Here is a 142,759-nt window from a genome sequence, read left to right on the forward strand (position 1 = left end):
TACCATATACTGAATTTGGAGGAATTTGATGTTAGGGAAAGCCAGTGCAGCACCAAACTATGAGTGAAGCTCTTCCAATTTAATCACACTCTTTCTTGTGTGGTTCGAATTAAAATTAGAAACAATAGAAATTAGGTACTGGAGCGGTTTTCGAGACGTGGTGGTGCTGCGATGGTTGGCGATAGAGGAAGGGCGCTTGGTGTTGGGGATTTGGGTAGTCGGTAATCACGATTCTGCAAATTTTCTGGGGAGAAGGCTGATGTTGGTGATATTTGGAGTTCTTGGGTATTTTCATTTAGTGATTTTTTTTTTTTTAAATTTGTAATAATTTTTTTTTAAAGCAAGAAAAAATTGAAAAAGAAATATGTAGGGTTATTTTGGAAATAATGGTGGGTGGGAAAAGAGTTGATGTATTTTTTTTCACTTTTTATGGTGGGTATAAATATAAGGTGGGTGGGGAAATAAGACATTGGGGTGGGCATATCACCACTTTTTATTTTTGGCTCGTGGGGCCCACACATCACAAACTCTCCACTCTTTCTTTGCCGTGTGTCCCTCTTCCCTCACTTTCCTGGTCTTCTTTCGCTCTCCCATCTCTCCCGTATTTCTTCTGCAACCACTAAGACCTTCACCGATGAGTTGACCCCGACGAGCACACCACCCACTAAACTTCCCTATAACAAACTCAGACCAAGTTGAGGCTTTTCCTTTTCCTTCTCTCCCTAGCAATGACACCATCATTATTCATATATTTTTCTCCGATGAGATCTCAAGTTTCCAGCTATGGTAAGTTCCAAAAACCATCCAAAACTTCTTGGATCATGTTTTGGTTTATGTTTCTAGCTTTTCTAAGGTCTTTGTGGGGGGCGGGGGGGGGGGGGTTTGGTATAGAAACGGTGTGGGGAAAGTTTCCCAGTTTTTCGACGTGTATCAGGCAGCTTCAAGCCATTTTCCAGCCAACTCCAACCACGATTTAGTCCCATTTAGGTATATTTCGAATCCTTGCCTTTCTAGCTTCAGTTTGGCTTTTAAATCATTGATTTTGGTTGAGTTTTGAAATCGTTATGGCAATTTGAACTTTCCGGCCAATATTTTCCAGATCTAGCCTTCTTCTTCATTTGGGTCCGGCAGGTGCGACTTACGAGCCCAATCGGATATGACCTGGCCCAATGAAAAAAAAAGCCTAAACCTTTGGGCCGTTGACCCAATCCGGTCTATTTCGGAAAAGGAATTTGGAATATTCTCTAAAATATTCTTTGAATATTATTGGATATTCCTTGTGTTGACTTTTACGAAATTTTCTTGGAAACCCTCATAGGCTAATTTTGACATCCCGAGTCTGTTTTTAGTGAAATTCCGAAGTTTCAACATAGTGAACCATCGGGGCGGCTCGATTGACTTTTTGGGGTTGACCATTGACTTTTTACGAAAATTGTTTGAGACCCTTCTTACTGTATTTCGACGCCCTAATTGTGAATATGCACTCCGTTTTCTCAAATTTTAGTTGAGTCCTACTAATGGGTCCCAATATTATGATTAGGTGCGATTACTATCAGAGACTCCGGCTTTCCTAGCTCGAACGATTATGATCTCGCAAGTATCTGTGAGTGGGTCTTTTCTTTTATATAGTATATATATTTGTTAGTTTCCACATATATTTATTAATGAATTTTCTACGTGATTACCATAATTAAATTAACGTTTATAAGGAATGTCGTATTATTGGGAAATTATGAAATAATCTTACTGGATGCATAGGTAAGCTTACTAAGGGGATGCCTCAATTAGATTTACGGCTATGAATATTATTATGTTAATTAGAATTATTGAATTATCGATTTACCGTTACATGATTATAATTACGTTATCTGCTCATCGTGTGCTACACTGTACTCACCCAGGCTTCACGTGTATGTTCACATCACATCGTATGCTCACTTTGGATCCATTGTAGGTGCCAATCCTATCCTAGATTGCTATAGGCAATTATGACTCGTATGTGATGCACATAACGCTAGTCTTCATATGATTGTAGTATTAAAGAGTAAATCATAATTACACCCAGTCCTGTCATGTCAAAATACCTCTGCAAGAACTCATGTGTCAGCATATGTCGATGAGCACTTGATATAATATGTTTGTTTATGCAGGATTATGTGATTACCAGACGTTAGATGTTTATTTCTAAAATATTATGACATACTAAATTCTTGTGATATTGCAGGCTAAGGTAAGTATTTTCATACTATACGTAGTATGTATATTTTAGAAATTATACGTGTTTTACGGCGAGGGATTATTATGTTTTCGAAAAGGTTTTTTTACATAGCTTTATTTTTAGGCTCACTTACCTTTGTTTTTCACCCCTCCAGGTTTTAGTGGTGGAACTTCCGTGTCGACAAGGATTCTTAGCAAATCTTGGTATTGGTGATTATCTTAGATGGTATAATTCTTGTCCTACCTTTATTGTACTTTACTTATGCTCTGACATCAAGTGTGAAATGAGTTTATTCCCGCTCACATGCGCACTCTTGCATTTAGGCTTAAATTTATTCTCATTTTCCACATCACTACACTTTATGGCTTCGTCACCTTCCTGGTGTCAGCCATAATAACTCGATCCGGAGTCTAGATGGATATTCTGAGTCGGAGTGTATCACTACGCAGCATCGTAAAATTTTGCCCAATGCTAATTTTTTTCAATTACGAATTTTCCTTTTTATGTTTGCGTAGTATATATATATATTTTTATGTTTGATCGAAGAAGTTGCATTATGTAAGGTTTGGATGCATGTTACTCATGACCCGCTAATAGGAAACCAAAGATCGGATAAAGATATGTGACACTATGTGAATGATCGATAATCTTACACAAAAAAATATGAACGAATATTACCAATAAACAATGACATGACACAACGACAATGGTTGAAAATCTCATCAGAAATCTAAAGTAATAATGACACGTGAATGATAAAACGAACAATGCATAAAAAACAAAAGCAGAAATCAATATACAGGAAATGAGTTGTACACGGATTTAGTAAAGCATTCACCTTTTGGCTTTTAAATATTAATTACTCTTGTCCTTAGTCAATAGGTAAAGTTGTATAAATAGAATTACTTTTCAGAATAAATAACAAAGAAATGCTAAAGGTACTCCCTCAAAAATAATACTGATCGTGAACTCTTTGCACACAGGTCGCAGTTTAACCGTACTTTTCGTAACAACATTATAAAAATTCTCAACGAGCGGAAATATGCTGTCATGCACGAGTCCCATTTGGATCAAAAGTTGTGAGGTACCAAAGGCATTGCTCCGAGAAATTTTTAATTGTGATAAGAATATAAATGATATTTTAATAGGAATAGATGTACCACCATGTACTGATGCCACTGAAAAATCTCTCCACTGCTCCAACAACTCGCAAATGCTGCAAACACAGTTCAGTTATTCTGCAACTCATCTTTTTCTCTTTGCCCATCAAACAAAAGTTATTCCGGCAAAAAAAGAAAACAAAATTCAGGTACTCTCTCTCTTCTCTCTCCTCTTTCTCCCTCTCCCTGTTCTTGCTCTGCTACTGCTAGGGTTTAATTCGAGACTCATATCACGTTTTCATAGATTAATTTTTTGAAATTTTAGAACAAATGTCTCATGAACTGCTGCTCTTCTCTCCCTTTATGGAACCCAATTTTCGTTTTTATTTTTTTTATGGGTTTGGATGAAAATTGAAAACTTTTTTTAAATTTAATTTATAATTTCTAGCCTCTACATTTTTAGTTTATAATTTTTTGTTAAACCCAGACCTATCTCTCCTCTTCGCGATCCCGAACCCAGCCACTACCACCGCTTCGTCCCGTTTGTTTATCTCCTTCAAAGTAAGTCTAACTACGAATTTGAAATTGTGAATTTAAGGATTTTGATTTCGAATTGGTGAAGAATTTTAGAATTTAGGGTTTTAATTTGGGATGAATTTCAGGGTTTAAGAATCTGTGAATGTGAATTTGGGTTTAAATTTAGAAATGGAGGTTGAATTTCAGAATTTAGGGTTTTAATTTCTGTCAGGATCAAAGTGTTGGGTTTTGATTCTGCTGTCAACAAGCCGCTGTGAGAGCTATGTCCACAAACGAAGGCTTTCAAGGTATCCAAAACTTTACCCCATTTTTTGCTATTAAGTCTAATATAATTCCTTGGGAAATATTATATTGTTCTTTTCTCTTTTTTGCTTTGATAAGAAACTATTTAGTAGTTACATACAATGACTTGATTTTTATTTTATTTGTTATTTGTTTTTTCTATGCCTTTTGAACATTGGATGACCTTGTTAAAAAGGGTTGTGCCCAGATAATTTCATCCTTAAATTCGCGGGGTTTATCGCATCTACAACATGTGGAAATTGTGCGAGAGAGGTTAAGATCATAATTTGAAATGAAGAGTAATTGAATTCATGAGTTTAAATCTTATTTGATTTAAAGCTGTTATTATCTTTTTTTGGAGACTTTACTGGTGAATGTGGTGGAACTGAACTCTGAAGTGCTTGCCATTTTAACCGCGAGTGCCAAACTGGTTTTGTAATGTGTCAATGGTTAACATTGGTTACTCCAAAGGGAACTAATAGGTGTCTTCTGTTCTGGCCTTTTAGTTTTATGTGTACTCAGGTTTACTTAGTTAACAAAAGGAACATTGAGAGTTCTTGATCAATTAATCAATGGGTGTACATTGTGTGGTAAAACTTATCCTTGCAAGTAGTAATACAGGAACAGTCGACGAAATATCATTCTTCTAAACAGATTATGTCCCACAAAACAGGTTCTCCTAGCAAATTCTACTTATATTTGTGGGGCCTGGTCGGAAAAGTAATTGTACATCAACTGGCCAGGAAATTAAGTGTCTTTCCCCTTCGAAAGAAGACTCATGTAGTTTCATGTTGCATATATGTATATTTCTCATTTATTTATGATAAAGGACATAATCAGTGTTTACAGATAACTTTTTGTTTTCTTATATTTAATAAGCATTGATTTTTGTATCTTCTTTCGTATACTTCCTATCCGCTACAAGGTGTTTCAAATTGCTATGTATTCAAGAGCCAGTTACAAGAATATGCACAAAAAGTGGGAATGCCTACACCAGTATATGAGACGACAAAAGAGGGTCCTTCCCATGCGCCTTCTTTCAAGTCTACAGTAATAGTAAATGAAGTCAGATACGATTCTTTGCCTGGATTTTCCAATCGTAAGATAGCAGAGCAGTCAGCTGCTGAAGTGGCTCTTGTGGAGTTAGCTAAATCTGCTGATGTTGATCGATCAATCTCTCAGCCTATTGTAAGTTGTTTATCCTTAACTGAATTATAAGTACAAGCTAATATTGTTATTAGTCTGAGTCGTCTGATCTTTTTATTGCCCTTCAAATCCCACCGTTTTGTTCTCTTTTCTCTCTCCCCTCCTCCACATGGTAACACAGATGTCAGTATGTACATATCTAGTTAATTAAATTGTAAACCTCATGGAGTGGTTACTTTCATTATGAAACTGCTTTGAGCATGTTCATATAACAGGAAGGAATAAATGGCTCCTGGCCGCAGATTTATGTGAGGCAAATGTTATTTCGTTTCCCTCCCCTTGCTTGTGTGTAAAACAACCATTTACAAAAAGATGACCTAGAAGAGTCAGATTGTATATGTTTTTACTGCATTAGTGGTCTAGTTGCTGACCTGTAGTTGTGTATGAAAGAAGCTTACAATTGAATGTTATGGGGCCTTGGTTGTATTCTGCTTTATGTCTACCTTTCAACTAATGGCATAGATAATATTTGCCATTCTTGATCTTATTAGATATGCGGTTGTGGTTTATGCTTGACTAACTTTTTTTTTTTTTTAACAAAGAATTTGATTAAGAACAACAAAAGTGGAACCGCAAGAAAAACAAATAATTAAGAATGAAAGTCTAAACGGGCACTAAAGTTATTGATAGAGGATACGACATAACAGTTTGCTACCTAAAGCAATGTGTAGTATCCTTCTTTTTGTTCTCAAGAGCTCAAAAGTTTTCTGCCCAAACAACAAATTGTCAGCTGAACCTGACTTCTTGTGCCCTGAACACGTGTAAATGTAATTACAGACGTCCATATGTATGTTTCTATTTTGATCCGTATGAATTTATAATGTCCAATGCCTTTTTAATATTTGAATTGTTTTATTTTTATCTTCAGAAAAATGCATTGGCAGTGCAAATATGTGTACCATTTTAATCACGGCTGACCTTGATTTTGCTGTTTGTTCTAGCATGAAACTGGCTTGTGCAAAAATCTGCTTCAAGAGTATGCACAAAAGATGAATTACGCTATTCCTCTATATGAGTGCCAAAAGGAAGAAACCGCTGATAAAACACCACTATTTTCATGTACAGTAGAGATTGGGGGAATTCGTTATGTTGGAGCTGTGGCAAAAACGAAAAAAGAAGCTGAGATAAAGGTAGCTAGAACTGCTCTTTTAGCTATCCGGTCAAGCAATTCTGAGTCGTCTAAGGAATCAGTTGGGAACACTCAGTTAACTGTGGTTCCATGTAAAAAAAGGCAGGCAGCACCAATTACTAATTCCGAAGAGACTGCTGATGTTCCTAAACCAAAGAAACCTCGACCTCAGAAGAGGAAGTTTAAGAAGAAACCCACAGGAGACAAGGCTGGCCAGGCTCAAGTACAAAATGAAGGCAACTCTGAAGTAAACATGGGTGGTAGCGAAATATCAGGAAGTGGAGCCAACGCACAAGTTCAACCAATGGCTGCAGAAGCAGCACCAAACACTCATGAATGGGTGTCTCATTCTCACTCTGAATGGGAACCTGGTTTGATTCCCTGCGATAATGATGTTAGTGCTACACATGGGCGGTCAACAGCTTCGTATTTCAATCACAGTGACAGTCAAACTCATGATCTGGTAGCAGTTCCACCGTCATATCATGATGCGGGAGCAGTTCTTTTACCATATCATGATTCTGGAGAAGTTCCATTGTCATATGGAAATACGACGCCCTGGGCCACGGAAGCGAATATGGCGCCTGGAGCAGGAGCAGGGCAGGCGGTTTCACATGCAAGCAACTCCGGGGTGCCTTATTTCGAGGCTTCAACTGTCACGGTTGGTATGAATCAATCAGAAGATGAATCCAAGCAAGGTGACAGCCAAACTCATGATGCGGTAGCAGCTCCGCCGTCATATCATGATGTGGCAGCTGTTCTATTGCCATATCATGATGCTGGAGCAGTTCTATTGCCATATCATGATGCTGGAGCAGTTCCATTTGGAAATACGACCCCCTGGGCTTCAGAAGCGAATATGGTGCCTGAAGCAGGAGCAGGAGCAGGGTGCGCGGTTTCACATGTAAGCAACTCCGGGGTGCCCTATTTCGAGACTTCAACTGTCACGGCTGGTGTGAACCAATCAGAAAATGAAGCCAAGCAGGTGCAACATATGTGCTAAGAGCATTCCCTTCTAATCAAAGAAAAGAAATATATATGCTAGGAGAGGACTTGTTACTATCTGAGAGAAATGCAGTGCAGTTGTTTGCAGCAAGGTTTTTTTTTTTTTAAGTTAGTAAGAATTTGAGGCTTTAGTAGGCTTCGTTTAGATTATGAACTATTTAATTTACCGCCCCTGTGTCAGACACAATTGATTGGAATAGTGATTTATGGACATGATTAATTATTAATCTCTTCTTTCTATTGGGGTCATGGACATGACACAATCTGATAATTGTAAAAGGCGGCTTCTCAAATACGAGAGAAAATCGGTTAGGGTTGTTTGAACACATGAACTGAAGATTTACGAATGCTTCGGTTAGAAGATACAACTATAAGGCGGAGACTCAAGGTAAAAGGGGTAAAGGAAGGTCTAGGAAGGCTCATAAAAGAGATTGTACGAAAAGATATCGAGTACTTGGGGCAAGCGGAAGATTTGGTGTAAGACCGAGGGCAGTGGCGCTATGACTTGGTGTAAGACCGAATGTAGTGACATTTTAGAATTCATACAGTCGACCTTAATTAGTGAAATAACACCTAGTTGTTGTTTGTTGGTCCCTCAAATGTCTGTAAAAGACATGTCGGAGGCTTATCAACAATTATTGTTATGTGGGGGCAAGTTTCTAGGATGAGATTTAAAAAATGGGTGAAGTGCCGATTTAGTTTCTAAACTATCAACTCAATAAAAATTAAGTCCTTAAATTATTTTTTCTGTAAAATAAGTCCCTAAATTCATTCAAATTTTCTAATTCCATCCCTATTATTATATTCAAAGCTATTTTATCCAATTTTTCGTCAACTTAAGTCACTTGACACACTTTAGAGTTTAATATCGTCATTTTCTTGCATATAAGCCTCTAACATTTTGTATTGATTACGAATCTAACGTCTAATTTGCCCTCAAAAATTAACTTACACTATTTCTTATGAAAAACTATCAATTTACCCTCCAAAGTTAACTCGATACACTATTTCTATTTGAAAAACTACCAATTTACTCTTTAATGTGTATCACATGCAAGTAACGTGATTTATATTGACTGAAAGTTGAATATAGAAGCTTTGATTATAATATTAGGGATGTAATTGGTAAATTTTTATATTCAAGTATTGATTTTTCTGAAAAAAATAAATAATTAAGGGATATAATTTTCAATAATTTGATAATTCAGAGACTAAATTGGCAGTTCACTCTTAAAAATTATAACTTAGTATAATGTGAAGGTTATTATAATTTATAATTGGACTAATTTTGGAATGAATTTTTTTTATAATTATTATTTTTTTGATAATATAATGATATATTTATACTAAGAGGTTGGAGAATATATTTACACTAAATATGTTTTTGTTGAAATTGTGTGACTGTGTAAATCTAAAACTACATGAATGAAACTCTCTTTGTTAACCAAAAGAGGGTGAAAAGACTATTTAGTCTTTTATCACAAAAAAAAAATGATGGGCAATAATGTAATTTTACAGGTTCAAATTTTATTTATTTATTATTCAAACCCTACCTACAAGTAGACCTATAAACGGGTCAGGTTTATTGGTTTTGTGTCGGATTCAACCCGATCCGTTAAGTTAACGGGTCATCCGAACCCAACTCGTTAAGCTAACGGGTCATCCGAACCCGACCCGTTAAGCTAACGGGTCACTTGTTTCATCCGTTAACACCTGTTAACAATTATTATTATTATTTTTTTGCATAAAGTTTATTTTTTGTCATTAAGACTTTACTAAAATTACTAAAATATCCTTAACTAACGGATGTTAACGGGTATTAACGGATCCTAAGGGGTTGAACCAAAGTGACCCGTTATTTAACAGGTTGTTAACGGGTTCACTCGTTAACGACCCGACCCGTTAAACATCCATCCAAATACAAATATTAATGAGTTGGGTCGAGTCGGGTTAACAGGTTGGGTAAAAAATGCCAGGCCTACCTACAAGTGATGTTAAAATATATCCAATATTAAAAAAAAGTCAAAAACAAAAACCTCCCACCCCAATTGTTCTCTCTAATTTCTCTTAATAAGTGTATTTTTTTAATATTACACGCACTTTGAAGGAATGAGTTAAGTTTCAGAATATACTAACAATAATATGATTCAAACCCACAAATATTGAGAATCAAACTCAAAACCATTCACTTACAAAGAAAAATACCATTAAACGACAATGCTATGTGGTGGCAATAACTTCAAATTCATCACAACAGTTTTGCAGCAAAACATTTTAGTCGTCGTCTATGTAAACGGTAGCATACGAAAAGTCTCGATTCCCAGAGGATCTGATCTTACAGCCCCGCAAATTTAGATCCCAAAAGCCAACCGATCCTTCGAGTCGAAGCAAAATGCACGGACAACCTCGCAAACCCGCGAAGCCGGAAGACGAAGCCGCTTCCGCCGCCAGAGCCGAAGCGCTCCGGGCTCTCCAGTCGCACTTCTTCTCCAATCACCACAACAAGGTTTACACCGACGAAGCCTTACAGTTGAGCGGCAAACTCCTCGAGCAAAACCCCGAGTTCTACACCGCTTGGAACTACCGAAAACTCGTCGTCCAGCAAAACCTCGATCGGTGCTCCGAGTCCGATCCCGACTCGCTCAAGTCCATCATCGACCGAGAACTCAAACTCGTACGCACGCATTTACTTATTCAATTTTCGAAAAATGTCGAAGTGGCGCTTTATTTTTGTTGAGATGAAGTTCCAATTCATTGAAATATTGAATTGATTGGGGTTTTGTGTGTGTGTGTTTTAGGTAGAAAGTGCTCTGAGACAAAATTTTAAGTCGTACGGAGCTTGGCATCATCGAAAATGGGTGCTAAGCAAGGGGCGTTCGGTTTTAGACCGTGAAATGAAGCTTCTCAAGCAGTTTCAGCAGCTGGATCCCCGGAATTTTCATGCTTGGAACTACCGGAGGTACGAGTTAGTTACAACTCTCCCGCTCGAGGAATGAAGAGTCTGCGATTTCATATTTGCGTTGGATGATATCGGTTTCCTTTATTTTGTTTATTTTGATGCCTTTACAGGTTTGTTGCTGCATTGTTGAACCGATCGGACGAGGAAGAGTTGGAGTATACTAGGGAAATGATAGAAAACAATTTCAGCAATTACTCAGCCTGGCATAATCGTAGGTACGTTATAATGGGGTTTACTTTTAGTTTTGAGCTTTCTGATACTCTTTTGTTAACTAAAAGTTTTGTATGGATTGAAAACATTGCAAAACATGTGCTTTATATGCATATGCATTTTTGGATATTGTGAATGCTACTTGTTTTAATTGGTTAGTATATTTTAAACATGTCACTGCATGTTGCATTGCCACAAACAGTCATACAGATGTTAGATGAGCAAGTCTTAAGCCCCGTTGCAGAAACTAGAAAGAATAAACGCCGTAATTGGTTACCAATTATTGCAAGACAAAATATAGCAGGAAAAGGAAATGCGGACGGAAGCTATTTTATTGGTTATCCATGTTTCAGTTTTTAAAAACCGTGGACTGAAGATTGAAACAAATAATCAAATTTTGGGAAGTATCTCTTTATTACAGCTAACTTCTTTTCAGATTCACTTAGGGCATTTTAGTTAACAGAAATAGGAGCAGGAAGGATTGGGAGAAGTTAAAAATAGGGGAAATAAGGAAACCGAATCGGATCAACTAGTCCCCCCTAGTTGATCTAATATTTTAGGTATTTGATTGTGGATTTCAAGGGAAAGCTCACACTTTTCCGATTCCACATGTGTTAGTAAACACGTGAAATTTAAGAAGTGAAAGGATTCCCATACCTGTATGTTAGTAACTGCAGTCTGCAGGGAACTAAAGAATAAAAATGACTTCAATTCCTATTCCTGCCCTTCGTCAAGAGAATTATAGTCATTTAGTTATATTTCTCAACAATGTTTAGAAAAATGTTTTGTTCCTCTCCTTTGTTATTTCCAAGAATGTGGAGAGAATGTATAGAGAAAAAAAAGGTTTTCATACCATTGTCACTTATTGCTTTCTGCATATATTACATATGTAAATGAAAACGACTTTCTTTCCTCTGCTTATTTACAAGCCAAATGAAGGCAGTCTTTTCAAATGTTGAACTGAGTATGCTGCCTGTTATATTATTGTAATTTACCCTGTTATATTATTGTAATTTACCTTGTTCCTAGTGTACCGATCACACGACTTTTACTAGTAATCTTCAGGCTAAGTCAAATTGAAAGATAATTACGTAATTGCATCAAATAACTTTATCTTCCTAAGGATTCCTTTGGTTGCACTATATCTACTCGTTGGTTGTCTTGCAAATAATTTGCAACAGTGAGAAAAGCTAAATTTTTTATTATAAGTTTTATCTCATGAAACATGTGTATTAACTAATCGAATATCTTGGGGAAATTGCGGAAATTGCAGTGTGCTCCTGTCTAATTTGATGAAGAAAAAGGCTCAAGGGTTTTTCCCAAAAGAGAAGGTTCTGAACGATGAGTATGAGCATGTACACGATGCTATTTTTACGGATCCGGATGATCAAAGTGGTTGGTTTTATTATATTTGGCTTCTTGATCAAACGATGAAAACAGATGCTCCTCTTCTTGTTTCTTCCTGGCCGGCCCATGGTTCTAATGTAATTTTGTCGAGAAATAGGCAAGCAAGTGACTATTCTTCGTCTCCATTTGGTAGTTTCCACTCTGATTCAGGAACAGTACCACTGATTATTTATTTCAATCAAGCTGTTGAAGGTGTAAACTCATCCAGTATAACCATTGAATCTTCATTTTCCACAAAAGATCTTGTTTGGAAACCAGTCTTACAAAATAACTCCCATCTCTCCCAAGTTTGGGTTACACATATTAAATTTCCGGATGCAAAGGCCCAGTCTTCAGAAGCTTATCAGCTGAAAGTTAGTGTTGGGCAGACTCAGGGTCTCATTTCTGCAAGTGGCTTTCATTATAGCCATCCTACCCAGTTTGCATTCAAAGTGTGTGTATGCCCTATTGAAACTGAACCAGCAGAAAAGCAGGGCGAGGACATAGTTTTGTGGACAGATGAAAATTTTCACGCGTACCAAACACAATCTCAGGAGCTACATGAGGTAGTTCCTATTGGTCAACTAAGTATTAATGATGTCCATGAGCCTACGGCTTCAAATTGGTGTGCAGAGAGTATTGCTAATGAAATAGCACTCTTCCGAGAATTGGTGTCAGAGATAAATTGGTAGACCTCCTACATTTTATGAGAAGCTTGAATGTTTGAAATTTCAAGAGTGTTAATAATCCACTTTTGATATAATTTTTGCAGTAAAATTGGAAAGCTTACACTAGCAAGGCTATTAACAGCTCATGATGTTATCCTGTCTCCGTGTACAAACAAAATGGTCCACTCTGACGAAGTTCTTCAACTATATACTGACTTAATAAAGTTGGACCCATCACATTCTCAGTATTACAAAGACGAGCACAGCCTAGTTTTCCTGCGGAAGGTAATTACCTCTTCTCCACCTCTTGTAGTAGGTTATGATCCTCTATTCTTTCAGGGTGATGCTGTTGCATGTGCTTCTGGATTTATATTCTTCTGTGACTGTATCAGTGGGTGAAGATCCTGACCTATTTGTGGATTACACCGACTCATAGATTGTAATTAAATAATCTAATTTCTTCAGTGGTAAAGTGTATACCCTGGCTGATAGAATGGATGCTATACTTATGCTTGATTATTTAATTTTTGAAGTGAAAAATATCTATTTTTGTTAGATTAGACCATGTTTATGACTGTTATAAGTGGTCTTTTTCTGAGACTGGTCCAATATAATGTTGGTATTTGTTTATAGAAGCCACATTTGAATTTTGATAGACAACTATTTTTGTGTTCTGTGACAATTAAGATTTATTTGGATGTCATTAAATAAGAACTTACTAAAACTTCCATTTACTTTAGGTTTCCCATTTTTTGAAGTTCCGCAGTTTGTTACATGTTTATAACTAATGCAGATAACTTCCAATAGGGAGTCTCTGCTGAGACATTGCTTTAGCCATAAAAACTTGGCTTCTTCGAGCATTGGTAATGATGTATGCCTACGATTACATGTTTATAACTAATGCAGATAACTTCCAATAGGGAGTCTCTGCTGAGACATTGCTTTAGCCATAAAAACTTGGCTTCTTCGAGCATTGGTAATGATGTATGCCTACGACTAAGCAACTTATCATTATCGCGGATGGGGTCTGTTGAGAAATTACTGTGGGTCCAAATGCTGGACCTCAGCCATAATGAACTTCATTCACTTGAAGGTATACTTCTTTTGCTCATGTTGTGCATCTTAAACGCCTATGTGGTCTCCACATTTTTATCCAAGTATTTTCCTCAGATTTATGGAAAAGTTATGATTTTATAAAATATATTGTTCTTTAGTAGTTTTCTTTGGGCATTCAGTTCATGTGGGGCTGATATAGTCGGGAACAAATTCAATATTTAAAGGGTTGCCTTACCAGTAGTATCTAGGAAGCGTGTTGGAGAAAATCACCATGATTAGAATTTTGATTTTTTAAGCGTTCTTTTTCTTGCTAGCTGCTGGACTGTAGAAAATTCTTAAAACAGAGAAAACTGGGTGGTTGCACCAGTGGGACAATATAGAGGGGTTGTCTTTGGTTTTCACCTGATCCGAAGGCACTAAAGCCCTAAGTTGCACGGTTATCTCTAATTTAATGAGGCTTTGACTGTACATTATGCATCCTAGTACTCAATAAGCTTTGTGGTTGATTGTTTTTCATGTAAGAGGAAAAATGTCTTATACTTGGGCCTTTGGACAGGGTTGGAGGCCATGCAGCTTCTATCTTGCTTAAATCTGAGTAACAACAAGCTCGGCAGTTTCACTGCTCTGGGGCCTTTGAAACTGTTGAATTCACTGCAAGTTTTGGATATCTCGTACAATGAGATAGGTTCACACACTATCGACACGACAAGGTATCAATGTTCTACTCCTCTTTCTCATACAGAAGAAGCTAGTTGGAACAATGAAGAAATTGTAACTGGGGGAGCCGATGTGAAAAGTTATTGGGAAGCTTTTCTGATATTTAAAGGCATGAGCTTGAAGCAGTTAGTCACTGTGGGAAACGCAATTTCTGTTGAAAACTTCAAGTCATTTGTGGTCAAGTGTGTTCCTACACTCGAGTGGCTGGATGGCGATAAGTTGCATTGACCTTTAATTCCGGCTATTTTTACAGTGAAGAGTACCATGTACTGATAGTTAACCAAAGAGAACACATGATACGTTGCTAGTTTTGACCCAGATTATTAACTCGTCGGTAGGAGCATAGACTACAGGTTTTCAATTGTCTTATGTTCTGGTGAAAATGTGTTTTTGTGTGTTTCAAAATATGCGTCATATAGAATGCGTTTATTTTGCAGTCACGGTGCATTGGTTTTGCCTAGTTTTGATTGAAGTTGTTAGGTAATTACAGGGTAGCGACCAAATTTTCTGGAACTATTATATTATTACAAAGGGAGGTCGTCGGACATGGAAGAAACCGATCGAGTAAATGCTACCCAGAATAGCATTGAATTAGAAAAGTGCGGTGGCTGCAGCGCGGACAAATGACGGAACTGTAGAGACCTTGAAAGGAAGAAATGGAGGAATTTAACTGGCAGGGTGATCAAGCCATCTTGCATTCTTCTTGCTGCGGTGGCTTGTATTTGAACTGCACAGCAGATTGCAGAAAAATATCAGAAGGCTAAATAGTGAAACCAACAATAAATGTTTTTGCTAAAGCGCAACGGGGGGAGGATATAGCATTACTATTTCGGAACTCTTTCAACGTTGAGAAGAGATGTATTACTAGACTAAGAATTAGTTGGTAACTAACACGTGTTTCAGCTACAAATCAAATTGCGCAATGTATGAGATAGACGACAATTGAGAAGATATTTTGAACTCACCAAAACCTTGGGCAAGACTCTCGCTGTTAAGTTGTTCCTCCAAATTCATTGGAATCCCATGAAAGCAGGAGCTGAGAATAACACCTGCAAACAGCCCTAATAGGGCAAGAAGATAAATAGCCTTGTTCATTTTGTTTGACTTTGATACCATATTCTCTCTCTCTCTCTCTCTCTCTAGATTTGTGTGGGTGGTTTTAAATTAGCTCAGAGGTACTCCCTTTATATAACAACGAGATACTTGAAGCTCTTGCTTCCAACATGCTCTTTGATTATTTCAGTTGGTCAAGTTTTTGGTTTAAAAATGATGGGAAGCTTCATTTGGTCAAAACCATTTGGCCCCTCCTTGATTAAGGTATTGAGCGCGCGCGCACACACACGTGTGTGTATATAAATATGTGAGTACTTGCGTAGACTTGAGCGTAACCAAGTTAATTAGAACTGTATAATATTTCATATACTAAATTACTATTAAATTAGTCCATCAACAATACTAAATTGCCCTTGATAATCAATCATAGGCGGTCATTAAAAAGTGTTAGAGAGATTATGTTTTAAGAACATATTTTGTATACAACATGATGTGGTGAAACATGATGTGGTGATAAACTGTTGAATTTTTTTTATAATAATTTAAAGAAAGAGTTACAACCATCATCACATCATGTGTGGTTTGCAAAATATGTTTCAAGTAGATGATCTCTCTAACATCACTCTTAAAAAATATGAGTAATAAGGAGTTGTTGTGGACTCTTGAGGAGCACGGTGTGAAGGTGTCAACTCAGATTTGTTTGTTAGAGACATAAAACAATGAAAACCTTTTTCTTGGAGAGGACGTATGACAAAGTCAACTCCCCAATATTGTGTATTTTTTATGATCCAATATTTAATTTGTTGGGCCTAAGTTCAATTTGGTCCTTACATTTGTTTTTCCTTAACCCGCATCTTGGAACTTGGATAAGAAAATAGAGTAAACTATCGATTTGCCCCCTGAACTATCACCCAACTTTCGATTTGCCCCCTGAACTTTTTAATTGGAAAATTAAGGACTTAAACTAATTTTTTTGGCCGATTTGCCCCCTGCTGTTAATTTTTCATTCATTCCATCCAAATTTCTGTTAAATGGAAGCATATGCACAACATGTGTGGGTAGTTCGGTCACTTCATTCTTTAAAATAATTGAAAACCTTAGATTTCTAAAATATAAACCTATGCAAATATGTGTGATTCTATAGCTTTTCTGTCTGAATGTCTAGTGAAATGACGCTTTTGTCCACAAATGAGAGTTACATGGTTTGCACATGATAAGAGTTAACGTTAATTTGGATGAAATTTATGAAAAACTAACGGTAGTGGGGAAATCGGCCAAAAAAATTAGTTTAAGTCCTTAATTTTCCAATTAAAAAGTTCAGGGGGCAAATCGAAAGTTGGGTGATAGTTCAGGGGGCAAATCGACAGTTTACTCAAGAAAATATGCCTTATGAGGGTGCAAGATTGGCAATAGGAGGGCTAATTACATTTTACATACTAGATTTTAATTTTTTCACATCGCATTTTGGAGTTTTGAAATTATTTCAATTTACACATTTTATTCCTCATACATTAAATTAAATAGGCTTTTTATCAATGTAATGTAAAATATGGCTTACACGTTAGTTTATATAAGGATCTCAAGCTAATTATGTCATCAGCTTAATGAATTATCATACATTCAATCCCATCAAATGCAGAAATTGATGGAATTTCAATACTTTATAGTGGAATAGAAGAAAAGTAGAACTTAGTGACCTACTTTGAAAATCATCTTAAATTTGGAGAGTGTATAATGTAATCAACCTCTGGCAATATAAGACATAGTAGGCCGACCACTTTGGTGCTATAACAAATAATTATTCATGATTACACACATAATAGGATTTGATAGAAAGTAGGATATCGACATGTATAGAGTAAAATCTTTGTATATGTTGTAGGTCTATTTGACTGATTTGTATTTAGGATTAGAGAGGGAGAGAGGCCGGCAACAAGAGAGAGAGAGAAGAGAGATTGAATTGTGAGGTGTGTGTTGTATCACCCCATTGTGCCTTTATTTATAGTAGTATGAAAGGTTAAATCCTTACCCTTTTAGGATTACAACTCTAATAGGATATTAACTACTAAAGGGAACATTCCAAGATATCACTAGATACAATATGATGTACAAAATCACATTCCTATTCTAAATATGATTGTAACACTCCCCCTTGAGTGTGTAAATACTCAAACAAAACATCACATCAGATCTTCAGCAGATAAGTTAAAACAGTTGATGAAGTCGGCGACACAACGAATGAATGCGAGTCTCGAATTTAAAGAAAGTATGCATTGGTAGTAAACTCACAAAACCTCGCTATGGTAAAACCTAAGGCAGGTGAAAACCCATATACTAAGGAGAAAGGTGAGAAGTATGCATAATGTCTAAAACAAACGTCAAACAGAACGAAAGTAGTTAACTTAACGGAGTATGATCATCCCAGGATGGGTCATCAAAACCTCATTAGGTAGCAAAAACCCAGTGAGAAAAATGCTCCTAATCATAGGAAAATGAGTACATAAATATCAAGTGAGTATGTTTTAGGATACTCCCACTGAGTTAGACACAACTTCCAAATAAGAGAACTACAAGCAATTCAACTTAGATAATTTATGCATACCGATTCCTTGGACGAGCTTCTGAAAAGTAGACTTGGTAAAGAGATCAGCTAGGTTGTCCTAGGAACGGATTTGCTTGATTTCAATGTTCTAATGTTGTTGTTACTGGTGAGAATAAAAGAACTTTGGTGCTATGTGCTTGGTGTTGTCTCCCTTGATGTATCACTTCTTTAACTGCTCGATACATGTTTCATTGTCTTCAAAGATCATTGTAGGAAGGTCAACAACAGTAGTAAGACCACTAGTGCTTCGAATATGTTCCATGACTGCTCTCAACCAAAAGAACTCACGCGATGCTTCATGCAGGGCGAGGATTTCAGCATGGTTTGAAAAAGTCACAACTAGCATTTCCTTGGTAGACCTCTAAGATATAACGGTGTCTCAAACGGTAAAGACATAGTCCATTTGAGAACATGCCCTATGTGGGTCAGACAGATAACCAGTATCTGCGTAACCAACAAGGCATGAATCAAGGCGGCTGCCCCTCTCGAGGATTTGTGGGTATAGAACAAGCCCAAATCCATCATACCTTTGAGGTAGCAGAAAATCTCTTTATCACCATTGCAGTGTCTGCGTGTAGGCTCATTGATGTATCTAGTCAAAAGATTAACAGTAAATGAGATGTCAGGTCTAGTGCATTGAGCCAAGTACAATAAAGCACCAATTACACTTAGGTATGGAAATCCAGGCTCCAAAATCTCTTCCTTATCCTTCTTGGGATGGAAAGGATCTTGTTTAGCATCTAGAATCCGAACGACCATAGGAGTACTCGAAGGCTTTGCTTTATCTTCATTAAAACGTCGTAACACCTTTTATGTGTAGTTCGATTGATGTAACAGGATTCCATCCGAACAATGCTCAATCTCCAAGCCTAGACAATATTTAGTTTTCCCAAGATCTTTTATCTCAAATTCCGATTTCAAGTGAACGAAATTTTCCTCAAGCTCTGTGGTAGTTTCGATGAGGTTCATATCATTTACATAAACTACAATGACCGCAAATCTGGAATGTGACTTCTTTATGAACACACATGGACATAATTCATTGTTAACCTTGACTTGTCAAATATTCACTCAGATGGTTATACCACATCCACCCAGATTGTTTCAATCCGTAGAGTGATCTCATCAATCTAATAAAGAAAGTGTTTCGTGGTCTATAACTATATGAACCAGTCAATGGAAGTCCTTCTCGAACTTTCATGTAGATTTTCGTATCTAGATCCCCATAGAAATACGCGGTTACCACGTCTATAATTTGCATATTCAGTTTTTCAGAAACTACCAAACTAATAAGGTAGTGGAATATTATGACATCCATTATGGGAGAATACGTCTTCTCGTATTCAATCCTAGGGCGTTGAGAGAAGCCTTGCGCTATTAGGCGTGCTTTGTATCGCACTATTTCATTCTTCTCATTATGCTTCCTCGAAGACCCACTTGTAGCCCACGGGTTTCATATGTGATGGAGTAGGAGCTATAGCTCCAAACACCTTACGTTTCACGAGCGAATCAAGTTCAACCTTGATTGTTTGTTTCCAGTTTGACCAATCCGTTCTACGTCGACATTCATCAATGGAACGTAGTTCAATGTCATCACTAAGTATAATGTCAGTAACTAATGTGTATGCAAATTCATCGTCGATTATCATCTTATTTCGATTCCAAACCTCATCCAATACTGCATAATGGACCGAAATCTCACAATTCTTAGGAGGTCGGGTTGTCTCGTCTAAGACATCACCGTAATCTATAATAACCGTATGTGTTAGAATAGATGAGTAAGTGATGGTCGGATCAGACTAGGATCACTAGTTTATGCCGTTTTCCTCTTCCGGGGTTGTGAATCCTTTGAACCAGGGGGTCTGCCACGCTTCAAGGTAGAAGTAAATGATTGGCTAGCCACCAATGTACCGGGCCGCATAGAAGGTGCGGCCGCCCCACCCTCGAGGACGGTTCGACCTTACCAGGCGGTATTACGGCGTACTCTAGGTACGTCTATCCTTACAGGTGCGTTTGTAGCAAGTATATGTGATCTTATAACCTTTGCTAAATCAGTAATAGCATCCGGCATGCTTTGAGCAATACTCTAAAGATCTATAATTCGTCGCACTTTGGTTTCAGACTGGGCAGTGTGAGGATCTAAATGAGATATAATGAGTGCATACCATGACAATTCGTGACATTCTACAGGAACGTTAGCATGCTTATTTCCCCTAATGACGGAAAGACTGTCTCATCAAAGTGACAATCCACTAAACGTATAGTAGAGAAATCTCTTGACAAAGGCTCTAAGTAGCAAATAATTGATGGCGAATCATAACCGACATAAATTCTCATTCTTCTCTAAGGACCCATTTTGGTACGTTGTGGCAGCGCTATTGGCACATAGACTACGCACATAAACACATGTCAATACGAGACGTCGGGCTCATATCTAGTAACCAACTGTAACGGTGCATGAGGTTGGGTAATAGTAGGCCTCAGGCAGACCAACATAGCTTCATGCAATACTGCATAGCCCCAGGCAGATATCGGCAGTTTGGTTCCCATAACCAAAGTCCGAGCTATTAATTGAAGACACTTTATGAAAGATTCTACCAAGTTGTTTTGGGTGTGAACATGGGGTATATGATGTTCGACTTCAATCTCAACCAAGGAAGAAAATATCGGTGATATCGGAAATATCGGTAGTCCGAAAACACGGAAATATCGATGGAAATATCGGTAAAATATCGATATCGATAAAAATTACATGGAAACCACGGAAATTGTAAGAAAAACTTGGAAATTTGTATTGAAACTTTGTAGGATGTTTATTTAGTCAATTATCTATTAGTTTATCACAAAAAATTGGAAGGAAATGCATTGCATGATGGATTTAACATTATCAAGTTGATTATATAGCGATCTGACAAATATTATGAGTGTAGAAAATATGTAGTAATTAATGAAAGAAGTCTAAACACACCATAATCATTTATATATAATGAATTAGTACAATATTTTACACTTTAGTACCACATAGAGTTCCTATGAGGTTCAAATTTGTCACTATCTTCATCATCTCTATGTGTAGAATGAGTGTATTGTGAAGAGTAGTTATCAAATGATAAATCCCCAAAATAGTTTTGCATGTAATTGTTAATATGCCACCCATATGGATCCGAGATTGGTTGAGGTTGTCCATAAGAAAAATCATTTGAAGATTGAGGCTGGGATTGATTCCATGAGTCGCTCGATTCCATCCCAACAGGAATGGGATATGAAGGGTAGGGAAATGGTTGGTTATGAGTATAACCATAGTTACTACTTCCCAATCCAAAAGAGTCTGAAGTTCTAGATAACGAGTCATCTTCTTGACTTGACAAAATCCCTTTGCCTCTTTCTCTGCGAGTATAATCCTTCCCTATGGCACCAATTCCTGGTCCTGCCCGCCTACTGCCATGGTCATCATCTTGTGTTGCATGCGTGAAGTTTGCCTCACCAGTGAAGGGGCTCATATATCCGGGAGGTGGTGGTCCATAATAGTTTCCATATCCACCACCACTACCTCCAGCTCCACTACCTCCAGCTCCACTATTTCCTTCATCATTCCCACCTCATGTGGTAGGTGAGTCTCCTGATCTTGTACTAGAGCTATCATTAGTATCAGCACGATGTTGTGGTTGTGTAGGATTGGAAAAAGGTGGAATTCCAGTGTTGCTTGGCATTGGGTGCAAAAGTTCTTCGAAAGAGTCAGCGCTGCTAGATCCCACCTCCTCCTCTAATACTCTTTCTACATTTATCCCTTCATTACGTGCTTCTTCAGCAACTCTGGGAGCTGGGTTGCCTTCATCATCATCTAAATGAAGAGGTCTAATCCATTGAAAAAGTTGGTTACCCTCCGTATCATCATCTTCACCAACAATATCAAACACATCTAGTGGGTCACCACGGTCGACATGATCGATTTCTGCTTCCTTATCTCGAATTTGAAGCTTCATGTTGTAGTAGCAATAAACTAATTTTTCCAAGCTACTATGAGCCAACTTATTTCTTTGCTTTGTATGGATGAGTGCAAATGTGCTCCAATTTCTTTCACAAGCTGATGAGGAAGCTGTTTGTGATAATACTTTTATTGCTAACTTTCTCACAGTTGGTGCATCGGTCCCATACATGATCCACCATTCAGCTACAATGAAAAATAATGTTGATAAGCCTAATAACTCCAACAAATTCTATTATAAACTTATAGTGAAATATGTTTATACTCACTAGGAGACATATTTGTTCGAGCAGCAACTGATGTTGGTTCTCCAAATGTTCTTCTTGCATCTTTAAACCATGTTAGCTGAATACAATAAATTGTGTTAGTTTAATCCAACAAAGTAATTATTATAATTTAAGTAATTGTGTACCTCATTTCCAAATTGGCCAACTGCTGGTGATGCAGGGTCTAATTTAGAGTATACATTATGTACAGCACGTATAAGGGTACCATCATCTCCAACACCGGGTCTGTATTGGTATCGGGGATTCAAATAATATGCTGTTCAAAGAAACACATACTCTAATAAGATAAATAATACTTATGCAACTAAAGAAATGAATTGCAAATTATGACATAATTTATACCTGCTGCATGCAAATCGTGGTATAATGTTTTATACCATCGGTCTTCAATTATTTTTACGACCCACCTTGCACCATGTTTTCTTTCCAATTCATCCTTCACTACACGCATCAACTCATATACAGCCCCCATAGTAGGATACACTTCTGTGTCAACGATCCGTAAAACTTTGTAAAGAGGTTCAAACACTTGACACACATGTTCTGTTTGACTCCAAAAAGCATGATCAAGCACTATACTTTCCACCAAACGACCTGTATTTGAGCGGCTAAAATTGTGGTTGGCCCAATCATCACTGGTGAATAGTTGCTTCAACCCTGCTTTCTTCTTGAGTAGGCTGTTTAATGCAATATAGTTGGTGGCGAATCGAGTGGTAGCTGGACGAATAATTTCTCCTCTGCAAAATTCACGCATCTTTGCCAACAACCAACCGTGATTGTAAATATAATTAGTGATCGTTCTAGCTCTTTTGACCACAGTAGCAACATTCTCTCTCTTCCCCATTGCCTCAAACATAAGATAAATACAATGTGCTGCACATGATGTCCAAAACACATTATGATGCTTCATTAACTTTTTTCCAGCTTTGACAAATGCAGAACCGTTGTCGGTCACGACTTGGACAACATTATGCTCTCCCACCTCCATGATTACATCCCTCAATAATTTGTAAATATACTTGTAATTCTTTATATGGTCTGAAGCATCAACAGACTTCAAAAAAATTGTCTTGCCCTTGGAGTATACCATGAAGTTGATGATAGATAATCTGGTCAGGCCGGTCCATCCGTCACACATGATTGTGCAACCATTAGTTTCCCACTTTGACCTCAACTTGTTAACATACTCGCCAATGTCTTTATACTCCATATCCAAATATTTGTTTCTTATCTCATAGGGAGTGGGAGGTTGTACTCCAACACCGGCCTGTTGACATCCCACTACCATATTTTTGAAATGATGTGATGAAGCCTTCGCAGCAGGGACATTTTCATAGATAAAGAACTTGCTAATTAGACGCCCCATTCCCTCCTTCACATTACCTCCCTTGAAATAACTCCAAACACTCTTTTGACGTGCGTTGGATGACTTATATAAACTTGGGGCTATTGGTGGTGTTGGTTGTGATTCTCTAAGACTGCCTCCCCGTCTCATTTGTGCACCACCACTTGTCCCGGAACCTTGTCCCCTATTAGGAATTTTATGAAGGTGTTCTCTTTCCCATGCTGACTGTTTGGAGGCACGTAATGCTTGTTTCAAACTGCGTCGTTCTTCAGGTCCCATGTCATCATCACATTCGTCCTCATCGTCATCGTCATCACTGTCAACCGCTTGGCCATAGACTTCTCCCCGTAGCCCAGCTCGAATATTTTCCATTCCTTGTGTCATCTTTTCCTTCTGCTGTTTTTTATTTTTTAATAATGTGCTGATGAATGCCTTCACTTCTGGGGGGACATTATCGCATCGTTGGACATTTTTTGATGGATCTAATCCACTAAGATGGTACTTAAGTCGTGTCACTCCACCACTCTTCATTACCCGACCACAATATTTGCAAATTGTGCCATGTTTGTTTCCGTCTATTGGGTCACCATGTTCCCAAGCTGGATCACGTTTACTAGCTCCACTAGACATCTTAAACGTACCTACATTTAATTTGATAAAACCTAATATTAATGAATAATAATCCAATTTGATAAAAAAATAATCATTGATGAATAATAATCCAATTTGATAATAATCCAATTTAATGAATAATCCAATTTGATAATAATAATAAAAAACCTAATATTAATGAATAATAATCCAAATTGATAAAAAAATAATCCTAATATAAAACATAGTGATGAATAATATTCCAATTTGAGAATAAAAAAAAACCTAATATTAATGAATAATAATCCAATTTGATAAAAAAAAATTAATCCTAATATAAAACATAGTGATGAATAATAATCTAATATAATGAATAATCCAATTTGATAATAATCCAATTTAATGAATAATCCAATTTGAGAATAATAAAAAACCTAATATTAATGAATAATAATCCAATTTGATAAAAAAAATAATCCTAATATAAAACATAGTGATGAATAATAATCTAATTTAATGAATAATCTAATTTGAGAATAACAATAATATAAATATAAGTTAGGAAGGGCTTAATAAAAAGTTGTACACATGCTTTCTAATCTAACCTCCGACCAGGCTAACTAATATATTTCATATTAAATTCACAAACATGCAACTGAGATCCCCATGTTCTATTTTACTTTTTATTTTATTTTTTTGGTCTTAACTTAATATGAATGAATAATAAAAAACCTAATATTAATGAATAATAATCCAAATTGAAAAAAAATTAATCCTAATATAAAACATAGTGATGAATAATAATCCAATTTGATAATAATCCAATTTAATAATAATCCAATTTAATGAATAGTCCAATTTGATAATAAGCCAATTTAATGAATAATCCAATTTAATGATTAATACTCCAATTTAACAATAATCCAATTTATTTGTTATTGTATAAATTACAATAATATAAATATAAGTTTGTAAACTTACCTTAAATATGGAACCCTTTGTGTTCAAGCTTTGGAATAGATCTGGAATGGCTTTGAAAATGGTAAGGGAAATAAAATAATAAATAACATTAAACACATTAAAATAATCCTAGGGAATAATTATACAACATTACTTAATTACTTAAAAAAAATTAACATGTAATTGTTAACATTACTTAATTACCTACAAAAATTAACATGCAAGTATTAATTAGTTAAAAAAATTAACATACGAGTCCATACAAATTTATTTGTTGTTGTATACATTACAATAATATAAATATAAATTTGTAAACTTACCTTAAATATGGAACCCTTTGTGTTCAAGCTTTGGAATGGATCTGGAATGACTTTGAAAATGGTAAGGGAAGAAGAATAAACGAAATTGCTCTAAGGGAATGCCTCTGATACTCTAACTCTCATAAGGTTTTGCACATCCTCTGAGGGAATATAAGTATATAACAGAGAGTGGAACATGGTTTTGCCTGTGAAAGCATATCACAGACTCACAGTGATACACGGTTTCATTATTAAAGTTCTAATATTCGTTGTCCATTGTCTGCAATTGTAAAAAGTGATTGAAAAATTAGTGAGGTGAGTCAGATGGGGTCAATCAACCACAGAGGCACACACACAGACATGCTATTATTCGTTGTCCATTGTCTACAAATGTAAAAAGTGATTGAATAATTCATGAGGTGAGTCAGATGGGTCACTCAATCACATAGGCACACACGCACACAGACGTGCCATCACACACGCACACAACACACGCACACATATCACACACGCATACCCCTCTCTCTCTCTCTCTCATTCTCGATCCTTCTCTCATCTTCTCTGAGTCGCGCCGGACCTCTCTTCTCCCCCTTCTCCATTCGACCCACACCCACACACATATCTCCCCCTTCTCCATTCGACCCACACCCACTCTCTTCTTCTCTGCCCTCGATCATTCTCTCTTCTTCCTGCCCTCGATCCTGCCCTCGATCCTTCTCTCTTCTCCCCCTTCTCCATTCGACCCACACCCACTCTCTTCTTCTCTGCCCTCGATCCTTCTCTCTTCTTCCTGCCCTCGATCCTTCTCTCTTCTCCCCCTTCTCCATTCGACCCACACCCACTCTCTTCTTCTCTGCCCTCGATCATTCTCTCTTCTCCCCCTTCTCCATTCGACCCACACACACACAGATCTCCCCCTTCTCCCACTCTCTCGATCCTTCGCTGCCGTTGATCGTGGGTCTGCCGAAGTCGAACATGGCTCAGTCGTCTCAGGTAAGATTCCATTGAAACCCTAACTTAGATGTGTTGAATCGTTGATGCATGCGTTGAAACCCTAACTTAGATGTGTTGAATCGTTGATGCATGCGTGAAATTTGAGGCTTATATGTGAAATTTAAGTTAAATTTCGTGTTTTTGCAAGGTTTTTGGGACGAAATGGGCTCGGGAACAGGCACACCATCTCCGGCGTTCTTCTCCGGCGTTCTTCTCCGGTGTTTTTGGGACGAAATCGGAGTCCGATTGCATTGTATTGCCGACATTTCTCGATATTTCCAAAATATCGCGATAATATCGATAATATCGCGATATTTGGCCGAAAATCCCACGGAAACCGGTTTAAATATCGCCGACCCAAAAAATCGATATTATCGGCGAAATATCGCCGATAATATCGATATTTAAATCTGTGATCTCAACTGACATGCAATAGTTGTCAAAATTTTATGACGTAAACTCTCTAGCGTTATCCAGTCGAATCGACTTGATCGGATAATCAGGATGGTGAGCCCTAAGCTTAATAATTTGTGCTAGGAGTTTCGCAAATGCAGTGTTGTGTGTGGACAATATGCAGACCAACATGTCAATGCATCAACCAACACCATAAAGTATTTAAATGGTCGGCGTATTGGTTGGATAGGTCCACAAATATCCCCTTGAATCCTCTGAAGAAACTTAGGAGGGTTGTGAATAATCTTTGTAATTGAAGGTTAAGTATTCAACTTCCCCAAAAAACAAGCTTTGCTGGCGAGAATCCAATGTAGGGAGGTAAATGTGATGATTTGAGGATACGATGCATTATATCACGTTTGGGATGTCCCATACGGTTATGCCAAAGCAACAAAGTGCTCTGGAACTCAGGCTCAGGGTCGGCCACATGGTGGGTCTCTATACCACGAATGGTGGTGATGTACAACTCGTTCGGGAGATGTTCCAGCTTCTCGTGAATACGTTTTTGGTCATACTCGTAAGAAGTGATACAAAGATATTGAGATCCATTCTCTTCAGTGGTTTCAATATGATATTGATTATCTCGAATATCTCTAAAGCTCAACAACGTTCTTCCGGAACATGGATAATAGATGGCCTCTTTAATGGTTAATTCAATACCATTAGACAACATTATACGGGCCTTTTTGTATCCTTCAATCAGGTTGGATGAGCCTGAGAGGGTTGTTAGAGGTGCTTTCTTAAGTATAAAGTTAGTAAAATAATGTTGCCACGCAATATGGTGTGCGTAATAGCACTATCAGCCAAACAACTAACTTCCCCACTAGACATATCTATAAATAAATTGATTGAATTAGTCACATGCATAAATATAATTCCATTCATTCAATTAATCAATTCGAGAGATAATATCCATAAAATAATTATCCATAATTCAAAACAAACCAAAACCAAACAAATTATTCCAAATACTTAGAAAAATTGTCTAAAAATTAAACCATAAACCTAAAAAAAATAGGGGGTTAGGCCCCTCCTAGTGGGTTTGGCCACTAGGGGTAAAAAAACACCCTAAAAACATGTCTAGGAGAATAAAACTTATTCGTCCATAAAATTTGATGCCTCCTAAAAATTTGATATCTTCATGGATGTAGTAGCATCTTCAGGATGTTCCATTGGCAAAGTTAGACTCATGACGGGAATGATACTGGGCAATAGTCTCAGGAGTAGCTCTGCATACGCGTGATCAAGGTATTAAATATCAATAATATCGGAAATATCGGTAGTCCGAAAACACGGAAATATCGATGGAAATATCGGGATAATATCGATATCGATAAAAATAATATGGAAACCACGGAAATTGTAAGAAAAACTTGGAAATTTTTATTGAAACTTTGCAGGATGTTTATTTAGTCAATTATCTATTAGTTTATCACAAAAAATTGGAAGGAAATGCATTGCATGATGGATTTAACATTATTAAGTTGATTATATAGCGAGCTGGCAAACATTGTGAATGTAGAAAATATGTAGTAATTAATGAAAGAAGTTTAAACACACCATAATTATTTATATATAATGAATCAGTACAATATTTTACACATTATACATTGCATGGTAAGATACATGAGTGACTTAGTACCACATAGAGTTCCTATGAGGTTTAAATTTTTCACTATCTTCATCATCTCTATGTGTAGAGTGAGTGTATTGTGAAGAGTAGTTATCAAATGATAAATCCCCAAAATAGTTTTGCATGTAATTGTTAACATGTCACCCATATGGATCCGAGATTGGTTGACCTTGTCCATAAGCAAAATCATTTGAAGATTGAGTCTCGGATTGTTTCCATGAGTCACTCGATTCCATCCCAACAAGAATCGGATATGAAGGGTAGGGAAATGGTTGGTTATGAGTATAACCATAGTTACTACTTCCCAATCCAACAGAGTCCAAAGTTATAGATAACGAGTCATCTTCTTGACTTGACAAAATCCCCTTGCCTCTTTCTCTACGAGTATAGTCCTTCCCTATGGCACCAATTCTTGGTCCTGCCGGCCTACTGCCATGGTTCTCATCCTGTGTTGCATGCGTGAAGTTTGCCTCACCAGTGAAGGGGCTCATAAATCCGGGAGGTGGTTCAACATAGTTTCCATATCCACCACCACTACCTCCAGCTCCACTATATCCTTTATCATTCCTACCTCCGGTGGTAGGTGAGTCTCCTCCTGATCTTGTACTAGAGCTATCATTAGTATCAGCACGATGTTGTGGTTGTGTAGGATTGGAAGAAGGTGGAATTCCAGTGTTTCTTGGTCTTGGGCGTAAAAGTTCTTCCAAATAGTCAGCGCTGCTAGATCCCACCTCATCCGCTAATACTTTTTCTACATTTATCCCTTCATTACGCGCTTCTTCAGCAACTCTGGGAGTTGGGTTGCCTTCATCATCATCTAAATGAAGACGTCTAATCCATTGATAAAGTTGGTTACCCTCTGTACCATCATCTTCAGCAACAATATCAAACACATCTAGTAGGTCACCACGATCGACATGACTTATTTCTGCTTCCTTATCTCGAATTTGAAGCTTCATGTTGTAGTAGCAATAAACTAATTTTTCCAACCTACTATGAGCCAACCTATTTCTTTGCTTTGTGTGTATGAGTGCAAATGTGCTCCAATTTCTTTCACAAGCAGATGAGGAAGCTGTTTGTGATAATACTTTGATTGCTAACTTTCTCATAGTTGGTGCATCAGTCCCATACATGATCCACCATTCAGCTACAATGAAAAACAATGTTGATGAGCCTAATAACTCCAACAAATTCTATTATAAACTTATCGTGAAATATGTTTACACTCACTAGGAGACATTTTTGTTCAAGCAGCAACTGATGTTGGTTCTCCAAAAGTTCTTCTTGCATCTTTAAACCATGTTAGCTGAATTCAATAAATCGTGTTAGTTTAATCCACAAAGTAATTATTATAATTCAAGTAATTGTGTACCTCATTTCCAAATTGGCCAACTGCTGGTGATGCAGGGTCTAATTTAGAGTATACATTATGTACAGCACATATAAGGGTACCATCATCTCCAACACCGGGTCTGTATTGGTATAGAGGATTCAAATAATATGTTATTCAAAGAAACACATACTCTAATAAGAGAATTAATACTTATGCAACTAAAGAAATGAATTGCAAATTATGACATAATTTATACCTGCTGCATGCAAATCGTGGTATAATGTTTTATACCATCGGTCTTCAATTATCTTTATGACCCACTTTGCACCATGTTTTCTTTCCAATTCATCCTTCACTACACGCATCAACTCATATATTGCCCCCATAATAGGATACACTTCTGTGTCAACGATCCGTAAAACTTTGTAAAGAGGTTCAAACACTTGGCACACATGTTCTGATTGAGTCCAAAAAGCATGATCAAGCACTATACTTTCCACCATACGACCTGCATTTGAGCGGCTGAAATTGTGGTTAGCCCAATCGTCACTAGTGAATAGTTGCTTCAACCCTGCTTTCTTCTTAAGTAGGCTGTCTAATGCAATATAGTTGGTGGCGAATCGAGTGGTAGCTGGATGAATAGTTTCTCCTTTGCAAAATTCACGCATCTTTACCAACAACCAACCGTGATTGTAAATATAATTTGTGATCGTTCTAGCTCTTTTTACCACAGTAGTACATTCTCTCTCTTCCCCATTGCCTCAAACATGAGATCAATACAATGTGCTGCACATGATGTCCAAAACACATTATGATGCTTCATTAACTTTTTTTCCAGCTTTGACAAATGTAGAACCGTTGTCGGTCACGACTTGGACAACATTATGCTCTCTCACCTCCATGATTACATCCCTCAATAATTTGTAAATATACTTGTAGTTCTTTATATGGTCTAAAGCATCAACAGACTTCAAAAAAATTGTCTTTCCCTTGGAGTATACCATGAAGTTTATGATAGACAATCTGGTCGGGCCGGTCCATCCGTCACACATGATTGTGCAACCATTAGTTTCCCACTTTGACCTCAACTTGTTAACATACTCGCCAATGTCTTTATACTCCATATCCAAATATTTGTTTCTTATCTCATAGGGAGTGGGAGGTTGTACTCCAACACCGGCCTGTTGACATCCCACTAACATATTTTTGAAATGATGTGATGATGCTTTCTCAGCACGGACATTTTCATACATAAAGAACTTGCTAATTAGATGCCCCATTCCCTCCTTCACATTACCTCCAATGAAATAACTCCAAACACTCTTTTGACATGCTTTGGATGACTTATATAAACTTAGGGCTATTGGTGGTGTTGGTTGTGATTCTCTAAGACTACCTCCTCGTCTCATTTGTGCACCACCACTTGTCCCGGAACCTTGTGCTCTATTAGGAATTTTATAAAGGTGTTCTCTTTCCCATGCTGACTGTTTTGAGGCACGTAATGCTTGTTTCAAACTGCGTCGTTCTTCAGGTCCCATGTCATCATCACATTCGTCCTCATCGTCATCATCATCACTGTCAACCGCTTGGCCATAGACTTCTCCTCGTAGCCCTGCTCGAATATTTTCCATTCCATGTGTTATCTTTTCCTTCTGCTGTTTTTTATTTTTTAATAATGTGCTGATGAATGCCTTCACTTCTGGGGGGACATTATCGCATCGTTGGACATTTTTTGCTGGATCTAATCCACTAAGATGGTACTTAAGTCGTGTCACTCAACCACTCTTCATTACCCGACCACAATATTTGCAAATTGTGCCATGTTTGTTTCCGTCTATTGGGTCTCCATGTTCCCAAGCTGGATCACGTTTAGTAACTCCACTGGACATCTTAAACGTACCTATATTTATTTTTCATGGAAATTAGACAATTATTTTTTGGCCAAAAAAAATAGTAGTGATGACGGTTATATAAGAGAACCTAAATAATAAAGTTATTCTACAAAAGAATTAAGTAAAGAAAATGATTGTAAAAATTTAAGTAATTATAAAAATAATATGGAATAATAAAATCTAATATTAATGAATAATAATCCAATTTGATAAAAAAAAAATAATCCTAATATAAAACATAGTGATGAATAATAATCCAATTTGATAATAATCCAATTTAATAATAATCCAATTTAATGAATAATCCAATTTGATAATAATCCAATTTAATGAATAATAATCCAATTTGATAATAAAAAAAAACCTAATATTAATGCATAATAATCCAATTTGATAATAAAACCTAATATTAATAAAATAATAAATAACATTAAACATATTAAAATTATCCTAGGGAATAATTATACAACATTACTTAATTACTTAAAAAAATTAACATGTAATTGTTAACATTACTTAATTACTTACAAAAACTAACATGCAAGTATTAATTACTTAAAAAAATTAACATGTAATTGTTAACATTACTTAATTACTTACAAAAACTAACATGCAAGTATTAATTAATTAAAAAAATTAACATGTAATTGTTAACATTACTTAATTACTTACAAAAACTAACATGCAAGTATTAATTAATTAAAAAAATTAACATACGAGTCCACACAAATTTTTTTGTTGTATAAATTACAATAATATAAATATAAGTTTGTAAACTTACTTTAAATATGGAACCCTTTGTGTTCAAGCTCTGGAATGGATCTGGAATGGCTGTGAAAGGGGTAAGGGAAGAAGAAGAAACAAAAATGCTCTGAATGACTCTGATACTCCACCTCTTGAAAGAATATCACAGTGGCAGCTTTGAAAGGGGTAAGGGAAGAATAAGAAACGAAAATTCTCTGAATGGCTCTGATACTCCACCTCTTGAAAGAATATCACAGTGGCACACGATTTTGAATGAAACAACCATTCATGGTTTGAAATTGTACAAGTTATAATTGTAAAAGTGGTCTGAAATTGTCAAAATAATTGTAAAAGTTGTTAGGAATCCTGAGTGAGTCATGTGTCCTCCTGACAGGAGGAACCCCACACACACACACAATGCACGCAACCACACACGCACACAATGCACGCACACAAACATCACACACACAGACCTCTGTCTTTCTTTCTCGATCCTTCTCTATTCTTTCCATTCTCCACTCCCACACACACACACACATAGAGATCTCTCGATCTCTCTCGATCTCTCTTCTCCCTTCTCCCACACACACACCACGACCTTCTGCTCATCCCTCTCATTTCTCTCTGCACCGAGACCCACATACACCTCTCATTTCTCTCTGCACCGAGACCCACACGCACACCATCGCACCTGCTCCGGCGAGTTCCTTCAATTTCTCTGGTTAGGTAAGCTTCGGGTTTTTCTTTTTCTGTTCTAGATCGAAGCTTAGATGTGAAATTGAAGTTGTATCTCGTGTTTTTGCAAGGTTTTTGGGATGAAATCGGCTCTGGAATAGGCACACCCATCTCCGGCGAGGCCGTGGGTGTCGACGAACTTTTCGAACACCTCCGACCTTTTCACGGAAAACGGACGTTATAAAAACGTTCCTCTCGTCTTCTATTTCATTTTCATACCTAGATCGGAGTCTAGGGGGTTGTTTTACAGTCGGCCGGAGCTGTAGAAGCTCCGGCGTTCGTCTCCGACTTGCACAGTTCTGAAATATCAGTCGGCCGAAAAACCGATAATATCGGCGATATATCACCGATATTATAGGCATCTTGTTCCTTGCGCGTGATCAATGATCCTTTGATCCACAATGGTAGCACATGTCCATTTCAGTGGAAGGCGATTGAATGGTAGTTTTTCTCTTATTCTTGAAGTTTGGGGCCTTGGGTGCAAGAGGCTGGCTATTCTGGGTCAAATTTCCACCCTTAGGTAAGCCTTGGCTCTGTTAACCTTGGGCCCATGGGTGGGCTTGCCACCCATTACCATGTTTGCACCGTTTATGGCTGCTAGAATTGGTCGCATGCATTTCAGGAGCAACGTTCATGCTAGTGGGTCAAGCTTGATGATTTTTCATCAAAAGCTGGTTCTGCTTTTCAGCAAGAAGTAAAACAGAGATCAAATCGGAAAAATTGATGAACTTATGTGCCCTATATTGTTGATGCAAGACAATATTAGTGGCATGGAAGGTCGAATAAATATTCTCCAAGAGATCTACATCTAATAAGTCCACTTTACAGAACTTTATCAGTGGTCGAATTCTACAAACTTCAGAGTTGTATTCATTCACGGACTTAAGGTCTTGGAATCGTAGATGCTGCCAGTCGTGTCTTGCTTCGGGCAAGTAAATGACTTTCTGGTGATTGAAATGATCAGCAGAGCAAGCTAAAGGGTGTGTGGGTCCTCTTTAGCGAGGTACTCGATCTTGAGTGCATCATTGATGTGTCTTCGAATGAAGATCATTGTAGTAGTTTTCTGAGCTTCATTAACAGGGTTAGCGTCGATAGGTGCCTCGATGATGGCTCTAATACCCTTTGTAGTAAGACAGAGCTTCACATCTTGAACCCACTTCAAGTAGTTTCTTCCAGATACTTCTAAAGCTGTGAAATCGAGCTTGTTCAAGTTTGACATGTCCCTAAAACAGAAGGTACAACATGGTTAGTCATATGGTAATCTATAGACATACATCATAGAACATTCAGGTTCTATAGACATGTATTGATTTAATTTAAACATGAAAGCTACAAGTTTCATGTGGTAAGTTTTGAATGAAAACTTACAGGTTCAATTTAGTTTTATGAACGATTAGTTCATAAATGAGAAGTTCCTGCAAGAACACAAAATGCAATATGTTGATTTAAGTGTAGTGTATTTTAGTTGCTTCGAGAACTCAAGTGTAAGTGCTTCAAGACTACGAAAAGTTGTCAATGGTTCAAAATAAAAAAATAAATTATTGAATTGTTAATATCCAAAAGTGATCTTCATGTCAATAATTTTGGATTAATTATCAGATTAATGGACTGCAGGTCACTTTTAATTAATTCAATAGATCGGGACCAAACGGGGCTAATCATGGAAGCAAAATAATGACAGACAAATCATATTAGCTTCGGTTGGTGATAAATCAAGTGATAATTAAATTAGAATTAATTAGCGTAAACCAAAGCACCCAAAAAAAAATTATTTGGGCATGATTTATAACGCGAGGATGTAAAAAATTGGCATGAGGTCGAAAAAATAATGCGAAGACAGGCCTTGCAGCTCGGCTGCAGGTATTTGGGCCATGGAAGGGCTGCAGGCCTCTGGGCCATGTAGCCTAGGCATGGGTCAAGAAAGGCTTAGCAACTTTGGGCTGCTGGAGTTAGGCCAGGGACGCGCAGGACAATGCCAAGAAAGCTCCAGGCTTTCTTGATTTGGGCTAAGGCTCGTGATTACCCTATCAGGCCTAAGGCCTGGGTTGTCTGGCGTGAGTAGCATAGCCCAAAGGGTTACTGCCGTGTGGTCCAAGGCTTCAAACAACATCGTTCCCATGTTTGCTCCACGCAGCTAGGCTACAAGCCAACTGCAGTGGTCGGTGATGGTTCTTACAGCGGTGCGGTGGCGAGCCACAGTCATGCCACATTAAATTTTTTCTTTTTCGACATCTCTAGGGTTTGAAAATCCTAAATTGCTTCTAATTTATTTATATGCTTTGACTCACAAATTCCACGTAGCAAAATAATTACATAATGCATGAAACGTATATATATATACATATTGACAAATATATGAAACATATACAATACATATATAGAAAGAAAAATATAAATATAGGGGGTTCATACATCATGGGGAATGTTTTCATGCTTCGTTGATGTTTCAAATATCTTACTTTATTTTAAGCGTACCTAATTGGAAGAAAACAAAGAAAAGCCTTTGAATTTTGTAGGTTTGTTTGAATGAACTGTATTTAGGACTAGAGAGGGAGAGAGGCCAGCGGTAAGAGAGAGAGAAGAGAGAGATTTAATTATGAGGTGTGTGTTGTATCACCCCATTGTACCTTTATTTATAGTAGTAGGAAAGGTTAAATCCTTACCCTTTTACAATTACAACTCTAATAGGATATTAACTACTAAAGAGAATATTCCAAGATATCTCTAGATACACTAGAATTTACACGATCACATTCCTATTCTAAATATGACTGCAACAATATGGTCATAATGCTAAGATTCAATCAATTTTATAACTATAGGGAGGTTATTACTTAATAGAGGTTTTTTAATTAAAATTATTATTATTACCATTATTAAGGGGAGGGGAATTAGAGGAGTGACTGGGAGTTTCGAACCCGAGGTCCATGGGTAAAACTCAACACTATATCCACTAGAGCATTGGATCACGTACAAATAGAGGTGTTTTTTACTTAGTTATCCTTAATGAATGTGTTACCGATACAAACAACTACATTAGTAGTTGAGCATTCTAATTCCAAGCTGTGACATTTGAAAAAGAGACAACCCAATTTGTAAATATTTTATTTCTCATTCCAGAAAAAATGTTTATTTCATCTTAAATTTTTATTTGTAACAATATCGCATATGGTTTTAGTTATTGACAACTATTATTATGTGGGCAAGTTTCTTAAGACGGCACCTAGAAAATTATAACTTATAATGTAGAGTTTATTCTTATATATAACTGGCCAAATTGGGACCACAATTGTTTAAGACTACTTGAAGGTTATTTTTCTTCATGCATATGTTTGGCTACTTAAGGATGAGTAGGAACTCCTATTCGAAATTATCATTTTTTATTTACAGAACTTTGTGCTTATAATTTGAACCTTTCATATTATAAATCACTATGTCAAGATCATCTCTACAAAAAATGAATTAGAACTAAGGTCGTTAAGTTAATCAACTGTGGCAAATAGATAGACGATTCGTAATACTTTTACAATTTCAGTTTATTTGTTATTATATAATTTGATGACTAAAGAACCTTAGTTTTAATGGATTTTTTCCCAGATATGATTTGTATAGAGTGATTTTATAATATAAATAGTATGAATCATAAACACGAACGTCATTGATCTAGAAACCAACAATTTTGAATAAGAACTCCTACTCATTTTTTGAGTAGCCAAGTATTATTCTTTATTTATAGAATATCATGGTTCTATTATAATAAAGATTGTCTTTTCATATGTACATATATCTCTTAATGAATAAAGAATCTTCACTGTATAAATATTGTAATTAAAAACTGTTTAATTTCTTAATATTCATTTAAGGATAATTATTATAAACAATCATTTGAATAAGAGATCATTTATGTATTCAAATGTATGAAATAAGTTGATGGTATCTAATAATATTGAAGAATACAAATATAATATACTAATATTAGAATTAATAGTTGAAACGATCATTTGATGTGATCTACTTTTATTACATAGAAAAAAACAGAGAGAGACCAACACACTGCTTCCATGCCTCGAGATTAAAACCCTGCTGTGGTTCGAGGCTGAATTATAAAAATAATAATACAGAAGCAACTTAAGGGTAAAAGGAATTATTAGACCAAATTGCATTAACTTGGCTGTGATCCGCTGGAAATGGCAGCATATGCACCTCATCTCCACCACCAAGCCCTGCCATATGCTGCTGCTGATAATCTTGTGGGACGTTCATCATGTCCATGAACCATGGCTGATGCTGCCTCTGCACTGCGGTGTCCACATTATTGTTCAGCGCAAAACCCTGCTGCCTCTCCACTTCACCCTCCGCCGCAGTTGCAGCAGCTGCAGGCAGCACCGTTGGTTGTAGTTGCACTTGGCTCTTAGATTCCTGATCATTCAGACTCTTCATCCGGTTGTGGATCTCCTTCAAATTTTGGTCAACCAGCCACCCCAAATCATGCAAATCAACCATGCTCAAACCCTGGAGGGATTTCCCAGTCAGACTCTGGAACATCACTCTCGTCATCTCCTTCTCGCGGTTCTCCTTCCTTTGCTTCTTCAATTGCTCGTTGGCCTTGGCGATCCGCTGCCGCAGAAAACTCTCTTGGTTCACCATCTTCTTGCTCTGCTCCATCTCCGGCATGGTCTTGAACTGGGCAAGAACCCGCTGGACTCCCAACGGCGATGGCCAGACCTCCGGTTGAGAGTCATACGGGCTGTAAATAATCGCGCATGCTTGAACATCACAAAGGGTGCTGAGTTCACTCACCTTCTTCATCAAGCCCTTCTTTCTCTTCTTGTACGTTGCCTTTCGCGCCGAGTTGTTGCTGATGTAGGTTAGTTTTACTTTCTTTCTAGTCATGGCTCGTCAGAGATGAGAAGAGAGCACAATCTAGAGAAGAAGGAAGCTTTTGAGGGTTTGCTATGATATACCAGAAACAGCCGATGCTCTATATATAGCAAGAAAAGGGCTACCTTACTCACCTGGGAGATATGGTTTTGAATGAGAATTAATTCAGGAGATTTTGTGTCGTATGGTACATATTGGATGGACAATCATCAAGCTACCATATTAGAGAAGATTTTTTTTGTTTTTTATCATGCAATATTCGCTGAATTCATTCATACACTGAATTTCTTATATTCCATATTTGTTAAGGAAATGGAATTTTCACATAAATGGAAATTTATTGGTGAGTTATTACATTTGTAGGATAATATCAAATCTCGGGCAGATTCTATTAGCAAAAGAAATTTTGTAATTTGCAATTTTTGTTGATATTCATGGGACTTGTTTATCCAACCTTGTTCTTTATCTGGATTAATCTTGTCTGTTAACTTTCATACATGCGTGCATGCACACCAAAGATGGTCATTTCTCTATATCTGGTAGTCTTATAAGGTAGTCAAAGCTCATTCGGGTCACGAGTTTTTCTATTTTTTATTTTTTGGTTTCTTTTTGTGCAAATTCGTGTTTAGAGGATAAGATACTTGTCCTAATTATTCATATACTATTTCTTCACAAATTTCATACTATACACACATTCAATAATAATTTTCAGGCGAAGTAGTACTATGTCTTCACAAACTTTCAGGCGGCATTATTGACGGTTGTGGATGTGATGATAGTGGTTGTGGCTGTTGTTATGGTGGTGATGGTGGCAGTGGTGGTGGTAATGGCGGTAGTGGCGATTGTGATGGCGGTGGTGGCGGTGGTGGTGGCAACAACAATGGTGGTGTAAAGTTAGTGTTTGTAGTGTTAAGTGATGGCAGTGATTTTTTTCTCCAAGAGAAAAAATGAGTGTAGAAGGTTAAACAATGTCATTTTTAAAAATTAACGAGGGTTTTACTGGAATTGAGATACTCATTAAGGGCTCAACTTTGCTTTTTATTTAAAACTATGACTTTTAAAAGCAACTTACATGTTGCTTTTAAAAGTTGTTGTCTGGCGGCCTTTATTTTTAAAATAAGCATGATATTTATTTTTTCCACATACTTTATTATTGCTTAATTTTAAAGTAAAACAGTTTTTCTGTAAAAGAAAAAAAAATACGAAAGGGGCCTTAAAAGAAGAAAAAAAAGTCCGAATTTTAAATTTATATGCGCCAATTCCCTTGGATTCATTATCACATAAGTTAGAAATTCCTTGCCAAAAAAAAAAAAAAAAAAACCTTTGAATTTGAAGGTAACAATTCTTGACTTTAAATTCGATATAAATAGTTGTCATTTCTAAGGCATCGTTTTGTATTGTATATTTCACTAAAATCTACTTCACTTTAAATTTAAGAGAAATTAGAATCCCCACCTCCTATCTTGCAATTTTTTTAACTAAACTTCTACAGGATTTTGACTTTTTGTTAAACTTTTGAACTATCTGATTAAGAGCATCTTTAAAGGAGATGTCAAAATGTCCACAACAGCAATAACGGTAAAAAAAGACAAGCACTAGTGTTTTCCAACCGAAATGCCAATTCCTATGTGGCATGACATGGAATGGCAGTAGAGGAGTTGCTGTTAAATTTGATAAAAGCCTCAAATCTATTTCTAGTGGATAATAATAATTTTTTTTATAATTTTTGTTTTGTCATTTGTTTTAAAATACTAATTGCAATTATGAAAAGTAAATAATGTAATTAATAATAGTTTAAATTTGACATATTAGTTGGAGAACAAAATTTACGAAAAGATTAAACATCAATGTGTCACATAAGCCTTCAAATTTAAATTTTGTGTTTAAAATTTGAAATCTCTTTTGGAGATGATCTTAAGATGCTTTAGCTTGACTCCATTCCAATATAATTAGAGTATCTTCAGTGGAGTCCCCAAATATGGACAACCACTGTATAAAATGGGTATAAAACAAATATAGGGACAAGATGAATCTTCTATAGAAATTTATTGGGGGCAAGTCACCCTAGAAAAAGCACAAGCACCAATTCCAAAACAGAACAACGATCCTACTTCCAAGCCAATGAGCAAAGCGGGTTTGGTTCTATGCGGACCAATACCTCATTGCAAGTTCGACTCATAGATTACTCGTCTAAAGTCTACAATAAGCTTTTCATGCAACTCAATCGGTGTTCACTAACACTTGCACTTCGACTGGAGCTAGTGTTCGCAAAGCTCTGGGGACAATGTAGTCGTGCCTTAAACCCATTATGTGCACCTGGATGACTGTTAACGAAAGTCGACTTTTCAGATGAACTTCATTCAAACACAAGGACAAATGGAGACGAAGGCTAAGACCATGAAGATCGTTGTGTCCAAATTTCAAAATTTTCTACATGGCCAATCCTTCAATTTTTCGAACGAAGACAACTGAAGCTATGTTCCTGTCATAACTGCATGGCTGTGGGAAAACGAAGATCTCGAAGCCTTCTTTATTTTTTCAAGTGGAGTTTCATATACACCTAGATAGCTGAGACGTAGAGCTACAATGTTACTATTTTTCCGAAATTTTTCAGAAAACAGAACGGTTTCAAATCTGGAACATAAAGTAGCTTAATAACAAGCACTTACAAATCCGAGCTACGTGGATTTCGTGTCGTACTCCATCACGAAGATACGGATGTCAGATTTCTGTAGAATTTTGCGCAATTCAATTCCAAGCTACGTGGACAAAGTTATCGCTGTTTTAGCACTCATAGTGCAGGTTATAATTCTCTGTTGAATTCCTCAAGTCCTTCCTCTTAGCCTCTATCAATCGACGCAAAATGGCACCAATTTCACTCTTACATGCCCACCTTACCAGTTACCACCACTACCACCATCACCCCCACCTACCATCGTTGTGGCCAGGCCACCACCTCACCACCAGCACCGCCTCCACCACCCATCATCATTACTCCCCGCCACCAACTACCAAATGTCATATATTGATTGAAACATTCAATTTGGTTTTATACTCCATTTTACTTTTAGGTTAGTGAAACAAAAGAATTTCACATTGTTCAAAACAAATACAAAACAAAAAAAACAAAAGAATTTCACAAACTCTAATGAATTGAAAATTTGATAAGAAAAATGATTTTTACACTCTTATTTTCGAAATTGAGTTTCAGAACCGTAGTTCAAAAATTAACACGGTCGTGTTGAAATAATTTCCTAAAAAAATACATGTAAATCAAGGTCATTTACACTCATAATTTATAATCCTTCATATGCACCACCGTGTTTAGTAAAAGTAGCTACAAAATCCCCAGATAATCATAAACGAAATACCACAAATTTGAAACTACAAAACAGAAATATAAAAAACCGGAATCCGAACTCAACCCGAGCCCAGCTTCGCCTTAAGCCGAACCGAGTCGCTCCAGAGCGTCCATGGCGGCTTTCAATCTGGGCTGGACCTTCAGCGCCGCCTCGTAAGCCTTCCTGGCCTCCTCCGCCATCTTCTTCCCCTCATAGCACTCTCCCAACGTACAAAACGCCTTCACATTTTCCGGACTCAGCTCCACGGCCCGAGTCAAATCCTCGATCACCGAGTCAACCCGGGCTTTCCGGTTCATCGACAGCTTGATCTCCGCCCTCTTGACGAGCGCATCCCCGCGATCCTCTTCGGTCAGGCTCTTCCGGCAGAGAGGGGACAGCGCGACGTCGATGGCGTCGAGGGCTGAGGTCTTGTATCCCTGGGCGTCGAGGGCGAGGGCTTTAAGGATGTGGGCGGCGGCGTCCTTGGGGTCGAGGGCGATGGCCTTCTCGGCCTCGTCGAGGGCCTGCTGGGAGAGAGAGGCGGTGGCGGAGCGGGAGTTGGCGGATCGGGACTGACCAAGGAGCTGGGCGCCAAGGACGAAGTGGCGCTTGGCTTGGGCTGCGGGTTTGTTGCGGAAGCGGTAGCGGAGGTTGGCGATGAGCTTTTGGGGGATGTTGTGGATGGAGAGGAAGGCGACGACGACGACGAGGATTAGGCCGGCTTGGAGGAGAATGTCCTTGGCGATTCGGGACCGGTCGATCGGTGCGGATTCATCTGTTTGGGAATTGATGTATCGGAGTTGGGATTGAAGGAAATCCATGAGTGGATGTTTGGGAATCGGGTTGAGGGAGGATTGGGAGGGAGATGGGAAAATTGGGAAGGGGAAGACTAAGGAGGGAGGATCGACTATTTTGACCGACTGGACTCTGCGACTGGCTTTTGGGATATTTTAATGAAGCCTCCTCTTCTCATTGGTGTTTGCCTCGCTTGCTTGCCTCAACTTTCCCACGTACGAATCACTTTTCTTCAACTTTCCCACGTACGGATGACTATTCATCAAATGAATTTGATTAGCATGTGATTAAAGAATAATATGTAGCTCCGTTTGCATGGCAGATCCGAGATTTGAACTTTAAGAGGGTCTCAATGTTAAACACAAGTTTACATAGGAACAGAGCGCAAAGTGCATAGAAAAAAAAATCAGTTTATTCATTTGGTGGGCTTGTTATGCACGTGTCAACCAATATTAGCATACGTCCAAAACGGTATAGAGAATTTGTCGAATATTATCGACGCAGTACGTCAAATATGCCTAGCATGCACTACATCAAACATTTAGCAAGCCCAAAAGAAATTCGTACCAAATATTCAGAAGGACATCCAAAAATCTTCGCATGTATATTTCCAGACTCGGGTGGTTCTTATTTCCATCCGTCCCTGACTTTGCGAACCATCAATTTTTTTGATTTAATCATTAGTTATATATTTAAAAAGTTTATATTTAATTGTGAATAAAAACTTCCGATTTTAAAATCTATACAGTCCATGTTAAAAGAGAAAATCAAACGTTCATCGATCTGAAAAGACCAAAAATATTTGATACCACGGTTTGATCCTCTTCGATATTTGGTACATTGCTAAACCATACGTATTACGCGACGGTCATTGGGTTAGGCAAGAAACGCGTCTGTAGACTTGCCAAGAACCAAAGAAGCTTCGACAGTTGCAGAAATTCGACTACCAAAGTATAACCGTCGACTCTTTAACTCAGGTCCGGGCAGAAGGCGATGTTCCAGCCACCGGAACCAATTGCAGAGGAGACTTCAGCAGCCTCTTTAGTGACTCAACTATGCTACCAAAAGATGGGCGCTGGGCCGGATCACTGCAAACAAAATAAACAAACGTCACGAACTAAACATATAGACATATAAACAAACAGGACTCCACAGGTGCTGCTAATTGGGCATCCCAAAGATCGCTTTTGCATGTTTACATAAGTACACAAGGAGATCTAAGTTGCCCGTAAGTCGCAGTTTATCTTCCACGCTACATGTGGAAGATAGATTGGTCTCTTGGCACTCGGTATACACATTTGAAGGGGGGAAAGTAGACAAGAGAACCAACACAAGTTATAGTAAAGTTGTGTTGATCTACTTCGATCAGGTTAAACGTAATGTATATTATGACAACTGGGAAGATCTCGGGTAGACTTACTCAGCCCAGCAGGATTCCATGAGCGAAGCCAACATTGGGGGAGTATTAACAGGGATAGCAAGCCTTCTGTTCTGGAAAGCGACTGCTCCGACTACCTGAGAGATTGAACGACATCATTTACCATAGTTAATAAAAGGGAAAGCAAAGAAAATAGAGAATGAAGTCATAACGTGTAACGTGCAGGACAAGGCTGAAAGAAAGTAGATGCTGATCACGACATGTACCTGGGCGGGGCTAAGACCATTCCAAGGTTGTTCCATGGTTACAAGTTCCCATAGGATCACTCCGAAACTGTAAACATCGGACTTCTCATTTGAGGGCTCTCCGCGAAGGAATTCTGGAGCCATCCACTCAGGCTGAAAATTAAATTTAGTGAGTTACATGATGATTGATGCACTGCAAAGTAATACTTCAACCTGCAAAAGTATTGATGGAAATGCTCGACTTTACATAGCGGATTAAAGAGTTCATGGTAACTCAGCTTGCACACAGCATTCATAGCATATGTATACCCTAATGTAGCAGAAACAACTAAAACTAATTTGTGAGACAAAAACACCAAACAAACATTGACCTAGGCTTTCATCTCAATCCTATTTCTCAGAAACAATGAATTCGACAGCCGCAGTAATACAGATTAAGTCCACAAACAATGAATTTGTGCATGCTGACAGACTCATGTATATGCGCACAGAGAGAGAGAGAGAGAGAGAGACTTACTGTTCCAGCAACGGACTTGGATGATATGAAAGTGTTCGCCTTAAATCTGGACAACCCAAAATCGCAAACCTAGGAATAAATGAAACAAATCAAGTCCACAAACACCCAACCGGAGAACTCAAAGCACCATGCAAATCTCTTTCTTTATCTAAATATACCTTTGCTGTCCAATTTTTATCAACCAACAAATTTGGAGACTTAAGATCCCAATGGACAATAGGAGGGTTAAGACAATGGAGGTAATTGATCCCCTTGGCCTGCAGGGAAGATAACTTATAGAGTTAACTAACAGAAAACATAGTTAGCATGTAAGAAGGGAAATGATGATGCTAAATTGCACAAACCACATCCAATGCCAATCGCAACCGCCTCCTCTGATCCAGAAGCTCCCCGGAAGCTGGCCTGTGAATGAGGCGATAAAGACTACCCCTGCGTCACCAATACCATGATAGCAACGGGTTTAGACATAATAATAACTCCGGTATTTATACACATGAGAATTAACTGTCAATAAAAAAAGTTGGTATTTATACATATAAGAATTAACTGTCAATAAAAAAAGTTGGCAAGAAATTACCTTGGCAGATATTCAGTCACTATGGACAGATGAGGACGCTTTGTAACCGCACCCATGAAAAGAACTACGTTTGGATGACGAACACGTTTCATAATTGCAACCTGAATACAATGTGAAAATCAACTTCAGCTAAAGGGCTTCAATCTAATGATATACAAGTTTCTGATGCAAATACAAAGGAAACCTACCTCACGTAAAAACTCTTTCAATTGATCATCATGGAAATCCTGAACAGTTAGAACCTTGACGGCAACATCCTGGATTGCACCAAAATTAAATTTTAGTGGAAAACGAAAACAAAGGAAGAAAGAATTAGATGCAACAGCAAACTACGTTGATATATTACAAGATAGATGTTCAATGTCCAACCGAAGACATGAGAAGAAGGAACAAATAAAGCAAAAAGTTAAATTGCCCTTGATCATCTAATTAAATTGGCCAATGGAGTAAGTTCTTTTTCGGAAACACAAGTAGTTACTAGACCTATCCCGAAGATGGGATTGAGTAAAAGAACTGGCACAGAGGCCAAACTCTGCAGCTATATGATATTAAGCAATATGCACCACTCATTAAGTTTGTTCTCGTGATCAGACCAAACAGATACAGCATATCAAAAGTATTCACGTCATAACCGAACCACTCTTCCTCCCGAAAACAAATAATCGTGGCCCAATCACAATAAACAAAGTACTTACCGATCCATTCCATTCTGCACGATGCACCGTCCCAAATGAGCCTGGAAAGGAGCAGAATATGAATTCATGTAGAAGCGAAGAGTAGTGATTGAGAAAATAAAAAGAAATAAACATGCATCTAGTTCAATAAAGGGAAGGATAAATACCAGCACCAACACGCTCTTTGATATTCAACTCGTCCCACGCGATCTCAAGCCAGTCCATTGCGAGAGATGGTTCAAGATTCACGTACCTTGGGATAGTCACAGCAGAAATTCTACCTTGTTTCACAAGTTCACTATGAACCCCCTCTAGATCTGATTGGTTGTACAAAGTTACTTTACGTTGGTCGACACTGTTACTTATAAACTGACTTCTTGATACAACAATATCTTTTCTGTAAGCTTGTTGTATAACAGCATTTTCTTCGCGAAGTCTAGCACATTCCTCTAATGATGCGACAGCACCGGTTGCAGTAATATCAAGAGCTTCCGAAGAATCGCCCTCAAGGCAATGTGGAGTGTTTCCCTTCAACCCCAAAGGCATCAGAGAAGATTCCCACCCAAGTCTAGTTTGATCACCCGGAAGCAAATTGGTTTCCTTGATGACGTGACCTCCCTTCCCACCGACTGTAAGAGATTGATCTTTAAGGATTGAAGAACCTATCAAGAAAGGATAAAAATGGTACCACATGCGTTATGTAAATCATCAAATGTACAATCAGGCAGCATAACAAACGTTTTCTTCTCTGTATCAATGCACAAAACAAAAGAAAAACAAAAATCTAACAGTTGTTAGTTTTAAAATTAGACAAAATAATCATTGTAACTACAACGATGCCTCCATCCTGTAGTTCATTCAGACTGCCTTCAATTTCAAGTACTCCAAAATAATGGAACATGCATCTTCAAGGTTTACCTGCATAAAAGGGATCTTCGGGAGGAGCATATGAGTGCTTTGAGTTTGTGAATTGGCAAAATAATCCACTATCCTTGTAAGGTTGTTGGGATTCTTTTAGGTGAGAATTTTGAAATGGTGAAGGTATAGAAGAAAGAGTTCCTCCATTTATCGAAGAGTCTGGACCGTGAAGGTTTCCTGGTTCCCCAACTAGATCAACCACATATTCCCTGTTAAGAAATATATATAACCATCAAATAAAGATGAAATATATACGTAAAATTCTGAATTAAACGAACAGTTGAAACGAAAAACGTTCTTTTTGACCATGCATGACATGGTACTCAGAATCAAATGCATATTTCCACCATAAGAACAACCGGGGTATGACAGGGGAGAAAGGGAACTTATCTGACAACAGTCAAATTAGTTATGAGCCATGGCTAAAGTCTTCAACACCAAAAGTTAAGAAAACAGTGAGACTGAGAAACAACAGAGAATTGACCAATAATTCAGCAAAGATTTAATGCTGCAGAGCGTATAGATGAAAGAAAAAGATTGACGCGCATGGATCAAATGAACAAAAACTCTAGAAATAACGTTATGGTTAAATATCATTCGGGAAACAAATGCTACCAAAACATAAAAAATGAACTAATAGTCAATATCTACACTTCAGAATGAATTTATATGCTGAACCATGTTATAAAAAAATGTTAAAAAAAAAAAAAATCTGCCAGCAACAATTCTTCACACACACTTAAAAGTTTCTAACCTCAAAAGCTTCCTGTCATCTTCAATTTTGACAAGACAAGAGGACCGATGATCTGCTACACAATACTTACAACCACGAGCTATGCGACAAGGCAAACCTATGTGGTCTGCCAATTTCTGCACGTTGGAAATATAGAATTGAGTTAATAAGAATGAGTGACCAGCCCACAACACACAAGCACAAATGAAAACACATAGGTGAGTTTTCTTTCTGTATCCATTCATTCTGCTTGAAACGACATAAGCAACCCTGCAGGTTCCAAGATAACATTACCAAAAGATCGAATATTATGATTTGTAATTTGTACACTATATGCTCAAAGAGTAGGTAACCTCACTGAATGATCACATGTCGAAAACTCATAGCTCTATATAATTGTGTGTCCCTTGATGCTTCTAATTCAGTTGCATTCTCATGTGAAACCCTGTTCACAGATTCATGTATGTTGAAACATTTGTTGTACATTCAAAGCTTACGAGTCCTAAATTTTACTACTAAGAGCGTGTCTTCAGCATGACCAACAAAAAAAGTGTGCCTTCAGAAACCTTAATACATAAGATATAAACTAATCGGCACAAAATATATAGATGCAACCAATCGGCACTAGCTTTCAGATAACACTCGTAATTCCTTTTATGGCCATCAGAACGAATAAGGTGCGGACTATAAACAGAAATAGGCAAAACTATGAGGTACAAGTTGTCACCTTGAAAAGAATGGCACGATGCCGGCAAAGCCCCATTGATAGGATGCCAATTGGGAGCACAATACACTTATGAAAATCCCTCAATCTCTTGCTAACCACTTTCCAACGCGTGTGTAGATCTCCTTGCTCCGCGGGATAATTACCCCTTCAAGTTTAAGCGACTCAGAAACATTATAATTAATGAGCCAAACATGTTTCAAGTTAAAAAGGGGGAAAATTGAAACCCACCCCATATAGACTGCAACAAGCTTGCCAAGTTTCTCCACCAATATTAAAGTATTCTCTGAAGAGCACGATAGTTGATGTGCTTTATCTTGAAGCTCCTTCAGGCGAGAGTCACCATTTTTATCGACAAGAAGTACCTCCATTGATGTCTCACCAGGTTTAACTTCTTTAAGTGACATCAAGGACGGTATACGTTTACCCTCCTCCACATCATTGCACAGCACCCAAAGATATGGATTCATCCCCAAAATGTTGTAGAAACCATCTGATATCTTGTCATTGTAAGACAAGCAGCCACTGACCTGGAAAATTTGCACGGAATTCATTACTCATTAACGACGAGCTACAAGGTTAGAAATGTATAAAATACCTTACAGACGATTGAAATTTAGAAAATATTTTCAGTCAAACTTCTGACCTTTAGCTTTAAGTTCAAACAACTACATGCGTACCAATCCACCAAGATCTTAGTGGCATATATGACACAAAGATAAAGAAAAATATGAAATGAGTAGTAAACCATATTGTCTCATTGTGACACCTCCCCCTACACAACTAATGCTTTATTGTCTAACTGTGAATCTAGATCATTGATCATTGATCATTGATCATGCTATATAGTTCTCGAACAGTGAGTCTAGCAACATAAGTAAATAAGTTTTTGCGCTTTGACAACAAAAATCTGGCAAGTGATGCATTAATTTCTCTACATATATATACACGAGTATACGTACGAATTTTATAAGTGCAACAAATTGGTACATATACCTAACTAAATTTTGTGGCGATAGTGATACAAACATGTAGTCTCTATCAGTGGAGCAAACAAAGGCTGATGTTGGAATGGACCACAAAAATCTTGGACCTATTAGTAACAGAACCATTTTATCCAAGAACTAAAATATACAAATAGGATATCAATACTGACATTTCATACAAAATTAACACACATTATTCGTCAGGAAAAAAGGACAAATAGAGAGAGAGAGAGAGAGAGAGAGAGAGAGAGAGAGAGAGAGAGTAAACTTACCCAGAGCCGGTACGACACCGTCTCAGCATCCGTAACCTCAAGTTCAGTACGAGTCTCGTGCAAGAGCAATGTTTCAGCACCCAGAGTAGCCTGAGAACTAAGCCTCTTGGCCAAAAGAAGCTGCAAATAATAACTCTCCTTAGACCTCTGCGACAAGCTCACTTTAGCACTCTCCTCCCCCACCTCCTCCTCTTCCTCCACTTCCAAATGCCTCGTTGTCACAGACGAGTCCTTAACATCCCCAGAGAAGTTCCCATCCAACGTCGTCGTTCCTGAAAACAAGCTCCCCGCATAGCTACTCCCGCTCGAAACCCTCGGCAGCGACACCTGCCGGTCAAAGCTCCGATCAACACTCCGGTCCTTGAGCATAGCCATCGTGGTGGACTCCGGCGCCATCTGCGGTGGGCCAGCCTCGGACACATGATGATCGTGATAGTGATCAACATGATAATGACGAGGCAGACACGGGAGCAACAGCTCGCGATCCTCATCAACAAGGTGGCATGAGGATGATGAGGAGGATGACAACCTCCTTGGGCCCCTCACGTGACCAGTAGTACTCGATGGCTTGGGTCGAGTACTAGTCCCCTTCTTGTCATGACGGAACCAGTCGCAAAAGGTGGCCAACTGCGGTGGCTTCCTTTCGAGGACGTGGCCCGTGAAGTACTGAAAATCGGAAGACAGAGAAGAAGTGGTAGTGGCTGAGGATTTGTACAAGTTGCTGGTGGCGGTTTTGGGCACCTTTTGTTGGTGATCATCTCTATCTCTAGTCGCGGTTGTGGTGGTGGTGGTGGAGGTGGTGGCAGTGTCGCTGTCTTTGCTTCCTTTCTCGTGATCGTGATGATCTTCTTGCAACAGCTGTTTGGACGACGAATCGAACCTTCGATCCGGGAATTGCCTCGGGAAGAAGTAAGTCGTTTTGTGAGGCATTCTTCACCAACCTCCCGACACCCCAACCAAACCAAATAATAATTAAAACTAACACCCAAAAGTCCAACTGGTCACGTGCGCAACGCTGACTTCCTCCTCCGTACACTGTGTCAGGCCGGCGTCGCTTCTCATTCTCTCAGAATACACCGAGAATAAGAAGAAGAACGATCACAATATATATATATATATAAACAAAAACAACAACCCTACTGGCCGTACAATTTCTGCAAATCGCTTTGGTTTTCTTCAAACCAAGGCGCATTCAGCTGATGAAGAATTAGCTTATGCTTCTGAATTGATCTGAGTTTTTCCAAAGCTATGTTTTTTGAATTTTGATGAGAAAGATTTGGAAGAGGAATAGCGACGGTGATTTTAGAGAGAGAGAGAGAGAGAGAGAGAGAGGGTGTTGAAGAGTTGGGTGAGTATTTTAAGCAAATGAGACAGCTAAGTAGTTGGGAAATTGCACAAATAATAACCATGACTTATTCACTGAGGAGCGAGGCATATGCTAAAAAGCGCACAGGTGTTGCATGCGCACCCTGTCTAATATTTCTCCACGTCAAATTACAAGTATAGGCCATCGCGACACGCCGGCCTATACACCAGCGCGCTCGCCGCCTACCAGGCGTAAGTCAGCGTGGGTCCGAATGGTGGGTGTAATATGTTTTGCGTGACTAGGAAAATTAATGAAAACGACATAAAAACTTTGAATTTTAACGATAAGGATAAAATAAAGAGTAAAGTGAATAGTACTAAGATTGATTTTTTAGGGTAAAAATATTATTTTTTATTAAAATGAACGGTACTGAAAAGTTTTTCGTTAAAATTTCCTGATTAAATATGTTTGTAGCGTCCACTGTCCAGAAAGAGTAGGGGATATCACCTTACAAACCTGCATGGTTAAGTAAATGGACGAAATAGCCCTTGTTTTATTATATTTTGAGTTAACTTCATAATTTACAGGAGCTAAATCTCTTAAATGATGTTAATGATTTTGATTAAATTATTTAAACAAACAAGGTTTCATTCTAACAATTAAGTTGACAAGAACTCGAAACCAAAATGATCCATTAATTTACGTCTTCTATCAATTTAACTGTTTAATTCTTCATTAAATTAATGATATGGCAGATGTGAGACCATTTATGGGTTGTATAGAAGTCACATTAATACCATTAGAATCAAAATGTGATGGATTGTTGGTTTGGAATACGAAGCATTAGTAGAGGAGATATCAAAGCTCCACCCTGATGACTAGTTTATGTCTAATGTGGTGCAAGAAATCATCAACTGCAACTTACAATGTTTTTAATTTAATAAGAACTACACGGTTAAAATTAACGATGAAAGACATAAATTGATAAGATCTCAAAACATGGAAGCAATTTGAAAAAGTTAAATCTTATCGCCCTTATATTTTTGTTTGGGGATTTTGGGATACGAAGGCATGTGAGGGGTAGTTGGGGGCTTGACAAGTTGATACCGTTTGGGGTGGTTGTTTTTGGAAGTTAATGCGTTTAGGGTGGGTAATCTTTTGATCCTCTTCCTCACTTGGCATGCGTGATGCCCTTTCACTTTATCATCAACTTTCTTTTGTATTTTTCCCTAAACTAACGTTTGCTTCGATTAGGGTTTTGAAATTATGGTTTCCTAGAGTGTACATTAGTTTGCTTTTCTTCTTTCCTTACAGCTTACGGCAGCCATATGACTGGTCGGAGTTATGGATAAGATTGGTCCTAAACCAACCACTTTGTATTTTATTTTGTATAATGCATGAAGATCTGATGAGTCCTGTTAATTGAATGAGTTTCTTATTTATTTGTTGTATTAATTAATGAAGTTTAAAGTGCTTCATTTGAGCAGGCAATGTGTTCGATATACGGGTCACGAGACAATGCATGATATGTGATTCTATGCATTACTATATAAACATCATATAAGTGGGGTGATAAGCAAAAAAATAAGAAGATATAACTAGCTTACAATGTCTTTTTTTTCGTTAGTTTATTTTTATCTTTTAATAAAGTGGGAGAGGATATTCGAATTTAAGATTTTTTTATATAGGAAGAGAAATCTCACTATATCAATACTTCAAGCATATCTCATTCTTGATATAAACTTGTTCGTTTACTTAACAGTTTTATAATTAAAGACATACTTACTGGTTAACTGGTCCATATACTATATGCTAGAACTTTTATGTGAGAAGTGAATCAAATCATTTGATAAAGATATGGAATAGCATACTGTTGACCCTAGAAACTACAAAGCCTACGTGGCGCGCAGGCCGAGTATATTCTAAGCTAACTACGTCCTTCGGTGATTGCGGGGCGTGCCAACTCGTCGGCCGAGGCTCGGCCGAGGAGTAAATTTGATGATGCTGTGTTGAGTCGCGCTACTGACTTCTGCGTCTTGCGATTGCGGCCGAGAAAGGAACACGTCTCGGCCTCTTGGGTTCTCGAGCCTGAAGACAAGGCTGCTATTTCTTACAAAGTTCACGAACCGAATTCGGCTTGCAATGTGCCGAATAATAACTGTGACACCTCACCTCGCCGAGAAGGCTAATGAGATGACCTCGACCAATAAGGATCCGAAAACCCCTCTCGACCGAGACTTGGATAGGTAACCGACCGTCCTCGCCGCAGTGCTGTTGATGCCAACGGAAGATACTGCGAGACTGACCGACTCTACGGTGACAGAGCTATCTATGCCGACTTAAGATACCACCGGTTGCTTCCACAGTGCTGTTGATGCCAACGGAAGATGTGTCAGAGAAAAAGGAAAAGAAAAAAATCTCAAGTTGTGAGAGTTTGCGCAGGGCAATTTTGTGTTGATTTTTGTGGGGGCTATTTCCATTGCTGAATGTCTTGTATTTATAGTAGCAGAACACCGAGCCCGAGTTCTAATCCTATTCGAACTAGGTTTCCCTCTCCGGATTAACTTACCTCAATCAGTCCTATCTCTGCTAGGACTACGAATCTAGTCCTTAACTGAGCTGGATTCGCCTTCTAGTTTTACTAATCTCGTCGAGGGTCCCTATTGTATTAGGACTCGACTTGCACTCTGATTTAACCGATCTAGGCCTAGAAGCCCATGAGCTGAACGCCCCCATGACTCTCTCGCCGTACGTCTTCCCGGGCCGAAAGTGATCCCTCCCTCGGCCCAAACTGTTATTTTGGGCCCAAACATTGCCCCCTCGCTTTTGAGGTCCTCGGCCTGAAACCTTCGGCCGAGTTTCGGCCTTGAAGAAGCGAATCTACCACTCAGGATCCCAATACCCGAGTTCCAAGGCGCATTTATTGAACATGATCGCACGATCTTGATCCTGCTAAACCACTCGCCACGTGGCATCCCCTAACATGGCCAATCCCCGATAATGACGTCTGAAGCGTGCGCCTGCCCGAACCGTCTCGCCATTATGACCACTATCTCAATCCGCGAGCCATTACATCAGTCCGTGAGCCCACCTGTCATCGTGCAGGCGTCGAACCGTCTTTCGTCATTAACTTCGCCGTCACACGCGATCGTGCGCCCCCAAAACCTAAAACCGTCGGTCTTCTCAACCGCATTTCCCAAATGCTCATCATGATCAACGATTCCTCCGGTCGATTTTGCCCTTTGTTTTGAATTTCGAACGATTGCTCTTCCTCCCATTACTCTATAAATACCGAAATTTCCTCATTTGTACTTTACGTTCTCAAACTTCCTGAAATCCCCTGCCCTTGCTCTCAAGTGCATTCCTCCATTCCAAGTTTTCGTCCTCAAATCCCCAACCCAGAAAACCTCCTTACGCTGTGCTTTACAATGGCCTCCTTCATCTCCAAGCTTTCCCGGGAATGCGACCAGCATCAAAAGATCCTTGATCGGAGCTCGATCAAGACTATACGGTTCGAGAACGACATGAGCACCGTCCACCAAATCCTGGGTCCTCTCTTCAAGGCAACAATCCCGCCGACCATCACTGGTCTTCTCCAGGAACACTGCCTTACACCCTTGTTCCAAGGGTTTGAATGGTCGAGATGGGAGGCGGCAAAGCCCCAAGGCTCCTGGCCCTCGACGACCACCACCTGGGCGACCTGGGTTGTCCGAATGGAACGGCTCTTCGGCGAAAAATGGAAAATCCTGGGTATCTACGACACCATCCTCCTTTCGTCGATGGACATTGTCCCTGACAAGGAGCTGCTCCTAGCCGCTCTATGCTTCTGGTGCTCAGCCACCAACACAATGGTCCTTCCCCTTGGTCCCATTGGTCCCACCATCCTGGACATCACCGCCATTTTGGGGACCTCGGCCACCGGGATCCCTATCGACGCGACCCTCTCCGGGCACCCGTCGAATATCGATCTGAAGACGCTCTTCGACCGTCGAGCCTTCGAGACCCTGAACAGTGACGGTCACATCCCGTCGAGGGATGAAATACAGAAGCTCCACAAGAACTTTCTCAACTACAACACCCTCTACCTTCACTTCGCCGGTCGAGGGGAAGAGGACCTGCGAGAGGGAGAGCATGAAGCCTTCATCTTCTACTGGTACAACAAATACATTTGTTGTACCAAGTCAAACAAATGTTTGGTCGAGAATATGCCAGTGGCCGAAGCCCTGGCCAGTGGTCACGTCCTGGCGCTGAGTTCCAATATTCTTGCCCACCTCTTCCGTTGCCTGGCCGAGGCGACTCTCCACACGGTGGACCCCCACCAGAATGGCCCTCTCTGGGTCTTCCAGCTCTGGTTGCAGGTGTACTTCGCCTCCCTTCGGCCGGCTATAGCTGATTTCTCAGCAACAGAGGCTCTTGGTCCTCAGCTAGCCTCCCGACCAACGCCTCCTCATCAGGCCGAAGAGGTATTTAGGTACCTTTTTGCCCTTGACGATCTCTCAAGCGACGAATTCCTGATTTGTCGTCGTCGCGATTACCCCCCCTCCATCAGACTGCCTACCTCTACGTGGGCCGCAGAGGAGGATGCCGCTCTTCGCCAAACCTGGGGGTCGTTCGTGCTTGCTCGCGACCTTCCTCTCGGCTGCGACGGGAAACGGTCGGGGTGGGAAGTGTACCATCCGAACTTCCTTGCCCGTCAGCTCGGCTATCTTCAGGGCTGTCCCGTCCCCCTTCTCTCTTCCCGCACAGTATTGAGCCGCGGACGCGAGCCTCGCTCTTCAGAGAACGAGTGCAGGACTGCCGCGAAGGAGTTTCAAGAGTACTGCCAAAGATTTCGCCTACGACCGGCCACCCCAGAAACCCATTGCACTGACACCTTCGGTGAGTGGTGGGAAAATTACACTCAGGAGTTCTTCGGTGCGCCGGTCGAATATGTACTAAGCAGGCTCTTCGGTGACCGACCTAAGAAAGCCCCGGCCCCCCATTCTCAAGGTAGTTGTTCAATTCCCCCTTTTTCTTCAACCTTGCATATTGTACGCCCTACTGAATTGTCTTTATCCTTTTAGGTAGTCGGCCTTTGAGAAAGACGGAGGCAGTTGCCGCTGCTACGGCCGGGAAAAAATCGGTCGTGGCCAAAAAGGACAAACCTGCTGGTAGGGCCGGGCTGATCAAACGGCCTCGCCAAGAGGCCGGGCCGGCTATCGAGCCTTCCCTTTAAGCTCTTCGGCCTTAGGAATGTTGTGACCAGGCCGAAGCTTGATAATCCTTGCGGATAACAGTTGGTCGAAGATTGCGTCAGCCTTGGTAATATCAAAAGTGTAGACCTTTGATGGTTTCAACACTCCTTCAGCGGCCGAGCGACTTTTGACTTCTCTAGAATCAACCTGAGTTAATGCCTTACAAACGTATGGCTTATCTATCACTATCTCGGCCGCATCCACACTGACGCATTCATCCTCGGTTGACGCATAGCTGACAGTAGGATTTTTGTACAACGTCCCCCGAGATGGCGTTTTCGAAACCTTCTCCTCACGGAGCAAGTAGTCGTACTGTTCAACATGCTGGGCTAATTCATACATGTCCCGAAAGTTTGCCCCCAGGAATTTCTTTTTGTATTCGACGTCGAGGCCGTTCAATGCAAGCCTGACAAATTCGACTTCGGGTAAGGGCACTCGGCACCAATTCCGGGCCGATTTGAACCTAGTAAGATAGTCCATTGGTGATTCATCAGATGCCTGAGCCATCCTTGCTAAGGAAGAAACTGACATCTCCATCCCTGGTCGATAAAACTGCTCATGGAACTTCTCGACCAACTCTTCCCAGTTCTGGACGGAATTGGGGGGTAGATTAATGTACCAAGCAAATGCTGAGCCGGTCAATGAGAAGTTGAATAGCCGTAACTTATGAAAGTCACTATTGACATCTCCGCATTGCGCAGTGAAACGAGCCACGTGCTCCAACGAAGATAAAGACGATTCACCGGCAAAAAGACTAAAATCTGGGATCTTGAAACCCTTCGGGTACCCAAACGATTCCACGTAAGCTGGGTACGGATGAATAAACTTAGGAAACTTCGGCCCTTTCTTCATGGCCGAGTCAATCATCCGCTGAACTTCGGTCATATCAACAGGTGTTACTTCGACCCTCTGGTCGGTCCCGTCTGACCTACTATTCGACCCTCCTCCTTTCTCCAAGTTAATTGGTTTGGGCAGGGCAGGAATAGGCCCAGCCGGTACAATCGGTGCCGGGTTGTTTCCTGGTAAACAAGGTTGGCGAAGATCGAAAGGCCTGTTGCCACCAACTTGACTAACCAGCATTTCGAGCAGCTTGGTTTGCCGATCATTGGCACTGAGTATCGCGTCATGCAGCTTGTCAATGCCTCGACTGAACGTCTGCTCGACTGACCGAGACTGCTCGTCCAGTCGCTTTCGGAGAAACGACCTCGTTGGTGGGTCTGATCCTTCACCACCATCCTCGTCACATTCCTCTATTATCCCTTCATTGAGAACTCATGTGTTTCTGTTAGGGATCTCTAAACCACGGAGTTGACCGCCGAGATTAAGTTCTCTCTCGGCGAGTCGCGCTCGTGGACTCAGGTGTACCAATGCTAAGGGGATTCTGCGCCTGTGGCACACTCTGTCCTATGCTCTGACTCGGTAAATCGGCTGTCGACTTTCCCATAGCTGTTTTCTTTTTTACCGATCGTGTTTCAATTGGCATGAACTTCGTAGTTTAGCACTGGGTCCCACTGGGCGTGCCAAAATGTTGACCCTAGAAACTACAAAGCCTACGTGGCGCGCAGGCCGAGTATATTCTAAGCTAACTACGTCCTTCGGTGATTGCGGGGCGTGCCAACTCGTCGGCCGAGGCTCGGCCGAGGAGTAAATTTGATGATGCTGTGTTGAGTCGCGCTACTGACTTCTGCGTCTTGCGATTGCGGCCGAGAAAGGAACACGTCTCGGCCTCTTGGGTTCTCGAGCCTGAAGACAAGGCTGCTATTTCTTACAAAGTTCACGAACCGAATTCGGCTTGCAATGTGCCGAATAATAACTGTGACACCTCACCTCGCCGAGAAGGCTAATGAGATGACCTCGACCAATAAGGATCCGAAAACCCCTCTCGACCGAGACTTGGATAGGTAACCGACCGTCCTCGCCGCAGTGCTGTTGATGCCAACGAAAGATACTGCGAGACTGACCGACTCTACGGTGACAGAGCTATCTATGCCGACTTAAGATACCACCGGTTGCTTCCACAGTGCTGTTGATGCCAACGGAAGATGTGTCAGCGAAAAAGGAAAAGAAAAAAATCTCAAGTTGTGAGAGTTTGCGCAGGGCAATTTTGTGTTGATTTTTGTGGGGGCTATTTCCATTGCTGAATGTCTTGTATTTATAGTAGCAGAACACCGAGCCCGAGTTCTAATCCTATTCGAACTAGGTTTCCCTCTCCGGATTAACTTACCTCAATCAGTCATATCTCTGCTAGGACTACGAATCTAGTCCTTAACTGAGCTGGATTCGCCTTCTAGTTTTACTGATCTCGTCGAGGGTCCCTATTGTATTAGGACTCGACTTGCACTCTGATTTAACCGATCTAGGCCTAGAAGCCCATGAGCTGAACGCCCCCATGACTCTCTCGCCGTACGTCTTCCCGGGCCGAAAGTGATCCCTCCCTCGGCCCAAACTGTTATTTTGGGCCCAAACACATACATAAGGGGCGATATGAATATAATGTGCCTTATATATATAAATTACATGTATAATACAAATTGAAAAACTATAAGTACTTGTACAATTAGTATAGGAGACGGTTACAAATGATTAAAAACTGATGGCATCTGCCACCATGATAGGTGGAGCAGCTGCATTCCTATAATTAGGGTTTTGATCCACTCTCTCGGGTAAGTTACAAGGATCTCGTCCTGTCGAGAGCAAGAGTTCCAATTCGTTTCCTAGAAGGAAGGTCCTAATCCCATCTCAATCATCATGGCTTCATCTTCAAGTAAGTGTATCCTTACTGCAAAAACGATATGGTTTAGTAGTAACTAGGGTTCGTATGCATGCATTTATTACAGTTTGTAGTTCATGTTCCAGTGATGATTTCGATCTCGTATTTAATCAAGTGTATCATGTGGTATCAGAGCCCACAACTTCTGCAATGAACTCTATTATGATAACTGCATTGTTTGCGTATGATATTATTGTATTTGTTATACTTCTACCCATTGCTTCCTCTGTTACAAATATCAGTTTATGTATTTCATGTAAAAATGCAACGGTTTTGCGGTGCTTAACATTTCATAAACTGTATTGTACTTAGTCCATAATTGTAACTTTTGGTTGCTTGTAAAATTCATGTATGTGTTAATACATATACCACTGTACTTGCTGTACTACAGTACTATATATATGTATGTATGTATGTATTTACTGATGTTTACTGCAAATTTTGCATCTTACTTAATATGATTGTACAAAATTAGGCGAATATATCACCAAAGTGATTTTACATTTTTTAATGCTGGTATTGTCACACAAATATTAAGATTAAGGGTTTCTGCACATAAAACGATAAGACCAGGTTCCCTATAGAACCGTAGTAATGTCCTGTGTAGTAAACATAAGTGTAGTCCGTTACGAAAAATGATAATTCATGTGAAATTCTTTCCCAAAGGCATTCAATTTACATTGATTATTGTAGTTTGTAAATACTTATGCAAATTTGTGATTCATAGCTTTCGAGTATAGACAGTTTCTTGCCTAAAAGTGTTACTGATTCTGTTAGTATGACTTCTTGTCATTTAATATGAATTCACAAATCATTATGCTTATATTATGCAGATTTCAATATGTTGAGTTTAATCAATATTGAAAACTGAATGGAACTAACTTAAAAGCTTGGAAACAAAAGATTGAAATGCACTTGGCAATGCAGGAGGTTGTTATTGCCTTTAAGTTGCCTCAGTCATCAACATTGACAAATGAAAGTACACCACTGTAAAGAGACAATTTTGCAAAATGGGAAATGGCTAATCAAATGTCTGTTCTCATCATGCAAAATGCCATGGAGGATCACATAAGGGGAGGCATTCTATCTGTGATCTTGCAAAGAATAAATTACAAAGATTGAAGAGAAGTACAAGAGGTTTGACAAAGCTAAAACTGGAGCCTACCTTTCTAATTTAATTAATCCAAACATGATGGAGTTGGAAGTGTAAGGGAGCATTTGCTTAATGTTGTTAATCTTTCAAACAAGCTTAATGCCATGAACATTGGTATCATTAATCAGTTCTTAGTTCATATGACATTAGTTCCACTATTAAGTGACTATGTACAAATCAAAGTGAACTATAACACACAGAAGGAAACTTGAACCATCAATGAATTGAGTGCCATATGCTGCCAAAAAGAAGAAAGATTAAAGCAGGTCAAGACAGAAGCTATCAATCCTCTATAGCATGTGAATGGCAAAGGAAAGATGACTGCAAGCCACAAGAATCCCAACTACAGGGGAAATAAACCATCGAGGTTCCACTTATCATTTCAAGAAAGCTTTCAAACCTTTCAATGCTTATGTAAAAAATGAAGGATCCTCCAATATTGGTCTCAAAATTAATAAGTTCAACTTCAAGAAATGTCATCGCTGTCAATCCACTAAGCACTTAAGAAAGGATTGTCTCGAATTAAAAATTTGGCTCATAAAGAAAGGTAACAAAATCATCAATGTTTTTGTCACTGTAGAGCCCAATATGGTATTTGTTGCTCACAACTCTTGGTGGTTATTGCAAACTCTTTGGAGAGATTTCAAAGCCTGAAGGAGACAAATAAGAACATTACAGTGTTATGTTGGCAATGACAGTAAAGTGGTTGTTGAATCTATTGGCACTGTCATGTTAAAATTGTCTACTAGTTATATTTTAGTTTTAAATATTGTACTCTATGTACCTTTAATGAGAAAGAACTTAATTTCAGTAACTCAATTTGCGAATGATGGTTTTTCTTATATTGGTAAATAAAGACCAAATTTATTTTTTCTTTCAAAACCAGTTTGACAACTTGCTTGGTTATGCTTTTCTCAATGGTGAATTATGGAAAATTCGGTGCACCTACTTTCAACAATGTCTAAATGTTGATCATACTGCTTCAAAGAGATTGCTTACTAATGAAAACTCTTCAATGCTTTGGCATAGATGGCTCATGCATATCTCAAAAGACAGGATGTTGAGATTAATGAAAGATGGTGTGTTGCCACAAATGGAACTTAATGAAATTGAAAACTACATTGACTGTTATAAGGGTAACTAGGTAACGAATCTAAATGATTTATTACGAAAATTCACAGTTTGTAACTAGGTAACAAATCTAAAATTAAAGAAAATAAAATGAATTCAAGTAAATACGAAATACATAAAATCTGGAGACGAGATTTCACACCTTTAATATTAATATTTATCTTTTAATAAAATAAATATTAAGGAAAGTTATAGCATTCAAGACTATTTCACAAGCAACCTTTTTACAGAAGAAATCTCAGAAGTTCAGTTTACAACAGTAAATGAGTCACGAGTTTTGGACAAATATATACATAAGCAAAAGAGGATACACATGCCATTTTTCACTGAAAGCAGAAAATCAATATTTACATTTCAAAAGTTAATTTTCTAACTTGAAAGTTTGAGGTTGACAAGCTAACAACCGCACACCTTAGTTCAACTCTTCAATTAAATCTTGCACATCACTTGAAAAATGTAGGGGTGAGCATCACATCAATCATCCACACCCCCTCAAGAGGCACCCCAGCTAGGTTTGAAATTAGATATACCTTTGTACCACGTATAAGGAAAACAATTTGCACAACAAAATGGGAAATGGCTAATCAAATGTTTGTTCTCATCATGCAAAATGCCATGGAAGATCACATAAGGGGAGGTATTCTATCTGTGATCTTGCAAAGAATACATTACAAAGATTGAAGAGAAGTACAAGAGGTTTGACAAAGCTAAAACTGGAGCCTACCTCTTTGATTTAATTAATCCAAACATGATGGAGTTGGAAGTGCAAGGGAGCATTTGCTTAATGTTGTTAATCTTTCAAACAAGCTTAATGCCATGAACATTGGTATCATTAATCAGTTCTTAGTTCATATGACATTAGTTTTGTTGATGCACAAAACCAGAGGTCTTGGAACAACGTAAATCCGACCGTGAATCTGCAAGAAATGTAGATAACACAAGATGTATCGTGGTCACCCCTAAGGTTTGGGCTACGTCCACACTAATTGTATTTCTCTGAGAGTATTTGTGAGGGAGAGAGTGTGAGAGCTTTGCTCTAGATAGGAGAGGCTTTCGGTTTGTGAGAGTGAGAGGCCCTTTTATAGAATAATGGTTCATTCTCTTTTTACATATTTGCCCCTTCCTTTATTACATAATTACATTTGAGTCCCCCGAGTATTTATACGAGGTCTAAATACGAAGGCCCTAAGTATGGTATAAACAGTAGTCCCCCAAGTCTTCAGTCAAGAGAGTCTTTTGGCTGGAGACTTGAAATTCAGTCCATGTGTGGGCCGAAGTAACTAGATGTTGTCTTGAACCGATGCTCGATATGAGGCAGTGCTCAATCTGAAATGATGCTCAACTAGAAGTAGCACACGGTGCGAGGCTGCTTGGCTCGTGGCTTATGTTGCCTTGGTTGGCTCGGCTTGTGGCGTTTAAAGGTGAATGAGTCCCTTTTATAGAATAAGGGCTCATTCCTCAATACATGAATGATGGGCTAGAGTTGATGCTCTCTAATGATGGTGATGGAGTTCATTTTATAGAATAAGGGCTCGCTCTTCAATACATAAGTGATGGGTTAAGAGTGATGTTTGCGACGATGCGGTTTGCTCAACTGGCGACGTTGCTCTCTAATGAAGGTGAGGGAGTCCCTTTTATAAGACAAGGGCTCGCTCCTCAATACATAAGTGATGGGTGCTTTCTAATGAAAGTGAGGGAGTCCTTTTTATAAAATAAGGGTTCGCTCCTCAATACATAAATAATGGGCTAGAGTCCCCCAAGTATTTTTTATGAGGCCTAGTTAAGGCCCAATACATGGTGTATAGTGTAGTCCCCCAAGTCTTCGGTCAATAGAGTCTGTTGGTTGGAGACTTCAAATTGAATCCATGTATGGGCCGAAGTGGTGGATGTTCGGATGTGGTATTTGTATACCCTGCACTGAAGCTTTGTAGGTGAAGCTTTTCAAGTGAAGCTTTGAAGCTAGAGCTCTGTAAATGAAGCTTTTGAAGCTGATTGACATGAGTGATGCTCATAAATGTTTGATTGACATGAGTGATGCTCATGGATGTTGACATGAGTGATGCTCGTGAATGTTGACATGAGTGATGCTCATGAATGTTTATGTATGATTGATATGAGTCATGCTCATGTATGTTTATGTATGATTGACATGAGTAATGCTTATGTATAATTTAAAGTACTGGGCGTACTTTTGATTACCTGGTTGGTGGTAATAGCGGCAGGTGGCTGAATAATTTTTTGTAGTACTGGGCGTACTTTTGGTCGCCTGGTTGGTGCTATTTTGGGCTTATGGGCCTTCGCTCTCCACACAAAATTCCAGCCTATTTATTTTGGGCTTTGCCGTTTTTTTTTTATTATTATTACCCTCTAATGGGGTTTATACAAATATCTCCGAAAGATACGAAAAATAAATTACATCATTCAAAAATAAGGAAAGTAAACCACATCATTTTGGTAGGGTGTTTATTCTTTACTTTTGCTTTTCTGCTTTGCTTTTGCTTTTTCCACTCCATTTCTTTCTCTTTTTCTCTTTCCTTTTTGCAGATGGCAGACAAGGAATGATAATAGGATTATTAATAAGAAGAGAATCTTATCTCTGCTTTTGCTTTTCCCGTGATGTTCGTAGGAGATGGGATCTGGGTCAGCGACTGAACACAAAAGCTTTTTGAGTAATTGGAGATCTTTCTGCAACTCTAGGGTCATGGTTGGTGCAGGCATGTCAAATCAGCTTTGCTTTTGCTTTGCTTGTACTATAGAAAGTAGCCAGCAAAGTAGTTGCTAGAGACATAAGTGTGGGGGATGCCCTCAGCCTCAATAGCACGCCGGATTTGGACCTTGGCGTGAGCGAGCAACGACTCTGCTTTTATTTCAGAAACCTCCAACCATACAGAAGTCGTTTCACTTCCCGTGAACAGGTTCTGACCAAAAAATGGTATCTCCCGTCTTCACCGCATTCGCCAATTCATTGAAGTTGATGGGCAATAGCTCTGAGGATGGTTCTTGTCCGCGATCTGGCGTCAGAATAACGAACATCAGGGGCAATTTGGCCTCGGCTCTGATTTTGCAGGTACGAACATCGACGGAGCCGCCGTGGTCCCATTTGTAGTGCTCCTGTAGTCCGATGAAGAAGTCTGAGAGAAGCGTTGTTGGAGCTGTAGAGTTATTTGCCGCCATTTTCGCCTTCGCTACCAGCAATCGAGGTAAATAGCAGAATTAGTCTGGATTGGATTTCAGTACTCAAGATCTCGTGCGCGTAGGAGCAGACGGAGACTCTGCCTAGCTCTAAACTCGCCATCTTACGCTGGAACCGCCACGCATCACCATCGACGTTGAAGATTCCGCGGCCCAAAAGATCATCTTAGAGAAGCGCTGCTGGAGCTATGAAGCTATTTGCTGAACCTTCTTCAATCTCAACATTCCAGCATCTGGGATTTCCCCTCACTCCCTCTCTCAGACTGTTGCAGTTGATGCATCTATGATTCTCAGGGAGTTTAAGAAGGCCACGAATAATTCGTTCATTTTTCTCATCTTCCTTTCGACTTGCCATTCTCACACTCCCTCAACTCGCTGCGGATGAAGGAGAAGAAACTGTTCTACTTTTGCAAAACTCTATCCAAACGACGTCGTCACCGAAATCCACCCACTACCGCGCTTAGTGTGTATCAATGGAAGGTAACATATCTTTGGAGGGCGCGTGGCTATGGCCATTGTACAGCTCAGAGCTTAATCAGACTCTGCTTTTGATTCCTACAAAATGTTAGAGAGAGAGAGAGAGAAATCGCAATCTTTCGGTTTTCAGCTTTTTCTGTTGTTGTTATTGGGTGGGGGAGTTGAAAGAGTGTTGCAGATTGATTTGGAGGACAGGGTTGCTGGGTTTTGCAAATTCACGGTGGTGAGATGAAAAAATGAAAGATAACCGACATGATTTTTCGTATCGGTTCCCACAGGCGACGCCAAATGTTAATGCACAAAACCGGAGGTCTTGGAACAACGTAAATCCGACCGTGAATCTGCAAGAAATGTAGATAACACAAGATGTATCGTGGTTCACCCCAAGGTTTGGGCTACGTCCATACTGATTGTATTTCTCTGAGAGTATTTATGAGGGAGAGAGTGTGAGAGCTTTGCTCTAGATAGGAGAGGCTTCCGGTTTGTGAGGGTGATGAGGCCCTTTTATAGAATAAGGGCTCCTCCCCTTTTTACATATTTGCCTCTTCTTTTATTACATAATTACATTTGAGTCCCCCAAGTATTTATACGAGGTCTAAATACGAATGCCCTAAGTATGGTATAAACAAGTTCCACTATTAAGTGACTATGTACAAATTAAAGTGAACTATAACACATAGAAGGAAACTTGAACCATCAATGAATTGAGTGCCATATGCTACCAAAAAGAAGAAAGATTAAAGTAGGTCAAGATAGAAGCTATCAACCTTGTATAGCATGTGAATGGCAAATGAAAGATGACTGCAAGCCACAAGAATCCCAACTACAGGGGAAATAAACCATCGAGGTTCCACTTATCATTTCAAGAAAGCTTTCAAACCTTTCAATGCTTACGTAAAAAATGAAGGATCCTCCAATATTGGTCTCAAAATTAATAAGTTCAACTTCAAGAAATGTCATTGCTGTCAATCCACTAAGCACTTACGAAAGGATTGTCTCGGATTTAAATTTTGGCTCATAAAGAAAGGTAACAAAATCATCAATATTTTTGTCACTATAGAGCCCAATATGGTATTTGTTTCTCACAACTCTTGGTGGTTTGATACTTGATGTTCTGTCCATATTACAAACTCTTTGGAGAGATTTCAAAGCCTGAATCAGACAAATAAGAACATTACAACGTTTATGTTGGCAATGGCAGTAGGGGTGGGTTCAAAAAACCGAAAACCGAAAACCAAACCGAACCGAAACCGAAAAAACCGAACCGAATGAAAAAACCGAACCGAATTGAAAAAATCGAACCGAACCGAATTCTTTTGGTTCGGTTCGGTTTTAGTGATCTAGAAACCGAACTAAACCAAACCGAACCAAATTAATTAAATTAATTTTTTTATTTAATTATTTGTTTTGGGTATTATTTTTTAAACCCAATTTGTAAGTTAAAATGTGCTAAACCCAATGTGTTGCCAAACTTTAAGCTCAAAATATTTAAAAAAGGCCTATAAAAACTCTAAACCCTAACCTATTATTTATCCCCCATATAAGGTTCCGGAACCAAACCTCTTCCAGAAGTACCTACATCCATCTCCATAGCACTGCCTACTTCTGCCCTAGCTTTCTTTTCCAAATCTACTCTCATATAACATGTAACAGAATCCATAAACATTTATTTCGGGTAGATTACTTGGGTAATTTGTGATGGAAAAGAATCTAACACACACTAAATAAATCCACCCACGCATTATTTTTACTAATCAAGTTGTCAACATGCAATTACAAGCAAACAACCTTGATCTTTGAACAACATCATACAATTTAACTTTTCTAAGTCATTTGTACGATTTTTGTGTTGTGAGGTTGTTAATTTGGACTTTGGAAGACTTGATTGATGATTTTAGTTCAATTTTAAATGTTTATTTTCATTGTCTTTGATTCTAGTTAGAATGCTTATGTTATGATTGTGTTGGATATGTTAAAATTTAAAATTTCAATGTTTTTCATTTTTTGAAAAAAAAAAAAAAAAAAAACCGAAACCGAACCGAAAAAAACCGAAAAAAATGAACCGAACCGAACCGAACCAAAATTTCGGTTTGGTTTCGGTTTTGGCAAAAAACCGAACCGATTTAAACCGAACCCACCCCTAAATGGCAGTAAAGTGGTTGTTGAATATGTTGGCACTGTCATGTTAAAGTTGTCTGCTGGTTATATTTTAGTTTTAAATATTGTACTCTATATACCTTCAATGAGAAAGAATTTAATTTCAGTAACTCAATTTGCAAATGAAGGTTTTTCTTATATTGGTAAATAAAGACCAAATTTATTTTTTCTTTTAAAACCAGCTTGACAACTTGCTTGGTTATGCTTTTCTCAATGGTGAATTATGACAAATTCGGTGCACCTACTTTCAAGAATGTCTAAATGTTGATCATATTGCTTCAAAGAGATTGCTTACTAATGAAAACTCTTCAATGCTTTGGCATAGAAGGCTCAGGCACATCTCAAAAGACAGGATGTTGAGATTAATGAAAGATGGTGTGTTGCCACAAATGGAACTTAATGAAATTGAAAACTGCATTGACTGTTATAAGGGTAACTAGGTAACGAATCTAAATAATTTATTACGAAAATTCAAACTTTGTAACTAGGTAACGAATCTAAAATTAAAGAAAATAAAATGAATTCATGTAAATACGAAATACGTAAAATTTGGAGACGGGATTTCACATCTTTAATATTAATATTTATCTTTCAATAAAATAAATATTAAGGAAAGTCATAACATTCAAGACTATTTCACAAGCAACCTTTTTACAGAAGAAATCCCAGAAGTTCAGTTTACAATAGTAAATGAGTCACGAGTTTTGGACAAATATATACATAAGCAAAAGAGGCTTCACATGCCATTTTTCACTGAAAGATGAAAATCAATATTTACATTTCAAAAGCTGATTTTCTAACTTGAAAGTTTGAGGTTGACAAGCTAACAACCGCACACATTAGTTCAACTCTTTAATTAAATCTCGCACAACACTTGAAAAATGTTGGGGTGAGCATCACATCAATCATCTACACCCCCTCAAGAGGCATCCCAGCTAGGTTTGAAATTAGATATACCTTTGTACCACGTAAAAGGAAAACAATTTGCACAACAAAATCATTTGGCTTGAGTTAAATTTTTTTTTCATGCTCATTCAACTTAACTATATCGGGATCCCTAAATTCTTCTTGTCCTAGCAACCGAACACACGATCAACTATCCATACCTAAAAAAAAAATCTTGAATAATACTAACAGAAGGTAGGGTAGCGAGAGTGTCCACTTACAACCTATATCACATAGACTCAAATACCCCCCTTACGGTAAATGGTACGAGTCTGTTTAATGGTACAAGTCTGTTTGTATAGGACCCTCCGAAGGTTTAGGGGATCGAAGCCCAAGGTAGTCACACAACCTTCTCACTCTCAGGTCGTTAGTACGATATAGAAATTGCATGCTAGAAAAAATCAAAACTCTTTTTCGTAACATGCAATTCTAACAAACAAAATCCAATCCAGAGGTTGCATGCATAAGTATTTACATATATAATAAATACAAACTGAAAACCACTAACCAGGATGTGAGTCCCTCCTACCTAGTATTCCAGTTTCGCGTAACAACTCTTTTCACAAGTGTTCACTTTCACAATTCGAATTCGCTTAAACAATGGAAGTGCCTAATCCGAAATAAAACATGTCATTATACACTCCACAGCACCAACACATACTAATACTTATCAATTCCAATTAACACAGTGCACGTAAGTCCCATGTAACCAAATCCAATATGTATTCATAGCTTTAGCTATATACCAAATTTCATCTAACACCCAATGCACAATTGAATCCCAAAAACCAAAATCATCAACTTAAAATTTACCTCAATCTTCTTCAATACTCTTCAACCAGCCTTGAGGCTTCCAAACAGTCAATTCAACCATGCAATCACTTCAACATGATTTTCAAACTTAATAATATGAAATTCCCAAATAATAAAAAATTTCGAATCAGCATATGAGCTCTGAAATCTTGTAGAGCTCGAAATTGTGATCGTAGAGGCGAAAACCAATTGTAAATCGGATATCTAGAGCTCAATTTATGAAATATTTTCTTTTTGATAGCCAAAAGAAGAGCCATGATTTTTTTTTCCCTTCTTTCTGGTCCTTTGGGGAGCTGTACAGCGAAAAAACCAGGAAGATCAAAGAATCTTCTTGAACGATTGTAACTTGCGTGCCCTCCATCTCCTTTTGTCTCATTTTTCAGTTTTCCTTTTTATTAAGAAACTGACAACAACCCACTTTAATTACCAAATTCTTTGCAAGCTCTATATACATACATACATAAATACATATAGATACATATACATACATACATACATACATATATATATATAGGGATATGATATCTACATACTCATTTTTACTTCTTCCACATTTTTTTAGCTTTCGGCCATCGGATCAGATGAATTGAAAAAGATCAACGGACATAAATTAATAAGGGGTGTGGATAGCACACCTCATATATATATAGAGGACATATTTAAGGGAAGGGATCCCCAATTTTTTTTAAAAATAGGAATTAGTTGTGGGGTCCACGCTACATCGAACTTTAACGATCCGAACCATCTATTTTTCAAGTTGCACCTCATAGACCATCCTTGCAAAATATTAGCCAAATCGAAAATGTTTAAGATATCTAATTGGGTTCAAAGAAATTAACGAATATTTTTTTTTATATAAGAAATAATAAAATTTTATCTTGATAATTAAATAGGCAAATGGTTTCAGATTGAATTGAATTTTTGCAAGGATGATCTATGAATCGAGACTTACAAAATAGACGGTTTAGATCGTTGAAGTATGTGTGTGTGTGTGTGTATATATATATATATATATATATATATATATATATATATGAAGCCTTTTAAGGGAAGGGATCCCCATTTTTATACTCCACATCGAACCGGGTCATCGGGTCAAGGGTTTTGAGATTTAGTTCTTCTCCCTTGCCATCCTTTTCTCTTTTCTGATTGGACAGCCCCCCTCCCTTCCCTCCTTTCTCTCATTTTCTTCCCATCACCACCACACACGTGGCACCATAGATCAAGGCTCTAGCAAATTTGGAGTCTTCCAGATAATGATCAAAGGACCATTTCACTTCTATCTTTGCTCGCCTATAACTTCTTCGTTATAACTCCAAATTACATTTCGCTTGCGCTCATGCGTCCGTATCGAGACATACCATCCGAATATATAAAGAAATTTGGAAATCATGAAAGAATCAAATACGTCTCCGAAAAATCCCGTTTAATATAATTGTGACAATTTTGTCCTTTTACTTATCGAATATATATATACACGCCGCAAATATGAAAGCGTCAAAACTACAAATATAAATATGAAATATGAAATACATAATTTTAAATAGTGAAATCCGAGGATGAGATTTCACAGACGTGGTGGTTGTGATTATGGCCATAGTGGCGTTGAAGGCGGCGATGATGGTGATGATAGTGGTGGCATACATGATGCTATTCTTTTTATATTAAAACTCATAGTTTGTTTTATATTGTATCTCTTTTATTTTCTATTATTTTGAAAATTTCTTAAAAAAGTGAATATGGCTACAATACGAGAGATTTTTCAGTGTGCTAGGAATACGGTCCGGTATACCAAGTATAATAATACAATTGGTTGAAAATTTGATAAAAAAAATTACAACTAAGTGTATTATGACACTTATGTTCTGGGTCATGTTTCTGGCACATTGAATTTTTTTTCCTACAATACTCACATGTATTTAATATAATCATCATCTCAACGGTTAGATAGTGATTGTGATGCATAGCTAAAATACCAGCTAATGGACCAAACCCCCACTAATAACTAAGATTGCTTGGGTTTGGATAATTTATGAAATGTTATTTTTTTTGTCGAAAAAAAAGAAAAAAAAAACCTTTCGGCTATAGTTGCTGATGAGGTTTTTTTTAGTCATTGGGCTTTGATCCGTCACCATTCTCTAAGTGGAGTTGTGCTTTGTTCATTGCAAGTGTTGAGTTTGAGGCAAAGCAGAAGAAGTTCAATCCAGATATGATCTTAGAGAAGAAGAACGTCATTGTCGCAAAGGTACATTTTGTTGATTGAAAGAGGACAAGCGTTGTTCATCGAGTAAAAGAGTTATTGAGGTGGTTGGTGCCCCCTCGTAATGAGGTAGGCTTTATAGTGGATATGCAGGAAGAATATTAAATAGATAGTTGTGTTTTCCTATTAAATACATATATTCACATAAATTATATCTGAGCATCAAATGAAAATTGTATTAAATGATGTTCCACATAACTTAAAACGAACAACCCCTAAAATTCCGAATGGGTATGGCCTAGGTTTCACAGAAGAGAAACGACGACGTCTCAATGGTAGTAAAAAATGAAAAACCCGGTAAATCTGTTACCTTTACCGCACTTTGGCGGTCAGATAAAAATCCATCATCCGCTTTGATCTTCAACCAGCACACCAGCAGGGGCAATCTTGAAATTTAACGAGTCTTTGGGGGTTTATTCTTTCCTTCTTTCTTCCTTCTTTTGCTTTCCGCATACGCATTTTCTGTCGTTGATTCTACACTGACGCCATTGAAGAAGAGAGAGAGCTCCCAAGAATTTCAGGCTTCAGATCTCCAATCGCAAACCCTATCCTAACCGTTCTTTTGGCCCTCGCGATCCGATCAGGTTCTCATCATTTCCTATCTGTAATTCATGAAATTGATCAAAGAATTCAAACATGGAGTTCGAGTGTTCGTCGTTGATCAATTATTTCTATTTTTTTGTTAATTTTTTTCCTCAGAGCTATCAATTTTCTTCCGCATTTATTTTTATCAGATGTTTCAATGTTTTGCTAAATAATGTGGTTTTTATTGTGTATTAGCAGCCTATTTGATGTAAATTTATGCTTTTTGTGAATGTGAGCGTTAGTTTATTCATATGATTACTCGTCGGAAACTCAGATAGTGTTTTGTTTTGGTTTGCCAAGAAGTTGAGGGAAAGGAATGGAAAAATGAGCTGGAGGTTTTAGAAGATTTTATTGAATATGTGTACTATAGGAAGTTTAACAGACCAAGTCAACTCTAACCAGTGTATTTATTGTGTAAAAATTATCTGAAGTAACCAAATTTCTAGTCTTTTTCGACTGGTTTCAGAAATTCGTGGATTAGTATGATTCTGAGTGTATGAGAATTCTTTTTAACTTAGGGGTGTTTTATGTAACATGTAATAGAAGGTGAGCACGTTGAGGGTGATGGGCTGGAATCACCATTGCATTATGAAGTGTTGACTTAATATTAAAAACCTGGCTGTGGGGAAGCATGAATATTGTCAAGGGTGTTGCTGACCTTATTCGAAGGACTTCTGGTGGCCACGATGGAGATTCTTCTTCAGGGACCCAAGCTCAGAAGTTCTCTCCTCCTGGCTCGAAGATCCGCTTTAGGTACTTATGATTCACTGTTACACTACTTGTTGTTTTACTCTGGCATGTTAGTTATTGTAAATTGTGATTTTGTGTTTTCTTATTTGGGGATGCTATATTAGATTGAGTAAGGTAAAGTTAAACAATTTTAATGAAAGGACTGGTATGTTTGATTATCATTGCATAAATTCAGGTATATATGGATTATGGAACGATCTTAGTTAATTTTAGCTAGTTCAGTGTCTGGGTCTTTAGAAGAAAAAGACTAAAATGGTTGAAGTATTTTATTCTCATCTCTCTCCAAAAAAAAAAATTGAACCTAAAGCTAGCCTTGAGGTATTTAGGATGTTTCGTTTTGTATAATTTAATCAGATGGGGGAGCTGCTCTAGGGTACTTTTAAGAGTTTTGTATTACGATGTCATTGATGAAATTTGGGTCTGCTTTTGTGAGAGTTGTATCAAAATTTTGGTGGACCTCTTGTTAACCGAGTGTGTGCATCGTGTTTTATGATTTTTATCGGCAAAATTTTGTTTCCCATAAAAAAGTATCCTCTAGGCCTTCACTCAGTTGGTAAAGGGGGCACACCTGAGATAGGTATTAGGTATGTGTCATGGTATTGTAAAAATTATAGAGTCCATGTGAGGGCTAAAGTTGGAAATTGAACATTTGAAGAAATATGATTATCACACTAATATACGGAGAGTGAATTCTTTAGAGCTTTTGGTGGGTGGAAAGAACTAGGGAGGATTATTTGTGGGAGAGAGTCCAATTTTCGGCTGCTCCATGGGCTCTCCAGAATTTAGGGCACTTTCTTTTCTATAATACTGTCTGATTGAAGAGCTGTAGTGTTTTAGAGTATTGTTGTAGTAGTCTGTGATTTTTGTGTAGTGTTTTGATGGCTTTTTTAAATTCTTTAGTGAGTGCTTGTCAGGTTTGGGCCATTGAACACCTAGTACTCTTTCCTTTCCTCATTGAAAGGTTTTTTTTTTCTTATTAAATAAATCTGTTAGGAAGAGGAGATTAATAATAGAAAGCCTTCAATAGGATTTTACTGCCTTTTGGTGTTCCTTGGCACCTCCTTTTTCATAGTAATGCATGACGCAAAGGCTATGTATAGAGTCCATAGGACAAGTTGTCCTCTGGCATATCAAACCTGACTAGCATTATCTACAATCATTTCTTTATCAAATCTATAGATATATATTTCTAGAGATATATCTCTAGAATTTTGGGCAGGGAAACTATGCACAGCAACATAGGATCTAAACAATTATCAATGCATAAGAAAAGGAACAGAAACCCTTAAAAATGTATTTTCAAGAACTTTGGAACAATATTTTCTCTAGAATACAAGAATCCCAGTTGGACTCTGTAGTATGTGCACAATCCTGATGACTGAATTCCACAAGGATAATGCTCAAGAGGGAATCTCGACAGCCATTTCCCAACAACACACTATTTTGTTTCACCAAATTCTCTAAAGCCAAACCCATGACCATCCTTTGGTTTATGCATTGAACACATCTAACCAAACGGTCAGTTTCCCCTCTCCATTCCTCTCCCAAAAGTTATCTGTTGATTTTTCCAAAGTTTAAGCTACTTTATTCCACAATGGACATAAGTGGGAATGCTATTCAAGATTCAAGAGTCACCAAGCGAATCAGGGAACCCCTCCACATGAAGACATTCTCTCCTCCACCCATCTAATTTTATCCTCACTGTGTCAACACGGGTCCAGGAAGATAAAGCATACAGACTGCCCCTAGAGAAAGTCCCAAATAACTCAAAGGCCACTCTCCTGGTCCTGACCAACAACCCAAATACTAGCCATGGACGCTAATCTACATTAGTACCCACCAACACACTTTTAGACATGTTAGTTTCAGCCCCAACTTTAAGGCCAGATATATGCAGTTCAACCATAGTGAGATTACACAGTGTGGGCAATTGTTGTAACTGCAAACGGGAGAATGCAAGATTTGTTATATTATGATGCCTAATTTGGTTAGCCTTTTGCTGTCCTTTTATTCCATTTTCTTCTGCTGTTAGTAAAGGAACAATACCATTGCTGGATAATTGGAAAGTCCCTGTGTGTCAACCTCTGTGCTTCGTGGCAAGGTAGACTAGCAAACATGCCCAACCTTTACTCACATTCGAGAAAACACTCCCAACAAGATTGCTTGCTCCAAAATCGAAGAGGCACCGCCCTCCGAATCTCGAGAGCCAGACTCCCAACATGATTACTTTCTCAAAAATTGAAGAGACACTGCTCCCCGAATCTCGAGAGCCAGACCCCCAACATGATTGCTTTCTCAAAAATCGATGAGGCATCGTTCTCCGAATCAATCGAAGAGGCGCTCGCTTTCTCAAGAGCTGGGCTGCTCAGAGACCACGAGGGCCGATCTCAGAAATCGAAGAGGCACCTACTTTTCTAGCCTTGTCAGCACCTGTCACACGCACACTCAGCTTTGCAGAAATTATGGGCATTCTGTCGAAGACTTCTGGTGAAGTAGAAAGCACATGAATCTTACTGTTCAATCACCCACTTCCCACACGCAACAATAGCTCATGGGTACCACAAATAACTTTGCCAAAGTTCTCTGCCAAAGTTGAGCACGTGAAGCTTGCAGCTCCCACTACATCGCTCTGACCAAGAAAGGTAAAAGAATAGCAAAGAAACAGCACTAACAAAAGTTTAGACACATAAATTTTGAAGGTCTAGCTATCATATTATTACCCACAACTGTAAAGGAACAGTACCACTGCTGGATAATTGGAAAGTCCCTGTGTGTCAACCTCTGTGCTTCGTGGCAAGGTAGACTAGCAAACATGCCCAACCTTTACTCACATTCGAGAAAACACTCCCAATAAGATTGCTTGCTCCAAAATCGAAGAGGCACCGTCCTCCGAATCTCGAGAGCCAGACTCCCAACATGACTACTTTCTCAAAATCGAAGAGAGGGTAAAGGAACAGTACCATTGCTGGATAATTGGAAAGTCCCTGTGTGTCAACCTTTGTGCTTCGTGGCAAGGTAGACTAGCAAACATGCCCAACCTTTACTCACATTCGAGACAACACTCCCAACAAGATTGCTTGCTCCAAAATCGAAGAGGCACCGCCCTCCGAATCTCGAGAGCCAGACTCCCAACATGATTACTTCCTCAAAAATCGAAGAGACACTGCTCTCCGAATCTCGAGAGTCATACCCCCAGCATGATTGCTTTCTCAAAAATCGAAGAGGCATCGTTCTCCAAATCTTGAGAGCCAGATACCACAGACCACTTTTTCAAAGTGCTCTGACAGAGTTAAAACATGTGAAACTGGCAGCTCCCACTACCGTGCTATGACCAAGCAGGGTAAAGGAATAGCATTACTACTTGTTGTTAGGGAGACTCCTATATATGTCGACCTCCATCCCCAACGGACAGGCAGACCTGCAAAAATGCTCAACCCTTCATCATATCTGAGAGGGCACTCCCAACGAAGCCTTTCGAAATATTCAGCTTTCTTTCCCCCCGATAATACCTCTGCAAACAAGCTATACTAGAGCAAGAATATCTCATATCACCAGGGTTAAAAGCAAGAGTATCCCATATCATGCTTTTTCCCTGTCTTTTCTTTTGGCCTTGTTTTTACCTGCAAGACAAGGAGAAAGAGAGCAATCAGTCAGCACTTGGAATCAAGCTTCCAGCCAGGAACTGACTGCCTGGAACCCCTTACCTGATTACTTACCTGGCATTGCTCTCGAGTACTCATCTTCAACATCTTATGTTTCCAGGGAAGATTCCGCATCTGCTTGAGGAACAGATAGGGCAAGTGCGAAGGATACAAGGAAGCATGTGGAGACAAGCGTAACAGCACACGTGCCGATACATTCATTACTCTGTCAAAAGCAAAAGTATCCCATATCAGCAGGGTGGAACGTACTCTAGATTTGATGGACTTGTTTTGACCCTCAAATTCTTCAGTCGGCCTTATACTCTGGAGGAAACCAGAAAACCCTCCAGCTCAGTTCAAGAATAAGCCTGTGGAAAGTTACTTCTTCAAAAGCAAAAGTATCTCATATCATCTCTTCTCATTTTTCTTCTCTTTATCCTTCATGCTGCTGCAAGATGGGGAGAAGGTGAACAATCAGTCGGAGCTCTGATTGCTTACCTTGTCTGTCACCTCTTTCAGCAGACCCCCTAGCTCGGCGACTTGGGGGACTCCTACTACATGGTTTGTATCGCGCTTGACCAAGCCTGAAACTACAAGTAAGCTTCAAGTGAAATTGATACATTACCTTGTGCATCTCCACCAGTTAAAGATACCACCCCTGGATGGAGGAAGAGTACTTCCAGAGAAGATGCCACATCTACCTATGAGACAGATAAGGCAAGTCAAGACGACACCACACTCCGATACTTAGAAGTTTCGTGATTACGAGATCATTCTCCCACAATATTTCCTAATGTCATTTGTACTAAATCATTCACTTGTACTCACTAAATGAGAGCTTGAACCTATGTACTTGTGTAAACCCTTCACAATTAATGAGAACTCTTCTATTCCGTGGACGTAGCCAATCTGGGTGAACCACGTACATCTTGTGTTTGCTTTCCTATCTCTATCCATTTATATACTTATCCACACTAATGACCGGAGCAATCTAGCGAAGATCACAAAAAACGATCGTTTTCGCTACCTAGGACCTATCTTGCAAGAGAACGGAGAATTAGATGGAGATCTCAACCATAGAATACGAGCTGGATGGAAAGAGTGCATCCGGCGTGTTGTGTGACCGTCGTAGGCCACTGAAGCTCAAGGGAAAATTTTATAGGACGGCAATAAGGCTAGCGAGGTTGTATGGCACAGAATGTTGGGTGGTGAAGCATCAACACGTACACAAAATGGGTGTAGCGGAGATGAGGATGCTTCGTGGGATGTGTGGGCACACGAGAAAGGATAAGATTGGGAATGAGGATATCCGAGGTAAAGTAGGAGTAGCCGAAATTGTAGGAAATATGAGAGAAAATCGGCTCCGGTGATTTTGAACATGTGCAAAGAAGGCCGACTGACGCTCCGGTTCGAAGATGTGACTACAGGACAGAGGTTCAGGGCCGAAGGGGTAGAGGAAGACCTAGGACAACTTTGGAAGAGACTCTAAAAAAAAAGACTTAGAGTACTTGGATCTAACGGAGGACATGACACAAAACCGAGCGCAATGGCGTTCTAGGATTCATATAGCCGACCCCACTTAGTGGGAAAAGGCTTTGTTGTTGTTGTTGTTGTATACTATGTACATGGGTATATGCAGAATTTTAAGAGAATTTATTAACCATTTTAGGATGGATAGTTTGATGACTTGGCCCCTTATTTTGCAGTGAAGTTGGAGATGAGGCGGTCCTAAACATACTTTGGGATAGATATGAAAAAGCTGTCGACAAGGTATGTTTGGAAGTTTATCAATTTATCAAATTCTTTCTCCAAAGATTCTTCAATGTTCTTCACAAAGGCTACTTGTAAATTATTATTATTTTTTTCTGATTTAATAAAATGAACTGTGCCAAAAACAAGGGTTGTGTGTTGAGACTTGAGAATTACATTTTGTCGAGTTATTTATAAACTTTTCCTCATGCACTATGTTCAAGATTGACAAGGGATTTTCTGTCTTGCCAAAAACAAAAGAGGGACTTACCGGTCCTTAGAGGAGCTATGCTCATTTTCTTGTCCAGCTATGTATAGTTTCTCTAACAATGATAATACATATTTTACATGCTTAGAAAAAAAAGAGTTATAACCTAACCTTCATGAGATTTGATAGCCTTCAAGAAATTTTATTTAAACAGGTTTATTTATTTATTGATTTATTTTTTGGAAAACTGTTACTCAACTGGTTAGGAATAATACAATAATAGCAGAGAATGACAATAATAGATTTTCTTGTTCCTTGTTAGCTATAGTTGTAGTATGCTTTAACTTTGTGATTATTTGTTCACTCAATATAGGTGGAAAAGAGGAGGCTGTTTCATGTTTTTCTTAAGCAGTTTCTGGCTGTATGCAAGAATTGGCAACCAGTAAATACAGGCCAAATGTCAGAGGCTGCTTCAACTACCTTTCAGTCTACAGAATATTCATCACATTCAGATGATGTAGTTATTGGCTGCTTTGCTGGACATCCTGCAGAAGTCATTCTAGTGTTGACTGAAGAGATTACACATATATCTTCTATGGTTGCCGATTGTAAGTTGAAATTCATGTTTGCTTTTTAGCAATTGCCAATTTACTTTGGTGTGCGGTTTAAAATTTTTTGCAAAACATAATTTCTTTATTTTTATGGGATATCTTTGGCAGTATGATTGATACCACTACAAAGTCCAATTGAAAATGTTAGCAGCCGGATATTGGAAAATTTATTATTTTATTTTATTTATATATTTTACCTTGTACATGAAGATAAACATTCTCTACTTGAGTTGAGTAAGAATGGGAATTGGCTTTATAGCTTCCAATCTTCTTTCCAGCCAAAATGCAGGCAGTTAGTTATTGTGTTTCGATGTTAGTTTATTATTGTCATTGTGTGAGTTTGAGTTTAGGTAGGATCTTGCAGTTAATCAACTGCCAGGCATACTCAGTAACTTACAGAAATTGATCTAAAGGAAGGATCTTTGCTTTTGTTTACCCATGAGCGGTAGGTCTCGGGTTCGAGACTTGGGAGCAGCCTCTCCATAAATGGGGGTAAGGCTAGCCGACATTCACCTCTCCCAGACCCTGCGTAAAGCGGGAGCCTTGTGCACTGGGTACGACCTTTTAATCAGAAAAAGAAGTAAATCATTCTTTTGTAGTATATTTTATTAACAAAGTTGATTTTACTTGTGCTAATCAGCCATGGTAGGAGTGCATGATTAAATATTAAGTCTTTTGGGACAAATTTGTAACTGCACATTATTCATTGGACTTCATCATTGCCATCTAAATTGTATCTTGTTCTTTCTCTTTTCTCTTTTGGAAGACATTTGGTAAACTCTTTTCAGGATTGTGGTCATGGTGTAATACATTGATATTTTAGCTCTTGATATTTGGTTAATTATTTCCTTATGGCCCCTTTGTTCCTCCCCCTATTATTTAGTTATGATCTTTGTTCTTTCAATATGGGTTTTCTTACATTTAATTTTGGTTACTTTGTTTCTCCCATGGTTAATCCAGTAAACAACAGTACAGTGCGATCGTCAGCAGATTTCTCTGGCCATTCCGCAACCTTAAATATCATTTCGGAAGGAATGCCACTCCTGGATGCTCTTATGATTGTTACTCGTTCATTGCATAATTGCAGAGTTTTTGGATACTACGGTGGGATTCAAAAGCTAACGGCATTAATGAAAGGTATTAGTAGTTTACTCTCCTAGTGTAATTTCTCTTTGTGATGACACATTCAGAACGGTGTTTTTATAATTTGAATTGTTGCAATTGTTAACTTATTTAAAACCTAAACGCCCCTCAATTGATTGAAGATTTTTGTTGCTGATAAAAATATATGTTCTTTTAATTGTTTTAACCATTTGATTTATTTGATTTCAAACCCCAACACACCTAAATGATTGAAAATAACTGATTCAAATGACATAAAGTTGGATTAGATTTATAATTCGGTTTGTTTTTCTTTGGATTGTACAAATATTTTGTTTGGATTTAATGTGTGTGATGCTGTAAAATATGTTATTAGGACCCTATCCACCAAATTTGTTGATTTCTTTTTAAGCCTTAATTGATCTTATTCTTGCAAAACATTGCTAATTTTGCAAGTATTTTTGTGATTTCAGGGGCTGTTGTCCAGCTTAAAACAATAAGCGGTGCACTTTCAGCTGATGAAAAGTCTTCTAATTCAACTATGGAGAGGACTGGACTATTGCAACAAATACTTGTATATGTGGTGTCAATAATATGTAGTTTCATTGATTTAAATTCAAATGTATATGAGAAAGGTCAGTTGTACAGTAATACTATAGGCTTTGTTTCAAGGGGTGGTGCATCTCCAGTTGACTCTTCTGGTAGTTCAAAGGTTCCTTCCAGTGAAATAAGGTTACGATGGCAGCAGAGGGCAGTTGTGTCGGTGATGGAAGCTGGTGGACTTAATTGGTTAGTAGGTAAGGTAGGCAATTTTGTTTTTACTTGTTCTCTTATCTTTTCTTTTGGATGATAATAGGGTGGAAATTTTTATTTGTAACTTATAGTACTTCACATCTCGACTTGGTAATACACACTGAAAACTTGTGCTACACTCTTAGAAACAATATGGTACAGTCTGGAGTCTGGACATCTTCCATATGTGATTTAATTATTTTTTAAAAAAATTTCATTACTCACTCTTCTTACGTCAACTTTTCCTAGAGAGAATTTAATCTTATCTTGATGAACTGTACCACTTGGTAAAAAATGTTTTTGTATGGTTATGATTTACACACATCAAAAGTGCTAAATGCGTTCATGACTGCATGTGCATGTCCTTGCCATTTGTTGTAAAGATTTTGTTTTGTGTGCCTTGTTAATTTCCATGATGTATCTGTCCGTGCTTACAGTTGTAAATTTCTTAGATGCCCAATCACTTCTGCATTGCTAATCCACAGTTATACGGAAATAACAAAACTTATTATTTTGTCACAGTTCCATCACTTCCACAAGATTGTTTTCTTGTTTTCATCTGTGTATGTATGTTATACCTTGACTGTGTAGTTGGTCTTAGTTCCACTATTTTGGAGATATTATTTTCATTTTGTCATCTGTACAGGACACTTAGTGCTCTACATGCTTGTATCTCAAGTGTCTGTGTCTTTATTTTATTTTTTGTGCTTGACTATCTCCGTGCAATCTATTTCATTTCTTTTCTGGCAGCCCCTTTTTTTCGTTTTTATGAAATTACCTTTCTCTTCTTTCTGTAACTTGTTGAATTAAAAATTGTTCAAGTTAATTTAATATGATTTTGGAAAATCTCATAATGTTGAGCAAAGCCAAAAAGGGGAAAAGAAATATTTTTTTTTTCAATAGTTGTATGAATTCCTTTGTTGTCCTTAGCATGTGCTCTTGGTATTTACGTTTTCATAGGGTTCAGTGCACATAATACATGAAGACATCCTACACTACCCCATGCCAGTCCCTGCTGCCTTGAGATCCTGCTATTTTCCGCCCCCAACACTTCATTTTTTGCTGTTGGATATATTTGAGTTCTATGAAGGCCCCAAATTCTTTATGGTATCTGTATGATATCCGTAGTGCCTTTTGTGATCCCTGTACTCTATTTGCATCTACATTTTCATTGATGGAGATTGTTCTTGTCCCAGAGCTGCTGCGTGTAATCAAAAGGTTAAGCATGAAAGAACAGTGGACGGATACATCACTTCTGTATTTGTCTTTGAGAATTCTTTATTTGACATTAGCTCAGAATCCTCGTGGTCAAAATCATTTTAAGAGCATTGGAGGACTTGAAGTTCTGTTGGATGGTCTTGGAATACCATCAAGTAATGTGCTAATATTGAAAAGTTCTGCTTCTGCTGTTGAGAAAAGGTAATACCAACTCCTTGTGTATGACTTGCATCCTAAGGTTCATTTATCTTGTGCAATCATATATGCAAAATTTTCTTGAAATGCTAATGAATGGTGAGCAACATTTCATTTTATTTACGGTCCATAAATGGGGGTAAGGCTAGCCGACATTCACCTCTCCCAGACCCTGCGTAAAGCGGGAGCCTTGTGCACTGGGTACGACCTTTTTTTTTCTTAAGTTTGCGTAGAATGTAGATTCAAAATTAAAATTTCTCTGAAAGGATTTCTGTATCTGTTTGATCTCCTTCAAGATAGATTATGCAGGTCAAGGTGAGCTTTTGTTTGTTTTGGGTCATTTTAGAACATATCTTTTGTTGGTGTCTGGGGTTAAGGGAATGTGGCTCTGCCAGATCAAGAGTATGTATTACTTTACTACTAGAATTTGCTTGAGATTAAATTTCTTATCTTTTTCTGGTAAAGTATTCGCTGAACAGCTTATCAACGTCATAAAGAAAAGGTCCTGTAGAGGGTGGTATCTGGGTATATGTTTTTGTTTTGTATTTTAAGATGTAATTTAACCAGCAAAGTAAGTTTTTGCTGATTTGAAATTGATTTACTATGTTGTGAACTTCATAGCAATTTTTGTGACATGAGTCTGAGTGACTCAGAAAATTATGTGGATGGATATTTTCTGTTAGAAGGGAACTCTATGGCTCTTTGTGTTATACACTCCATCTCTCTGATATGTGCTCACTATTTTTTTGCAGATTTGAGAACCCCTTGCTAAAAATTTTCCAGCTTCATGTTCTTTCTCTGGAAGTTCTCAAAGAGGCTGTGTATCCTTTGTGTCCTTCGTTAGTTAACTTGTGAAATTTTGTACTTTTGTTTAATTAGGAATTTGATGTTGTGATTCTTTTTCTCCCAATAAATGAAGTTGTCTTACTGTGTACCATATGTTTTTATTGGATTTATGCTTATATCCATTGAATATCATGAAGACCTTCAATGCATATTTGTTGCATGGATGCATATATATTATATAGTTGAATTGAATGGGTACAATCATAAATCCAATAAACACATAAAGGAAGTACTGTTCCTATTCGATCATTTTCTGTGCAACAAAGATCTTCTGTAGCTTTGCCTTTCATTATTCCTTCTTTTGTTTATCAAATAGTAGATATGACCGTATCCGTTCTGCAAATTTGCAATTGTATCCTCATTAACGGCAAAGAACACTATTGATTCCCTTGACAAGTATGCAGCTTTGGGAATATCAGCAACTTGCAATTTCTTTGTGAAAATGGGAGGGTTCACAAATTTGCAAATAGCTTTTGTTCGCCTGCTTTCATGTTTCAAGAGTACAAACAGCAGACCAAGAATATGCCTGGTCAGCCTGATTTCCAAACGCCTATGATTGACTTCGGAAGTGAGAATAATGTGAAAAACCATATAGCAGAGGCTTCTGTTGCACTTCCTGCCAATGGTTCTTTCTCTCAACTTTGGAGTGATTATGCTGTTAAGCTGAGCAGAGTATTTTGTTCTTTTCTTCCTGCTTCAGAAGATTTTAAATCTCATGATCTCGAAACATCCACTGGTCGAACTACTGTGGCAGTCTCTTCATTGTATGGTGAACTTTCAATCAAATGGATTATGAGGGTTCTTCATACTGTGTTCCCCTGCATTAAGGCCTGTTCAAATCAAAATGAACTGCCAAGCCACTTAAGGTGAATTTATTTAGGAAGTATTGTGCCAAGCCACTTCCAATTATTTATTAGGTGTTGTTACTTCTGTGTTAATGTACTTGTTCAATTTCTCTCCCTTTCTTATGGATCTTACTCGTTGCCTTTTGCATTATCTGTAGGGTCTTTGTCAATACTCTGCAGCATTGTGTTTTAAATGCATTTAGGAATTTTCTTGTTTCATCTCCTGTGTCACTGAAAGTATTTCGGGAAGAGGGAATCTGGGAACTCATATTTTCTGAGAATTTTTTCTACTTTGGACCAGCGTCTGATGACCTTTCTGGAGAGTGTTGCACATATTATGAGTCCTCAAGGAGCCTTGAACTGCCCTCCGCTTCTAGTGGCATCAACAGTCAAGCAAAAGTTTGTGGGATTGAAATTCTCCAAATGGAAGTGATTTCATTTGTGGAGTTTGCTGCAACTTCTAGTGGAAGTGCTCATAACTTGGTTGGTTTTTCTCAGACATTTACTCTTCACCAAACTCACAATCTGTTGGTTTATGTATCTGGTCAGCTTAAACATTAGAGCATATTAGTACTGCTGATTTATTGTGCTTAGTAAAATAACACATTGTTTAAAGGTATTAAGGAATATCTTCCTGTCTTGGTATTGCTGTTGTTAAGCTGTTAGGTGACAAACCTTATGGACAATATAAGCCCTGATAAATACCTTTCCCAGAGTTTCAGCCTACGCATCTCTCTGTGCATGTCCTCAAACATGAAATATATTTGCAAGGGGAAAAAAACTTGTCAATGTCCTCAGAGTAGTTGTAGTACTGGGCAGCACTATGGGCTTCTGTATCTCCTATTTTTAGGAATATACCTCTATCGACCATTTTATTAGATTGGAAGGTTGCATTATCTTGATCAATCTTAGTTCTTTTATAAATGAAGCCGTACGTATTTTTGTTTTGTTTTGTTTTCTGTTCATGGTGGATTACATGTCCCCTTACAGCTCTTATTTTGAAATAAAATCTTGTACTTTGATAACAAAAAAAATTGCAGTACTTCAAATCAACACCTGCTTCATAGTTTCTGCATCTTTCCTTACTTCTTGCCTCTTTTCTGTATGGCAGCCTGAATTATCTGCTTTGTTAGATGCCCTTGAACACTCTGCTTGCAATCCTGAAGTTGCTAGTGTTCTTGCCAAGAGTCTGCGTCGCGTGTTACAGCTTTCAGCTGAGAAAACTGTTGCTTCTTTTAAGGCAGTTAATGCATTTCCTCGTGTGCTTAAAGTTGCTTGCATTCAAGCCCAAGAGTCAAGAAGGTTTGGCAATATAAGCCCTTCTCTTGAAAAAAATATTGATGAAGTGGTACCTAGTCATCAGGGATCCAAATCACATCAGACAATGCAAAGATGGCTTAAATGCATGGAGACATCCATGGAGCTCTATATGGAATTTTTCTTAACAGCAGAAGATGCTAGAAGTTTGGTTCTGCATAGCACCGAATGTATTGGTTATTTATTTGATTTGTTCTGGGAAGAAGGTTTCAGGGATAATGTGCTTAGGCATATATTTGAGCTGATGAAGGTATTCCTTTATATCTTGTGTTCATTTGATATGTATGTCTTGACTGTTAGTGTTTATAAGCTGATTAACTTTAATTCTATATTGAATTTTGATATATTACTTTTTAGACTGTACCATCATCTGAAGAGGATCAAAGAGCAAAATTACAGTTATTTTCTAAATACTTGGAAATGTTCACTCAAATAAAGGAACGAGAGAAAAGCTTTGCAGCACTGTCAATCTATTTACTTGTTGGAATGAGAGATATGCTCAAGATTGATCCTGTGGTATAATCCAATGCCTTGATTTTGTTTTCATCTTCAGTAGTCATTTTGTTTGAAGTTTCAACATCTCATCAGTATTTGTTTTACACAGTACTATCAGACTTTATTTCGTGATGGAGAGTGCTTTTTGCACGTTGTCTCTTTACTAAATGGTAACCTTGAGGAGGGCAGTGGAGAAAACTTGGTTCTGAATGTTCTTCAAACTCTTACCTGTCTGCTTGCAAGCAATGATACATCAAAGGTATTTCAATTTTTAAACCTAGATGGACATCTTTTCCATCTTTTTCTTGTATTTAGTGTTCCTTTTGTATTCTTTGAAAAAGTTTGTTTCCACAAAAGAAGGTAATCCTTTATCTCTCATGGTTACTGTCTCTCCTTGTTTGGTCGTATAGAAGCTTGAATGCTTGATTTATGTCTTGTTGGTTCAAAGAAGATGTTGAATTTAGTTTCATGATGTCATCCAGATGCATTCACTGTGCATTGCATTTTTTATTTGACTTTGTGGATGTGGCAGTACCATGGAGAATAGAACATCAATTGAATATGCATTATGAACACGTAAACTTTTTTGAGTTCCTGCTGATCACAAAGAGAACAACACTGAAAGAAGAATTACAAAACGACAGCATTCTAGTCCAAATAAATAGCGTGAAAAATCCAATCCGCCTTGGAGCCTACAAGGATGACCAAGAATCCTGTCCCACAACCCCATCATCTTTAATAAGGAACCCTGTCTCTCTAACAGTTTCACACACACACACACACACACAGAGTCCAATCCTCCTTGGAACCTACAAGGATGACCAAGAACGCTGTCCCACACCCCCAACATCTTCAATAAGGAACCCTATCTATCAAACATTGTCACACACACACAGGTGTGGGCTGTAAGGTGTGGGCTGTAACATTGTCTCAAATGTTTTTAATAACTACTCTATTTCTCAATTACTGTGGGATTTGTTAGCAGCAGTAAAGTGAGTTAGGTCTAGCTAATGTTGCTGTAGCCAAATCCTAGTGAGAGTTTTTTCTTGTTTCTTGTTAATGGTGGATTTCTTATCCACTCCAGTGTATTTCTCTTTTCTTCTTTAAAATGTTTTGTTTCTTCTCAAAAAAAAAAAAAAATGGTGAGTGGCCTTTGAATTTTTGGGGTTCCTTTAGGGGAACATCATGATCTTTGAACTTCTGGGATCCTGCAGTGGTAAAAGGGATCATCAAATATGTTAATTAAAGAGAATTGTCTTGAATCTCAACTTTTGGCTAATTTCTATGTTGTACATGTTGATTTTTATTAGATTCAACAAAAGATTTGTTACCCATTAAGAAAGAATTCTTTTTATACATTTGTCTTTCCTAGGTTGCTTGACTCTCAAATATGCCAGCATTATTATGTAAGCATATGCATTTGATATTTGGGTACTACAATTTCCTTTTCTTGTTCATAATTCTAGGTTTCTAGTTGCTAATGTCGACTGGGTGATATATTTTTGCAGGCTACATTTAGAGTTCTTGCAGGCAAGGGATACCAGACATTGCAAAGCTTACTGTTGGAGTTTTGTCAGTCACGCTCAAGTGAAGGACTTTTGAATGCTTTGCTTGATATGCTTGTTGATGGAAAGTTTGATATGAAATCAGGCCCTAAAATAAAGGTGTCTACCTAAAGCAAACCTTATCCAGAAAGTTTTTAATATCCCCTTTCAGGACTTTTCTTTTCCATAATGCCCACAGATTTATTTGTTGTTTATGAGTTTTATACTTACACCAACTATGGCTATGGAATTAAATTCCTGGGTCCTGCTTCTTGTGATTATATTTTCTTTTTCACTTCTCTCCGTGCAGAATGAAGACGTGATTATACTTTATCTGCGTGTTTTGCGGGAGGTTGGTGATCATTTCTATTTTTGTTCTCTAACTGTCCAAATTTCCCAAAGTCTATATCTTTCTATATCATTGCTTTCTATTTTATGATTGGGCAGAGCAGTGACTCGTTGCAGCATAACGGGCTGGATGTGTTTCAACAACTACTGAGGGATTCCATTTCCAATCAGGCTTCCTGCGTCAGAGCAGGAATGCTTAATTTTCTTCTTGATTGGTTTTCACAAGAAGACAATGATAGTGTCATCTTGAAAATTGCCCAACTAATTCAGGTTGTTGGTGGACATAGCACATCTGGAAAAGACATTCGCAAAATCTTTGCCCTTCTCCGAAGTGAGAAAGTTGGGAATCAGCAAAAGTATTGCTCACTATTGTTGTCCAGTGTTTTGTCAATGCTAAATGAAAAGGGTCCTACTGCCTTCTTTGACTTCACTGGGAATGATTCTGTAAGTCCCACTCTCTCTTCGGAAGCTCCTTTGTTTTTCTTCCTCTTTATTTTTATTTTTATTTTTTTTAAATGTTGTTACAAGAAACAAGAAGTTTATTGAATGAAGTGGAAAACAAGATGGACAAGGAGTCCATCAAGAGCAACCACCTAAAATTATAATCAATACGCAACCCAAAGGGAGTAGAATGAAAATGAGGTGGTACTTCCAAGTTCGGACTAGTAGTTCAGTTTGATCTTTTGAAATGTTTGAAAACTTGGGACCGATGCTAACATACTAATAAAATCCTGCTAAAAAATTCCAAGTAATTAAAAGTAGCCCTATTGCGCATATTCTTAAAAGTTAAGAGTAGGTTGTAGGTCTCCACCATCCCCTTAATTTTGTCTATTCTAAATTCTAATGTGTTCAGAAGTTCAAAGTAATCAAAAGTAGCCTAACTGTACTATTATGCATATTCTTAAAAGTTAAAAGTAGGTTTTAGGTCGCCACCATCCCCATAATTTTGTCTAGTCTAATGTGTTCTCCTCTTCTTTTGGTTGGTATGTCAACTGAATACATATCATGGTTTGAAATAACAGTTTTTATTTCAAGTTTTGGGGTTGTTTGGTGTTGGCAGTTTTTTGGAACATTTGGTTGGAGAGTAATAGAAGAATTTTTTAGGATTACAAGGGAGTGGGCATAAATGAACTATGGGATACAGTTAGATACCGGGCAGCTCTTTGGGCATGAGTTCCAAATGAATTCAGGGATTATTCTTATTCTTCTGTAATGATGGTTGTGTTAACAGCTGCAATATGAGTTTGGATTCAAGTTTTGATTTTTGTATATTAGTCCTATTTGAGAGGTCTGGTTTAGTACTTTAGTAGTTGGTGGATTTCTTATCCACTTTTTGTAAATTCTACTGTTGTTAATGAGAGTTCTTTTCTTGACTGGAAACATGGTTTTATTTACTTACTCTTGGTTTTGGATGCTAGCTTTATGTATATTGATAACGTTTAAAGATAACTCCCTCTCAATTGTAGCCTCCCTCATACTCTATAAACTCTAAACTCTAAACTCTAGACCCTACATATGTACAATTTTTCCTGCTCTGTTTTATGTTGTTAATTGTTTTGTACTATTTGAAATGCCATAAATTATTTCATCTGTTGTATCTTGTGTCTGATCCTCTCTCTCTCTCTCTCTTGTTTGCTTGTAGGGGATCATAATAAAAACGCCTGTGCAGTGGCCTCTGAATAAAGGATTTTCTTTTTCATGTTGGCTTCGCGTGGAGAATTTCCCCAGAAGTGGAAAAATGGGTCTTTTCAATTTTCTTGCAGAAAATGGACGAGGGTGTATGGCTGCACTTGCAAAGGACAAGCTTGTTTATGAGGTAAATATATTGTTGGGGACTATGTTCTCGTGCTTGACACATATTCTAAATGTGGATGTGTTCAATCTTGTTGCTATTTTATTCATTTTCATTTGCCATATCCTAAAGCTTACCACCAGTGTCATGCCACTAATGATGTCTTTCATGATTCCAGTCAATAAATCTGAAGCGACAATCGGTCCAGTTACAGGTTAATATTGTTAGAAAGAAGTGGCATTTTCTATGTATAACTCATAGCATTGGAAGAGCATTTTCTGGGGGTAGCTTATTGAGGTGTTACGTGGATGGTGATCTCGTTTCTTCTGAAAGATGCAGGTTGGAGGCTACCTCCGTTCTTCCTTCACATGTGGATTTGTTTTATCTTTTGTCTAGTTACAAATATTATCCCTTACTTTCATACTTTTGTGTTTCAGATATGCCAAAGTTAATGAATTATTAACAAGTTGTAGAATTGGCGCAAAATTTGATATACGCCTGCATGACGACGATTTGGCTCTGGAATCTGTAAAAGATTCACATCCTTTCCTCGGTCAGATTGGTCCTGTTTATGTATTTAATGATGCCATTTCTTCTGAGCAAGTTCAGGGCATATATTCTCTTGGACCAAGCTACATGTATTCGTTTCTTGACAGTGAAGCCACCTCATCTAAGGATAACCCAGTGCTTAGTGGTATCCTTGATGCCAAAGATGGTCTTGCATCAAAAATTCTTTTTGGACTTAATGCACAGGTTCTTTCTTATAGTCTTATTAGAAAACTAGTTCTGTATAATCTTTCGTGTCTGTTTATGAAGTAACCCTAATCCATTAGTTATCCTATAAGGAAAAAGGAGTACTCTAAGCAGTTGGTCTCTTCTTTCAGGCATGTGATGGCAGGAAACTCTTTAATGTTTCACCAATGCTGGACCATGTATCAGATAAGAACTCATTTGAAGCAACTGTGATGGTTGGCACGCAGCAATGCTCCAGACGATTATTGCAACAGATAATTTACTGTGTTGGAGGTGTATCAGTGTTTTTTCCTCTTATTGCCCAGTCTGAAAAATATGAAAGTGAAGAAAGTGGGAAATTGGAGCATACATTGCCTATTATCACGAGAGAACGGGTGACTGCTGAAGTTATTGAGCTCATAGCTTCTGTTCTGGATGAGAACTTAGCTAATCAACAACAGATGCATCTTCTCTCTGGATTCTCAATACTAGGGTTCTTGTTGCAATCAGTTCCTCCTCAGCAGCTTAATTTGGAAACACTTTCAGCCTTAAAACATCTATTTTATGTCGTTGCAAACTGCGGTATATATCATTAACTGTTTCTCAATTCTCATATAACCGGCTAATACTTATATCTGTAGTTTTTTTTTATCCCATGTAAATTGTGCAGAAGTTTCTGAATCATTCATTTGCCCAGATTTATTTATTTTCTCCTTTTTTTACCTTTAGGCTTGGCGGAGCTGCTTACTAAAGAGGCTATATCTAGCATATTTCTTAACCCTCTCATCTGGTTGTATACGGCTTATAAGGTGCAGCGTGAGTTGTACATGTTTCTCATCCAGCAGTTTGATAATGACCCAAGGTTACTTAAAAGCCTTTGCCGGCTCCCCCGTGTTATTGATATAATACGCCAATTTTATTGGGATAATCCAAAATCTCGATTTTCTGTTGGAAACACGCCTCTTCTTCATCCCATCACAAAACAAGTTCTTGGGGAGAGACCCAGTAATGAAGAGATACGAAAAATTCGTCTTGTTTTGTTGAGCCTTGGTGAAATGAGCCTCAGGTATGGCTCTTCACTTCATTAGAAGGATTTTGTTGTTTCGAAACATATAGCTATGATTATGTTTTTTCCTTTCCAACAAGCAAATTTAACATAACAGACTATCATGTCTTGTTCATTTAATGTTTTAAGTGAAATCTTAAAAATGTCCTGGGTAATATGCAGGCAGAAAATTGCAGCCGCAGATATAAGAGCTTTAATAGCTTTTTTCGAAACAAGTCAGGATTCAACCTGTATTGAGGATGTTTTACATATGCTTGTTCGAGCACTTTCTCAAAAACCACTGCTTGCAGCTTTCCTGGAGCAGGTCAACCTGATCGGTGGTTGTCAAATGTTTGTTAATCTTCTTCAGAGGTATGCATTGAATATTATGAATTCAATGATGTATAAATTAAATCTTCACACTAGAATATGTGGGTAAGACCTTATTTTCAAGTGTTCTCTTACTCTCTGTTTGGACGAGGGACTTTCAAAGTAACAAGGAACTTTAGACTGAATTATCAAAAATGCACTAGAACACTACCAATGAACTACCCAAGCACTACAAAGCTAGTATTAAAACATTACAAATGAACTACGAAGGCACTAAACAAAGGACTTTCAAATGACACCTTTCAAGGAATCATTTGAAAGTTCTTAATTGTAATGCATCTGGTCATTTTCAAGTCCGTCTATCTAGTTTTTGTAGAACACTGCTTACAAATTTAGCCTAAGTTCCATGGAACTTTAAAGTCCATCCAAATGCACCATAAGAACTCAATTATTACTTAAAAAGGCAATTATTTTTACTGTTAAAGTAGTCTGGTACTTAAACTAAATTGGCTCAAAAGATTAGTGATGACTTTAAGGATTTAGAGGATTGGCAACAATACTGATAAAGCTTTATGTGTGTATATATATATATATATTGTTTTTTCTGTATGTTACGGTGAATAGCTATATAATTACTGGTCTGTCTAGAGAGTAATAGGGAAAACTAGGATTGATCTAGTGAATTGCACCACCCTTCCATAATTGGCATTTTCTTTCATAGAAAAGAGAAATCTTTAAAGTCTTGAAATGAATACAATGTTGAGAACAAGTAGTCCACCTGAAAGCACAAATTTGAAGCTAACCACCAGAGATGGAACATTTTAGATTCTGACCGTATCACAACACAATGCAGTGAACTACCGTAGAGCTGGCTTCTAGTAAACTAATTTAGCAGAAAAAGGATAGAGCTGTTCTGAAAATACAGATACCCAAAAGAAGGCCAAAATCTGATTTTATCGCAAAGTACCTCCACAACCACCATAACTTCAATGCTTCTCCAATTTCTCTCCACCCAAAGAACCCCTCCTATCACCAAATACCACATGCTTATTGCTCAACAAAGAGTGACGATGTTGCTTCCAGATATAATTGCACGATTGCAAAAATATATATATCTAAATATGTTTCTCAATGATTAACGGTGAGTTTTTGCCCAAATTACTTATTGGTTTCTCCTCGAATAAGTCTACTCTTATATGATTGTAAATTACTATAAGTAACCGAGGCGGAAAAATCTTTTTCTTTTCTAGACCATTGTTTCAGAATACAGTCACTTATATGTCGTTAAAAGTAAAGATCGATAAGAAACACGACCTATGCTGTTATATTTTGTCTTCTGATTTTGTTTTTCATTTTTTGCCATAGGGAATATGAACCTATTAGATTGCTCAGCTTGCAACTCCTTGGGAGACTTTTGGTTGGTCTTCCATCTGAGAAGAAGGGAGCAAGATTTTTTAATCTTGCAGTTGGAAGATCTCGGTTTCTTTCAGATGGCCAAAAAAAAATTAGTATGAAGATGCAACCAATTTTCTCAGCCATGTCTGATAGGTTATTCAGGTTTCCACAAACAGATAACTTGTGTGCTTCGTTGTTTGATGCTCTTCTTGGTGGTGCTAGCCCCAAACAGGTACTTGAAACACAGTTTTAGAAAATTATGAAGCAAAAAATAAAAAATTTGCAGTTCATCCTGTCATTGTAGCTGTGCAATTATTGTTGCATTCTTGTTTTGATTTTTCAAACAGGATACTGGGCAAACTTACTTGAGAATTGATTTCGGATTTACAGGTGTTACAGAAACACCACCAGGTTGAAAGGCAGAGAAACAAAGCAAATAGCACTCATTTTCTCCTTCCGCAAATTTTGGTTCTTATTTTCAGATTCCTGTCTGGCTGTGAGGATGCAGGTTCAAGAATGAAAATTGTCAGAGACTTACTTGATCTTCTTGATTCTGATCCTTCAAATGTTGAAGCTTTTATGGTATTTAGCGCTACATGTGTTTTATAGTGCACTTTCTCTTATTTTATTAAATTCTCCTAACTGAAATGTTTTGAATAGGAATTTGGCTGGAATGCCTGGTTAACAGCTTGTGTAAAGCTTGGTGTATTCAAAAACTACAAGGTTAATCCCCAAGACCAAGATGACAATGAGAAAAATGAGCAAGATATGGTGAGGAATCTGTTTGGTGTTGTTCTTTGTTACTATGTACATTCTGTCAAAGGTGGGTGGCAGCAGTTAGAAGATACAGTGACTTTCCTACTAATGCAGTGTGAACATGTATGTTAAAATCCACTGTGTTATTCTACATCTCTTATTAATTATAGACTATATGATCTCAAGTTTTTTTTTTTTAATTTTTTTTTTTACTATTTCTGGCAGGGGGGCATTTCATTTCGATACTTGCTTCGAGATATATATAAGGATTTGATCAGTAAACTTGTGGAATTGTCTTCTGAAGAGAATATCTTCATCTCGCAACCATGCCGGGACAACACGTTATACCTTCTAAGACTGGTCGATGAGATGCTTATCTCTGAAATAGACCAAAAACTTCCGGTAATCAGCTTACTTGGAATTGAGATCATAATATCCTAACTACTTCCATGCTCAACCACACCACCCAAGCTTAAATAGAAATAAAAAAGAAAAATGGATACAATAATTTATCATTTTACAAAAGTACATAAACAGATCTGCATTGTATTCGGTTTGCTAAATCAACTGCTTCAATTAGTGGACACTCCATGATTATGTGACACTCCAATTGCATTTCTTTAACTTCAGTCTTCCTATTCTGATTTATGAAGATGCTCTCCATCTTTCCTCGGTTGTGGATAGATGACTTGAAATTCAAAATATGACCAGTTCTTCTTATCTCTTGACAATCACATCACAGTTCTAAACTTTCACATCACATGCTCACTTATTTCACCAGTTTTCTGTTATGTCTACTAAACCAATAATTCCGATGGGTTTGTCGGACAAACTCTGGTGACAGTCAGCCAATGCAGTTGATGGTTCCTTAAATTTTCTTTCAGTAATGAATTGTTAAAGAGGTTGCACTTGGTGCGATGGCAAGTGCCTTCGCCCATGAGCGGTAGGTCTCGGGTTCGAGACTTGGGAGCAGCCTCTCCATAAAATGGGGGTAAGGCTAGCCGACATTCACCTCTCCCAGACCCTGCGTAAAGCGGGAGCCTTGTGCACTGGGTACGACCTTTTGTAATGAATTGTTAACCCTCTGCTTCTATATGCACACACAAAAGCATTGCTTAATTGGTTTTCAATGCTATGAAATGGCTTGTAATTATCTGTTTATTTCATTTTAGTTGCAGAGGTGAGACTATCAATTAAAATTTGACTTTCTTGTAGTTTCCGGCTAGTAACTCTGACTTTTCCCTGGATTCGCTGGAGCTAGAACGCCATAAAGATTATGGCTCTGCCTTATATGAAGTGCTAGAAGGAGAAATTGATAGCCAAACATCCAGGTACTAGCTTCTGGAGTTGCAACTTTTATATCTGAAACTGATGTCCATTATGATGTCAGTCGCTAATGCTGTCTGTGTGGATTTAACCTATCTAGATGAATCTGCTTAAATTTAATTTTGCCAGATGAATAGTGTTAATGTTGTCATAATAGTTGTATGTAGTTATGCCAGTCTGCACTGGAGGGAGTCTAGTACTGAGGGCATTCTGGGATGGTGCTCTGTCTGTCAGTTTAGGTTTTCTATTTGGGTTTAGATGTTTCTGCTGCTGTTTTAGGTGTTACATGGCCTACTTGTATAATTCTCTAGAGGTAAATAGAATATTGTGACCCTAAACCCTTAGGGCCTGTTTGGTTTCCTTCTTGGATTCTATTTCATGTTCAAAAATGATGAATGTGGGTAAATTACTTAATACTCATTCATTTCAAAAACAAAAAATTGGATCCAAGAGGGATACCGAACAACCCCTTAGGTTTTCTGTTTGGGTTTTTATGTTTCTGCTGGTGTTTTAGGTGTTTCATGGCGTACTTGTAGATTTCCCTACTGGTAAAGAGAATAACGTGATCTATTATTCTTCTCTCTAAGGAGGATTAAATAGTACATAGTTGATTACAAGGAAAGAAAAGAAAGGCTAGCAGTCAACTCCTATTAAAAAAGCCTATAACTATGCTAATCGGCCAATTTTGTACAATTAAACATATAAATGTAAACACTACTTGTCCATGCTTCTTGTAATTCCTTTTGTGTTCACCAAATAGAACTTGTGTTTCTTATCAAAATAAAAAATAGTTTGTATGCAGGGTAATCTGATGATCTGTCTATTAACCATTTTTTATTGAAGAGAGATGCATTTTATTCAACGTGACAGGATGTGAGCTTACAAATTACATTAAGACTGCCAAACTCATCTCTGACTGGCTTTTCGCTCTATTCAGTTTAAGACAGCATAAAAAGATGAAGGAAAAAAAAAAAATTCACATCCCTATACTCAATCGAAACACCATAACACCAAATAGAACTCTATCCCACAATTCCTCTACCTTATGTCCTTATGTTTTTGTTTGTCCTCGTACAGATGACCCATATTATACTGTATCCTCATATAATAAATCTGGGGAGCTGATTTTTGCATACCCTTTTTAGCCTCTCACACACCTCTTTATTTCTGGCCATTATATTGAATAAATCAAATAGAAACAATAGAAAAGATTAAAGAGGGGTGTGTGGAAGGAGAAAAAGCGTGTATTTATCATTTTCCTATATATGTACTTAGATTTGAAAAAGCGGAGACACTTTATAAAATTTTATTAGACTCCGAAACAAGGGTTTAATTTTCTCCATGCTTTTTAAATTAATAAGCCAGGAAAATACTTGTGCATTATTTTGTTTGGATATTTTTAACTCTAGGCGAATAGATTGCGTATAATTCCCTGGCCATACATGAGTAGTTAGATTCAGAAGCATGATTTAATTCTGTTCTTGACTTGATGCATTGTTCATCTGCACAAGATATTTGTTTTTTTTTTTTTTTTTTTTTTTTTTTGAGAAGAAACAATTTTATTAAAGAATAGTGAAAAACACAGAAGTGGATAAGAAGTCCACCAACAAATTAGAAAGGAAAATCCCAATAGGATTTGGCTACAGTAGCCAATTCTAGACCTAGCTCACTTAACTGCTGCTAACAAATCCCACAGTATTTGAGATAGAGAGCAATTATTAAACTCTTTAGTAACCGAAGCCCAAAAAGATGCCCAATATTTTACTCTCCCCCAAAGTACTTCTGCCCCCACTCCAGTATAGTCTTCAAAAATCCTTTTGTTGCGTTCCAGCCATATATTCCAAAAAATTGCCGATACCAGGCAACCCCACAAAGCTTTGGATTTTTTCCCTTTTCCAAGTGCCTTAAAATTGGTGCTTAGTAGCTCAAAACACCCTTTAGGAATGACCCAACTTACTTTAACCTCCTGAAACAGTTTCCACCACAGTTGGATCGAGTAGGAGCAATGAAGAAAGATGTGATTTACACTCTCCTCCTTAGCTTTACATAAACTACACCAATGTGGGGATAAACACCTCAGAGGGTTTCTCCTTTGAATTTTGTCGCAAGTGTTGAGACTCCCAGTGGCCACAAGCCATACAAGTATTTTAACCTTCGGAGGAGCTTTTGATTTCCAAATCTGAGAGTAGGGTGGATAATAGTGCACAATCCCATTGTTGCTCAGTAATGAACGATAGGATTTGCATGTGAACAAACCTGAAGCTTCTAGGTTCCACCTTCTGTTATCCATTTTTGATGGAGACAAGCGAACCACTTCCATTTTCTGTAATAAGCTGGCCGCCTCTTCTATCTCCATCTCATTCAGATTTCTCCTAAAATCAAAGTTCCAACTCAAGGAACTTGACGAAGCTTCCACAAAGCTAGAGATGTTATGATTATGCTTCCTCGATAATAAGAATAATCTGGGGAATTGCTCCTTCAGCGGTCCCCCTGCTAACCACCCATCCTCCCAAAACCTCACCCTCTCTCCATTGCCCACCTCAAACTTGCAACATCTAAGAAACTGATGAGCACCACTCGAAATGTCTTTCCATGGGCTACGACTTGAAACCCTCCTTGGAGGATGTACATTCCATCCATTAACTTGTAGCCCATACTTGCTTCTTATCACCTTGTGCCATAGGGAATGAGACTCCCTTGGGAATCTCCACAACCACTTAGCCAATAGTGCTTCGTTCTGATTCCTCAAATTCCTCAAATTCCCCACCCCTAGACCTCCTTCCTCCTTGTTTTTAGTAACTAACTCCCATTTGACCAAATGGGTTTTCTTACCTTCCTCCACGCCTTCCCAGAGAAACCCTTTCATTAATTTTTCTAGACGTCTTCTTACCCCGCAAGGAATTTTGAACAATGACATATAGTAAATCGGCAAGCTTCCCAAGACTGATTGAATTAGAGTTAATCTACCTCCTCTGGATAGGAAAGCCTTCTTCCAACTTTGAAGTCTTCTTTCCATTGTTTCTACCACTGGATCCCAAAACCTTATAGCTCTTGGCCTTCCCCCAAGGTGAAGTCCCAGATACTTTATAGGCCAACATCCTACCTCGCAACCCCAAGAAACTGCCATCCTGTTTAATTTCTCACTTTCTGAATTTATTCCTGCCAAAAAAGCACTTCGCTTTGTTGATTTTCAATCCTGAGACCGAACAGAATAAGTTGAGCACTTGTAATAGGTTGTTCCAAACTTCCTCGTCTTCCGTCAAGAAGAATATGGTGTCGTCTGCAAATTGAAGATGAGAGATCTCCACCTTTTCTTTCCCGATACACAAACCTTTGATGAGATCATTTTCTTGAGCCTTCTCCATTAACCTGCTCAAAACATCGACTACTAAGGTGAAGAGAAAGGGTGACAGTGGGTCGCCTTGTCTCAGTCCTCTTGAAGCTTGAAATTTTCCCCTAGGCCTCCCATTGATCAAAACAGAAAAATTTGCAGAGCATAAACATCCCTGCATCCATTTCCTCCATCTATTGCCAAAACCTTTTCTTTGTAGTACTTCTTCCAGAAATCTCCATTCAACATGAGTCTCCTCAAAAGGGCAACTTGCCCAAATCTCCAATCACTGGGAGAGGACAAAGATTCACAAAACTGTGGTGGTTAAACTCTGATGTTTGTGGTCTATGTTGGCTACATCAAAGGAAGAATTCTCTTAGTTTATGAAATTCTTCAGCGATAACTCTTGGTTGGATTTAGGAGCCAAGGAGGTTTCTCGTTTCAATTTTGAAGTTCTTGTGCAGTTTCCTTTGTTTATTTGTATTTTCTTTTGGACCGAGACTGTGTTGGATTCTAGGACTTCTCCCATTGTCACTATCATTCCTTTTCATGATGTGTTATGATTTATGATGAATACAATTCATGGTCTGATTGAGTTATTTTTTTAGGATCCCTGGTAGTTACAAGCAGCCAATCAGTAATGCAGATGACATAGTAAATGACCAGTGGTGGAATCTGTATGACAATTTGTGGATTATCATAAGTGAGATGAATGGTAAGGGACCAAGCAAGATGTCCCCCAAGCCATCACCATCTGCAGGTCCATCTTTGGGCCAAAGAGCACGTGGCTTAGTAGAATCTCTGAATATTCCTGCTGCGGAGGTAGCTGCAGTTGTTGTATCAGGAGGGATAGGCAGTGCTCTAGGTGGCAAACCTAACAAAAATGTTGATAAGGCAATGCTCTTGCGAGGGGAAAGGTGCCCAAGAATTATTTTTAGACTTGTCATCCTATATCTATGCAGATCTTCTCTGGAAAGAGCATCGCGTTGCGTCCAACAGGTCATTTCGCTTTTGCCATGTCTCTTGGCAGCTGATGATGAGCAAAGCAAAAGCAGATTGCAACTGTTCATTTGGTAACCACTTTTCGCCTTTGAGGTTTCTAACCAAGTTCACTGATAATAAGAAAAAACAATTTGTTCAAAATTTTTTTTTGGGGTGGGGGGGGGGGGGAACTGTGGTTTCTTTGTTTATAGTGTTATTCACAAAAATTTAACTTAACATTGTGGCCAGGGCTTTGCTTGTGGTTAGGTCGCAGTTTGGAATGTTGGATGATGGTGCTCGTTTTCATGTGATATCACACTTGATTCGAGAAACTGTCAACTTTGGCAAATCAATGCTGGCTACTAGCATGATGGGGAGAGAGGACTCCTTGGACTCGGGAAACAGTGTAAAAGAAACAGGATCTATTCAGAATTTAATTCAGAGGGATCGAGTGCTAGCAGCAGTGCGTCTTGCAAGTTATTTTAGTGATGTTATATATATTATCTTCTGTCCCCACACTCACACTAATTTAAATGTTATAGTTCTGATATATGCTGAAACGTCGCTCATAAATTAGGTGTCCATGTGGTGCCATGCACGATTGACCTAGACCTAGGGCTGAATGTGCCCATGCCTGTTTCATGTTTTTCAACGGGCCCCCTATGGTTTTCCTTTCATAGAACACAAATTTATAAAATGAATCCTAGTTACAGAGGTAGTATTAACTAGTAAGGTTAGAAATATTTTAATTGTTCTACTTGACAGATAAAGAAATGAGAATAAAACGTGATATTACCAAAATAAATAAGTAAAATGCGGAATAACTGTACCATTTGTAATTAAACATGGTTTATTATTTAATTTGAGGTATAAGATAAAATAAATAATAAGAGGCAAAATATTTGTTGTAATCCTATGTCATCTACTGTTTTACTGTTTAGTTTTATTTTTCAGGTAGGTGATGAGGCAAAATATACAAAGTCATTAGATTCAGATCGTCAAAGGCAGTTGTGTGAGCTCCAACTTAGGATGGATGAAAATTCCTCTTCAGAATCTAATACCAGGAAAGCTTTTGAAGATGAGATACAGAGTAGCTTGGCCTCCATTCTTGCTTTAGATGACAGCAGAAGAGCTGCATTCCAGCTCGCTCATGAGGAGGAGCAACAAAATGTTGCTGTATGTGGCCCATTCTTTTCTGTTATTGAACATATCTTTTCAAAATGAATAATAAACACGGAACATGCAATTTCTTTTGTTCATTTTTACTGTTGTTTTCTTTTCCGACTTGTGATGCATATTATGAGTGCTTGTCATTACTAACATAATTTTTCAGGAAAAATGGATACACATGTTTCGTGCTTTGATTGATGAGAGAGGTCCATGGTCTGCTAATCCTTTTCCAAATAGTGCTGTGAGGCATTGGAAACTTGACAAGATAGAAGATGCTTGGCGACGTAGGCAAAAGCTGAGACAGAATTATCATTTTGATGAAAAGCTGTGTCATCCTTCATCATCTGTGCCCAGCAATGACATTGCACCTCCTGTTAATGAAAGTAAATGTGGTTTTGTGGGGCACATTCCTGAGCAAATGAAGCGGTTTTTGCTGAAAGGGGTATGGAAGATAACTGATGATGGGAGCTCAGAATCCAATGAAATTGATAATGAACTTGGAGGGCAGAAACCCACCCTCCCTAAAGATACTTCAGACAGCCAGTGCTCGGAATTATCCAAAGACAGCGGTGATTGGATGCAGGAAAGAAAAGATTCTTCATCCTCTTCACTTGAGACAGAAACTAGTGAGGTATGAGGGAGAGATGAATTTGTGCTATAAAAATGAAATTAAACTTCTAACGTCGGGATTTCTGTTTCAGGTTCTTACGTCGGTTCCTTGTGTGCTTGTAACCCCAAAAAGAAAATTAGGTGGATATTTGGCAGTGATGAAAGATGTTTTGCATTTCTTTGGTGAATTTTTGGTTGAAGGTAGTGGAGGATCATCTGTTTTCAGAAATTTCCATGCTTCAAGTAATCATGATTTGACCAAACCTGATCAAAAGCAAAAGTCTCTGAAACAGCCTCTATATCTTGGTTTGGATGCTGAGAAGGGAGCCACAGTTGATAAATTTGATGCAACGAATGAAAATGTTCTTAATAGAAAACAGTTAAAAAATATGAAGCGCCACAGGAGATGGAATATTGGCAAGGTTGGAGAAATTTGCATATAGCTTTTGCTTTTATTATCTCTTGCGTATCGTAGTCATCTTTATTTCTTTATTCTTGATCACAGATAAAAGCTGTCTGTTGGACTCGTTATTTGCTTCGATATTCTGCAATAGAGATTTTCTTCAGTGATTCATCTGCACCAGTGTTTTTGAATTTTGCATCCCAGAAGGATGCAAAAGATACTGGAACCTTGATAGTTGCTACCCGAAATGAATATTTGTTTCCAAAAGGAAGTAGTCGGGACAAAAATGGAACTATTTCATTTGTTGATAGACGTGTAGCACTGGAGATGGCAGAAACTGCTCGAGAGAGCTGGAGGAGGAGGGATATGACAAATTTTGAATATCTAATGATTCTCAATACACTGGCTGGAAGATCATATAATGATTTGACCCAATACCCTGTTTTTCCTTGGGTCTTGGCTGATTACTCCTCTGAGGTTCTTGATTTTAACAAGTCTTCCACTTTTCGGGATCTTTCAAAACCAGTTGGAGCACTTGATATAAAGCGATTTGAGGTTGGTTTGTATGTTATAAGTTATTTGACAAACATAATCAATTCACATATTTGTGCATCTGTCTTTAACAAAAGTTATGCTTCCCCATACAGGTATTTGAAGATAGGTATCGTAGCTTCACTGATCCTGATATACCTAGGTAATTTCCAAAGCCAGGTCAAGACTAAATGATTTTTTAGGTCCCAAGTGCTCTTTCTTTCGTTGTCTCACTTGTGTTTTTAACATTTGCAGTTTTTACTATGGGTCTCATTACTCAAGCATGGGGATTGTGCTTTATTACCTTCTGAGATTAGAGCCATTTACTTCTCTCCATCGAAATTTACAGGTACTCTTATGGACAGTATCACATACCTTAAGTATCTTATGATATGTTATTTGTCTTGTTTTCAACTAAAATAAAGTGATTCCTACAGAGCCTATATCTTTTGTGAACAATTTCATCTTCTGACATAATTGTTCTAATAAAATATAGACTACACACTACATAAACTGCCTCACTACCCTACTTTACATTACCCAACAAACCACATCACTGTATTGCTTTCATGGTTATTTTATCCTTCCATCACCATTTTCCTTTTTCATTTTCTGTTTTCATCTTTTGGATATCAAATGGGTTTCACATGCATGAAGCGCGATAGTTTATCAATAAGTGGAGGGTTATTCTCATTTAAAAATTTCAAAGTATGAGTTTCTGCCTAATCTTGGAATTCATATCACATTACTTCTAATTTTATATCTTTCTTGAGTGTGATCTGTGATGTGTGCGTAGCAGTGTTTTCAAAACTAGTTTTGATACTGGCCTAGGCGGTTTTTTTGGGCGGGGCTATAAAATAAACCTCTGCCCAGCCAGACTAGGCAGCATAAGGTTGGTGCAAGGTTTTAAAACCTTCTCAGCCTCAATTCGCTATGTACAGGGATCCAGTGGTGAGGAGTTCCTTCGAACGGCACAAAATTTCGCCATCTCAGATGGCCGGAAATGGAAGTTATAGACGGGTCGGGTCGGAACTCCGGCAAACCCGACCCACTTAGACTATAAAGTATTATAATAATCTTAGGTACCATGAGGCTATCGCCTCATGCCTCGAGACTACCCATGAAACGCCTTGGGGCTTTACACCTCGCGATTTAAAACATTGGATGCTAGTAAGTTTTTCAGGTGTCAGCTTTTTTTATTAATATTTCTTAGAGGATTCGTTGTGATGTGAGATTTTACCGAAGATATAGAGGTTCTGATGAAGAATATCATCACGAGACACCACAATTGGACATAGGACTATAATTTTCAACACATTATATAGGGTTTTCAAAAACCACGGGCTAATTTAGCTAGTTTTGCTAGATGGTGGAATTTTTATCCACTATTTTGTAATTCATGTTATTGTTTTAATAAATTGTTATTGTTTCTTCTCAAAAAAAAAAAAACAAAAAAAAAATCACTGTTTATTAGAAATTTTTATTCTAGTCAGTATTTTCTGAAAATCTAGCTTTATGATTTTTTTTGAATCTTATTTCCTATTTCTATATTTAAGGTTATAGAGTTGGTGCTTAAGTGTAGTATCTTCTTTTTTTTCTTTTTTTTTTTTTTTTTGTGGAGCTATTGTTATCTCGTATCATTTGTCTACTTTCTTAGAGGATTCGTTTTGATATGAGATTTTACCGAAGATATAGAGGTTCTGATGAAGAATATCATCACGAGACACCACAATTGGACATAGGACTATAATTTTCAACACATTATATAGGGTTTTCAAAAACCACGGGCTAATTTAGCTAGTTTTGCTAGATGGTGATCCACTATTTTGTAATTCATGTTATTTGTTTTAATAAATTGTTATCGTTTCTTCTCAAAACAAAAAAACAAAAAAAAAATCACTGTTTATTAGAAATTTTTATTCTAGTCAGTATTTTCTGAAAATCTAGCTTTATGATTTTTTTTTAATCTTATTTCCTATTTCTATATTTAAGGTTATAGAGTTGGTGCTTAAGTGTAGTATCTTCTTCTTCTTTTTTTTTTTTTTTTTTTTGTGGGGCTATTTTTATCTCGTATCATTTGTCTACTTTCTTACTGTACTGAATCCTGTTTAATGGTCCATGAATTTTACCTGTTTCTTTTTATCAGGGTGGTAAATTTGACCATGCTGACCGTCTCTTTCAAAGCATTGAGGGAACATATCAGAACTGCCTTACTAATACAAGTGATGTGAAGGAGTTAATACCGGAGTTCTTTTACATGCCAGAGTTTCTTGTCAATTCAAATGCTTATCATTTTGGTGTGAAGCAAGATGGTGAACCTATTGCAGATGTTTGTCTCCCACCCTGGGCCAAGGTATGTAATATCTTCTTCTTAATGAATCCATAAACCCACCTAATCCTTTCAAATGCGTACCATTTCCCACCTCTTGGCATGTGGCTAGGAAAAATGGTTTTCTTAATGCCACATAGATAAGTTTACTAAATTACCCTTCCATATCAGCACATTTAACCCAATTTTAACGGATTTGACAAAATTCAGGCAGAGTGGAAAGAATATCGAGTTTCAGGGTGTATGGTGGTTATATTTTTTTTTTTGGGGGTTTTGTTTTTTTTTTTTGGGGGGGGGGGTTGATGAGTTCTAGGGGGCATAGCAAAAAATAAACCTTTTTTTTTTTTTAATAAAAAGAACTTAGAATGATAGTTGAAATAAACATAGTGAATTTGTACAGTTGCACAAGATCCATCAACCTTGCTTTAATTCAAAGGGTGCCTCTGGAAAGATATTACGGTGATGGTAAGTTTGTAGCAATTCAAAAATTTGGACGGTTAATAGCTCATGCAGATTGAGGAGCGATAAGGGAATCCACCCAAACCATTCTACATCCTATTTAATTTGAGTGGAAATTGAACCCTGTGTCCCTTCTGGGAATATAAGTGTAGGTTGGGCAAAAGTTAGTCTCATTCAATGGCAAAGCTTTGACAGTTTTGTAGGAAATCAGTGTGCATATCTATAGAAAAACTACCAAAATCAACAGGGTCTGGAACCACATTGCTTTGATTACAAATTGAGGGATGTAAAGAATATACCGACCAAGTTGATTATGGTCTACTTCATAGACCAAAAGTGCACTCTAGCTAACTGATGTGTCTTTGCAGGTAGGAATCGACTACATTTAGGAGAACACCGATAATATGTGAGAAGTAAAAAATTAACACAATAATAAGGGGAATAGTGGATTTGTTTACCCAAATGGATCAGTCATGATACTTGCCTTGAGACTTGATAGTTACACTCACCGTTGGCGTACAAATGCACAAGACACAAACCTTTTGTCTGCATGTTTCTTACACATATGACCTTGCCAATTTTTTCTTTGTTTGGGTAAAAAGTTTGCCATCACTGAGACTGCACCATAATAGAATGCATTAACTTCAACCACATATAATAGGGGTGTCACTCATTCTTTTGGAAGCCAGTGTAAAGGATTTCTGCTTTACACAAATAACTTTAGAAACTTTTCTTTTGGAATAAGACATCTGAGGCTTGAAGCTCTCATTTTCTTTTATTCATCTTCATCTTTTCTATGACGTGAGATCTACACCATTTCATTTACATTGTTTTCTTTTCTTGCTACCTGATCCAATTATTTATTCAGGGCTCATCTGATGAATTATTTACTTTTTTTTTTTATACTGATCCGATTATTTATTCAGGGCTCACCTGAAGAATTTATTAACAAGAACAGAGAAGCCCTTGAAAGCGAATATGTTAGCTCTAATCTACACCATTGGATAGATTTGGTATTTGGTTACAAGCAGCGTGGAAAACCAGCTGTGGAGGTACCTATGTGATAATTCAAACAATTTTTCGTGTCCTGAACATTCTCTATTGGTTAATACAACTTCATTACAAATATACTGATCACTGAAAATATTATTGGAAATTTGAAATGCAGGCTGCAAATATTTTTTATTACTTAACGTATGAAGGTGCTGTTGATCTGGAGACCATGGAAGATGATTTGCAAAGGTCAGCTATTGAAGACCAAATTGCAAATTTTGGCCAGACACCAATTCAGATTTTCCGTAAAAAACACCCAAGAAGAGGGCCACCTATTCCAATTGCACATCCTTTGCGCTTTGCACCTGGTTCTATTAACTTGACTTCCATTGTTTGTAGTACAAGTCATACACGGTCAGCTGCTTTATATGTTCGGACCATGGACTCCAATGTTGTTCTTGTAAGCCAGGGTCTCACCTTGTCAGTTAAGATGTGGTTGACAACCTCACTGCAATCTGGTGGAAATTTTACCTTCTCTAGCTCCCAGGTTGGGCTTTTGTTCTGATGTTTATTGTTCAGTTTAATTTGAGTTTTTATGTTAAGTACTTAATATGCTTACTAAATTAACATGTACAGGATCCTTCATTTGGCGTTGGTTCTGATATTCTCTCTCCTCGTAAATTTGGGAGTCCTTCAGCTGAAAATGTTGAACTTGGAGCTCAATGCTTTGCAACCATGCAAACACCATCTGAGAATTTTTTGATCTCATGTGGCAATTGGGAAAATAGCTTTCAGGTTATATCCTTAAATGATGGCAGAATGGTACAAAGCATCAGACAGCATAAGGATGTGGTTAGTTGTGTTGCAGGTATGTTTAACTAGAAGCAGAAATTACTGTTTCCTTTATGGAACATGCATGTGAAGGGTCAAGACAAATTTTTTCGGCCTATTTAAATTAAAAAGGGTTATGTTACCTTTTCTAGCACCCAATACTCATGTAGTCTTAATATGTTGTGGTTGGTTCTTTAAGCGAGTGAGTCTAGGCTTGTGTCCTACTGTTGTGATTTGATAGCCTTCTTTTACCTGTTTATACATGGTTAGATTGATCATAAAGATAAATCATCGTGGGACATGATTCCCTGCATAGGGAAACTTTACTCCCTGAATAAAAGTTAGGAGATTTGTCTGCTTTCAAAATCATGATCATTGCCCTCAATTATTCAAGAAAGGGTGGTGCAATATTGGGTTTTTCTTTTCTTTTTGGTGCCGATTTTATGCAATATGGATTGTTATCATGATGATCACAGAGTAATCTATTAAAAAAATAGATATAGTTGTTTCAGTTTCATCGTGCAAGGTACTATTACTTTTTTTTTTAGGCGAAAGTTACTATTACTTAGTCATGGTAGCATTTTACATTGTAAATTCTGAATTTTTACTTGATTAGAACACATTAGTCAAGAAAGAAGGTACTATTACTTTTTTTTAGGCGAAAGTTACTATTACTTAGTCACGGTAGCATTTTACATTGTAAATTCTGAATTTTTACTTGATTAGAACACATTAGTCAAGAAAGAAATGCTGAGGAAAAATCTTTAAATTCTATATGATGGCATGCATGTCTTTTTTCTGGACTATGAACTTTGGTAACCAATTGGGTGCTAACATTCCAATGCATTAATATTTAATGAATAAAACCTCCACTGATTCTTCCTCCTGTTCTGGGTGAGGTTTTGTTTTTGGCTTTTATTCTGGAACAATTCTTCTTAGTGGTTTCAAAGATTGTTTTCTAAGATGTAACAATTATAATGTTGCAGTGACATTTGATGGAAGCTTCCTTGCAACTGGAAGTTATGACACTACAATCATGGTGTGGAAAGTCTTCCGAGGTAGAACCCAAGAAAAGAGACCTCGTAATACACAGACAGAACTACCACGCAAAGATTATGTCATTGTTGAAACTCCTTTTCGTATTCTCTGTGGACACGATGATATAATTACATGCTTGTATATCAGCGTGGAGCTTGACATTGTGATCAGTGGATCAAAAGACGGAACTTGTGTTTTTCATACCCTGCAGAGTGGAAGATATGTAAGATCCTTGCGCCATCCATCTGGATGTGCATTGTCAAAGCTCGTCGCTTCTCAACATGGACGGATTGTGTTTTATGCTGATGATGATCTGAGTCTGCATCTTTATTCAATTAATGGTAAACATCTTGCTTCTTCTGAATCCAATGGACGCCTCAACTGTGTTGAGCTGAGTGGGTGTGGTGAATTTTTGGTTTGTGCCGGTGACCAAGGGCAAATAGTTGTACGCTCTATGAATTCACTTGAGGTCATAAAGAAATATGATGGTGTTGGAAAGATTATAACATCTCTAACAGTGACCCCAGAAGAATGCTTCTTAGCTGGAACAAAAGATGGAACCATTCTCGTATATTCTATAGAAAATACTCAACTTCGCAAAGGCCTTCCTCGAAATTCAAAATCCAAACCTTCTTCAACAGGATAAATTGACCATTTGTGATGGAAGCCGTTTAGTTTTAATGGTGAGCAAGGATTTGGGAGGTGAATCAAGGTATGCACCGTAGCCATTTTCCTGCAAGTTCACTTTTTGTATTTCAGTTACTTTATATTGCCGTTAGTTGGGCAATATAAACGTAATAATTGTGATTGATTTTTCTTCTATAGGTCTTATATTCACTGTTCATTGTACTGGTTTAACACGTTATTTTTTTATCCAGTAAGTAAGATGCACATTAATCTTTATTTGGACATGAACCAAAACAACCAAACATATCTTGGCATATGGTGACAATTCTCCATTCCTTCATAGGTTGATGGAAGTTCTAATAACGTGTTGAACAGTCTGTTGCATATAATGCCCTTGCACATAAAACATCAATAATGTATAACTCTTTAGTTAAGGATTACCTTATTCAGTGTGAGTGTTTCAGGAAATATCCTTTGGAACAATGATTTGACCCTCAACTGATATTGGATGTTCTTTCTCTGATGATAAGACTTGAATTCGTCAACATCTTAAGTTATGAAATGTGACAGGATATGTATTCATGAACCAATTGTTTATTACCTCTATGATATTAAGTGTGCGTGTTTGTTAGATTCTCACAACAATTGTGGTTGGAGTGTCCATTACGACAGTTGAAATTATAGCGGTATTTGTTTGTGTTGCCATTAGAATTTGATCATATTGTCATCCTTCAATACAGGCGTCTGCAAATGATCTCAAAATATTGAGCCACGCCCATCACATGCTAGGGCCTCAGACTCGTTTCTTTTTCGGTTTTGTCTCCTTGACGCTTTGGTGTGTCAAGACAGTGAAGGGGATTACATGCAGTTGGGCAAGAATTGCTTGAACAGTTTTTAAGCATGTTCAAGCTCCAGTTATATTAATGTAAAACACACAGAGGTCGAGAACTTTGTGAGGTGAATTTTTCTGCAACGTTTCAAAATGGTAAAATACTGGCTTCTTACAAACTTATCGTCCTTCATCTCCGTCTTGTGGGGCATCAGCACATAACCTGTACAATAATGTTGTTGGTAGGTTAGATTTCAAATATTGTGTATTAACCAGTGGCAGGCCAACTCCGATTTTTCCTCTTCCAGGTAGCTAGCGTTAATTCTCCGAACCTTGTATAGACGGGCTGCAATGCCTTTTATTTCTTCTAAAGCAATGGAAACCCTTATTCTCCTTTCTGTGTAGCGCATTTAGTTTGCATAAATTCTCTCAAGTAGTTACGGTTTTTCCATTCGCTCTCAGCAGATATGGTTTTCCAATTTGTGGTTGTTTCGCCCGTGAATACCCTCTATCTGTACCCAATGATGTTCTAATCCGAGTGTGCTTACCAACACATTGGCAAATAGAGGTGTCACTCGCTGCTCCGATCTTTGTAGTTGCACGCACAGGTACAAAATTTATGTGCTTTGACTTAAGTGTAAATTTTGTATGCTCCTCGAGAAAACATATAAAGTCATCCACCATTGCCAACTTTACAAACTCAACCATCGAGTCACGAGTAAATGACCGGTCTCGCTCCTTGGCATTTCCACCCCGATCCCCTTTCCTAGCATTAAGCCCTGCATGACAAGGATCCGTCAACCCATAGGCGGATCTATTAAGGGACCTGGGTGATCTCGGGACCACTAAAAAATCCGAATATTTAGCTGTGAGAACATCCGTGGACCACCCAAGTCTAGGCATATGGTGGAGGAGAGTAGCAACGACAGTTGCACTATTTGCCTTCAAGCGCCTCTTGTCCTTCATAAATATAATTAATGCTGAGGGTAGGCTTCTTCACTATGCGCCAATCTTCTTCTTCATCAGTGAGCTCATACCAATCGGACTTACGTTGGTTCTTCTTTTCAACGGGCTCCTCTTTCATGGCTTTGTTCTTGACGAACTCCTGGCAATGCCTTGATCGAGTATCTCCTCGATGTGATCCCTGAGCATGTGATTGCTCCGAGTGGTGTGACCAGTGCACTAATGGAATGAGCAGTACTCATTAGGCTTTTTGTTGGCCAGATGGTCAAGGAGGGGTAATTTTTAGTTGTGACGGGAACATAGATGATACATCACGTGTTTCTATGTAAGTGCTGAAAATTTTTAATTTCTAAGTTATTAACCTTTTAACACACATATCCCGCCATTTATATGAAAACACATGGTGTACCACCTCGTGTGACAGTCACACTGAAAAATCTTTCCAAGGAGAGGTGTGCTATGAAGGATGTGTTCTTCTGCTATTCCTTGTAGGAAATTTTGTGTGTTACAGTAGCGTGTGAAGAATGATATTAGGTGAGAAGAGAAAATAAAAGAGATATTAGTTGTGATATATTTTAAAATTTTATTCGAATAATACGACGTTCTTCCTTGGGAATGGGTTTATTCCTCACTTACAAATAACGTATTTGTACTATTGAAATTACACAATTGGAACCGTCCTGTTTCTTAATCTTCATTTGAGGATCATCTCTATAAAAATCATTCGAATCGGAGATCGTTTAGTTATAAGCACACAAATTAATAATTTGCGTGACAACCCTCTCCATAATCCAGAAATTAATCCTTCACGCCAGAAACCATTCCCCATCTTCAACAGCACCTATCCTTCATCATTCACCATATTTTCTGACCCAAAACCACCCTAGCCGTCCCATACACCTATCCTACACACTTTTCCACCATTCTACACCATCCATAACCCCCAAAAACCATCACAAACCCCTGTGCCGCAACCAAGGAAGAGGAGGAAGGTTCTTAGATGTTCCTGCTGTGCAATTTAGATTGCTGGAATTTTTAGGTGTGATCTTTCTTATGTTTCAATGTTTCAATTCAATAAACTTTGTGTTGTGAGTATGAGGAACTAAACCCCCTTAGTTGGGGGGTAATTCGAAACCATGTACATGCTTGCAATTTGATTCGATTACATTCAGTTGTTATTTCATAAGTTGTGGATTCAATTCGTTCATCTATTTGATTGATACTTATTTATGTATGTTGATTGAGAGTGCACGCTTAGTTTTCATGCATGAATATGATGCTAGATTATGAGGGAGTTTCACCTAATAGTTACAATCTTATAATCACAAGTAGTGAAGATCGCTTGAAAACGATCGCGTTGAATGAATTCTTAGCATAAGTTTCATGCAATTCATAGTAACAAATGCTTCGTCAATGCTTATGTTTTTCATAGAACGTAATGATTCTTGCTTGTATCTCTATTATGCAATTCATGTAGGGAACTTGTAGGGAATGTTTTGGGTTGTCGTATGCAATCATCCAACTTAATAACTTGTGGAAAAACTGAGGGTTAATTAGTGCAATTCACGGTTAATCTGGGGCGTTGAGTATTTATAATTTATTGGAAGAACAACTGAAAATCGTTTTGTTTGCAAGTGTGACATGTGTGGAGAAGAACCTCCTAACTAGCCTTTTATCCATCTATTTCACCAAAATCGTTTTTACAATCTGTGCTAATTAAAGTTTCTGTTTTGTGTTAAATTTTCGTCCAAAACAAATCCCCCTCTCATTTGAAGTCTTAGATTAGTTAGAAAGTATTTTGATTTGTGTTTCTAAGTATTTTGATTCAAGTTTTCATCAAATTTCGTCCAAATTAGTGTAGGTGCTCAAAACTGCCCAGAAAGTGGTTTTTAGGCAGTTTTGAGCCTTCTAGTTGCTGTTTTGAGTTTTAGGTTTGTTTAAGTCTTTTAACCTTTACTTTTGCATTCTTTGAGTCTAGTTTAGTGTTTTAAACTTTGTTTTTGAGTTTTTAAGTCAGTTTCCAAGTGTTTAGCAATCCCTCCTAATCCCCGGTTTAGAACGATCCCTACTTACATCTTTGCTACAATTTGACAAAAAGAGGGTTTAATTTGTGTGCTTATCTATTTCGCATCAAATTTTTGTTTGTTTTGCAAAATAATAATTGGCGAGCCACACTAGGAACCACCCTCTCCCAAATACAAATATTGTCAACATTGTGACCAATAGACGAAATAACATCTACGAAAAAATTGGCTTTTATATAAATACGTTGCTACTAAATAAAATAAAAAGAGGTCGTCAGCCATTTGATGTTCTCAAAAATAGTTATGAGCCTTCAGGGGATCTTGCAACGGTTGAGAATCACATCTATAACCATGTTGGAGTCACCTTCAACCATCACATTGCGTCTATTTAGTGAATATATTTAGATGACCAAACGATTTTCGATTCAAATTATTATTATTTTTTATTTGTACAGGTGATCTTCAAATAAAGATTTAAAAACATAACGGTTCTAATTATAAAATTTTTATTGCGAATATACATTATTTGTACGTAAGAGGAATGCAACTTTTATTCATTTTGCTGTATGTGCATATAGATGTGACAAATCAAGAAAAGAGTTAGCCCACAAAAGCTCTCTCCCTGCGAAGCCCAAGAAGCCCAGGTGATGTCATGGGACGGTACGTTTGATTGTCCCGGAAACTCGAGACAAAGCGAAAGGGTATTCGTCGTAATTATCGACCTCAAACAGGGGGATTTCTCGTTGTACCGGTCTTTCACACACTGCCTCTCTGGTGTCTGATCTCTCTCCCTTCCCCAAAACCCCAACACTTTACTGAAGCCTGCGATTCGATTTTGGGCTAGGGTTAGGGTTTCACACATTGATCGGGTCCTCTGTGTACTGCTTCAATGACCATCGATTCGATTCGTGAGCCTCCTCCAATGTCAATGTACGGACACTCTCAGGACATGACCATGCCAAACCCGATCCCCGCCTGCGACGACGACGATGCCGGCGCCGCAGACTCCATCGACAACGCCCACATTCAATACGATTCCCATACGCTCGAGGACGGCGGCATCGTCGTCGTTGAGGACGTTAGCTCCGACGGCGTCTACGTTCAAGGCGGCTCCGCTAGCTCCGAATTGCGCGGTCCGCCTTACGACGGCTCCAGCCAGCTAACGCTGTCGTTTCGCGGCCAGGTCTTTGTTTTTGACGCCGTTACGCCTGAAAAGGTACGAACTTTATCGGAATTTGATTGGTAATTTAGGGCTTTATAGAGCTTGCGATGATGTTTTGTTAGGTTTACAACAAAATGCTGGTTGTTGAAAGGAACTAGAACTCTGTAATATGAAAAGTTTGAATATTTATTAAATTAGGAAAAACATTTTGCTTCATTGAACAACACCATGCAATTATGGTTATAATTAAGTTTCTTTGGTTACTAACTTTTTGTATATTTTGATGGTTTTTGAAGGTTCAAGCAGTGTTATTACTGTTGGGAGGTAATGAATTATCTCCTAGCGCTCAAGGGACGGAGTTGGCATCTCAGAATCAGAGGGTATCTTATCTTCTTACTTAGACTGTAAAACTTTTGCATCGTATGTATATCTATTATTGATGGTGTGTTGTCTTGTATTTCATATTATGTAGGCTATGGAAGATTATCCCCGATGTAGTCAACCTCACAGAGCAGCGTCATTAATTAGGTTTCGTCAAAAGAGAAAAGAGCGATGCTTTGACAAAAAAGTGAGATATGGTGTTCGTCAAGAAGTAGCACTCAGGTTTGTTTCTTTTAAACAAAAGGTTCAATCGGGTGGTGTAGTCTATATGATGTTCTTCTGCTCAAATTGATTGGAGTAAAAAAATTGCATGTGCCTGTTAAAGGTCGTACCCAGTGCACAAGGCTCCCGCTTGAAAAAATCGAGATTCCTTTCTGTTACCTTGTTCATTGCTGTGATGTTTTGTATTTGCGGTTGAGTTAAATCAAATAACCTTTTGTGCGGGTTAGATAGCAATGCACATGTTGTGTCTATGCTGATGGTGATAGGTTTGTATAGTTATGAGTGAGGCTTCATTTTTATAAGTTTAGTTGTCTATAGTTTCAAGAATAATATTACATTTCTTTTCAATCCACATCGGTTACAGATTTATGGTTTAACATTTCGTTTCCAGTATAGTTTATAATGCCACATAGGGATCTTGATTCTCTACTTAATAGTTGGCATGGTGCAGTTTTTTAATTTTTTACATCATTCTACTGCACTCATGACTCATATGAGAGTAATCTATACATAATGTTTAACCAATATCATTTCAAATGTTTGATTACACAATGCCAGCTTTTTCCTTATAAATAGGGATCTATCAATTAATGCCGGTTGGACATGGTGGGATTTTTGTGATACCTATGTCGAATCAATTATATGTAGCACATTATTTTGACAATAAGCTAATTTAATCTAGAAAAACGAGAATACCTCAATTAGTCCATAAAAAAAGAAAACATACAGAAACTATATCTCTTGTATTGGATATACAGGCTCCTTTAATATGCTTTCACTCATTTGATCAATGGAAGAAAGTATGATATAATGAGTCTGCATTCTATTACTTTTTCTTTTGTTGCTTATTATTACTTTCTTTTGTTGCATTATGCTGCATTCTTCTTTGTTTATTTTTTAGGGAACTTTAACGAAAAGCACCCGGTACTGTTCACTTTAACGAAAAACCACATTTTTACACTAAAAAGTCAATCCTAGTACTATTCATTTTACCCTTTATTTTGTCCTTATCATTAAAACTCAAAGTTTTCAAGCCCTTTTCATTAGTTTTCCTTATTTTTTATTGTTGAATGTTTGATTCATTTATATCTACATCAGGATGCAACGAAACAAGGGGCAATTTTCTTCCTCCAAAAGGTCAGATGGAGATAGTAACTGGTCTGCTGGCCAAGAATCAGGGCAGGAAGATTGCCATGCCGAAACCTCGTGAGTCTATGCAATATTGTAGAGTTTTGTACTCTTAAAGAAAAGAAAGAAATTAAGATTTTGGTGGATAGTTTCGAACTCTTCCCTCTCCCCCCCCCCCCTAATAATAGTTTTTTTTTTTTTTAAAAAAAAAAAATTCCTATCTCTAAAGGCATATTATGTTTGTTTTTATTGTTCTTGTGCTTTTTGTGTCTTACCTGTGACTAACTATTCTTGAATCTTTTATGATTTGCATGTTCTACCCGTCCAGCTGCAAGCATTGTGGAATAAGTTCAAAGTCCACACCAATGATGCGGCGCGGCCCATCTGGTCCAAGGTCTCTTTGCAATGCTTGTGGGCTTTTTTGGGCAAACAGGGTCAGTATCTATAACGATGAATTAATCACTTCATTTTTTTATTGCAAAGATATCTTATTTGTGACATTATTAGAATGCATAGTAGTTATGGTCTCATTCCTCTTTTACGGATCATTCACCCTCTTCCAGCCACACATCTGCTTGAAGAAAATTAACATCGTATTTAATCTTTGACTTGTTTGTGCTTGTCATGAATAACTGACAAAAGTTATGTTTTACGGGTCGACCTCTGAAAAACGCCGAGTCTCCAACTAAGCCTATAGAAGACTTTGGCTTTAGAGGTGTTGTCTGTTAAATAGGAGTGCATAGATTGGTAATGTCTGTTGTGAATAAATATATGTTGGGGCTTGGGAGAGATGATATCGAATAAAGGGTGATAGCATAGATTGGTGGATGAGCATGGTTCTAACACCATTTGATGTACCTGCTCTATTTGTGGAGATGAGATGCATCGTAAAATATACAAAGGTGTTAATTTAACTTTAATTTACGTTTTTATCTCCCAATTTGAAGTTTCAAAAGTTTTCTCAACCATAAATGCATTAGACTCAGATTTCCGGAGAATACACTATAGGCATTCTTTGTGCAATACATGTGCAATACATGTGCAATCTGCCTTTATTAATTATGTGCACTTAGTATTTTTGTAGCGGAGATTTCGTATATCGTACAATTTACCATCAACTTTTCGCAGGGGGGTTTAAGGGAACTTTCCAAGAGAAGCCATGATATCAAACGAATTGAACAGGTGTGTTCCATGTCTGAGTACATTATATCAAACGACTTGGTGTTGCTACGTTTAGAATGATTATCTCATTATCTCTGCTCAATTGTGTACCCTTCTTTTATGTATTTAAAAAACAGGGTGGTGAACCTGATACTAAAGATTTGGACAGCGTAACCGCCATCGATGCACACAACAATCTTGTTCCCTTCTCTAATGGTGATAACTCAGCTTTAGTTGCCGAAAACTAGGTTTCGTCAAAATGCCAAAGTTGTCTCTATGGTATCATTCAAGTAGGCTTTCCTGGAATTTTCATTCGGCTTGTCCGATCTTTTGTACAGTTATAATAGTACCGTGATCAATACACGAAATCATGTATTTTTCTCCATTTTTGCTTTTGTTTGTTGAGTTTTGGTACCGACTGTGTGCTTGACACCAGCTGAGAGGATGTAAAACGTAACTAAACCGTTTCACCATTCAGTATTTTCATATTATTATGCATTCAGCATAGATATTAATGTTTAACTGCTTACATGATGCTAAGGGGCCTTTTGAAAGTGGGACTCCATAGGTTCTGTCACTTCATAGTTCAACATCAATTCCTGTGTCAATAATATAAAGGTAAATATTAGTTTACTACCCTTAAATTTTGTGGTTTTCAATATTTGGTATATGAAATTTTTTTCGTTCCAAAGTCATACTTGAAGTGGCAAACGTGTAAAACACTTTGAGAGAGCGCTCCTTCCCCGAGTATTCCAGTATCTCGCTCTCTCAAAGTGTTGTTGATGTGGCATCCATGTGGACAATGATTGGATGCCACATATCATTAAGGGGGTCCATGTGGAAATTAAGAATTAAAAATAAAAAAATAAAAAAACTAAAACCTACCCGTCTTCTACCTCCCCCCCCCCCCCCATCCCTTCTTTACCCTGCAACTCCCATCCTTTCCCTCCTTTCTCTCTTCCCCAACCAAAACCCATGTTCATTTTCTAGTATTTTCTGCAATGGCACAAGGGTTTCCTTCATAGATCTCTCCTGGATCCAAGTGTCGCCCTCTCCTCACCTCCTTAGATCCGGCCCTCTTTCCGACGTCTCCAACTTCGCCACCGCTTGCTTCTCCTTGACCTTCCTTAATCTTTCCTCAAACTCTCTCGATTTCTCCACCACACCCTTCGCATCTGCCTTCCCCCTCTGCACTGAGATAGGAGATCGAAAACCAAACCCAGTTGAGAATTTCAAATATTTGATCAGGAACAAATAGAACCACTTCTAGAATTGGGGAAAGAAAAGAGAACCCAGATAACAACTACTTGAGAAGAAGGGGGAACTGAGGTCACGGTGGCGGGAGGGAGACCTGTCGGCGTTGTCGCGACGGACATATTGTAGAAAAGGATGGAGGAGAGAAGGAAGGGTGGTGCAGGTTGCAGAAGAGAGAAGGGAGAGAGGGGGGAGGGGAGAGGGGAGAGGGGGAGGGGGGTGGGTAGGGGTTGCAGAGTAAAGAAGGGATGGGGGGAGGTAGAAGACGGGTAGGTTTTTGGTTTTTTTTTTTTTTTAATTTGTAATTTCCACATGGACCCGTTAATGACACGTGGCGCTCAGTCATTGTCCACATGGATGCCACATCATCAGTTAACGGAAGAATTAACAGCCAGACTACCAGATATATGAGACTATCCCAAAATTAACACTTTAGGTATGACTCTGGGACGAAAAAAAACTTCATGTACCAAATGTTGAAACCATGAAACTTGAGTTAATAAACTGATATTTACCCATATTATAAATATTGTGCAAAAAATATAAGTTGGCAAAGAGTCTCACTTTTGAAAGAGTCGTCGTAGCATTTCTCTAATGTCAAAAGGCCAAAAGGCAATGTATGCTTGAAAGTTGATCAGCCAACTAATGTATTGCTATTTTTTCCTATGACAAAGAAGTAATTAAAAAAATGAAGGTGTTGAAAATATTGGTGGGTTAATGATTGCCCACAGTGGTATTGAAAACATTGGTAGATTTTTCAATGCCCACACAAAGTGATATTGACTTGGGAAATGAAGGAGGATCGTATTGTCAAAAGGTGTGTGATGTAAATTTCAATGTATAGTTAATACGTTTGTTTGGATTTGCTCTATAAATAGAGCGCTCTGTATGCTTTCAAGATACACAGAGAAAAAGGAAAGATCAATAACATCAGTATCTATTCCTCCCTCTTTTATTTGTCATCCTCTTGTGTTATAGTTACAGTGTGATATTTTACAACTGTTTTGCTCCTATCAATAGTAAAGGTCATCTTTCTAACTTTTACCTATTTATAACACGTTGTCAACACGACTCTCTAACCATTTCTCATTTCTCTTTGCCGAAAGAAAAAAAAAATTTCCTCCAAGGATTTTACTGTTCATTTTCTTCCTCTGCCTCAACTGCTGGATATAGCCTCGCAACGAACTGTTTGCACCATGCTTGCTTTTAGTTCTCAATCTAACATTTACATATATCTTTGATTTCTTGTTTGGTGTAGCTCTTGATTAACCCAGTGTTTATTTATGTTAATTTTACTGCAATCTAAGATGGTGCGGTACAATCGCCCATCTTGAACTGCAAATTTAATCTTACTCCAATCCAAGATGGTGCGATATCATCGCCTATCTTGGGTTGCAGATCTAATTTTACTGCAAATTTTAGGTGGAGGTGTATAGTTGCCCACCCTACCCTGCATATTTAAATTTGCATGCTGTTTAATTTTATTACAATTTTAGGTGGTGCGGTATAATCGCCCACACTGCTCAGCATATTTAAATTTTCTTGCTACTTGAGTGGTGCGGAATAATCACCCATCTTATGTTATATTATTTCAATGAGAATGGTGCGGTACAATCGCTCTCCTCATTCATCATGTAAATCTCGAGCCAGAAGTTTCGAGTGCTTATCATTTTGGCCTGAAGATCAAAATGAAAAATTTGTAAGAACTAGAAGTTCTAACACTACATACCTCCATAATACATATTATTGCAAGTTCTTACACATCTCAGTTTTCTTTCAGAAAAGAAAATGGCGAACTTAGTAAAGCTTGATTTTGTTGCCCTAGACATTACTGGGAATAACTACCTTACCTTGGTAGTGGATACCAAGAACCATTTGGAGGCAGGGAATCTTGGAGAACCAATCAAGGAAGAGAACAATGCATCTTCTCAAGATCGAGCAAAGGCCATGATCTTTATCCGTCGCCACCTTGATGAAGGACTAAAGAGCGAGTACCTAATGGTTGAAGATCTGTTAGCTCTTTGGAAGGCATGGAGAAACAAATACAATCACCAGAAAATGATGATTCTTCCAAGAGCTCGTTATGAGTTGACTCACCTAAGGATCCAGGATTTCAAGTCAATGGCTAAGTACAATTTTGTGATGTTCATAATTAACTCCCAGATGAAACTCTATGAGGAAATTATAACACAAGGGGATGCCGAATAAAAGAGGGAGGAATAGATACTGATGTTATTGATCTTTCCTTTTTCTCTGCGTATCTTGAAAGCATACGGAGCGCTCTATTTATAGAGCAACTCCAAACAAACATATTAACTATACATTGAAATTTACATCACACACCTTTTGACAATACGATCCTCCTTCATTTCGCAAGTCAATATCACTTTGTGTGGGCATTGAAAAATCTACCAATGTTTTCAATATCATTGTGGGCATTCATTAACCCACCAGTATTTTCAACACTCTCCCTTGGATGCCCACATATCAACATCAGCATATTTAACACTATATCAACAATCCAGGTAAATTTGTACTCTTTTTCCTTTGATATGGTTTTTTCCCACTGGGTTTTTCCAAGTAAGGTTTTAACGAGGCAACTGATGTTGATATGTGGGCATCTAAGGGGGAGTGTTGAAAATACTGGTGGGTTAATGAATGCCCACAGTGATATTGAAAACATTGGTAAATTTTTCAATGCCCACACAAAGTGATATTGACTTGGGAAATGAAGGAGGATTGTATTGTCAAAAGGTGTGTGATGTAAATTTCAATGTATAGTTAATACGTTTGTTTGGAGTTGCTCTATAAATAGAGCGCTTCGTATGCTTTCAAGATACACAGAGAAAAAGTAAAGATCAATAACATCAGTATCTATTCCTCCCTCTTTTATTTGTCATCCCCTTGTGTTATAGTTACAGTGTGATATTTTATACCTACTTCGCTCTTGTCACTAGTAAAGGTTATCTATCTAACTTTTACCTATTTATAACAGAAGGGTGTATTTAGGATTTTAGGGCTTATTCTAGTTTTATATGACAATTGTTGATGCACAAAATCAGCGAGGACTTTGGTACAACAGAAAGCGTCAGGTTTGTGACCTTCGCTTGGTTGCTTCGATCACTAGTGAAGATAAGTACATAAATGAATAGGGACAGGGAAGCAAACACAAGATGTACGTGGTTCACCCAGATCGGCTACGTCCACGGAGTAGATGAGTTCTCATTGTGAAGGGTTTACACAAATACATAGGTTCAAGCTCTTATTTTGTGAGTTCTAGTGAATAGTTTAGTACAAAATGACATTAGAGATTATTGTGGGAGAATGATCCCTATTTATAGAAGAGAGTTTCTAGTTTTGTTCTAACATTGACACGTGTCGTGTTGTGATTGGTTTCTGATGTCGACACGTGTCGCGCTGTGATTGGCTTCTGATGTCGACACGTGTCGCATTGTGATTGGCCTCTTGGTTGAAGGGAAGCTCTTCTGGGTCCTTGACAGTATAACGTTGACCGGTGCTCAGTAGTTTCGGGATTGGTGAAGTATGGTACAAACAGTGCTCCCCTAAGTTCCCGAGTGAGGGAAGCTCCTCGGTTGGGGACTTGCAAGATCCAAGCCATTGAGTAATCACGAAACTTCTAAGTACTGAAGTGTGGTATCATTTTCACGTGCCTTATCTGTCTCATATGTAGATGTGGCATCTTCTCTGGAAGTACTTTTCCTCCATCCATGGGTGGTATCTTTAACCGATGAAGATGCACAAGGTAATGTATCAATTTCACTTGAAGCTTACTTGTAGTTTCGGGCTTGGTCAAGTGCGATACAAACCCTATAGTAGGAGTCCCCCAAGTCGCCGAGCTAGGAGATCTGCCGAAAGAGGTGACAGACAAGGTAAGCAGTCAAACTTCCAAGCAAGCAACCCAGGATCGGAGGTTCGACTTCGACTTCCGGTTGATTGTTCTCCTTCTCCTTGTCTCTCATTCAGCTGCCAGGATAAGGAGAAGCAAATGAAGAAGAGATAATATGAGATACTTTTGCTTTTGAAGAAGTAACTTTCCACAGGCTTATCCTTGAACTGTGCTGGAGGGTTTTCTGGTTCCCTTCAGAGTATAAGGCCGACTCAAGAATTTGAGGGTCAAAACAAGTCCATCAAATCTAGAGTACGTTCGACCTTGATGATATGGGATACTTTTGCTGTTGACGGAATAGTGAATGTGGTATGGAAAGGTGTTGTGCTGTAGTGATCTGTTTCAGCTCACCGTTGAACCTTCTGCTTCAATCTTTTGCATGGCAGAAGTGGTGTGCAAACTTTGCATTTAAATGGTCCTTCAGAACATTCCTTCATAGTGACTCATCCACGCTTGGCAGCTTCAGTGTAAAGAGCCAATATCTGATCAACTGTCATGAGGTATTTGCCGGTGGAATTCATGACCTTGACAGCAGTTGAGGATGAGTTCTCGAGAGTAATGCTAAGTAAGCAACCAGGCAAAGGTCTCAGGCAGTCAGTTCCAGATTGGAGGTTTGACTTCAGGTTCCGACTGACTGCTCTCTTTCTCTTTATCCTGCAAGTGTGGATAAGGATGAAGACAAGGACAGGGAAAAAGCATGATATGGGATACTCTTGCTTTTGACCCTGATGATATGAGATACTCTTGTTCTTGGTGTAGCTTATTTGCTGAGATATTATCGGGGGGAAATAAAGCTGAGTATTTCGAGAGGTTATGTTGAGGGTGCATTCTCGAATGCGAGAAAGGGTTGAGCATTTTTGCAGGTTTGCCTGTCCGTTGAGGAGGGAGGTCGATGTATATAGGGATTTCCCAATAACAAGTAGTAATGCTATTTCTTTACCCTTCTTGGTCATAGCAATGTAGTGGGAGCTGCCAGCTTCACGTGTTTTAACTTTGTCAGAGCACTTTGAAAAAGTGGTATGTGGTATCTGGAAAGCTGATGTTGTGTGTGAAGATTACAGACAAGCTTTATCTAAGGAAATCTGGCACTCGAAGTTCTGAGAGCTGTGCCTCTTCGGTTTTCGAACAAGCAATCCCGTCGGGGATCTGGCTCTCGAGATTCGGAAAGCGGTGCCGCTTCGGTTTTTGAGAAAGTAATTATGTTGAGAGTCTTTTCTCGAATGTGAGTAAAGGTTAGACGTTCTTGCTAGCCTGTCTTGCCAAGGAACACGGAGGTCGACACACATAGGGACTGTCCAGTTGTCAAGCAGTGGTGCTGTTCCTTTACCCTTGTGGGTAATAGTAGGGTAGTTGGAACTTCGAAATTCTCATGCCTAAACTTTGTCAGAGATCTTTGGCAAAGTTATATGTGGTACCCGAGGAGTTGATGGTGCGTGTGGAGAGTGGTGATTGAACAGTAAGATTCACGTGCTTTCTACTTCACCAGAAATCTTCGACAGATTGCCCGTAATTTCCGCAAAGCTGAGTGTGCATGTGACAGGTGCTGACGAGGCTGAAAAAGCAGGTGCTTCTTCGATTTCTGAGATCGGCCCTCGTGGTCTCTGAGCAGCTCAGCTTTCGAGAAAGCAAACGCCTCTTCGATTCCTGAAGCTCCGTCAAGTGCAGATTTTTATAGAGGTTGGCATTAAGTTCCACAGCACACTTGAATCTCCACCAGTAAAAGCTCCCTTCTTGCACTTCTAAGATCTTGATTTGTCTGACCTCTTCCCTCTTCAACACCTTTGAAAATGTCTGGCCCCTCTGACCGTCGTTTTGACTTGAACCTTGGAGAAGAGACAGCCACGCCTTCTCCAGACAACATATGGCGCCCATCCTTCATATCCCCTACTGGTCCTCTTACCGTTGGGGATTATGTGATGAAGAATGATATGACCGCTGCGGTGGTGGCCAGGAACCTTCTCACTCCCAAAGATAACAGACTACTTTCCAAACGGTCTGATGAGTTGGCTGTTAAGGATTCTCTGGCTCTTAGTGTTCAGTGTGCAGGTTCTGTGTCTAATATGGCCCAATGCCTATTTGCTAGAACCCGCCAAGTTGAATCATTGGCTGCTGAAGTGATGAGTCTCAAACAGGAGATTAGAGGGCTCAAGCATGAGAATAAACAGTTGCACCGGCTCGCACATGACTATGCTACAAACATGAAGAGAAAGCTTGACCAGATGAAGGAATCTGATGGTCAGGTTTTACTTGATCATCAGCGGTTTGTGGGTTTGTTCCAAAGGCATTTATTGCCGTCGTCTTCTGGGGTTGTACCGCGTAATGAAGCTCCAAATGATCAACCTCTGATGCCTCCTCCTTCTGGGGTTCTGTCTAGTACTGAGGCTTCGGATAACCACCCTTCGGTGCTTTCTCTTTCTGGGGCTCTACCGACTGCTGAGACTTCCCCTGAGCAACCTTTGTGAAGGCTCGCTCTTGTTTGTTTATTTTGATTCATGTATATGTATATATTTGTAACTTATCGGAAATATCAATAAACAAGATTTGCTTCATTTCAACGTATTGTGTTAAATACACCAAGGCCTTCTTCACTAAGTTCTTTGGATTTTTCCTTTTGTTGAAGCTTGTATGTTGAAACTTTATGAGTGAAGCATGTAGGTTGAGGTAGTGCTCCCTTAATTTCCCGAGTGAGGAAAACTTCTCGTTTGGAGACTTGAAAAATCCAAGTCACTAAGTGGTCGTGAGACTTCCGAGTATTAAGGTGCAGTAGCATATGGTAGGAGTCCCCCAAGTCTATGGTCGAGAGAGTTGACGAATGAGGCATTTCCTTTCTAAGTGGTAGCCCAAAACTCCTTCTTCATATATATTTGTTATGAAAGTTGTTAGGCCCAAAGAATAGGAGGCCTAGGCAATTTTTTATTTTTATTTATTTATTTTATTTATTTATTTTATTTTATTTTTTTGAATTTTCAAATTTCCGGATTTTTGAATTTTCGAATTTCCGAAAAAATTAAAATTAAAAATAATATATATATTTAAAAGCTTTGTAGGTGAAGCTTTGTAGGTGAAGCTTTGAGGTTGAAGCTTTGTTGGGCATCATGAATTGATTTTGCTTCACACTATCTTGATGAAGAGTGTGTGAAGCTTTTATATGTTTTGGTGTTGAAATTTTGTATTGTAGGTGAGGCTTTGGGGTTGAAGCTTGATAGGTGAAGCTTTGGTGTTGAAGCTTTATAGGTGAAGCTTTTGGTGTTAAAGCTTTATAGGTGAAGCTTTGGGGTTGAAGCTTTATAGGTGAAGCTTTTGTTGGCACCATAAATTGATCTTGCTTCACACTATCTTGATGAAGATAGTGCGAAGCTTTTGAGATTGATATTTGTCCTCCATTGATGAAGCTTTTGTTGGCACCATAAATTGATTTTGCTTCACACTATCTTGATGAAGATAGTGCGAAGCTTTTGAGGATTGTAGTTGTGTTCTATTGATGAAGCTTTGTTGAATTTCCCAATTTCCAATTTCCTTTTTTTTTTTTTTTTTTTTTTTTTGGGAAAACTAGAAATTTGAAAATGTGGGAGAGACAACGTATACAAATTTTGCTTCCATACTGTTAAGCGAGAGATTGTGATGCAAGCCACATCTTGTAGTAGTCGAAGGTTTGGATGAACCATATAAATTGAATTTGCTTCGAACAGTCTTGATCAAGAGCGTGTGAAGCTTTCTATGAGTTGTAGTGTTTGCATTGTTACAGAGGAGAAATGTCTGAAGCAGATGCAAGAGGGCTGAAGAGCTTGATCTTCGTATACCATGCACTGAAGCCATTGTTGGCTTGCAATAAGACGTTGTTGGTGACTATAGCTCTTGTTAGGCATAAGTGCTCCCCTAGTTGAGTTGTAAAGCTTGATGGTTTTTGATTATTTGTGAATGCTAGGAGTTCACATGTACAAGTTGTACCACTCGTCTTCTGGTTAGTGGAATGAATGGTGGGTTGCTTTCATCACTTGGTTGGTGGTACGAATGTGAATTCCTTAATCACCTTTCATCACATTTCATCACCTGGTTGGTGACATGAAGGAGAGTACGCGTTGTACATGTCATCACCTGGTTGGTGGCATGAAGGAAAGTACGCGTTGTACATTTCATCACCTGGTTGGTGGTATGAAGATGAGTTCCTTCTTCACCTGATTGGTGATAAGGGTGGCAAGTTTCCAAATAATATTAGAGTACGGGTTGTACATTTCATCACCTAGTTGGTGGCACGAAGGTGAGTTCCTTCATCACCTAGTTGGTGAGAATAAGGGCAAGGTGTCGAGGCACATTGTGGCAAATGTCGAATGACACAAAGTGTGTTGAACCCTTTCGAAGCACAGTTGGCTTATGTATGGATGTGTTGGAATGTATGATGTTTATGTATGAATGTGTTGGAATGTATGATGTTTATGTATGAATGTATTGGAATGTATGATGTTTATGTATGAATGTGTTGGAATGTATGATGTTTATGTATGAATGTGTTGGAATGTATGATGTAGATCCTTTGTATAGTCTTGTTGACACATACTTAGATTTTGTTTTGTATTGGAAACATTTACGTTGAAGCTTCAACACTTGAGTGTTTCATTGCTCAGAATGTAAAAGAGTTTAGGGCCGAGTTGGCTAAATCACCTCTTTATTGAATTCATACCAAATGGTCTTTGTTACATAGGATGTCGAATGGCTGTAGCTTAACACTTGTACAATGTGAGTCTATTTGTAATAGTACTTCCAGTGGTCAGCATTCCATGGATGGCCAAGGGTCTTGCCGTCGGAGCTTCTGAGCTTGTAGAAGCCATGGTGGCTGATGCCGACGACCTCAAACTGTTCATCCCAGTTAGGACTGAGTGTTCCTTCACTCGGGACTCTATCACAGAGTAATCTTTTCTTCAGTACCCAGTCTCCCACTTTGAAGGAGCGAGGTTTGACCCTTGAGTCGTAGTAGTTGGAGATGCGCTGCTTGTAGGCGACATTCCTTAGGTGAGCCTGATTTCTGTGTTCCTCGACTAGATCCAGGTTGAGGGTGAGTTGTTTGTCGTTTTCACTCTACATGTAGTTCTGGATTCGGTATGTTGCTTGCTCAAGCTCAACCGGGACAACTGCTTCTGTACCAAAAGCAAGTGAGAATGGAGTTTCTCCTGTGGAAGTCCGATATGAAGTGCGGTATGACCAAAGGACTTGGGGTACGAATTCTGGCCAACAACCTTTAGCTTTGTCCAAGCTAGTTTTCAGAGTGCACTTGATTATTTTGTTAACGGCCTCGACTTGTCCATTAGACTGGGGATGGGCTGGAGAGGCAAAACATAAGTTGATGTTGAACTTAGAGCAGAACATCCTGAAGTTCTTGTTGTCGAACTGTCGCCCATTGTCCGTGACTATCGCATTGGGAATGCCGAATCTGCAGAGGATGTTCTTCCATACGAAGTCTTCTATTTTTGCCTCAGTAATGGTTGCCAAGGGTTCTACTTCAGCCTACTTTGTGAAGTAGTCAACTGCAACGATTGCATAACGGACCTTGCCCTTCCCTGCATGCATTGGGTCGATCAAATCAAGTCCCCATTGGGCGAAGGGCCAAGGGTTGATCATAGAAGTGAGCGGCTCGGAAGGGGAGTGAGGGATAGTTGCGTAGCGTTGACACTTATCACATGAGCGAGATATTCTAATGGCATCGTGGTGGAGTGTTGGCCAATAGTATCCTTGGCGAAAAGTCTTGTGTGCTAGGGATCGAGACCCAGCATGATCTCCGCAGACTCCTTCATGTATTTCCCGAAGGACAATTTTTGCCTCCGCAGGTGTAAGGCATCTTAGGTAGGGCAGGGTAAAACCGCGCTTGTAGAGTTGGTCATTAATGATCAGGTAGCGAGCAGACTTGTATCGAATCTGCTTAGCTTGGACTTTGTCATTTGGGAGGGTGTCATGGGCAAGGAATTTATAAATTGGGGTGATCCAACTATCTCCTTGTTGTAAATTGCACACTTCCGCGACCATGGTACTTGGTGCTGCCAACAATTCGACATGAATTTTTCTCCCAATCTTGTTTTCCACTGCCGAGGTGAGGCGGGCCAAAGCGTCTGCATGACTGTTTGCCGCTCGAGGAACTTGGGTGATCTGGTAGTGGAAGTGCTTGAGCAAAAGTCGTGTTTGCACAAGATATGCTGCCATGGAGCTATCCTTAGCATCAAAGTTGTTCGTGACTTGGTTGACCACTAATTGGGAGTCATTGAAGATATCAATTTGTTTAACTCCAAGATGCTTGGCCAAACGTAAGCCTGCTAGAAGGGCTTCATATTCGGCCTCGTTGTTCGATGCCTTGAATTTGAAACGAAGAGCGTATTTTATCGCCACCTTGTCAGGGGTAGTGAGGACTAATCCTGCTCCGTAGCCCTGTTGGTTGGATGAGCCATCAACATACAGACTACATGCTAGGGTTGTTGATTCTATCTTCTGAGCTTCCGATGGTAATGAAGCTATTGCTTCAGGTGTAGAAGCAATGTCAACAGGATATGTGAAGTCGGCGATGAAATCTGCTACTGCTTGACCCTTTTCGGCTGGTTTTGGTTGGTAGAAGATGTCAAACTCACCCAATGCTATCGCCCATTTGATCATTCACCCAGACGTGTCAGGACTCTGGAGTATCTGTCGAAGAGGGTGATTGGTAAGCACGATGATGGCGTGTGCTTGGAAATAAGGGCGAAGTTTTCGAGCAGACATGACCAATGCTAGAGCTAATTTCTCAATGTTGGAGTATCGTGCCTCCGCATCTTATAGGGTCTTGCTAGCGTAGTAGACGGGCCGTTCGACACCACTGTCCTTTCGGATAAGAACAGAACTGACTGCTGAAGTTGAGACCGATAGATAGATAATGAGAGTGTCACCAACTTCTGGTTTGGAGAGCAGTGGGGCTTTACTCATGTACTCTTTGAGGTTCCCGAATGCCTTGGCACATTCCTCCGTCCATGTAATGTACTTCTTATTTCCCTTGAGTGCTTTGAAGAAAGGAGCACATCTGTCTGTGGCCTTAGAGATGAATCTGGTTAGGGCTACCACCTTGCCAGTAAGGCTTTGGATGTCTTTTGAAGTTACTGGCTCTTTCATGTCGAGGATTGCTTTGATCTTTTCGGGGTTAGCTTCAATGCCTCGTTGGCTAATCATGAAGCCTAAGAATTTGCCAGAACCCATGCCGAAGGCACATTTGTTGGGGTTCAACCTCATTCGATACCTCTTTAGAATGGTGAAAGTTTCAGATAGGTTGGTGATGTGTTGGTCAGCATGTTTGCTCTTGACTAACATATCATCAACGTAAACTTCCATGCTCTTCCCAATCTGTTCGGCGAACATTGAATTGACCAGTCTCTGATAAGTTGCTCCTGCATTCTTTAGACCGAAGGGCATGACTTTGTAGCAATATAGTCCCCTGTCAGTAATGAAGGCTGTGTGTTCTTGGTCTGAGGGGTTCATGAGGATTTGGTTGTATCCTGAATAAGCGTCCATGAAGTTTAAGAGCTCACACCCTGCCGTAGAGTCTATAAGTCTATCAATGAGAGGAAGGGGGAAACTATCTTTTGGGCATCCTTTGTTTAGGTCGGTGTAGTTGACACACATTCTCCACAAGACCTTTTGAAGCAGGAGACTTTCCTTGGTCGGATTTTTCTTAACAAGGACAACATTTGCTACCCATGTTGGGTAATTGACTTCACGGACGAAGCCTATGTCCTTGAGTTTTTCAACTTCTGCTTTCATCGCCTCGTATCGTTCAACATCATAAGATCTTCGCTTCTGTTTTACTGGTTTGGTCTTGGGATCAATACTCAAGTGGTGACAGATGATATCGGGAGAGATGCCCGGCATATCTTTATATGACCAAGCGAAGACCTCGGCGTTCTCTTGCAAAAATGAGATCAACGACAACCGAAGGGGTGGTGACAAAGTGGTGCCAATCTTCACCATGCGATCTGGATGGTCTTTGGAGATAGAGACATTCTCTAACTCTTCAGCGGGTTGTACTTGCTGGGTGAATGAGTCATCTCGAGGGTCATCGGGTTGACTGTTGCCATTATGAAGATCTGAGTTGGCTTCATCTGGACTGGTCTTTACTACTTGGTTATGTATAGAGAGGGTCTCCTTGGGGACAGGTAGGTGTTGTTGCTTAACTGAAGTGTTGTAACATGATCGAGCACTAAGTTGATCTCCCCTGATGTATCCATTGCCGAAAGGGGTTGGAAACTTCATCAACAACATATGTGTGGATACCATGGCCTTGAGATCATTGATGCCTGTGCGCCCAAAGATGACATTGTATGTCATCGGGCAATTGACCACTAGGAAGTTAGTGGTAATAGTAGCTGTGTAGGGGTCTGTACCAATGGTGAGGGGTAAGTGTATACTCCCTAAAGGTTGCACGATATCGCCAGAGAAGCTTATCAGAGGAGAAATCGAGCGATCGAGCAAGTGTTCAGCTACATTAAGTGCCTTGAAAGCTTCAGCAAACATGATATTGACTGAAGCACCTGTGTCTATCAGGATTCGTTTCACATCAAAATTTGCTATGTGAGCCTCCACGATCAGCGGGTCGTTGTAAGGGTAGATGATACCTCTTTCTTCCTCAGGGTAGAAACATATTGGATCCCAATTAGGCTTTTGATACTTGCCTCCCCTGATGTCTTCCACGTGAAACACTTGATGGCCAGGTCTCAAAGTTCATTCACTGTTTTTCATGGCCCTATTGGAAGATTCAGACATAGGTGTGCCGCTGCTTATAGAATATATCACATTCACCTGACGTTAGTTACGGTTATCCCTTGGAGGGTGAAAAGGGAACTGATTAATTTTTCCTTCACGTGCCAAAGCTTCAATATGATCACGGAGGATGATGCACTTCTCGCCATCATGGCCATTATACTCATGGTAGCAGCAAAACATGCCTGTGTTTTTCGTGGACTTGTAATCTGGCTGTCTTGGATTTGGCTTTGGTATCAGATGAGCTATACTGGGGTAGATGGCCGCGCATGTAGCGTTCAAAGGTGTGTATGTCTCATACCTCGGGGTAGGGCCTGTCTTGACATGTGATTGGCCCACTGCATTGACTGCCTGGGGACGAGCGTTATTGTGACGATATCCTGAGTTATCCTGATAGTGCCCCTTATTCTTTTTATTAAAATGAGATTGGTGAGGATGGAAATCTTTCCTTTTACCCTGGGATTGATATGTCTGCTGACTTGGCGAAGCATTAAATGAGGCCGGGGGGTGTGCTGCTACCGTTTGGAAGGTTGAGGTCTTTTCATTCGGTTGGATCTGACCTCTACTCCCTTTCCATTATTAAACAATCAGGCTTGCTGATTAGGCCAAATTGGATTAATAGGGAATCCCAAATTAAAACATGAAATTATGAATTATTTTCAAATATATAATTCAAGAACACATTCATGAACTATGAATGCCATTTCATTCACACTACCATTTAATCGAACACTGGCATGCCTGATTGTTTTTATCAGAGTTAAAATTCAAATTAATTAAACCTTTTTGGCAATATGTTGAGAGATAAAAGAATCAAGCATTCTGAAATCATCAACCATGACAGCAGTAATAATAAAATCCAAATGAATATCAAACAAAACATGAAAAATATGCAAGGTGTAGGGCATTCCAAGTTGCAGAGTATGAATTAGAAGCTACTAGCATTGATTATAAAAGAATAATATATATAATATATATGTATAATTATTATAATTAATAATATATATTTTCGGTTCGGTATGGGATTCTCGAAACATCGAGAAACCAATCCCGAATCCCGTACTGAAATTTCGAAATCGGTTTGGGATAGCGTCTCGAAAATTTCAGGAATTTTGGTTTAGGAAATTTTTGGTTTGGGATTGAGATTTTTTCGGTTCGGTTCAAGATTTTCGGGAATTTTTTCCACCCCTACATATACGTCATGTGTTATTATAAAAGGAGTAATGTTATGGAGATTAAATTTGTAGACAAAATTTTGTAAACTAAATGACATGAAGTTGATGATTGGATTATTACTTAACCGTTCAAAAAAGTGCTTATTTTCTAATAGTAACACATGATTTAGTTTGTAAATTTTGTCTACAGATTTATGCTCTCTAACATTACTCTTATAAAAGTGGAGATATGCTTGAAAAAAAAACAATTTCTTCTATTTGTATAGTAACATATGACATGCTATTGAAAGTTCTGAGCAATTTTTTAGTGTGTACGAATCACTGGACAAAATATCACTTATCATTATACAATTAAAAAAATTTTGTTCACTATAATAACATATTTATATTTCGTTCTGTATTTCAAGCACATTAAAAAAAATCTCTGGCGTATTCCGAACAAATGGAGAAATCTCTCAAACTTTCCAATTTTCCCAATCACCGGACTACTTTCCAAACCGAATCACCTCCCTTTTACAATAATTTCCCATCACACGCCTGCAATCACTACCAGCCTACCACCGGCCGTTGGATTACATTCCCAACACCCACCCAGTGCCTCTGGGTCCTGCCCACCACCAGAAAACACACGCATGTGACCGTGGACCCCACCCCATCCCCATCCAAGCAATCTAAATCGCCCACGAAACCCCGCGCAATCTTATACGTGCTCCCGCGCAACACTGGGCAATACCCTACACTGAGATAAATATAAAGGATCAGGATCCGCTTCTGAGCAAAGAGTGAGATCCTCCTGACTAAGCCCATTGAACCGTTGAAATTTTATCTAACTGCTACAAACAGATTGTGCCTCTAAAATTACAATAATTGTAACTGTTGGATAAAATTTTAAACGATCCGATGGGCTTGATCAGAAGGATCTCACCCTTTGCTCAAAAGGATCCTGATCCAAATATAAACAGAAGGATACTGCAAAGTCACTATTGTTACGAGACAATATTTTATCGTATAAATGTTATAATTATTTGAAAAATATATAAATCGGCCCTTGGATTTATTTGATACTTAGATGACTAATCCCACATTCATCTATTTTGAAAATCATTTAGTCATTAAGTATGGAATTGGATTCACTTCGAATCTTAATGTCCAAAATCTAAAAATCAATTCATTTGGACTGTACAAATTTAGTCTAACGGTCTTCATTAACTGATTTTCCTGGCCTACCACACAAAACCAACGACTCTGATTTCTTTTACACACCAATCAGCAGTGAGCGGATCCAATTCTATTACACTATGTTTGGATAAAGAAATTTAAGATTACTAAGGAATTTTAAAATGACGAAAATTTAAATGATGGAATTTTATTCTATAGAATTTGTGAATTTTCTTGTTTGAGTAACCTAAAAGAACAATGGAATTGAATATGGAATTTGTTGTTTTTAAACTCTCAATCATAGAAATTGGAAAATGACACTTATTTACATGGAATTTAAACTTGGGAATTGGAGGTCCCAAATTCCAAGTTTTTTTCCATATGGAAATTCTAAATTTTCATGTTTATGAATCCAAACAAGGGAATTGGTGCATGTCAATTTATAAATTTTGTCTTTAATCCAAATTCCAAGTTTATTTTTTTCATCCAAACATAGTGTTAATTTATTTATCTACAATTTTTTTACTTGAAATAATTGTTAAACGATCATAAAAAGAATAAGAATATAGCGTAAGAGGATTTTACGTCGTCATATAACGAAAATTAATTATATACATTAGCATTGTTTGGTACGTCTGTACTATTTATTTTAATCAAATATGTAAAGATGAACCAAACACTTTTTTATTATTTTTTTGGGAATAAACGATATTATCTACATTAAGTGGAGAGATGGGCTTAGCCTCACAATGTGCTAGCATAATATGGTTCAAACTCATCTTTGGCGAGAATCGAACCTAAAACCTCTCACTTACAAGTGAAAAGAAATATCACTAGACCGCAATATTAAGTGGCGATTAAACAAAAATTATAAAGGAGAAAATATAAAAGTAGGAAAATATGATTTTTTTTTTTTTTTTTGAATATTGTTTGTTTGGGCAAAATTAAATTATTACCCAATTTGCGACTCTCAAAGGGAACAGATAGGCAGGCCTTGCAAATCTTAGCTATTTATGGAGCTTACCTTTATTTTTCTCATTGAATTTTGGAAGCTTCTTCTTCTTCATCGTCGAGCTCAGAAATTCCAGCTTTATTAGCTTACAGTAGTAAGGTTTAGGGTTAGGGTTTGTTCCAGAAAATTGTTTTCCTTGCGACGGAGGCGATGGGTTTTCCGGGGGAACGGGTTTAGGGTTTTGAATTGGGAGAAGGTGGTGTGGGTGAGAGTTAGGGTTTGGTGAAGGGAATATTGGATGGCGGCCGTCAATCCACAGCCTCTGCAAGCTCGACCAATCGAGGAGCGCGGGAGGGGTCCAATACAGGTAGAAGACGATGACGGTGATTACGAAGATGGTGGTGATGATGGTATGGAGGACATGGAAGAGGTGCATGTGAACTCCGTTAGCGTTGAGAAGCGTGGAGGAGGTGGGGGTGGAGGTGGAGGTGGAGGTGTGGTTATGGCTTCCAGGACCAGTGAGCTCACTCTGTCTTTTGAAGGCGAGGTGTATGTCTTCCCTGCTGTTACACCTGAGAAGGTTCTCTCTCATTTGGTGGTTTTGAATATTCTTTTATTGTAGCAAGAATCATTTTTTCTTTCGTCCCAAATATTCAAATTGCTCTTCCGCCACTGTGCTGAACTTTGTGTAATTGAGTTTTGTATTTTTTTTCTTCTTGTAATTGCGAAGATTTAAATGCGATAATGTTCCAACCAAAAGCTGAAAAAAGAAAGAGAGAAATTTTGATTGAGTTGGGCAAGGAGTACGAGCTTATGGGACTTTAAGTTTTTATGTTTATGATAAAGTTTAAATTTGATTACGATTCGGTTCCTCGCTTATTGTTTTTCGAGGATGAAGACCCTTAGAATAGTTGAGCTGCTTTATTTATCAAAGTGGTATTTTGGGTATGAAATGAATATGGAAATTATCATACTCATGGATTCCCCTGTAACTCAGTGTTTAAACAGATGTACTGGAAGGGGACAAAAGTATGCTGTCATGAGTTGTAAATCAATATGGAGCTAAAAGTTATTGACGGGAAAATATACGATAAAATGTGATAATTCTTTGACTAGTTGAATCCAAGTCAATCTGTATCTACTTCTGTTCTCTCTAAGTTGGCCTGTTAAAGTTTCAGTCATCCGTTTACTAAATTTACAATAAAATGAGTTTGCTGGTTTTGATTATACCCATTTTTAAAGAAGGCTTATATTTAGGATTCCATATAACAGGTGCAAGCAGTGCTCTTGCTGTTGGGAGGACGTGATGTACCAACTGGCATGCCCACAGTTGAAGTGTCTTCTGATCAGAATACAAGGGTAATTCATATGTTGACATTAATGAGACCAATTCCAATGCATCTTCTGTGCTTATGTTCACGTGTTGCCTTCCACAATCTCTAGGGTGTGGGTGACACTCCAAAGCGTTCAAATCTTTCGAGAAGAATAGCTTCCCTGGTTAGGTTTCGTGAAAAACGGAAGGAGAGATGTTTTGACAAGAAAATTAGGTACACTGTGCGTAAAGAGGTTGCACAGAGGTAAGACGAACTGATGACCCTTCTTTCTTTCAGTTCCTTTTTCTTGTTATGGTGCTTTTGGGTTCAACTAATTTGAAACTTTCGTAGGGGATGGGGGATTTGTGTTTCAAAGAGAATCATTTATTGTGTAATCATAAATTATGATATTATGTTGGTAATGCCTAGTAAATTATGATACTTTCTGCCTATATTTCAGTTGCATCAACTGCTCTTACATTCGGAATGCATTTGATCTTTACTTAGTTACTTGAAATCATTGATATGTGTATTTTTCCATTACAGCATTCTCTTGATGTTCTGTCTCCTTAGGGATGGTTCCTGAACATAATTGATATTTTATGCACTGAATAATAGCCTAACTATTAATGGTGCGACGATATGCTCTCAATCCTAAATGGTAGTGGGCCCTCCGTAAATGAAGCTGTATATTCAAATAGTAGGCCAAGGATCTGAGAGGCTTCCTGCCTAACACTTGTGACTTTGCTCCCAATTTGGTGCGACGAGAAATACACACACACACACACATTTTTCGGTTCTTCTTGACATCTTTGTTTAAGCATCTAGTTGCAATTCATCTCAATTCTAGGGGAATTTGTGCTTTTGCTTGAGGAGTGTAGATCTGATTGTGCTGGTTTTTATGTTAGTTATGTATTCATAATTTGTGTGCAGTAACATGACAAATGGGAAGATATGGATATTCATTATTCATGCACTTGTTCACAAATCCGTAATATCATTGTTGACATCTTCCATGCACGTATGGTGTTAATAATGAATGATTCTTTCTGTTTTTGTTAATTTTTGCTAGGATGCTTCGTAAGAATGGACAGTTTGCATCGTTAAAACAAACTTCAGGTGCTTCTAGTTGGGAATCGACTCAGAGTTTCCTTCAAGATGGCACTTCTCAACCAGAAACTGTGTGAGTTCCAAGCTAATTCTATTCTACCGCATTTGAATGATGTGTAATTATGATTGAAGTTTTCCATTTGATATTGTTGTGTTCAACGCTTTGTCCTGTTTCTGCTGTGTTTTTTCAGCTTACGGAGATGTCAACATTGTGGAGTTAGTGAAAATAATACACCTGCAATGCGCCGTGGACCTGCTGGCCCAAGAACTTTATGTAATGCATGTGGTCTTATGTGGGCGAATAAGGTTGGTTTATTCTGCTTTTTATGTAATGTAAAAATATTAAATTTTTGACATAAACGTAAGACCACAGACCCTTGTTCTCTCACTCTTTATGTATCTCGAATGGATCCTTATTGTCATCATTATTTTTTTACAGGACTTTGTTGTCGTTATTGCGATGGTCACCAATGTCTGTTACTGTCTCATTAAGTAACTTTCATTTTCTTCACCAGTTTATTGATTGTACAGGGAACATTGAGAGATCTCAGCAAAAGTGGAAGGAACCTTACTGTCGACCATATAGAACCTGTATGTGCAACATTTGAGTTAGAGAATATGCATTTTTTTTATTTTAGAAGTAGATTTGATTTTCAAGTGTTTAATCAATGTTTTCTTTATTCTCCTTTATGCTGTAATTTGGCTGGTAGTTCATAAAATGTAATCTAGCCTCTTTACACTGTTTACCCCAAGTATTCCAAATGATCAGTCTTTGCAGTAACAAAACTGATCTTTGCAGGGGATGTCGATTGAAGCCAAGCCCTTAATTGTTGAAGGAGAAATCTCCAGAAGCCAGGATGAGCATGTACGATTTTTCTCACCTACTACTATTACCTCCTACATGAACTGCTAAGCTCATTCTGTGTATGCCTACTAATCATGGTGTATGCAGGGTACTCTTGGTCGTCTTTCAAAAAAAGTTGATGAAGGATCCAATGATGCTTCTGTCAACCCAGATGAGGAAGTATGTTTTGCATTTAAGGTTCTAGATCTTCTACATTTATTTCTATATTTTTTGTCATGTAATGTTAAAAGTTAACTACCAGTTGGAAATTCTTTTGTTGACGGACATGGGTAACCTTGGACCACAAATATTTAAACCACTTTCTTAGCATTCGGATTTTCATAATGCACTCTTTAGTTAGACTTGAAGATACCAATGAGTACAGTGGAAATTTTCATAAATGTCTCCGTATATTGAATACTAAGTTACCATCCCTCGTCCATGCTGCAGGATTCGCAGGAAACTGCAGAAGATCTTACAAACAGTTTTCCAATGGGGATTGTTTCTCCAGCCAATGATGAGCAGGTATGATAATATGGATATGTTCCAATCTGAGCTAATATTAATATTCCGCAAAACAATCAAGAAAAGAACACTATGGTCCAACGAAATTGAACATGATATCCCTAAATGTATTTTGGTCCTGGTCAATCTGTTAACCAGATAAAAATGTGGCCTCTTTGATGTGCAATATCTTATGTTGAAGTTTTGGTGTCCACAGGAGCCGCTGGCTGAGCTTGCAAATCCTTCGGATACAGATATAGACATCGCTACTAATTTTGATTAGAAGGTGAGGATTTGTTAGCCAATTGATGTCAGGAACCGTGGGTGGTACTTGGGCCATGCTGCATTAGTTTCTCTCGTGACCTTGTGCAACATACAGATGAAAGTTATTGAACTTAAAGTAGTCATTTAGGGACTTTACGAGTTAATCTGCAAAGAACCCCGGGATCTTCTGATTGGAACGATCTTATGAATGGAGGCGCTTTGCTACTTTCAGATAACATTGGATAAACCGGTTGACGACTTGATGTTTACATTTTATCTTCTGTACAAGCGTTGTTAGGAGGGAGAGATGTGGTTGAGAGTGTCAAGCATTATCTAATATTATTTGTAATTTATTTAGGTTTGTTTAGATCATCAGATAAACTTACAGCCAACTGATGATGATTGGTATCAGATAAACTTGTACCCGAATGGAGTGTTAAATGGTATCATACTAATAACGTATTATAAACCGCATGACAAGTGCTACGTGGATGTCATTTATACAACACCGGAATCATTCCCGCAAGCTATACCATGTGCAGAGAGAAGTTACGATACACAGTACAGTACAAAGGGAAAAATGCCAAGTAAAGAAGAGAGCTCTGGATCACCTGCACTAAGATTCTCCCTTCTCTCTCTATATTCCTACTAAATTGCATTTTCATCATAAGTTAAATCATTTTAAACTGGAAAGATAGGCAGGCATGTAACAAAATTTCATTCGAATGGAATGCTCATGGGGTTCGTACAATGACTAATAAGTTCTGTTCGGGGGAATATCAGCCTCCTATGAATACAATACAACCAAAACAAATCTCAAAACTTTCCTCACTCACTCATGTCCTCAATTCCTTCAAAATCACTAACACCATCAAGGGCGCCATCAGATTCCTCTTCCTCTTCATTCTCTTGATCGGTTTCCATGGCTTCCTCAGATCCCTCTCCATCGCTTGTATCGGACTCATAAATAAATGGAGTGATTGTCTCGTTCTCGTCAACATCATCAATTACCTGTTCAAAAAGCTTGCATTAACTAGGTATTGAAGAATATTTCACTTGCCATAAATTTCACTAACAACGGCACCCTTACCCCTGGATAATGCACGTCTAAGACACTTGATAGCTGAAGAGCCGACTGAAAAGTTGAAACTCTGGACTCAATGAGCTGCATAGTCAATAAAAAAATTCAATGAAAGGAAAAGAACTACCAGGATTTCTTATGACAAAGAGATAAAACACTCCATACTTGCAACTATCTCTTAAACAAATGAGGAAATGAAAATTCCAAAAAACAACTAGTGATACAAGTAGATCATGAACATGTTGCTCCTGCAGGTTTAAATTTTAGATTCTATGGAGTAATTCTAAAATTCTAGATGGCTCTTTGTTGAACGAAACTTTTACTTTGGGATACAGGATATCATCTTATATTAATCGTTTATTACCTGATATAAGGAGTTCAAGGCATTCAAAGAAGATTCTTGGGATACTATACCACTTGCGTGTTGAAGAAGTAAACTTCTAAGCCATGGAAGTGCACATGCCAAAATTGCACCCCTGGAGTAAAAATAAAGCATACAAATCCATTAGGTATACCAAGAGAGCATCCAGGCACATAAAGCATACCTCTAGATATCTTACCTCGATTGAATGATAGAAATGAGAGATTGTAAGAGCTTCAAAAGACCAGATGGATTCAACTGTGAGATGGACTTTGCAATGACCTAAACCACCAGTTGTATCATCCACATTAACACTTATCTTCATGCATAAGTATTATATAACCAATATGAACTACGAGAGCTACTACCTTCTCATCTTGGGTGTACAAGCAATCTAATAAAAGAGCACGGTCATCGGCATGTAGTGCTTGCTTGAGTAAAATATGAATTGAGTCTGCAGTTGGAGGCTTTGGATCGAGAGAAGATTCTTCTTTATCATGGCTCTCTGGTCTATCATTGTCTAATAAATTTAAACTTCCAAGTTTTTCTCCCATGGTTGGTTCATTCAAGTCATCATCAACAAGAACTCCATCTGCAGCCTCCCCATGACCTAGATCAATTAGGGTACACATATCAACATACCAAATGCTCAAGACTTGTATTTTACTCACAAACCACTGTTTTCTAACTAAATTAAATAATTTGAAACAACTACGAAAGCATGTAATCAAATAATTATGCTATTGTAATTTGAATTTCAATAGTACATAAATAGGAGTATCCTTTCGTATTTCTACTTTGTTTTATCCCCATCTTGAACGGGATACGGTTGAGGACAGAAACAGTATTTCCAAATCTCAAAGTGTGCTTCTTGTTTTGTCTCAATCATAGGAAAGTCTTACCAATTTCAAGGATGTCTTTGACAGTTGGAGTATTCGCATCCGGTGCTGCAGCACGCTTCTTACTGCCCTTTTTAGACTTGATTGGCAGATCTTCTGGTTCTAATTTCAAATCACGAACATCAGTGAGAAATCATACAAAGTTTGAGTTAGATTCTCTTGAACAGATAATTACTTGAGAAGTGCTTCTATAGTAGCTGATAATCATCACACAAAACAAAATCAACTTTGAAATCATTCAGAGTTGATCATCCTACGTACTAAACATTCAATCAAATAACCCATTAATAACAACTACATTAACCGATACACGGGAAAAAGAAACACTTGTTCAGCTGCTTAAAAAAGAGCGGTTCCAATGAAAAAGTCGTGATTTTTGACGCCACCCAATTACGCATATCTCCGAAGCTTACTTAAACATTCAGATATATGTGATGGTATAAATTTCACAAAACTAAACAAGAAACATGAATTAATAATTTTTTTTTTTTTTTTTTGAGAAGAAACAAAACATTTTATAGAAGAAAAGAGAAATACACTGGAGTGGATAAGAAATCCACCATTAACAAGAAACAAGAAAAAACTCTCACTAGGATTTGGCTACAGCAACATTAGCTAGACTTAACAAGAAACATGAATTAATAATTTGAGTTTAGACTTTTACGTTTGGTTCATTCATTCAAAACACCGTTAACAAAGACATCATTTGCAGCCTCTCCAAAAACTAGATGGATTAGGGTACATATATCCACAAACCAAATACTCAAATATCTCAGATGGAGTTCCTAGTTCTGTGTCATGTACAAGAACATTACCAGTTTCAACCATGCCATTGTCTTTAACCATGTATTTTGCACGTGCCTTGCTTCCCTTTTTACTCTTCATTGTCGGAGCTTCAGCTTCTAATTCTAATCACAAATCACGAAATTACCGAGTTTCGGTTAGAATCTCTAGACACACAATTATTCAACATTAGCTCACTAACACCACACGAAATAATTTGGGTATGCACTAATTAGATTATATATATATATATATTTAAAAATGGGGGCTCCTGGTCCTGGATATAGTGCTCTGTGCAGCTGCTGGCTTTCAGTTACATTTTTTCATTTCCATGAATCAAAAACAGCTTGAAAAACACTGTCATGCAATTTCCCTTTTTGATCTTCTTTCTTTCAGAACAAAAGTGAAGCATAGGTGAAACAAAAAAGAACATCCAGAAATATTCTTGTAATGAAATTCCTTTGCATTACATGCCCAAAATCATCATCCAACCAATTCACAAGCATAGTAATATCGATCCAAAAACTTGTCACTATCTTTGTAGTTCAAACTACTGAATGCCAAATTTATTATTTGAAAGCAGAGGCCAGCTCCTTATGCATTTGTAATAATTAAATTTATGCCACTCATTTATGCATAACTTTCTGTTGTGAAAATTTTGCAGGCAGTCGAAGATGGCAAAGTTAATAGCGAGACAAAGGCCCTAAGCAGTTCAAAAATGTAGCACCAAAATCTAACAAACTCTTATAAGGTATACCAGCACACGCATATATACAAGATCAAAGTTAGCTGTAGAGAACACTAGCAAAAAATACTCATCAAGTAATTTTTGAAATTTACAGCTTTAAAAGCTATCAAACTCATGTACTTAACAAGCAGTAAACACACTCAGCAAACGAAATGCAGAAACTCAAATACCCCTTGAGCAGATTTCAACAGAAAAAGTAAACAAAAAAATTGACATATCAGTTAACAAGTCAAATAATCCAGAATTGGAGAATCCCCATATCAGAAAAAGTAAACAAACATTGCCATATCAGAAAAAGTAAACTCAAATACTGCTTTGATATCAGTAGCTAAAATCCAGAATTCCCATATCAGTTAACAAGTCAAATAATCCAAACTTAAATCACTGCATGTTGGAACTAATCAAAGATTGTCAGATTTTAAAAACAAAACATGGATTTTTTTTCAAGTAATGAAAATTCGTAATTTCGAACGAAAAAGAAGAAACAAAAACATAAGATTTATGAAGATACAACATTAAACAAATGAAAAGAACACAGAAAGTGTGTATATATAGTGATATAAAAATACCCAGGTACGTATATTATCAGCGTAGAAAGAGTGAAGAGAGAGAGCAAGGTTGAAGAGGGAGAAATACTTACACAGAAGTGGTTGTACGAATGGAGGACAAGAAGATCGTGGTCGTCGAATTAGAGCTATTTGGAAGAACAAACGGCGGCAGAGAGAGGCTAGGAAGAACAGACAACGCCGCGGCGGGTTGGGAGAGAGAGGCTAGGAAGAACAGAGCAGAGAGGATACGGGAGTGCGGAGAGAGAAAGAAAGAAAGGGATTAGAATTTAGGGCTGGGGCGCTGGCTTCTGATCAAATCAGATGGAAAAATTGGAAAATAATGGAAAATATAAGGGGCTTTTTTGTCCAAAACAGTTTCAATAATATAAATGAAATAGAATCAAACGGTAAAGATTTATTCTCATTTATCTGACGGCTGTTATTTAAGTAAAGTCTTTAATAGTTATTTAATTAATGTAGAAGTATAAAAAATATAAAAAATATATATAAACGCTCGTAATGACAAGCTTTACAGCTTTCGTGAAGAGCTTAACTTCAAAATTTGCCACTATAATCATATAAATCATAGATCAAAATTTAACCGTTGATTGTTGTTTACATTTACACTTCGTTTTTCTCATCAAATTTTATTTTTTAAGATTTTATTTTTTGAAAACATGATCTATTAGAGGATGCAAGAAGATGAACAGTTTGGATAGTTGATATTATGTTTAGAGTTTTATGGTTAGTGAAAATATTGCTTGATGTTTATAAAGTTTCTACAAATTATATGACATCGACTCATATTTTAGTTAACCGTAAATATCGAAACGTGATATCAAAGATCTGAATCGTTCACCTTCTTACATTCGCCAGATGATCATGTTTTCAAAAAAGAAAATTTTAAAAATGAAATTCGATAACAAGAATAAAGTGTAAATGACAATCAACGGTTAAATATAAATTTAAGGTTTATGGATTATAGTGTTGGATTTCGAAGTTGACCCCTTCATGAAAGTTGTAAAGTTTGTCATTACGAGTGATTGTATATTTTTTTTTACATTTTTTACACTTGTACAATAATTATTATTAATTTTATTAATTTTTCCCTCAAATAAAAAACATTATTCATGAGGGTTTGGAGGATTTTAAAAATCTAAACGATAATGTAAGTGTAACCATTATCTACTCATGGAGAAATAATGATGAATCACAAGTGTTTATATATTCTTTCACATTTTTCATACTTGTATGTATGTCTTCTTAGTTCTTGCCCATACAAATACTATACTAGTTTATTTTAATTTTGGACAACAACATGTTAAGTAAAATTTATCCTAGTAATGATAATAAGAAACTCTCATAATAAAAATAAATAATGAATAATTTTTTTTTAACTTATATAGAATAATAATACAAAACTATATATTTAATATAGAATATAT

The 142,759-nt window shown here is 38.2% G+C and overlaps 10 protein-coding genes across 21 annotated transcripts; 5 read left to right on the plus strand and 5 right to left on the minus strand.

Moving 5' to 3' along the window:
• Positions 1–3,371: 3,371 nt before the first annotated feature.
• Positions 3,372–7,704, plus strand: LOC126603738 (uncharacterized). 3 transcript variants are annotated; one of them, XM_050270688.1, is made up of 5 exons: positions 3,379–3,527; positions 3,806–3,879; positions 4,067–4,142; positions 5,063–5,325; positions 6,285–7,704. In XM_050270688.1, the coding sequence occupies exons 3-5, from the start codon at positions 4,118–4,120 to the stop codon at positions 7,473–7,475; spliced, it is 1,479 nt and encodes a 492-aa protein (XP_050126645.1). In that variant the 5' UTR covers positions 3,379–3,527; positions 3,806–3,879; positions 4,067–4,117; the 3' UTR covers positions 7,476–7,704. The 3 variants fall into 3 exon arrangements, with proteins under 3 accessions (XP_050126644.1, XP_050126645.1, XP_050126646.1); XM_050270687.1 differs by lacking the exon at positions 3,806–3,879 and having other exon boundaries at positions 3,372–3,527; XM_050270689.1 differs by lacking the exon at positions 3,806–3,879 and having other exon boundaries at positions 3,391–3,527; positions 4,049–4,142.
• Positions 7,705–9,714: 2,010 nt separating this feature from the next.
• Positions 9,715–14,909, plus strand: LOC126603737 (geranylgeranyl transferase type-2 subunit alpha 1-like). Its single transcript, XM_050270686.1, has 7 exons — positions 9,715–10,151; positions 10,276–10,436; positions 10,547–10,651; positions 11,920–12,720; positions 12,805–12,985; positions 13,607–13,793; positions 14,313–14,909. The coding sequence occupies exons 1-7, from the start codon at positions 9,870–9,872 to the stop codon at positions 14,699–14,701; spliced, it is 2,106 nt and encodes a 701-aa protein (XP_050126643.1). The 5' UTR covers positions 9,715–9,869; the 3' UTR covers positions 14,702–14,909.
• A 6,163-nt stretch (positions 14,910–21,072) lies between these two features.
• On the minus strand, positions 21,073–26,042 carry LOC126601704 (uncharacterized). Of its 3 annotated transcripts, XM_050268449.1 has the most exons (6): positions 25,617–26,042; positions 25,318–25,358; positions 22,743–24,386; positions 22,526–22,656; positions 22,383–22,458; positions 21,073–22,299 (listed from the first exon to the last, which is right to left on the minus strand). In XM_050268449.1, the coding sequence occupies exons 3-6, from the start codon at positions 24,373–24,375 to the stop codon at positions 21,728–21,730; spliced, it is 2,412 nt and encodes an 803-aa protein (XP_050124406.1). In that variant the 5' UTR covers positions 24,376–24,386; positions 25,318–25,358; positions 25,617–26,042; the 3' UTR covers positions 21,073–21,727. The 3 variants fall into 3 exon arrangements, with proteins under 3 accessions (XP_050124406.1, XP_050124405.1, XP_050124403.1); XM_050268448.1 differs by lacking the exon at positions 25,318–25,358; XM_050268446.1 differs by having other exon boundaries at positions 25,318–26,042.
• Positions 26,043–37,415: 11,373 nt separating this feature from the next.
• LOC126605438 (agamous-like MADS-box protein AGL80) lies at positions 37,416–38,477 on the minus strand. Its single transcript, XM_050272841.1, has one exon. The coding sequence runs from the start codon at positions 38,269–38,271 to the stop codon at positions 37,507–37,509; it is 765 nt and encodes a 254-aa protein (XP_050128798.1). The 5' UTR covers positions 38,272–38,477; the 3' UTR covers positions 37,416–37,506.
• A 2,916-nt stretch (positions 38,478–41,393) lies between these two features.
• Positions 41,394–50,790, minus strand: LOC126603734 (serine/threonine-protein kinase CTR1-like). 2 transcript variants are annotated; one of them, XR_007616363.1, is made up of 16 exons: positions 49,420–50,790; positions 48,393–48,691; positions 48,165–48,309; positions 47,459–47,574; positions 46,705–46,913; positions 45,954–46,448; positions 45,808–45,848; positions 45,301–45,369; positions 45,113–45,213; positions 44,880–44,964; positions 44,694–44,792; positions 44,536–44,604; positions 44,040–44,171; positions 43,816–43,910; positions 42,963–43,483; positions 41,394–42,650 (listed from the first exon to the last, which is right to left on the minus strand). XR_007616363.1 is itself a non-coding variant. In XM_050270682.1 (15 exons), exons 1-15 carry the CDS (start codon positions 50,347–50,349, stop codon positions 43,369–43,371), a joined length of 3,000 nt encoding a protein of 999 aa, XP_050126639.1. In that variant the 5' UTR covers positions 50,350–50,790; the 3' UTR covers positions 41,394–43,368. The 2 variants fall into 2 exon arrangements, 1 of the variants encoding a protein (XP_050126639.1); XM_050270682.1 differs by having other exon boundaries at positions 41,394–43,483.
• On the minus strand, positions 41,702–42,421 carry LOC126603039 (uncharacterized). The gene has a single exon (XM_050269806.1). It carries the CDS (start codon positions 42,419–42,421, stop codon positions 41,702–41,704), a length of 720 nt encoding a protein of 239 aa, XP_050125763.1.
• A 20,496-nt stretch (positions 50,791–71,286) lies between the features above and the next one.
• Positions 71,287–109,007, plus strand: LOC126601554 (BEACH domain-containing protein B-like). Of its 5 annotated transcripts, none has more exons than XM_050268274.1 (41): positions 71,287–71,441; positions 72,073–72,195; positions 77,540–77,603; positions 78,164–78,398; positions 79,362–79,538; positions 79,976–80,299; positions 81,491–81,713; positions 82,460–82,528; positions 82,958–83,419; positions 83,557–83,881; positions 84,510–84,965; positions 85,073–85,231; positions 85,320–85,469; positions 86,719–86,874; positions 87,065–87,106; positions 87,202–87,546; positions 88,745–88,918; positions 89,073–89,233; positions 89,332–89,647; positions 89,779–90,208; positions 90,356–90,692; positions 90,855–91,043; positions 92,367–92,628; positions 92,787–92,978; positions 93,057–93,275; positions 93,378–93,554; positions 94,368–94,483; positions 98,418–98,882; positions 99,040–99,253; positions 99,745–99,966; positions 100,124–100,591; positions 100,662–100,991; positions 101,075–101,527; positions 101,620–101,666; positions 101,759–101,852; positions 103,650–103,856; positions 105,218–105,343; positions 105,460–105,831; positions 105,921–106,152; positions 107,102–107,865; positions 108,521–109,007. In XM_050268274.1, exons 2-40 carry the CDS (start codon positions 72,074–72,076, stop codon positions 107,797–107,799), a joined length of 9,810 nt encoding a protein of 3,269 aa, XP_050124231.1. In that variant the 5' UTR covers positions 71,287–71,441; position 72,073; the 3' UTR covers positions 107,800–107,865; positions 108,521–109,007. The 5 variants fall into 5 exon arrangements, with proteins under 5 accessions (XP_050124231.1, XP_050124229.1, XP_050124230.1 ...); XM_050268272.1 differs by having other exon boundaries at positions 71,288–71,441; positions 71,986–72,195; XM_050268273.1 differs by having other exon boundaries at positions 71,288–71,441; positions 72,037–72,195.
• Positions 109,008–112,288: 3,281 nt separating this feature from the next.
• Positions 112,289–116,184, plus strand: LOC126601555 (GATA transcription factor 25-like). The gene is made up of 7 exons (XM_050268277.1): positions 112,289–112,812; positions 113,055–113,138; positions 113,231–113,361; positions 114,460–114,567; positions 114,818–114,923; positions 115,618–115,671; positions 115,788–116,184. The coding sequence occupies exons 1-7, from the start codon at positions 112,486–112,488 to the stop codon at positions 115,896–115,898; spliced, it is 921 nt and encodes a 306-aa protein (XP_050124234.1). The 5' UTR covers positions 112,289–112,485; the 3' UTR covers positions 115,899–116,184.
• A 16,686-nt stretch (positions 116,185–132,870) lies between these two features.
• On the plus strand, positions 132,871–137,368 carry LOC126601285 (GATA transcription factor 24-like). Of its 2 annotated transcripts, none has more exons than XM_050267973.1 (10): positions 132,871–133,439; positions 134,132–134,218; positions 134,303–134,436; positions 135,245–135,355; positions 135,474–135,588; positions 135,814–135,873; positions 136,082–136,147; positions 136,235–136,324; positions 136,577–136,651; positions 136,848–137,368. In XM_050267973.1, exons 1-10 carry the CDS (start codon positions 133,158–133,160, stop codon positions 136,911–136,913), a joined length of 1,086 nt encoding a protein of 361 aa, XP_050123930.1. In that variant the 5' UTR covers positions 132,871–133,157; the 3' UTR covers positions 136,914–137,368. The 2 variants fall into 2 exon arrangements, with proteins under 2 accessions (XP_050123930.1, XP_050123931.1); XM_050267974.1 differs by having other exon boundaries at positions 132,872–133,439; positions 136,235–136,306.
• Positions 137,369–137,595: 227 nt separating this feature from the next.
• On the minus strand, positions 137,596–141,627 carry LOC126601286 (uncharacterized). Of its 2 annotated transcripts, none has more exons than XM_050267976.1 (8): positions 141,407–141,627; positions 140,051–140,143; positions 139,239–139,331; positions 138,705–138,946; positions 138,536–138,618; positions 138,340–138,451; positions 137,985–138,059; positions 137,596–137,905 (listed from the first exon to the last, which is right to left on the minus strand). In XM_050267976.1, exons 2-8 carry the CDS (start codon positions 140,118–140,120, stop codon positions 137,723–137,725), a joined length of 858 nt encoding a protein of 285 aa, XP_050123933.1. In that variant the 5' UTR covers positions 140,121–140,143; positions 141,407–141,627; the 3' UTR covers positions 137,596–137,722. The 2 variants fall into 2 exon arrangements, with proteins under 2 accessions (XP_050123933.1, XP_050123932.1); XM_050267975.1 differs by having other exon boundaries at positions 139,239–139,337; positions 141,407–141,626.
• Positions 141,628–142,759: the final 1,132 nt, after the last annotated feature.

This window comes from Malus sylvestris, chromosome 15, assembly GCF_916048215.2.
Source record: "Malus sylvestris chromosome 15, drMalSylv7.2, whole genome shotgun sequence".
Lineage (NCBI taxonomy): Eukaryota > Viridiplantae > Streptophyta > Magnoliopsida > Rosales > Rosaceae > Malus > Malus sylvestris.

Excerpts from the sequence above, each read along its gene's own strand:
- LOC126603738 (XM_050270687.1), top strand. The coding sequence starts at position 4,118 with ATGTCCACAAACGAAGGCTTTCAAG. Across the intron at positions 4,143-5,062 it reads CACAAACGAAGGCTTTCAAG|GTGTTTCAAATTGCTATGTA; the intron begins GTATCCAAAACT and ends ATCCGCTACAAG. Across the intron at positions 5,326-6,284 it reads GATCAATCTCTCAGCCTATT|CATGAAACTGGCTTGTGCAA; the intron begins GTAAGTTGTTTA and ends TGTTTGTTCTAG.
- LOC126603737 (XM_050270686.1), top strand. The coding sequence starts at position 9,870 with ATGCACGGACAACCTCGCAAACCCGCGAAGCCGGAAGACGAAGCCGCT. Across the intron at positions 10,652-11,919 it reads TCAGCCTGGCATAATCGTAG|TGTGCTCCTGTCTAATTTGA; the intron begins GTACGTTATAAT and ends CGGAAATTGCAG. Across the intron at positions 13,794-14,312 it reads TGAACTTCATTCACTTGAAG|GGTTGGAGGCCATGCAGCTT; the intron begins GTATACTTCTTT and ends GCCTTTGGACAG.
- LOC126601704 (XM_050268448.1), bottom strand. The coding sequence starts at position 24,375 with ATGTCTAGTGGAGCTAGTAAACGTGATCCAGCTTGGGAACATGGTGAC. Across the intron at positions 22,657-22,742 it reads CCACGATTTGCATGCAGCAG|CATATTATTTGAATCCCCGA; the intron begins GTATAAATTATG and ends TTCTTTGAACAG. Across the intron at positions 22,300-22,382 it reads TCGAACAAATATGTCTCCTA|CTGAATGGTGGATCATGTAT; the intron begins GTGAGTATAAAC and ends TTTTCATTGTAG.
- LOC126605438 (XM_050272841.1), bottom strand. The coding sequence starts at position 38,271 with ATGACTAGAAAGAAAGTAAAACTAACCTACATCAGCAACAACTCGGCG.
- LOC126603039 (XM_050269806.1), bottom strand. The coding sequence starts at position 42,421 with ATGGATTTCCTTCAATCCCAACTCCGATACATCAATTCCCAAACAGAT.
- LOC126603734 (XM_050270682.1), bottom strand. The coding sequence starts at position 50,349 with ATGCCTCACAAAACGACTTACTTCTTCCCGAGGCAATTCCCGGATCGA. Across the intron at positions 44,965-45,112 it reads GTGACTGAATATCTGCCAAG|GGGTAGTCTTTATCGCCTCA; the intron begins GTAATTTCTTGC and ends TTGGTGACGCAG. Across the intron at positions 44,605-44,693 it reads ATAAAAATTGGACAGCAAAG|GTTTGCGATTTTGGGTTGTC; the intron begins GTATATTTAGAT and ends ATTTATTCCTAG.
- LOC126601554 (XM_050268274.1), top strand. The coding sequence starts at position 72,074 with ATGAATATTGTCAAGGGTGTTGCTGACCTTATTCGAAGGACTTCTGGT. Across the intron at positions 83,420-83,556 it reads GAACTGCCAAGCCACTTAAG|GGTCTTTGTCAATACTCTGC; the intron begins GTGAATTTATTT and ends CATTATCTGTAG. Across the intron at positions 84,966-85,072 it reads ATATATTTGAGCTGATGAAG|ACTGTACCATCATCTGAAGA; the intron begins GTATTCCTTTAT and ends ATTACTTTTTAG.
- LOC126601555 (XM_050268277.1), top strand. The coding sequence starts at position 112,486 with ATGACCATCGATTCGATTCGTGAGCCTCCTCCAATGTCAATGTACGGA. Across the intron at positions 113,362-114,459 it reads CGTCAAGAAGTAGCACTCAG|GATGCAACGAAACAAGGGGC; the intron begins GTTTGTTTCTTT and ends TATCTACATCAG. Across the intron at positions 114,924-115,617 it reads GGCTTTTTTGGGCAAACAGG|GGGGGTTTAAGGGAACTTTC; the intron begins GTCAGTATCTAT and ends AACTTTTCGCAG.
- LOC126601285 (XM_050267973.1), top strand. The coding sequence starts at position 133,158 with ATGGCGGCCGTCAATCCACAGCCTCTGCAAGCTCGACCAATCGAGGAG. Across the intron at positions 135,356-135,473 it reads ACTTCTCAACCAGAAACTGT|CTTACGGAGATGTCAACATT; the intron begins GTGAGTTCCAAG and ends GTGTTTTTTCAG. Across the intron at positions 136,325-136,576 it reads AAGTATGTTTTGCATTTAAG|GATTCGCAGGAAACTGCAGA; the intron begins GTTCTAGATCTT and ends TCCATGCTGCAG.
- LOC126601286 (XM_050267975.1), bottom strand. The coding sequence starts at position 140,120 with ATGAAGAGTAAAAAGGGAAGCAAGGCACGTGCAAAATACATGGTTAAA. Across the intron at positions 138,947-139,238 it reads CAAAGACATCCTTGAAATTG|GTCATGGGGAGGCTGCAGAT; the intron begins GTAAGACTTTCC and ends TAATTGATCTAG. Across the intron at positions 138,060-138,339 it reads CCTTGAACTCCTTATATCAG|CTCATTGAGTCCAGAGTTTC; the intron begins GTAATAAACGAT and ends TTGACTATGCAG.